This window comes from Benincasa hispida, chromosome 10 (genome assembly GCF_027475165.1).
Source record: "Benincasa hispida cultivar pf3 chromosome 10, pf3_genome.v1.1, whole genome shotgun sequence".
Taxonomy (NCBI): Eukaryota; Viridiplantae; Streptophyta; class Magnoliopsida; order Cucurbitales; family Cucurbitaceae; genus Benincasa; species Benincasa hispida.
Window position 1 is genome coordinate 3564697 of NC_143487.1, and position 144179 is coordinate 3708875.

General features: G+C 32.8%; 6 protein-coding genes, 1 long non-coding RNA gene and 1 pseudogene across 17 annotated transcripts; 3 read left to right on the forward strand and 5 right to left on the reverse strand.

Moving 5' to 3' along the window:
- Nucleotides 1–11707: 11707 nt before the first annotated feature.
- LOC120087841 (Expp1 protein) lies at nucleotides 11708–14558 on the reverse strand. Its single transcript, XM_039044772.2, has 3 exons — nucleotides 13928–14558; nucleotides 12311–12418; nucleotides 11708–12201 (listed from the first exon to the last, which is right to left on the reverse strand). The coding sequence occupies exons 1-3, from the start codon at nucleotides 14333–14335 to the stop codon at nucleotides 11884–11886; spliced, it is 834 nt and encodes a 277-aa protein (XP_038900700.1). The 5' UTR covers nucleotides 14336–14558; the 3' UTR covers nucleotides 11708–11883.
- Nucleotides 14559–24635: 10077 nt separating this feature from the next.
- Nucleotides 24636–28552, reverse strand: LOC120089479 (Protein kinase superfamily protein). Its single transcript, XM_039046965.2, has 7 exons — nucleotides 28228–28552; nucleotides 27221–27470; nucleotides 25905–25957; nucleotides 25751–25818; nucleotides 25530–25619; nucleotides 25353–25422; nucleotides 24636–25266 (listed from the first exon to the last, which is right to left on the reverse strand). The coding sequence occupies exons 1-7, from the start codon at nucleotides 28289–28291 to the stop codon at nucleotides 24962–24964; spliced, it is 900 nt and encodes a 299-aa protein (XP_038902893.1). The 5' UTR covers nucleotides 28292–28552; the 3' UTR covers nucleotides 24636–24961.
- Nucleotides 28553–32530: 3978 nt separating this feature from the next.
- Nucleotides 32531–36011, forward strand: LOC120088240 (ubiquitin carboxyl-terminal hydrolase). The gene is made up of 4 exons (XM_090305998.1): nucleotides 32531–32809; nucleotides 33761–34013; nucleotides 35097–35344; nucleotides 35434–36011. Exons 2-4 carry the CDS (start codon nucleotides 33773–33775, stop codon nucleotides 35791–35793), a joined length of 849 nt encoding a protein of 282 aa, XP_090162124.1. The 5' UTR covers nucleotides 32531–32809; nucleotides 33761–33772; the 3' UTR covers nucleotides 35794–36011.
- A 5799-nt stretch (nucleotides 36012–41810) lies between these two features.
- On the forward strand, nucleotides 41811–70713 carry UBP8 (ubiquitin-specific protease 8). 6 transcript variants are annotated; one of them, XR_016524067.1, is made up of 14 exons: nucleotides 41811–42104; nucleotides 42423–42674; nucleotides 43552–43693; nucleotides 46633–46692; nucleotides 46793–46870; nucleotides 47615–47962; nucleotides 48223–48363; nucleotides 48484–48654; nucleotides 48927–49181; nucleotides 49309–49457; nucleotides 50719–51285; nucleotides 51777–52050; nucleotides 69663–69878; nucleotides 70228–70713. XR_016524067.1 is itself a non-coding variant. In XM_039045159.2 (13 exons), exons 1-13 carry the CDS (start codon nucleotides 42019–42021, stop codon nucleotides 69717–69719), a joined length of 2580 nt encoding a protein of 859 aa, XP_038901087.1. In that variant the 5' UTR covers nucleotides 41811–42018; the 3' UTR covers nucleotides 69720–70057. The 6 variants fall into 6 exon arrangements, 4 of the variants coding, with proteins under 4 accessions (XP_038901087.1, XP_038901088.1, XP_038901086.1 ...); XR_016524068.1 differs by lacking the exons at nucleotides 69663–69878; nucleotides 70228–70713 and adding exons at nucleotides 69182–69274; nucleotides 69369–69498; XM_039045159.2 differs by lacking the exon at nucleotides 70228–70713 and having other exon boundaries at nucleotides 69663–70057.
- Nucleotides 70714–73289: 2576 nt separating this feature from the next.
- Nucleotides 73290–80717, reverse strand: LOC120087888 (uncharacterized). 2 transcript variants are annotated; one of them, XM_090306101.1, is made up of 7 exons: nucleotides 80372–80717; nucleotides 76141–76202; nucleotides 75794–76035; nucleotides 75592–75720; nucleotides 75232–75423; nucleotides 74789–75145; nucleotides 73290–73437 (listed from the first exon to the last, which is right to left on the reverse strand). In XM_090306101.1, exons 4-6 carry the CDS (start codon nucleotides 75661–75663, stop codon nucleotides 74789–74791), a joined length of 621 nt encoding a protein of 206 aa, XP_090162227.1. In that variant the 5' UTR covers nucleotides 75664–75720; nucleotides 75794–76035; nucleotides 76141–76202; nucleotides 80372–80717; the 3' UTR covers nucleotides 73290–73437. The 2 variants fall into 2 exon arrangements, with proteins under 2 accessions (XP_090162227.1, XP_090162228.1); XM_090306102.1 differs by having other exon boundaries at nucleotides 76108–76202.
- On the reverse strand, nucleotides 76301–78985 carry LOC150033046 (uncharacterized; annotated as a pseudogene).
- Nucleotides 80718–92559: 11842 nt separating the features above from the next.
- On the reverse strand, nucleotides 92560–98957 carry YAB2 (Plant-specific transcription factor YABBY family protein). Of its 5 annotated transcripts, none has more exons than XM_090305517.1 (7): nucleotides 98735–98957; nucleotides 98527–98630; nucleotides 97014–97136; nucleotides 96195–96330; nucleotides 94429–94471; nucleotides 93944–94019; nucleotides 92560–93009 (listed from the first exon to the last, which is right to left on the reverse strand). In XM_090305517.1, the coding sequence occupies exons 2-7, from the start codon at nucleotides 98596–98598 to the stop codon at nucleotides 92947–92949; spliced, it is 513 nt and encodes a 170-aa protein (XP_090161643.1). In that variant the 5' UTR covers nucleotides 98599–98630; nucleotides 98735–98957; the 3' UTR covers nucleotides 92560–92946. The 5 variants fall into 5 exon arrangements, with proteins under 5 accessions (XP_090161643.1, XP_038902333.1, XP_038902334.1 ...); XM_039046405.2 differs by having other exon boundaries at nucleotides 94429–94477; nucleotides 98735–98948; XM_039046406.2 differs by lacking the exon at nucleotides 98527–98630 and having other exon boundaries at nucleotides 94429–94477; nucleotides 98735–98953.
- Nucleotides 98958–104580: 5623 nt separating this feature from the next.
- LOC150033047 (uncharacterized) lies at nucleotides 104581–107459 on the forward strand. Its single transcript, XR_016523987.1, has 2 exons — nucleotides 104581–106182; nucleotides 106831–107459. It is a non-coding gene; the product is annotated as an uncharacterized LOC150033047 (long non-coding RNA).
- The last annotated feature ends 36720 nt before the right edge of the window (nucleotides 107460–144179 follow it).

Consider the following 144179-nt stretch of genomic DNA (forward strand, 5'->3'; position numbering starts at 1 on the left):
TGAAACATTTTCTAAATTTAAAAATAAAATGATAGATAAAAAGTAACTTTTTGGTACAAAGTATAAATATTTTTGGAATTTTTTTTGTTTATAAGAATTTTCCTAAAAAAAGTATAATAACTAAATTTATAATTTGATATATTTGAAATTAGTTGGAGACTCTCATTAGGTCTAAATGAATTACATAATAAGAAAAAATGTGCAGTCTTTTGGTCATAAGAATTTGAAATTTCAATATTTGAATTGGCAAATTTGAAAGTATATATGCATGTATGGATAGCTTGAAAAATTCCTCCAAATTTCGAGGTAATCTGTAAATACTAATTAAAACAATATTTTATGAAATTTGAATATTAAATAAAGATCCACTATATAAAGGTTTGTTGAGTAAAATATTAATGGGTCAGGAGTAATATTTGGGAAATGAAATTATGACTTTTTGTAGCATAAAGGAGAGATTCTCGAAAAAGGAAAAAAATAAAAATAAAAAAGGTTTAAATTTAGAATTTCCATTAGGGATATACATTCATTATTGACCGGATAACAAATAAAGTCGGTCCATGGGGTCGTTAATTCATGTTTGGGGGTCATCTATTTTTATCAACATTTAATGCCCAATGTTTTTGGATGTTCAACATTCAAATCTTTGACTTTGTTTTTTTTTTTTTCCACACTAAACTTCTAGATGGTTTTGTTTAGTACAACATTCAAATCTATCTATATATATATATATATATTAATACAACTTTTTTATACGAATTTGTCTTATTCTGCTGGTGATTCTCGAAGTTATCGGATCTTAATTGGTGCTCTTCATTATCTAATATTTAGTAGACCTGAACTTTTAGTTATATTGTCAGCAATTTATCTCAATACATGCATACTCCTCACATTCTCACTTAATTGCTACAAAAAGAGTGCTCAGATATCTTATTGGCACCTTTGATTTTGGGTTCTTTTTCAAGAAGTCAGACAAAGATTTTCATCATCTATGTGCTTACTCAGACTCTGATTGGGTTGGTGATCCTATGTATAGAAGATCTATCTTCGGTTTTGTCATTTTTCTATGGTCAAATCTAATTTCATGGGGAGCTAAGAAACAGTTTATAGTGTCTTGGAGCTCTACTAAAGCTGAATATCGAGCCTTAGCATCTAAAGCCATTAAGTTGGCTTCGTTAAGGTCTTAAGGATCTTTATGTTTTTAGTTCTCAAGCACCTTTATTACTTAGTGACAATGATTCTACCATACAATTGTCTCAAAATTATGTTTTTCATAGTTGTACGAAGCATGTTGAAATAGATTTTCATTTTATTCGAGAGCGTGTTGTTCATCGAGACATTAATTTACAGTATATTTCTATTGAAAATCAATTGGTTGACTTGTTTACAAAGCCTCACACTAGTATCCGACTGCAGTTTTTTCGTTCCAAACTTTTGCCTTATACAACATATGTTTGAGGGAGGATAATAACTAATTAGTTGCAATTAGTTTTAAATCTGTTTAGCTTTCTAGTATGGTGTGTTTTATTATTATTTTCTATATTTCTTTTTCTATAAATACTCTTGTACGCACTTCATTAATTAATGAGGAGAACTTTTTCTTTCTAAATGAGATATTTCATCACTTCTTGCATCTGCAGTAGTCAAAATATTATTTGGCGCACTTTTCCACTCATAAGGGTTTAGAGGAGCTAGAGTCCTCAATTTTTCATACTTTTCATCTTGAGTGGTTTATTCTGTTGGTGTCTCGTGATATAATCTTATAGTTTGTTTTTGTCTTTTTGCCTTAAAAAAACCTACATTTGCTAACTTTTTTTTTTTTTTTTTTTTTAATTTTTGAAAATTGTGTTTGTTTTCTTGCAATATCCTTATTATGGTTTTAAAATATGTGTTTATTTTCTTACCACTTATTCTAAAAAAAATCCATCATAAAACAAATAAAAAGAGTGCATGGTAAATTTAATAAAAACTATCTTACGAAACCGTTTCAAAAGCTATGTTGAGTGGTTATCAAACACATCAATTTTTTTTCTAAATTGACTTATATATTTTAAAAACTAAACGCTTGAAAAATTAAACAAACACATCTTAAATTAACAAATTCCTAAAAACATGAAGAAGTAGCCAATTAGAGTAATCAAAATTAAAATGGAAAAAAGTTGAAGATGAAGAAGGGACGTAAGGTTGTAGGGATGTGAAAAGTAATGGGGTGATTTGGTGAGTGGGGTAACATTTTGATGTCAAGTGCTTTAAGAATAAAGTCTTTTCCATTCTGTTGGGGGCACTGTATACCCTACAAACAACACAACACAACCCCAAGCTTTTATGTAACTCAGAACATTCACCTTTAAGAAAACCCTAGCAAAGAAAAAAAGAGTACAAAGTGCAAAGTACAAAGTATGTTTGTATGTGTGTATGTATATATGAAGAGATTTTGGATGCTTTTTTCCTAGTTGCATTAGAAGAAGTCATTTTCTTCTTGTTAATTATTTTAGTTTTGTATTTTCAACATTCCATATAGATTTAAAGTTATAATACTTCATTTTCTTAAGATGTCAGATTTACCTTTTATCCAACAATCTCTTAAATTATTTATTGACCTAAAAATTGAAAGGTGTGTTTGAAATGCATCTTCAAGTGTTTAGTTTAATAAGTAAGTCATTTCTGAAAAAGTTGGAGTGTTTGGCAACCACTAAAAATAGTTTTTTGAGTGTATTTCAAATTTTTTATTAAAAGTGTTTAAATAAAAATGGGTTTTTTGAAAAACACTTTTTTCATGAGTCAATCCAAAGAGACCTGAGTGAAGGTAAATTTAAATCATCTTAACCAACATGTTAATAAATAATATTTTCTTATAATTATTTTTTTTTTTGGAACCATATTCGAATTGGTATTTACAATTAAGGTTAATAATCACTTTTAGTCCTGAAACTTTCTTGAGAGTAACAATTTAGTCCCAAACTTTGATTTGTAACGATTTGGTCCCTATACTTTCAATTTTGCAACGATTTGGTCCCTAAATTTTAATAACAATTTAATCCTTGTACTTTCAAAGTTGTAACAATTTAGTTCCTCGGTTAAAATTTTTTATAAACATTTGATGTCAATTTTTAATATTTTATGATGTAGACTTTATATTTTACATAAAAATATTGAGTTTTTAATTACTTTAACGGTTTATTTATGTATTAAATCTTATCATTAATTTTTTACAATAAAGACTAAATTGTTATAGATTTTAAACTAATTTTTATTCTTCCATTTATAAAAGTTTAAGAACTAAATGAGACGTATATCTTTTATAAGTTGAATTAAATGCCCTAATACAAAGAACAACAATAATAATAAGTTGAATAAATGCGCTCCATAGGATAGCAATTGTTGTTTTTCATTATTTTATACTAGTAGTTAATTAAGGTCAATTAATACATTTTATGAATTGGCAAGCTCAATATCTTTAAGTAGTTCATAATATATATATATATATATAAGTAGAAGTCAATTCCTCGAAAATTCCTAAAAAAAAAAAGAAAAAGAAAAAAAGTGAAGTCAAATAATGGCACGTAGTTTGAGATAGCCATAGATTGACGAATAGTTATAGTTTGTTTATTGAGATAACTCAATCAAAGCAACCTTCATTTAATAGTTAAAAATGGAATAAAAGTTATACAAACATAATGTTGATTGTTGAAGTCTGAAGAGTGTTTAATAAATTTTTAAATTTTTAATTATCTATCTATTAAGTTCGTCATAAATTTAAAATTTAAAAATTAATTGATATATTAGATTTAAATTTAAAATTTGTTCAGTGAAACTCTAATTTTTTTTTCATTTTATATCTACTACATCCATGTTTTTTTTTAAAATGAAAGTTCATTAACCAAATCTATAAGTTTGAAACATTCGAGAATTAAATAGATGGAACTTTTGTAGTTTAAGGAACTAGATTTATAATTTAATTGGAAGGAATTTATAGTTGATATTATATTATGAAGACAGATTCTTTAAATTAGATATGGACACCAGGAATGATGGTGTTTCAACTAATAATTTAATATCTTTTAAATCAAGTGGGGGAAGTTTTAAAACATACTGAATTCATATTTAGTTTATTCATTTTACTTAGATAGAAATCTCATCTAATTTCAAACACTGATTTTTATGATAAGAACTAAAATGGTTGAAAATTTTAAAATACATATACTATTATGAATATTATAATAATAAATAAATGTCCATTGTTTAGTGTCCCAAAAACCTCCTGTTGTCCATGTGTCTTGTAATTATTCATTATTGGTGTGCATGTAAGTCCACATCTTACTTGCCATTTTGCCTATAAATAGTGGCATTTTGTGGATCTTAAAAATACACATACATGGGTGAGAATTCCACTAATTTTCATATTATCTAATTTTATAATTTTAGTTATTTTGTTTTATATTATATTCTATATATTTAATATTATTATATAAATATATTATTTTATATTATATTTTCTCTATATCCATATTTCTGTTGTACTCCTCAAATTCACAACACGTTATCAGCACGAGTTCCTATCGTTTTTTCCGCTAAAAGTAAGTCTAAAAGGTATGTTGATTTTTCCCTCTTCGTTATAATTAATAAATTTAATGTTATTTTTCATATTCAATATCTATTAAATTTCTAACATGATTACAATATTTTATGATAGTGCTGCCATGACAAATCTAAAAAAATTAGAATTTTTTGCCCTTGATATTAATGACAATAATTATTTGTCATATGTACTTGATGCCAAAATCGACCTGGATGCTATGAATCTTGAGGAGACTATTAAAGAAAGAAATACGACATCCAGTCAAAAGCTATGATTTTCCTTCGTCATCATCTCCACAATGGGTTGAAAATGAAGTATATTACAATAAAAGATTCATGTATCTTGTGAAAAAATTTAAAAGAAAGGTATGGTCATAAAAAAATAGTTATTCTTCCTAAAACTCGTTATGAGTGAATGCACTTGAGGCTACAAGATTTCAAATCAATAAGTGATTATAACTCCGCATTATTTAAAGTCAGCTCGAAATTATTGTTATGGAGAGAGAAAATTATTGATGTCGATATGTTAGATAAGACATTTTCTACATTTCATGTATCGAATATGCTCTTGCAACAGTAGTATCGCGAGAAAGGTTTTAAACAGTATTATGAATTAATTTAATGTATTCTCGTGGTTGAACAAAATAACGAGTTATGATTAAAAAAAAAAAACATGAATCTCGATCAATCGGAACGACATCATTTCCTGAAGTGAATGCTGTGAATCTTAATAATAATCGTGGTCGAGATCGTGGTTGCAGTCAAGGTCGTGACCGTGGCAGAGGAAGAAATCATTATTATTTTCTTAGTAGTCGTTTTAATCGTTTAAATTTCAAAATGACCACACAAAATGATGATCATAAAGGAGAATTTTCACGAGATAAGAGTTCAAAAAGTGTAAAAAATAAATGCTTCCGATGTGGAATGACTGGGCATTAGTCATATACTTGTCGTACGTCAAAACACTTAGTTAACTTCTATCAAGCCTCCATGAAGGAAAAAGAGAAAAATGTGGAAGCAAATTTTGCATACTAGGATAATGACATATTTGACCCATCCCATATGACAAATTTGGATGTGGCGGACTTTTTTGAATCTCCTGAAGAGAAGATTGACACAGTTGGTGGCACATCAAGTGTTTGTTTTGATTTTGAGAACATCTAGACTTAATGTTATTGTTTTCTTTTATCTATCTTCATGTTTTTCAGTATATTTCGTATATTTTAAGTGTTGTTTTTCTTATTGTAATTATTTTCTTTTAATAAAGCAACATGAATCATTTTCATATGTTGGGTGTTTAAAAAATGAGCAAAGAAGATCTATGTATGGCAGACAATGCAACTACACATACAATACTTACAAATAAAAAATACTTTTCCAAATTGACAATGCTTAAAACATAAGTAAATATAATATCAGGTTCTACAAACTTGATCGAAGATTTTGGAAAAGCAAATATTATTTTGCCTAGAGGGACAAAATCTACAATTGACAATGCATTGTTCTCTAGTCAATAAAAAAGAAATCTTCTAAGTTTTTAAGATATACGTTGTAATGGTTATCATATTGAGACTGATAGTAAGAATAATGTGGAATATTTATATATCATATCCACTGTCTCAAATGAAAACGTATATTAGAAGAGTTGCCTGCTTTATCTTCTAAATTGTATCATACTCATATACGAGTAGTTGAAACATATGCAAGAATTAACCTGAAGTTCATGAATCCATACATATTTACAATTTGACGTGATTGATTGGGTCATCTAGGATCTATAATAATAAGGAGAATTATTGAGAATTCAAATGGATACTCATTGAAGAACCATAAGATTATTCAATCTAATGAATTATCATGCGATGCTTGCTCTCAAGAAAAATTGATAATTAGACCATTATTGGCTAAAGTGAGGATTGAATCGCCTGTATTTTTAGAACGAATTCATGGTGATATATGTGAACCCATTAACCCACCAAGTGAACCATTTAGATATTTTATGGTATTAATAGATGCATCCAGTAGATGGTTACACGTGTGTTTATTAACGAGTCGAAATTTTTGGTTTGCAAGATTACTTGCTCAAATAATTAAGTTAAGAGTACAATTTCCTGATAATATAATTAAAATCATTTGTCTTGATAATGTTGGTGAATTTACATCCCAAGCTTTTGATAATTATTGTATGTCAATTGAGATAAGTGTTGAACATCCTGTAGCTCATGTTCATACACAAAATGGTTTAGCATAATCCTTTGTAAAATGTTTGCAATTAATTAAGAGACCATTACTTATGAGAGCTAAGCTTCGCTCATCTGTATGTGGACATGTTATTTTACATGCAGTGTCACTTATACGCATTAGGCCAGTAGCTTATCATAAGTACTCGCCATTACAGTTAGCTTATGGTCATGAGCCAAATATTTCCCATCTAAAATTTTTTTGATGCGCAGTATATGTTCCAATTGCTCCACCACAACACACTATGATGGGTTCTCAAAAGAGGTTAGGAATATATGTTGGATATGATTCCCCATCAATTATTAAATATCTCGAGTCTCTGATGGGTGATATATTTACTGCACGATTTGTTGATTGTCATTTTAATGAGACAAATTTTCCAACTTAGGGGAGAAATTAAGAAGTTGGAAAAAGAAATTACATGGAATGCATTGTTATTGTCTCATTTAGATTCCCGTACAAATTAATGTGAACTTTAAGTTCAAAAAACAATTCATTTGCAAAATATAACAAATCAATTACCATATGCATTTATAGGTTCAGAGAGTAACTAAATCACATATACCAGCTGCAAATGTTCCATAAAAAAATGGTATCCCAATACAACAAATTGTCACTAATGAGTATGGAACATGTCAGAAGCGTGGTAGGCCAGTGGGTTTCAAAGATAAAAATCCTTGGAAACGAAAAATAATTAATAGTGAAAAATAACTTGGTTGTGGAGGTAAATACTCATAAAGAAATCCTCAACATAACTAGTTATGAAGGTGAAATACCTAAAGATAATAATGAGATTTCAATAAACTATGTCATGACAGGAAAAAGATGAAATCGAACTAATGTAATTATTGACAACATTTTGTGCGTATAATGTTGCTATTGATATTATATTTGAAAATGAGGATCATGAACCAAAATCTGTCAAATAATGTCGACATAGAAAAGATTGGCTTCAGTATAATGAAGCAACCGAGGCATAATTAAACTCGCTTTCAAAATATCAGGGTTTTGGACCAGTAGTCCGAACACCAAAAGGTGTTAAACATGTAGGATACAAATGGGTATTTGTGAGGAAAAGAAATGAAAAGAATAAGGTCACAAGGTATAAAGCAAGATTAGTTGCACAAGGTTTTTCACAAAGAACTGATATTGATTTCGAGAAGACGTATTCTCCGGTGGTGGATGCAATTACATTCAGATATTTAATTGGCTTGACTGTGTATAAAAGTCTAGATATGCACCTTATGGTGTAGTCACAACATATTTATATGGATCTCATGATAATGATATTTATATGAGAATCTCAGAAGAATTTAAGGTACCTGTAACATACACATCAAATTTCCAGGAATGGTATTTAGTAAAGTTACAGAGATCACTATATGTATTGAAATAATCAGGATAGATGTGGTACAATCGCTTGATTGGATATTTATTGAAAGAAGGATATCAAAATAATCCAATATGTCTGTGTGTTTTTATAAAAAAAATCACAATCAGGATTTACTATTATAACTGTATATGTTGATGACTTGAATATAATTGGAACTCCTGAAGAGCTTTCAAAGGCAATAGAATATCTTAAGAAATAATTTGAGATGAAAGATCTCGGAAAAACAAAAATTTGTCTTGGTTTGCAAACTGAGCATTTAACAGATGGAATATTTATTCATCATTCAACTTATACCGGAAAAATTTTGAAAATATTTTATATGGACAAAGCACATCCATTAAATATTCCTATGGAAGTCCGTTCATTGGATATGAATAAAGATATATTTCGACCTCGAGAAGATAATGAATAATTTCCTGGTCCTGAAGTACCATATTTTTGTGCAATTGGTGCACTTATGTATCTTGCTAATAATACAAAACCAGATATTGCATTTTCAGTAAATTTATTAGCTAGATATAGTTATTATCCTACAAAAAACATTGGAATGGAGTTAAGCATATACTCTGTTGTCTCCGAGGAACAATCGATATGGGTCTGGATATTTATCTGATCCACACAAAACTAGATCTCAACACAACTTGCATAGCCAAAATCGAATGAGAATATATTAAAGGAGATATAACAAAACATATTTCACCGAAGCTTTTCTACACTCATGATCTTGAAGAGAATGACATCACTGTACAACAAATTTGTTCGAATGATAACCTGGTAGACTTATTTATAAAGGCATTACCAAGCGCAACTTTTGAAAAATTAGTGTATAACAGTGGAATGCGGCGACTCAAATATCTTAAGTGATGTTTTCACGAGAGGGAGTAAATATATTGTATTCTTCTAGGAGTATGTATTATATGAATTATGTACTATTTTCCTTCACTAGGATTTGTTCCCAATGGATTTTCCTAGTATGGTTTTAACAAGACATATTTCATATATATATATGGGCATCTAAGGGGGAGTATTATGAATATTATAATGATAAATGGATGCCCATTGCTTAGTGTCCCAAAAGTCATGTGTTACCCCCTATAAATAGTGAAATTTGATGAATTTTAAAAACACACATACATCCTACTTGTCACTTTGTCTATAAATAGTGACATTTGGTGGAACGCACATACATCCTACTTCCTACTTTGTCTATTAATAGACATTTGGTGGATTCTAAAAACACACCGTGAGAATTTCGCTTCAAAATTCCACTAATTTTCATATTATCCAATTTTATAATTTTAGTTATTTTATGTTTTTATTTATTTTATTATATTATATTTTCTCTATATTCGTATTTCCACTGTGCTCCTTAAATTCACAACATAAACTATATTATTACACATTAATGTTTAATATTGCAAAATTAAAAAAATATAGTGACCAGATCATTATATATCAAGTTGAAAAACTAAATAGTTGAAGAGATTTTTTACTTGAAATTTTTTATTTCACATTTTAAAGCACACGCGCAGATACTTGTCTTTTGGGAAACCCAAAAGGAAAATTGCAAAAAACCCATTTTAAAGGTTCAAAATGACAAATTATCCAGATTTTGAAAAAAAAAAATGTCCTTTGCTGATTAATTTACAATATTGTCTTTCTCTTTGTTAATTTCATAATAGTGTGAATTTACAATATTTTCTTTCCCTATTATTATTATTATTATTATTTTTTATTTTCGTTCTTCTTTCTTCTCCAACTCCCTTCTTTTTTATTTTTCTTCTTTTTCTTTTTATTTTTCTTCCTCTTCCTTTATCCCTCTCTGCACGTCGTCTCTTCTCTGAATCTCTTTCATCTGGGCATTGTCGTCTTCTCCTCCAACACAACGAGTTCACACGAGCAGCTTCGATGCGACCAACTTTATGAACAACAAAAAGAACGAGAGAGAGGAGAGTGATTTTGTGAGTGAGAAAAAGAAAAGCAATTTCAGCGAGAGCGAGATCGACGAAAACGAGGGCAAGACGGGCGAAAGCAGGATTAGAGAGCGAGATGGGCGAGGGGGAGGTGGGGAGGGGAGAAGAAGACGGCCTATTGTTCCATGGATGTTTGCAAATGGATCATTAATGAGAGCGAGCGGAAGCGAATGTTTTTTCACATGCGCACGAATATATTTTAGTAATTTCATCCGAAATTGACGTCAGCAAAGGATCATTCGATATATTTTTTTAAAAAAAACTGGGTCATTGACATTTTCGACCCAATTTTTTAGTCATATGTATAAATTTCCCTTGTACCGAGCCCACATATTTTAACATTTTACCTACTGTTAATTTGTCAAAGCCAGTTATGTAAAGTTAGCCCGGTTGTTTTTGTGCTAAGTGTCAAGGCCAACTTACGTGCACCTTGGTTAATCTTACGAGACGACTTGTCTTACCCTACAATATTTGGATGTCAAGAAAAGATGACTACTATAGATGTCCCCATTTACCATTAGACCAACACATGATGGTTGTGCAAATAATGATATAAAGTTTGTGATTCGTTGAGAAAGCCTTCAAAGACCAATCTCTTAATATACTTCAATATAGTTTTGAATGCAAGGTTGATAAACGACAGAGAAAAAAGATGGTAACCACCTCAGGAAGAGGAAATGTAATGTAAATGTATAGTCCGAGAACGCAAATACCAACTTTTAGTAGTTTTCCAAAATTCCTTTGTTATTTTAGAATATGACTCAAAACATTGCTTTTGAAAAGTCTCAATCAATTTATTTTGTCTCAACTTGCATTTTCATAAATCACTTTTAAATTCATTACCAAATAGATCCCAAATAATTAAATTTACCTCATCCAAAGCTAAGACCCCATTTCTCATTTGAGAATCCTTTGCGCTTTTGTTTTCTCCCAATTTCTTACTCATGTTTTGTTATCTTTTCTTAAATAAACATTTGAATTCAATTTCTTAGTCCGATTCCAAAAAACAAAAAACAAAAATTTAAAACTACTTGTTTTAGTTTCCACAGCTTTGCTTGAATTTAAACAACTCTTGATATGTAGACCAAAAAAAAAAAACCTAATGGCTAGTATTGTTTATAAACTTAATTTTCAAAAACCAAAATCCAAAAATTAGGACCTTATTTGGTAATCATTTGATATTTGGAAATTAAGTTTAGAAACACAACTTATATAAAGATTTCTTTGTTTTGCTATCTAATGTTAACGAGTGTTTTCAAAAACCAAGCAAAGTTATGGAAAAAAAAAAGAGTACTTTTTAAAAAACTTATTTTTTTTTTTTGGGATTTGGTTAAGAATGCAAGTGTTTAGCTAATAAAAATGAAACCCTCCGTAAAGAAGTTGTAAGAAAACAAACACAATTTTAAAAAACTAAATAGTTACCAAATGAGATCTAGATGACAATGAAACGAGATCTAAATGGCCCATTTCAATTATAAAAATAAAAATTAAAAAAGGAAAAACCAGAACAAAACAGCAGGAGTATATGCTAAATGGTAGCAATTAGTTCAAAGAGATTTTCATATGGGATGTCCCATACAAGGGAAGGGGAACCAAAAGAATGTATAGCGAAGCTAAGCAGGCAGACCATCATAAACATCAAAATGTAATAGAAGTTATAAATCAACAGACCTTGAGAGGAGTATGAAGAATAAGTAATTAGAAGAACCTGTTGTACTGGCCAGTAAGAGAATCCATGAGATTTGAATACACACTATAGAGAGAATATTGTCGAAGATTTTTTACTTCATACCAGGAGTTCAGTGCTGCAAGATGCTTATCCGTGCCTGAAAACGTAAGCTGTATTCCCAGACTACAATCCACATTGCCCCCTCGGTTCCTACAACTTGATGTTCTGATGGCACAATCCTGATTATTAAGGCAGACATAACTAGATCTTGACTTGCCTGAGCACGAAGCACATCCATCTCTTTTCCAGTACAAGTTCTGCAGCCTGCCCTTTTGAAACTCAAGTACCTGCTCTCACCAAATTCCATTTCATTCATCAGAATATTTAATTTCATTTCTAACGAAACCTACAACTTCTGTAGCATCTGCTTTGCCGTAAAAGGATTTTAAATCTTACCAGGGTGAAACTTGTCACTATGAACGTGCTATTAGCAACAAATGCAGGCTGAGACCTTGCAGCGTATTTTCTTCCAGCAAAAGCCACCATGTAACCACCAAAAGCATCCTGGAAATTGTAGGCCATCAAGTATATATTATGGCTATTTCTATTACTTATATTGATGTTGCATTAAGAAGCAGGGAATTCTTTTATAACAACTAGGGATGCAATCAAGTAAGGATCGACATTTAACAGCATTATAAGAAACCTCCCTCCCCCTTTATTTTTTCCATATCCTTAAGTGTATGAGCCAGCTAGAACGCTCCTCGACTAATATCATGGGATAATCCACTTAACTCTATGACATTTGGGTGTCAAGAAAGCTCGTAAGATATCAAATTCAAAGCAAGTAGTCAACATGAAAGCCACCATCCCTAATTAATCAAAAACCATTACATGATTTTAGTCACCACACTTCACTAACGTATGATGCTTTGCCATTTGATTGTGTAGGGGACCAATTATTCATTATAGCTTTAAGATAATGCAATTGCAACCTGAGGGGACTTGACATAAAATGAATTCATCAGTTATGAAGAGAACCGTAAAACTTCATCATTCTATAAATGCCATATGAATACTACTCGGCTGAATACAGACATGATGAGTACCAAGACTTATAATCTAGTTTCCCCGGACACATTTCGTAAACGAGATATTATATTCATAGACAAGACTCGGTGGCATAGATTGCAAGGTCATAACGAGTAAAATATGGAAACAAGAATGAAGACCATGAAGGTGCTATCTATCTAATTTTCTCCATGAACACATCTAATCAAACAAGATTTTAAATTCATAACAAGTAATCTGTCATTGAGAGACGAGACGTTGTGCCATAGACTACGAAGTTAAAACCAAGGAAGAGAAGAATGTGAGAACAAAGAACACAAGCAGACTATCGATCTAGTTTCGTCCACTAACACATTTCATCAAACAAGATTTTAAACTCATACCAAGCAATCTGGTACTGAGAGACAAGACACCGTGTAATATATAGTGAAAGACATGACCGAGTAATATATGATTTTACAAGATGGCTGTCCGAATCAAAGAATTAAGTTACATCAAGAATCCATAATGCTAAGGTATAATCATTTATCTATTCACTGTAATTTGTACCATCAGTACTATTACTTTACTTGTTTATCTTAACTTAGCATTTATTAGAATTAGGTTAGTGAATCTCTTCCCTACTAATCCTTGGTTAATTAGTCTGTGTATTTTTTAAATTTAAACAGATAATGTAGGTCTCATGACCAGTCCCAAGAAGTAAAGGCAGCAACGCTGCTCCACAAGGCAATGGAATTAATCTGTGTATTTAAGAGGCTTATCGACCTCTATGTAATTTCAAGTTCTTCAGCAATCAATATACTAAAAGCATTTACTTCTCTAAATCTTCTTAAAAAGAAACTCATAAGTTAAATCCTCGTGAAAACAATAGCATAACCTAATTCCAACCACTATAAATGGAAGGAAAAACGGAAGAAAAAACATCGATTAAATTAGAAACTGCACTGATCTATATGAGTATTCAAAATAATCCGAGACATAAAATCAAGATCGAGTTAGTACCGGAAAGAAATCGGAAGTATTGATGGAGAGAAGTGAGATCTCGTCTACTCTAGGTCTGAAAACTGCAAGCTGTGAGTTGAGCGCGGCCAGAGAAAGACGACGGTCACACGGCGAGAGCTGATGGGACTGGTTAGAGAAGAATGAGTCCCTGGAAGAGAATGCGATTCCGAAGGTGAATCCGTCGGATCTCTGAATCTTGGTGTCTGCACAAGGTTGGTATACATTGTTCGTATTTGCAGCTTCAGAGTGAACTATCAGCGGCATTAGCAAGAGCAGAAGCTTCATCGGCACTGTGACGAAGAATCTCATCGTCGCCACTATTGGAAGCTTTGCGGACGCCTTTTGGATTGGGGGATGTAAAGCAGAGGAATCAGGATTGAAAGAAGTGGAAATTCTTTTATCGTTCATCTTGGGAGGATTTGAAAATTAATTTCTGTGTGGTTTTGTAAGTCGTAAGTAATCTGGATTATTGAAATAATAAAACGGGCGTCAACTGAAAAATCTATGTCGGGGGAAAATACGGATTCCCGTTTTTAAATCTCCCTCTAAACATAATTGCACGCTAATCATATTTTAATTAACGTTAATTACACTTTTTTATTGCCATTTTCTAGGTCCTGCAACCGGTGGAAATCTGAAGCTCCAACTTGTAAATTATTAAAACCTAAAGTAACTTTATAAAATGACATGCTTTCTAAAAAGTGGTTTTTTCAAAAAAACTTTTTTAGGAGTGAAATTCTCTTTTTTGCCATTAGATTACAAAAACATCAAATAAACCATAAAATTTCTCCCTCGCCTCGTCTCTATCTTATTTTATGTCGTCTTCTTCGAAGACTATTTAGGTACAATTTAGTTTCATGCTCTCCTTCTTCTACACATACAAAAATAATAAATTTTTTACATGACAACTTTTAATTAGGTGCAATAATTAATTTACAATAATTGTGCACTCTTCATTTTTCTGTTCAACTTCGAATATCTCTTATTTATACATTTGTTCTTATACTTTTCACCTTTGTCTTCTTTTATATCCCATTTCTCATTCCACCATGATAGAAGCATCTAACCCAAAATGTTGAAGAAAAATATTGTTTAATGATAAAAATCAAGCACATAGGCACAATCACCTACGCACTTTACAAGTTCATTTGATAACTAGTTAAAACATATATTCTCTAATCAATAAAACAAGACACTCAAATCTCTACCTCACAATTTGTTTAATTCATGAACAAAATACGTGTCATAATTTTGATTACCAACGTCAATATCTCTCGTTCAATACTCATCATATCAAGCCTATGAGGTCTATTTGGATCATAGATATTGTTTCACGAATATAAATATTAAATATCTAGGATTTAAATGTGTTAGATAATTAATGTTTATGTTTGGATGTACAAGATAATTAATGTTTGGATATGAAATATTTGTGTTCAAATATCAGTTTTGTATATATAAGTAAAAAATAAATAATTATTTAATTAATTAAATGCAATGACACAATTAATGTCTTCCACAATTAAAACAAAAGTAAATAAATATTCTTATATTAAACATAGTTAAATATTTAAATTAATTACTAAAAACAATTAAATTAATATAAATTAATTACAATATAGATAATTAATTAAAAAATTATATTGAATAGTCATGATGACACAAAATATTAATGGTAGAGATATTAGTTGAAATTTATTATATTTAAATAATATAGTTATATTTAATAATTAATAACGAATAATTGATATTAATTTATTAATCAATTGACTATATCTTCACTCTTCATCTCTCAGACATGAAAGTCCTATAATCGTGCAGGATGTTAAAAATACTAATTCTATTAAACAAACAGTCATATTAAATGTTTGTTTGAAATTTCATGAAAAATCTATGAACCAGACAGACTCTAAGAGTAACAATTTTGATCTTGATTTTTTATTTATCAATTTGTGTTTCTTTACCGTTTATTTGCTATAGTTTTCACCTCCCTCAAAATAACACTTGGCTTGAATTTTGGAAATATTTGTAGAAATGAATGATAAAACAAATAAGTTCATAGCATGTATTAAATATATAATTAAATAAAGAGATTCCTAATGTTAAAGAAGAAATTAGAAATGGAAAAGGCAAAGCTAGGGTGGAGGAAGGAGGTGGCTCACCAAGGTAGTTAAGAATTTGTTTACCACCTCTGAAGCAACTTCAAGTTCTCAAGTGGCAAGCGATGACAGAATAAGTTCATTAGAGGAACGATCATTCAACCCGCAATATGAAGCTTGGCTTGCAGTCGACCAACTCTTGCTGGGATGGCTTTACAACTCGATGGCACCAGATATGGTTGTCCAACTCATGGGATATGAAAATGCCAATGAACTGTGGCAAGCTATTCAGGAACTTTTCAGAGTTCAATCATGAGCTGAAGAGGATTACTTAAGACAGCTATTCCAACATACAAGAAAATGAGGCCAAAAGATGAGTGAGTACCTCAAATTGATGAAGCTGCACTTCGACAATCTTGCACAAGCAGACAGCCCTGTGTCGACAAGAGCCCTCATCTCACAAGTTCTTCTTGGTCTAGATGAAGAATACAACCCGGTTGTAGTAGGCATCCAAGGTAAACTAGGTATATCATGGTTAGATATGAAATATGAGTTGCTATCTTATGAAAAATGACTGGAGCATCAAAACTCTATCAAAATACATAGTTCTTTTGCATAACAACCTTCTGTCAACGTAGCATTCAACAAGAATCTGAATGGTGGTAAGCCATACTTCAATCCTTTATACAATGGAAGTCGATAGTAGGGAAACAACTCCAAAGGCAATAACAACAATCATAATCCATTTAATGGACAAGGAGATGGTCGTGGTCGAGGAAGAGGCCACAATAACAACTCAAACAGACCAACATGTCAAGTGTGTAGGAAGTACGGTCACTCAGCCCTGGTATGTTATCATCATTTTGACAACGAATATTCACAGAGTACTGGACAAGGCAGAGGAATCCAAGGGTCAGTCGGCCCCAACAATAATACTACTGACCTGTTCACGTCAGCTCAGCCCTCCAACCCCTTCATGGCCACACCAGAGATAGTAATAGATTCTAATTGGTACATTGACAGTGGGGCTACCAACCATGTCACTCAAGACTACAACAACATCAATAATCCAACCGAATATGGAGGTAATGAACTGGTAACTGTAGGTAATGGTGAACAATTACACATATCTCACACTGGTCAATCTTGCTTGTCTGATAGAAGGAATGAATTTATCTTGAATGATGTCTTATGTGTGCCTAATATAGCCAAGAATCTGATTAGTATATCAAAGTTAGCCCATGATAATGCTGTGATTGTTGAATTTCACACTGACTGTTGTGTCATTAAGGACAAGGAAACGGGCAGAACATTGCTGAAAGAGGAGCTTGACCAGGGCTATACATACTTTAAGGGGTTGGAGTGATACATGAGACTATAGAGGGCCGAGGATCTGCTCAATACAAAAATAACAAGTCAACTGCCTTAATTCTATCAGGAGTTAGATCAATGTAGTTGAATCAAAAGTTGTTTGGCATAGGAGACTAGGAGATCCATTAGTAAAAACCTTAGATTATGTGATTAGATAATGTAAACTGCCAGTTAAATCAAATGAAGGAAATGAGTTTTGTCATTCATGTCAATTGGGAAATTATCTGCCTTACCATTCCCTAATTCTCAATCTTGTGCTTCTAACACGTTTGAATTAATACATACTGATGTATGGGGGCGTGCTCGTATTAAATCTACTGATGGGTACAAATATTACATATCATTATTAGATGATCACAGCAGATATGTGTGGCTGTACCCTCTGAAACAGAAAAGTGAAATATTGGCAGCATTCCAACACTTCATACAACTAATACAAACTCAATTCAACACTGGAATAAAGAAATTACTGTCAGATGATGGGAAAGAATATGACAAAATACACCATCTCTGTCAGTCCAAAGGCATTTCAGTCTGAAAGTCCTGTCCTTATACCTCAACACAAAATGGCAGGGTCGAGCGCAAACATCGACATATCATAGAAACAGGGCTTACGCTGCTTGCACAGGCATACATGCTCTTAAGCTTTTGGTGGGAGGCGTTCTTCACTACTGCCTATCTCATTAATGGCATGCCTACCTCAGTTTTGCAAGATAAATCACTCGCTACCATTTTGTTTGGTTCTAACCTTGATTTTCTTAATCTCAAGACCTTCCGGTGTGCTTGCTATCCATACCTACGGCCTTATCACAGTAAAAAAATTCTAATTACACTCGGAGAAATGTGTGTATATTGGTCATAGATCGCATCACAAAGGGTACAGATGCCTCAGTCCATCAGGCAGGATCTAACAAGCAGACATGTTAAGTTTGATGAAAGGGAATTTCCGTTTGCAAATCAATCATGCACCACGATCGTGGCAACAATTGCTAAACAGCCATCGTTTAGCACGACCGCCCATACGACAGACCATACAAGAGACACCACGATCGCTGAGACAACATGATTGTAGAGAATGATCGCACAGATGACAGACAATGCAATCTCTCAGCCTCCATCGTTTAGCACGATCGCCCAGACGACAGACAATACGATCGTTCAGTTTCTATCGTGTAGAACGATCGCCTATATGCCAGACGATACGATCGCTCAGCACCCATCGTTCAAAACGATCGTTCAGCCTCTATCGTTTAAAATGATCGCATAGTCGAAAGACAACACGATCGTTCAGAACTCATCGTATAGAACGATCGCACAGACAAAAGACAAAGTGATTGTCCAGTCCTCATCATGTAGATCGATTTTGCAGACCAAAGATAAGACGATCGCAATGAGTCCATCGTCTAGGCGACAACCCCACCCATACCTACTGTTCGGATTGGTGTCCTAATTCTCCCGGAGTCTCGTTGTTGTGTAAAGATACACATTGTTCAATGAATAAAATAAGTGTTATTTAATTCTGACATTTACTCATATCCAATAAACAAAGCTCCTTAGTTATCTTATGTGAACTTAAGCATGTATATGTGATATACAAGTGAATCATGCCTTAAATGATAACCTAAATCAGTCTGTAGTATAAGGATTAAGGTGGGACACCTGATCTTGGTGACACTACGGATACGACCAGCTTTGTAGAGGTTTGCAAGTGTTGTAAACTACTACAAATGGTAGATCTTGACCATTCGTGTGGAGACGTCGAGCGAGGGTGTCCTGCTGAAAGAGGCCTCCGATAACTCAGCTAAAATCGGAAATACCTTTTATCTCATACTACCCTTACCTTTGTCGTTTTGTGCAATCCAAATTGTGTCCCAAATTCTCTACCCTCTTTCTCCCATGATAAATTCCCATAAATCCTGCCCTCCTTCAGTACTTATACAAAGAGTTTGTAAAGACTTGGACCACGAGATAACTAGACTCTGTATATAATGTCATTGATACTAGAGACTTGCATCTCACCTAAACGACCATAGGTGACACGAACTTAATCCTGAGTGTTTTGTGAACTCCTACCTTTGAGGGCAGTCTTTTGATTAGTATGGGTGAGAGTGGCCATACTGCCAACAACATGCCTACCTTTTTGGGGACTTTTCTGATCTGGGAGCTGGGAACTCAATTCACAATATAGAATTCACTCCTTTCCCAAAGTAAGGATAAGTAGAGAGATTGCTCCCCCGAGGACTGATTCCAGGGCTTGAACATAGTGGCCACAACTTCTCTTTGGAAGAGAAGACTCAGTCATAGTAGGACTATGATTTATGTTCATTAGAGGGATCAGTGGTACTTAAGGAGACAGATGTAACTACATGGCATAACAGTTATTGGCCCAACTGTACTTACGAGGGATCTGTGAAGGGTTGTGCACTACTGATTGGTTAAGATGGACACATAATATATCTGTAATGAGAAGAGTTCAGTTGTCGGTCTTCAGTGGACTGTCTAGCAGTTAACAAATGGTGGATCCCGTGACTAAAGAGTTTAGTCAATTATTCACGTACCGTTGGAGCTTCGGATCTACAGGTCCATGAGGTCCCATTGGTAGCTTGGATTCATGTTGAAGGATCAGTTCTTGGTGTTGATTTGAAATGTTTAAATTGACAAGAAGTATTTTGATTATATATGATATAATCGGTATGATGTATAAGATACATCTAGTAGAGGATTGATGTAAATGAGGTTTACATTAAGTACCATGGAATAGAAAAAGAACAATAGTTTATATGTTTCATGAGATGAAATATTAAAACTATAGGTTATAAATATAGTATGATAAGTTGGTTATCATTTATATTTATAATAATATTAATTATTAAATAATTAATAATTTTCTTTTAAATAACCAAATGTAGTGGGTGGTTACTGGATCATGGTAACCATGAGTATAAAGAAAAGTGGTTTCCCATTTTTAAAAGAAGAAGTTTTCTACAAAAAGTTTGAAAAGATTTTGAGTTTTCTCTCCGGCGAAAAGAAACTCACGGAAGTCGTCAAGTAAATTCAGATAAAAGATGGTTGGGCGAGCTAAACGATCGTGCAGGTGCGAACTAAACGATCGTGCAGTGTTTACTAAACGATCGCATAGCTTTGCTAGACGATTGCTGGCCCAAGGTAAACGATTGTGTAGAGTCTGTACACGACAGACCGAGCTAGACGATAGAGCTAAACGATCGCATAGTTTTATCTAAACTATTGGACATCGACCTATACGATAGGTCTTCGACTTCTCCCACTTGCCCAGTCGTGTATGCAATCATTGTTTCCTCCGTTCGCCTGCCTCACACCAAGTTCGAACATAGCCCACATTTGGATTCTTACACCGAGAATACTAAGGTCGCCTTGTTGATTGTGTCAGACTCAACTCGACACCGTCGAGGTTTTCCGGAGGCTGTTCGCTGTTGTGGAGAGTTCGTGACCGAGGAGATCGTTGAGGACGAGCGCGAAGTGTTCATGCGGTGTTGCGGTCGTGTAGATCGAGCATTCGTGGTTGCTGTTGTTCGATCAGAGTGCACATCAGAGCATAGAGACGCTTCTGTCGTTGTTAATATAGTTTTTCCCTTTGTACATTCGTTGTTTCATGCTATAATTTCTCTGTAAACTGTATAACCACTTGTATTGAAGTCGACTGTAAATGATTTGTAGGTTCATGATTGTAAGTTAGAATAGTCTTGTTCTGCTGCTCATGGAAATCCCGATTCCGATTTTCGTACAATTGTGAATCCGATTTCCTTCACCTACTCCGTTCAATGAGTCAATAGTCTCGAGCCTTCAACCAATCCTCAATACCCTACCTCAGTCACCATCTTTCCCTCAAACACAACCAGCCTATGAACCAGACCATACCTTATACTCCACAAACCAGACATCCTCACAACAGTATGCATCACACCAACACCCATCGGAGACCCTGCTTCAAACATTCTCTGAAGACCATATAAGTCTAACCCTGCTTCACATATCACATTCTAACACTACCTCAACCTCTGCAAGCTCATCACAGCCTACCATCACCACCCGCCCCCCATGCTCCAACTCATCCTATGATCACCCAAGCAAAAGCTGACATTTTTAAACCAAAGGCCTGGATAATAAGCAAAGCAACTGACTGGTCTCAAACAGAGCCCACCAAAATCCCTATAGCACTTGCAACCCCTTAATAGAAAAAGGCGATGGATGAAGAATACATGGTACTGATGAGAAATAAGACATAGACACTAGTTCCTCCATCTCCATCTCAGAATGTTGTTGGAAACAAATGGATATTTCGCCTCAAGTGGAGCATGGATGGCACGATACAGAGGTATAAGGCCCGACTAGTAGCAAAGGGCTTTCATCAACATCATGGAGTCGATTTCTTTTAAACATTCAGCCTCATGGTGAAGTCCTCAACGATCTAGGTAGTCATCAATGTTGTTGTATCACACAGTTGGATGCTGAGGCAACTTGATTTCAATAATGCATTCTTAAATGGAAGACTAACTGAAGAAGTGTATATGAACCAACCACCAGGATATGTCAGCACTCAATATCCAAAGCACGTTTGCAAGCTGGACAAAGCAATATATGGTCTGAAACAAGCATCACGAGCTTGGAATACTGCTCTCAGCTCAGTTCTCAAGCAGTGGGGATTCTATCAGTCAATATCCGACACCTCTCTATTCATCTGCTGTAAGGAAGGCTCGGTAATATATCTCCTTATCTATGTGGACGATGTCATAGTCACATGTAACAACACTAAACTCACAGAACAACTCATACAAACACTGGACATATATTTTGCACTTAAAGACCTCGACTAACTTCGATATTTTTTGGGAATTCAAGTAAACTATCTTGACTCTGGCTTTTTGATAAATCAGTCGAAATATGTTGATGATTTACTACACAAGCTTAATATGTCTGATGTGAAACCAGTGCTCTCGCCAACAGTCCAAGGAAGCAAACTGTACAAGGCTGGTGGACAACCTCTCTCTGAATCGTTTATATATCGAAGTACTATAGGAGCCCTTCAGTACTTAACGCACACAAGGCTGGACATCATATATGTTATCAATCAGCTCAGTCAGTTCCTTCAAACCCCAACTGATGTCCATTGGTAAGTAGCAAAAAGGGTACTTCGGTATATCAGTGGCACCAAACACTATGGAATCTTCTTTCAACCGAGCTTGAACTACACATATCTGTCTACTCGAATGCTGACTGGGCCTCCAATCTTGATGATAGAAAATCAGTGGCAACCTACTATACTTTTGTGGGAAAGAACATCTTCTCCTGGTCCTCGAAGAAGCAAGTAATGGTAGCAAGGTCGAGCACCGAATCCGAATATAGAGCACTTGCTCATGCCACCTCTGAAAGTCCTCTGGCTCCAACAACTACTAGGTGAGATGAGATTACAGTCCAACACTAGACCAACTATATGGTGCGACAACCTAGGAGCAAGAGTCTTAACTGCAAATTCGGTGTTTCATTCTCGAACCAAACATATCAAAATTGATCTTCACTTCATCAGAGACCATGTTCTAAAAGGACACATCAATATTCGCTATGTACCATCGACCGACCAACTTGTTGACTGTCTCACAAAGCCACTCAACGACACACATTTCTATACATTATGAGCCAAACTAGGAGTACTTGAAGTACCCTCTAGTTTGAGGGGGGATGTTAGAGAAGAAATTAGAAATGGAAAAGGCAAAGCTAGGGTGGAGGAAGAAGGAGGTGACTCACCAAGTAGTCAATAATTTGTTTACCACTCACCAATCATATAGTGCCACTTGTATTATTCTTATTCTTTTGTATCATTACTATTGTAACAACTATGGCAAAACTTGTATAAAGGAAAAGGGTTGTGGCATTTAATATTGTAATTGGAAATACAATACAAAGGAGAGAAAAATGGAAGTTCAAAGAAGAAGTAGTATTTAAAAAGAAATTTGAGTCCAATATTAAAAAATTTAAAACATAGGTCACGTTTAGTAACCAACTGATTTTTTGTTATTGTTTTTTAAAATTAAGCCTATAAACTTACAGCTCTAAATTTATTCATTTGTTTTCTACTTTTTACCAATGATTTAAAAAACCAAGCAAACTTTTGAAATCTAAAAATAATAGCTTTTAAGAACTTGTTATTGATTTTTGTGTTTCATGAGATTAAATGTAATGATATCAAAATATTTATCTGAAATTCCATGAAATCCCTATGAAACAAACGTAAGAGTAATAATTATGATTTTGATTTTTGATTTATGAATTTGTGTTTCTTTACGGTTTATTTGCGGTAGTTTTCGTCTATCTCGAAATAACATTTTAAAAACTTGATTTAAATTTTGAAAACGTTTTAACAAATAGATGATAATACAAAGTTCATAGCAAGTATTAATTATATAATAAAATAAGGAAATACCTAGGAAGTAGTATTTAAAAAGAAAATTGAGTCAAGTATTAATTAAAAAAACTAAAAGCTTAGGCCCAATTGTGTAGTCATTTATTTTTTATTACATTACTTATACCTCCAAATTTCTTCATTTGTTATCTACTTTTTCAATAATTTAAAAAATCAAGCCAATTATTTTTTTTAAAAAAATAAATTCATTATTGTTTTTTTAAAATTCGACTAAGAATTCAATTATTGTACTTAAAAATTTATACAAATTCCATCGTTACTGTAAGAAATGGAAAGAAAATATACTTAATTTCAAAAAAATAAAAAAATGAATGGTTACCAAACGGGCCTTTAAATTTCAAAAAATTCAACAATTTAAAAAGTTAAGACTCCGTTTAGTAACAATTTGGTTTTTTGTGTCTTGTTTTTGAAAATAAAGCATATCTACTCTACATTTCTTACAATAATTTGCATCTTTATAAGTATAATGGTTGAATTTTTAGCCAAATTTTAAAAACAAAAACAAAATTTTTAAAGCTATAATTTTTAGATTTTAAATTTTGGCTTGTTTTTTTATTTATTTTTTTTTAAAAAATCATTGATAAAAAGTAGATAATAAGAGAAATAATTTGAAGGAAAAAGTCATGTGCACAGACTAATTTTAAAAAACAAAAACAAAAAAAATAAATAGTTATCCAACCGAACTTAAATAACACATTTACCTTGAAACCATGTTAACGCACTTTGTTTTTACTTCTATTTAGAACAGCGTTGCAGGAAGAAAAATGAAAAAAGATATATATTTGTCGTATAGAAACGGCTGTATATGGTATAAATAATCTAGTATGTACTTCCATTGTCCATTACAAGAATATGACGTGTTTACGGGAATAGGACACAAGGTGCAGCTCCAAAGAAAGAAAGAAAAAGAAAAAGTCATCTTATACAAACTTATGAAGAAAGAAGGAACAAAACAATAGAGTTTTTTCCTAATAAAATAATTAATTTACGTGGATATAAAAACAAGTCTGGAAGATGATGGTGGTCACAAAAGGGAAAAGAAAAGAAATTAAAAGAAGAGAGAGAGAGAGGATAAGAAATTTTGGAAATAGAAGGGTGAAGAAAATACTAGTAGCTAGTCACATCTACTTTACTCTGCAGATACCGGAAAATCTGGGGAATGGAGAATCTTGGCTTTTCTCTGGACTTTATACACAACTTTGCTATTGATAGAAGGTTTCTCACATCTTTGTAGTCAAAACTATTTCCAAGATCAGGGTCGATCATCTTGTTCATTGACCTTGCAAAGTTTGCCCCTTGGATCCACTTTATAAGATCAGCTCCTGTTCCATCCGACGATTGTCCGGTTATCAGCTCCAGGATCAGGACTCCAAGCTGGTAAATAATGTTTCCACATTTCTGATCCATAAAATCTGCAGTTATCGAAGCCGAAAGAAAAAGTTAAATCTGCAGTTATCTTTTTAGCCTTATATTGCAATTCCGTGTTGGGAAAACTAACCATCTGACTTTGTTGCATCCGGATAACCAACGTTGTTTATGGGGGAGCAGAGAAAGCCAACATCAGATATCTGAGCAGGTAAAAGGAAGAATTTAACATATTATGCCTCAACTTCAACTTCGCTTTTATGGAAAATTCAGCAAGGAAACTCCAAAAGATTAATTCAGTAGTCAATACCTTTGCAGTGAAATTTTCGTCTAACATAATAGTGCTCGAGCTAATCGACACGTGACACATTGGGGGATCGGTGAAAAGAAGCAAGTATTCCTGCATCAAAGATAATTTAACTATGGATGCTTAAGTCCTTTGTCGTGAGTGTTTTTTGATTGTGTCGATGCATGCAGGAGGTCCTGAGAACTTATGATGTGTTAAGTGACAATATTGTTAAGGTAACTCACCAGCGCAGCAGCCACACCTGCGGCTATTTGTAGCCTCATCCTCCAATTCAAGGGAGTCCTGAGAGGATCTGCCACAGAAGACCACTGTGATTCAATCATCTATGACAAACATACACAAAACAATTCATTCAAACAACTTGGTTCTCGATGATACCATTAAGAAGATCCCTCAAACTTCCATTTCCAATCTCGTCAAACACGAGCAATCTGCATAGAATCAAAGGATAAAATGCAAAAGTACAAATTTCAACGACAGAATTGAGTTATATCAGATGGCAAACAACTTATCAATGGACATAATAGTCAATACAGACAGGTCAAAAGCAAATGCGGCGATGTTTTGATTTGATGAACTTTTATTTGAGCATTTGAAAAGTTTTTAAGCGGAGTTTCCCTCTTTTCCTCATCATCATACCGCATTTGACCTACACTGTACACCCTATCTCATTCCAAACTTATACTCGATGATCAAAATATCTCAACATGTGCCAATATAAGCATAACTCAATAAGGTAAGACATACCTCCTCAACCAAAATGTTAAAGGTCTGAATCTCTACTCTCACACATTGATGGGATTTAAAAAATATCCCAACATGTTATTCAAATAATCCAATCATTTGAATGATAGAAATATGTCATTCAGGCTTATTCTACCCAGTTGCATTTGAATATGGATGTGATATAACAGGCATGGGAAAACAACCATACGTGATGAAGTGTTAATATTCTTAGGAATTTGACACACTTTTTGATGCATCAGGAAAAGCGATACTATAATCAATATTTCTGCTCAACCATCATGGATTGGCCTAATGATAAAAAGGGAGACATAGTCTCAATAAATGCCTAAGAGGTCAAGGGTTCAATCCATGGTGGCTACCTACCTAGGAATTAATTTTCTACGAGTTTTCTCGACACCCAAATGTTGTAGGGTACAGGCGGGTTGTCCCGTGAGATCAATTGAGGTGCACGTAAGCTGGCTCAGACACTCATGGATATAAAATAAAAAATAAAAAATCAATATTTCTCTCAAAACTCTATAGACTTCTCAGGAATGCAAGTTAATAATCCACATTATACACTTGGGCAATGGGATTAGCCCAAGTTAGTGTATGGCTGACCATATGAACAAGGCAATGCTAAATAGAGCAATATCCACTATTGCACATTCCCATTGCCCTTTACAGTATTGTGTTCCTCGTACCGTGCATGTGAGGAGTTAGGACAAGGTCCCTGAAAAATAAAGCTGGAGCCAAGGCTATACTCGTTCAATTGAAGCAGTGAAGCCAACATCACCATATATCATGCACGAGGGGGGCAGGGGGAGGTTTCTCTAAAGGGCCCAATGTGCATACAGGATTCAAAAGACAATTCTTTCTTCCACAACTGGTTTAATACTAGTAACTTCTACAAATTTTTTTTTTTTTTGGTGGGGGGGGATTATGATTTAAAATAAGAGTCATCAAACCTCTTATGGCCCGTGGAGAAGCCTCTCAATGTAAGAAGATGGCGATGGTGCAAGCGTCCAAGGAGCTGCACTTCTGTGTTGAAGACATTGTCATTCAAAGCTCTCATTTCTTTTACCAATGTAACTCTGCCATCTTGAAATTTAGCATTATAAGCAGCACTCCGAGGATTGGTGTAGACAACTCTGTTGAACCCACCAGTTGCCCGTTTTATTTCCGTGTAGGAAAAACGCCTGACGTATAATATTGGCACTAAAATAGAAAGTCAATTGAGTTACATTTAGGTACTTGTTTCCAGACAAATAAGAGTAAAAGAACTCTATTGCAGGACACAGATGATGTGATCTAAAGTAGTAGGATTTTAGAGCGCTGGAAATGAAAAATACAGAAAGAGACAAACATATCAACACAAAAGAATAAATAAAAAACGCCTGACGTATGTATAATGCTACTCAGTGTATGATTAGGTATAACATGAGTCAATTCAACTAGGTTAGTTGCCATTAATAATTAATATAAGCAAGAGCAGCTCGTCAACGCCTTTAGCCAACTCCTCCACCCCAATCGGACAGAAGTTAGAAAACGAGGTGTTGAAATTCGAAAAGTTCATAACATTAGGAGATCAGTAAAGGTAAGGAAAATCCCGTACATAAGATTTTAAACCATTTAAACGTTTAATTCCTCTAGTGAAATCCGTTCTTCATCAATTTATATAATTAATGCAGCAAAATTAGACCAGGCAACAATTCTCTACCAATTTTGCTCCTAAAAATATCACTAGAAAGTGCGGTAAACGTTCAATTCGACATCACGATACACAGTTAAGAGCCAAGCTACAGAGAGGTCGGTCTCATTCATAATTCAAGCACAAGCATGAACAATCGTTTCAAAGCCTCAGAGAAGAACAATTGACGAAATATCGAGTATGGTTCAAATTCAACAAAAACCGGAACAAATAAAAGATACAAGCACAGAAAAGAAAAAAGGAGAAACAAAAGTGAAGTAGTACCAGAACGAGATCGGTAAAACCATGCGAGGAGGCGATGCCTGAACCTGTGAATCCAGGGATCCATGGCAGGCAAAATTGAGAACCCTGGTGGGGAAAAAATTTAATGATGAAACTTCTCCATCAAAATGAAGATTGCTACATTCCATTTTGTCGTGGGTGTTTCTCTTATAGACGGTTGGGCATTTTGCACGCTTTATCGGCTGACCTGGGAATTAACAGAAAAAGGGTGAGACAGAATTAGAGAAATAGAGAGAAATAGAAAGACCCTTCTGTTCTGTTTGCCTGTCTTTTTGTAACTTTTAATTTACAGCTCCTTTACTCCCAAAACTTATCGTTACCCTAACTGTATTTATCCCTCCTCATTACCCCTTTTTTCTTTTTTCTTTATATATATATATATATATATAGTTTTTTATTCCATCTTTATATTTCAAAATACTACACTTTTAATCCTAAAATTTTAAGTTTGTTTTTCAATTTAATCTCTAAATTTTACAATTTTAACTTTATTTTTTAATTTTAATATTAATTTGATCCATAAGTTTTAACATTAACGCTTTTTAGAGTCGATTTTTCATTACATAATTCAATTATGATATTTGGTGTTAATTTCTATTAATTAGTTTAAATGAATTATAATGGATTAAATTTCACTATTTTTCATCACTCTTATAATTAAATTTAAAATTTTACTTCATAATTATTTTGAATTAAATAGACGATAACTGCAAAGGTTGAAAGTGAGTATCTAATGAAAAATTAAGGTTAAAAGTATAAATTTTGAAACATAAAACCTAATATGAAACAACTTTCAAACTTCAAGGGTAAATTTGTAATATTTTTAACGTATACACTAAATTAAAATCAAACTCAAAGCTTATAAACAAATGTAGGTCCCGTTGGATAACATTTGATTTTTTGTTTCTGTTTTTTAAAATTAAGTCTATTTCATCCACATTTCTTATAATGATTTATATATTTTCTAAGTACCATGGTTGAATTCTTAGTTAAATTCCAAAAAAAAAAAAAAATTGAAAGTTTTTTTTTTAGTTCTTAAAATTTGATTTGAATTTTTAAACATTTGGTGAAAAGTAGAAAACAAATGAAGAAATTTGAAGGTGAAAATAGTATCCATAAATTTAATTTTAAAATGCAAAAACCTAAAAACAAGATTATTATCAAACAGAGTCGCAACATTTTAAAACTTAAGTATCGAAGAAAAACTAAACTCAAAATGTAGGAGTAATAGTACTTTATTTATTTATTTATTTAAAGTAAATCGTGATAATTATTTTTTATGTCTTTTCCAAGCAAAAGGAAAAATTATTCCCTTCTATGCCACGTTAATTAATATACCGTTTAAATTTTACTTTTCTCCTCTAACTTTTCTTGTTGTAATGTAATAATTAATATTCTCACCTAAAAGAAAGTCTTTTTTTTTTTTCCCTTTTTTTTTTTAGGATTTTTAATTCGTTAGGCAGATAGGATAGAAGGAACTAAAATTTACAGCATCCTAAAGATAGATGGAAATGTCTTTTTCTGCTTTGTTGTCCCCCCATAAACTGCACATTAACAAAATTATAATGAATTGATAGGTGTAAACAGTTATTTTGGGAGAATTTTAAGTTTTTAACCAATTAAGTTGTTTTAGTTGTTTAAAAAAATTAATAATGTTGTCCTAAGACACGATCTATTTTTTAATCATTTTACGCTAAAAGTCTCTATGTTGGTTCACGTATCATTAAATAACATAACAATGAAAATCAACTATAGTTGATGGTTTATCAATAATTGTGTTCTTATTGAATATGATGTGCTGTTATTATCAAATAATGCACATTTATATATAAGTTGTCAATTATCAGTATAGTTTGTCAATTATTTGTTTACCTTTACCTTTCATTTGTTGTATTTAAATACACTTCCTAAATAAAATAGTAGCTTTGCATCATATTTCATATATTGAACCTTCTATATTTGTTTCATTTTAATATCTAAATCTTTCACTTTTTTTAAAATAATAATAATAATAATAATAATGTTGTAATTTAACCTAACATAAATTTAGTGTATAGTGGTTTAATTATTTTGCTTTGTTGGGGAAGGGACAATAGAAAAGACAACCTTCAAATTCTTATATTCTCGACTCTATACATCCAACGACAATTTCATGATATATTGATTCATTGAGCAACACGATTCCAAGTTAACTTCTCATCCCTCGAGTTAAAGAACATGCACGTCATAGAGTTTTCTAAGATCTCCACCGATGCGATTGGAGCGAATTACACCTCCAATCACACGTACAATTCACCTCTAAAACGAACTACCGTCGTCGTCAACTCGATCATTTGAAGAAACTGGGTTGCTGAAACAATAACCTACTAGTCTTGTCCATCTTGCTTGAAGACAAGTCGGCTCATGACATAGAGTGAATCTTCAACAACTACCTTGGGCTCAAAAAGCCAACCATAATCGTCAATTCTCCATTTTAATTCAAAATTGTCAAATACTTGCTAGGGATGTTTGAGACATTGAGTTGAGTTCCAAAGGTTATAGTTAATATGTTGGAGTTGGGAAGTTTGTGTTTTTGGTGCATAATTATTTAGTTTGGAGTGTAAAAAACATTAGAGAGAGAGGGGAAAACAAAGTTATTGGATAAATGGTATGTGACCCTTTGTTAAGGGTTGCATCCTTTCAATTTCATAATGTGCATTCTTTAATTAAGAGATGCATCTTTTCAAATTTTGTTGAAGTTTGGTATATCCACAAAGTATAGTTCGTTGGATCTTGTGGACAAGGTGTTGCTTCCATAAGAAATGTAATCTGTTCTATCTTGAGAGATAATTACTCAATAAACTAAAGCACTAGAGTAAGTAAAATTGTCCTAAGGAGATAATATTAAGTCGGCTCAGATTCTCTCACGTTTACAAGATTATGTATTCTCTCATATTTCGTGATATTATTCATATAACATGTGCAAACTTCAACGGTGAAGATTGTCGAAGTTGGTGGAGTTGAATTATTTAAGACCGATTTATGAAGTTGGTGGATCAAACACTCTCTTGTATATAATGTACATTTTTCCTCCAATCACCAGTCTAATTAAAGTTGAAGCATGAGATCACGTCTTCTTATGAATCCCTTGAAAACGTTGGAATAAGAAATTCATTGTCAAACCCTTAAGGCAAGAAGCAAGAATAGACGAGAAAAGTTCTTTTTCATATTAACGCTTTCCTCTTTAAATCATACATTGGCACATTAGCTTCTGTTGCCATGAGACCTAATGACAATAACCAAAATACTTTGAGATTATAATCCCAAGGCTTCAGATGTTATTTGAAAATCAAAAGTGTTTTTTCTTAAAAGAAGACATTTCCATTTTTTTTTTTTAAAAAAAACTGAACTTTTGAATCATAATATTATTTTTTAGTTTTTAAGTTTGGAAGAGTAAGCATGTTTGTTACTAAATTTTCAAAATATATATTTTTTAATCTTCGAGTTAAAAAAAATGTGTATTTGGTCATTAGAAAATGAGAGGGTTGTGGGGAGGAGGAAAAAAAGACGATCAAAGTAGATTTTGGCATCTAGTGGTGGTGACAACTACGTGAAGGAGAAGTTTGAAAAAGGAAGGGAGAAAGAAGGAAAAAAATATTTTAAAGGATGTTTGGGGTAAGAATTTGTTATCTTAGTTGTGTTATAACCGTGTGTGTTTGAGATATAAATTATTTTAGTTTGGATTATAATAATATGTGTTTGAGGTGTAAACTATTTTAGTTTGAGAAATAAATATTAAATACTGTAACAATGAATAAAAAATGATGAATGGAAAATAGTAAAAATTGAGTAAATAAGAGTTTTGAAATAGTGTTGACGGTAGCTAATTTATAATGCAAAATAGTATTTCATATAGTAAGAGATAGTTATTATAGTCTTAGGATAATTTTCGCCCCAAACATAACAAAAAAGAATATTTGCCCACTTAATAGTTGAAAATGTTAACAAATATGTGTTTTTTAAAACTAAAAATAGGTATTTTCATTTTTAGTGATAAATTATGATACTTTGAAAATTATCAATTTGTTGAACAGAAAGAGAGCTCCTTAGTTAATATTAAGGTCTTTATTGAGGATATTATCTTGGTTGCTAATTCGGTTAATATCTCTCTTCTTTGTCACATCCCTAAAGGCGAGAACAAATTGTTCATAATATTGCAACTTTGACACCCTCTCCACTAGTTACTTCGTCTAGAAATATAATTGGATTCGAAGATTCAAATATCAAATGCAACATAAATCAAATCATACTGGCCAAAAGAATGATTTTCTCCATTTCAAATACAGAAATTAATAGACATAATTTTGAAATTAAGGACTTGTTAGAAATTCTTTTCAAGCCGAGGGACCTCCAACAAATCAAATGCTACGAGGGTTTTAGCGGGTCAGAATGACGGGCGCGTTTCGGATCTGACATGACCCGGACTGGATCGTCCTCATCTGGCATCTCATTTCGACGAGACATTGCGGACTTCGATTCCAATCTGGGCAGGATTATCTGACCATTACAGAAGAGATCATATTAGGTACAAAGATATCTTGTTCTTGAAATTTTCTGCTTTTGATCGAAATTCTTGTTATATCTGCAATACTACTGTTACATGTCGTTCTACATGAGATGCTATCGGTCTAGAGCGATGATTAGGGCTTGTAGTTGCTCGTATGCTTCTTCTTCGTTAATGAATTCACGTTTTTCTTTAGTTATTTTTTATCTGTCAAGGTATTGAAACTGGTGTTAGTGCAAGTGTTCGTGTGTATAATCTTCAGAGAGTGAACTAGCTATGAAGTATCTGGATATGGCGTCACGGCCACTTCAGTTGGCATCAGGAATGCTTAAAATTTTGTTCTGTTAGTTACTTTGATTTGGTTTAGATTATCCAGTTTGAGAATTATGTTCCTAAAGTATTTAGGTTGCGTGGCAGCTTGGAAAGGAATAATGTTTTATCCGAATATCGGGAAGCTAATGAATTGGAGAGTGCTTGAAGGCACAGAAGGACCTAAATATGTGTTTATGCCAATCCACTTGCTGGAACTGTGTCTACTAAATTTTCACATGTGAACTATAATTATAAACAGCACATGTTCTTGTTATTTTGCTATCAAATTATCGAAAGAGAAAAGGTGGTTTTCTTGATATTTTTCTTCCAAGATCATTTTTCCCAGGAAAGTTTATCTAATCCAACCCTTCTACTTCTACTTGTTACAACTTTTGATCTGGATTCTCAAATCCATTCACGCGAGCTTACTCAAAGCTTTCTGCCTTCTTCATTTTCATTTTTCCCGGTCCACGAGACATTTGGTTGCTATCGTTCATTCAGCTTCAGCATTTTTTTTGTCTGTTTGGGGGGGTGGGGGGGGGAAGATTGAGAATGGTTTGTTTATATGTACGATCTACTTGAAAATGTGACTTAAACTTGAATGTGATTGATTTCCAAATTTTGATTGATATGATCTTCTAATTTTGGTCGTTTTTACAGGTGGCCATAACTATGAGACAGCAGGGGCAATATTCTGATTCAGGACTAGGCTCATATTCAGTCTCTCAAATGCATCACGTTCCCAGTCAAAGGGTGGAACAAAGCCACCCTGATCCTTTTGAAGGACGGCTGGAAGCCTTCACTCCAGAGAGAGAGCATTCATATGTAGCTTCAAAAAATGAGGATCAATGGAGATGGGAAAGAGATGAGTCGAAGATGCCAAATTCTATGGCCTCTCACATGTTCAATGAAGGCAAGCATTAACATATCACTACTCCTGCCACGAATGATTGCTTGCATCTGTTTTCCTCGGAAGTCTTTTTTGTACGTTAGGATATCTTTTTTGTAGACTAAGTAACACAAACCATTTTAGGTACTTGTTTACTGAAATCAACTTCAACCTTCTTTGATTCTTTTGTTTTTTTTCTTAAGTTCGATTCAACATTGAGAAGTGAGGAAGATTTACACCTTTGACCCCTTGGTTAAGGGCATATGCCTTAATTAGGGCCCCCCCCCCCCCCCCCCCCCCCCCCCCCCTCTGTTGGTTCCATACCCATCTTTATTTAGTCTACTGACCATATGATCTGAAATTCTCATCTGTGCTTCCTATGCAACATTGAGTATGTTCCTTGGCAAAATGAAAAAAAGAAGTTAAAAACATGATTATAACTGCCTTATGGCATTTACATTTGGATAAATTTTACTTTCGCATGATATAGTTCTTGGAAACAGGATTAATTATCAGACTGTTAATGAGAAAGGAATAGAACTATTAATTCTTTTAGATTCATCATTCCTATTCAGAAGTTATGAAGACCGTGTTTTTCCTTTACAAACCTGTCCATTGAATGCTTTTAATATTCGTCAGATATACTTGTTGGGCATATGAATTTGTTTTGCTGTTTCATTTCCTCCTCCTCTCCCCCTCTTTTTTCCTTTTCCCCTCTCAATTTTACCTTGAAATGGAAAATCATTATGACTCCAGGTACTGTAGGACTTATTGCAAATAATACATTTGTAGCTAAGGTCAGATTAGCTAGGGATCCACACACGTGGTTATCAAGAATAAAATAATTAATTGATGCCAAAAGAGTATATCCATTTTATAATGGTTGGGTGTGTGATATTCATCATAATATCAAGCTGTTAACTGTTTATTGATAGAGAGGATTTTTAGTCGCTGTTATCGTAAATTCTGTATCACCTTTCCCCTCGTACATATTTCCCCCTTTACTGGGATGTTTATTCACTTCTCTCATGCGAAGGATTTCTGCCTTCTCTTGTTCAACGAAGTTTTTGAAACTTATGTACTGAGAAATATGCTTGTTTAACATAGGTCAAGGGGGTGATGCCACAAGATCATACTTTCAAGGTCAGAGACCTAATCCAAAATTAGTTATTGAGAAAGGAAGCAATAGCGATCCCAGATCTCAATCCCATGGAAAAAACATGGAAACTAGGTTTGGAGATGGTCCGCTGCCACAGAATTTTGATGGTCTTGAGCAGAAATTTATTGATGATATCATTAAATTGGCCAAGGAACAAAATGATGCAGAGGATGAGGAAAATGCGAGACATAGAGAGGTATATTCACATTTTCCTATTTCACTAGTTGCATTCTCGTTTTTCATATCATCTTTACTGAACATACTCATTTTGATCTATATCTTCAGAGAATTGTGGCAATCAATGCTCAGTATGAGGAACAATTGGCAGCACTTCGAGCTCGACATGCTGGACGTCGTGATGAGTTACTACGAAGGGAATCAAGTGCACGACAACATCAGTACCAGAAGGGAATAATGGACCATTACCCAAATGGGGGCATTGGCCCAGGTGATCCTCGTGGCAACAGTGGAGTAACAAACTTAGCTGCTTCTGGACAAGCACATCAAAATTATGAATCTGAACACTTTGATTCCTTCAGAGAACGAGCACGGTTTCTTGGGAACTCCGCACGAGATCCTAATTTGGATCCTAGAGGTTCCTATCCAGGTGGCCGAGTTTATGACACTGGCTCACGGTACTACTAATCAAAGTTGCTTACATTAGATATGCTTGCTGTTTTATCCTCGGTGTGGAATAGGCTCCATAACTAATGATAGTGCTGTACTTTCATTATAAAATAACGTATTTTTACATTTGTTCGATTAGGCTTCCGTAACTAACCTATTAGTTGTATTTTCATCCTAAAGTTATGCATTTTCATGTTGCATGCCCTTTCTATCTATAAAGCCCATGATCTATGATATCTCTGGATCCCAGTTTTTGTCGACTTGATCCAATCAATGTTTAAATTGTAGCATATCCTCCATTTTTTGCAGCTTTGGAGTTGGAAATAGTGGCTTTCCATGATCTGATTATGAGCTTTTATTGGGATTATGTTGCCACTTTATATAAAAGCTTATTCTTTAATGCTTTACATAAAAGTTTGCTTTATGGGAGTGTGCATGGTTTCCTTTCCTCACCGGTATATTCTCTATTGATTTGCGAACTCTACTGTTCAGAATATATTTACATATATGGGCTAAATTATAAAAAATACCATTGAATGATGTACTTTGTAAAATATCGTTCAATTTTCATCATTTTTGTTGTATGGATATCCTCGTGTTTCTTTTTCCATTTGTTCAAAAATGATTTACCTAATAAGATAGTTATGAGTGTAAAAAGACCAATATTTTTTTATTTGCTCGCATGATAACTCTTTTTTCTCTTTTAATTAGTTTATAAATGATATTTTTCCCACCTTTTATGATCTCTATTTTGTTGAGGATATTGCGTTGGCAAGATAAGGAAACCTCAAGGTGAGTTACTCCTCTCTCTTAGTCCATGAAACTTCATGTTTATCTTATATCTTCATTTAAAAATTCTTTGAACCCATTTCAATTCTTCAAACATGATAGGTTAATGAATAAAAATCATGTTATCCACCAACGATTTGGACATTCTAAGTTTTGCTCATTCTACCAACTTATTAAGTTTTGAGTATAGTATAACATGGTGGTTAAAACATTTTTACCGCTTATAATTTTTTTTTTTTTTAGATAGTAAGGGGGGATTTGAACTCATATATCTCTTGGTCACTAATGTAGAGCTATGTTTGCTTTAACACTGATCCAACAATTTTGAATGATCTTTTAAATCTATTTACATATATTAATTAAAAGATAAAAAGTTGCGTATGATAACTCCAAGTATAAAAATTATCTAAAAGAATATGCATATATGTACATCAGTATACCTTTTTAGGAAAGCATTTATTCAGTGTATAATGCTTTGTTTTTCCGTGTAAATATTCTTTGCTGGTTACTTTAGGTTAGGTTCCAATGGCGAATCACGTGGCATGTGGGTATACAATTTCCATTGCCTTCAGATCTTGACCAGCAATACGGTGGTCTCACTTTTCTGTCTCTCTACCTTTTTGTTGGTCTTATTAGATTAAAATACTATTTTTTGAAGTTTATTTAATTTTAATTATTATATTTTTAATAATTTTATTTTATTTTTATCGAAATTGACTAAATAATAATAATAAAATTTAATGGAAAGAAACATAATATGTGAATAATTTTCAAAATTTAGAGTAAAAATACTAGCATATAATTAAAAGTTTCTGAAAAAAAATCAACAATAAACAAGTATTAGAGACTAAATTTGAGATCTTTTGAAAATATAGTTACTAAAATTGAACAAATTCTAAAGTAAATGAACCAAAATGGTATTTTAACCTCCCTTTTATCATTATTATTATAAATGATAGTTGTTGAGGTCTCGTTGTGAAATTGCTTGCTCAACCACATGTAGATTTTTAGGGGAATATTCGTTTGATAAATGATTAAGAGGTCATAGGTTGAGGTGTGTTTGTATTACATTTTCAAGTGTTTAATTTAAAACACAAGTCATTTTGGAAGAAATTAAAATGTTTGACAACCACTTAAAATAGTTTTTCAAGTGTATTTTAATCTATTTTTATCAAAAGTGTTTAAATAAAAATGAATTTTTTGAAAAATATTTTTTTCTTAAGTCAATTTAAACAAGTCCTCAGTCTATGGTGTCTATCTATATATGATTTAATATTCTACTAATTTCTTTAACACTTAAATATTGTAGAATCAGACGTGTTGTTCCAAAAAAAAAATAAAAAGAAAAAAAAGATCATGGTGTTATTCTCTTTTAAGAATTCACTTTTCTACTCATTTCTTAGTTACCCCTTTATTAGTGTGCATGGCTGGAATTTTGATTCAGTGAGAATTGGATGCCATTCCCTTTTTCTTTCACCTAGGTTTCCTATAAGCCAAATAGAATACTAGGTTCATTCCCTAATTTGTATAAAGCTACTGATGGGGCTTTGTTTTGTTTTGTTTTGTTTTTATTTTATTTTATTTTGTAATTTTACCTAAATGGAATGATTGAGGTCAAAATCTCTGCCTTGCTCTCACCTCAATATTTCAAAAAAAATTATATTATTTTTAATATAAAATATATGCTCACTTCAATTTTTATCAACATCATTTACATGGTACAATATATTATTCGTTGTTTTTAAATATAGAAAATTGAACCAAAATATTTATAAAATATAGCAAAATTTTAGAACTATCAATGATAGACACTGATATACTTCTATGTCTATCATTGTCGCTGATAGATACTGATAGAAGTCTATTAGTGTCTATCATTGATAGTTTTAAATTTTTGCTATATCTTATAAATATTTTCAACAGTTTTACCATTTGAAATAATTTTTCATATATTATTATCTATCCCTAAAAAATTGTTAATCATTTTCGTCGTACTTTAACTTTCATTATATTTTAATCTATATACTTCCACATATTTAAAGTTAGTCGTTATTCTGAGCAAAACCTTAAAGATAGTCCATGTTTTGTTAGTTTATGGTTGATTTTCTCAACATTTTAAAATTGTATTTTCATTTATAAATTTTGAAAACATATTCAATATATAATATATAATATATAATATTGTATAAAAATTATGATCATTATTATTTAACTAATTTCAATAAAAATAAACTTTAAATGACTAAATTTAAGATTTCATTGAAAGTACGTGAACTATATTTAAATAATGAAAGTGTAAGGATTAATCTTACTTTTAATATTGTTGGTGTTTTCGGTTAATTCAATTTGTGTTTTGTTTTTTTTTAAATGTAATAAACCAAAAACATGAACAATGTTAAAAGTAAAAATAACATTGAGAAGTGTACAATTGAGGCAGCTTGAACTTATAGATGCAATCTCACTTTCAACCTCATACCCCAATGCCCCATCCTCCAATAAGAAAATTTAAGTTTGGAAAATCCCTCCAAAAGATGATTGACAAGAAAAAAAGAACATGTCGGCTTTGTATTTATTTGTAATTTTATCATTTTTTTTATAATTCGAATAATTGTATAAAAAATTACATTTCTTTAATTGAAAATTAATATTTGTATTATTTGCGGGAGTTTATAGCCAATACCATTCCACTGTATCCCAATGGGGCTCTAGCGCTCTGCTCTGCAGGAGCTTTTCGATGGACCATAAGCATAAAAGTTCGTGGAAAAAAATTAATTAAATAATACTTTTCACAATAAAAAATATACGGATTTTCCTCGTATGAGAGTTAAAGATTGATTTTATAATTTCCATGAACGAACTAAGTAATTTCAGATAAATTCTGCAAAGTAGTTGTAAGAACTCCTAATACTCTCTCTCTCTCTCTATATATATATATATAATGGGCTATAAAGAAAACCTTTCATCTTCTTTTTGTTCCTATATTAATAGTACATGTTTGTGATAAGATGTGATTGTGTATACGTATCTACTTCGTTGATAGGACACGACTATTTGAATGTAAGTGTCTTTTAAATTCATTAGATGCACTTGATGTTGATGAGACGTGCTTGTTCAGGTGAAAGTTACACGTTGAACTAGTGTATCCATTTATGTATAAGTAACTTATAAAAGTTATATGAAAATTTGAAAGTCCATAAAATTTGAAAAATCTACCAAAAGTGTATTAAAAAAAAGAAAAAAGAAAAAAAAGATGGAAACTAAATCACCAGGAGTGTTTGACTAATTGATGCATTTTTGCATGTCGCTTTTGTGAACTTATTTCCTTTTGATGTCTGGCTTCGTATTTGCCTAATTGTTTGTAACTTAGGAATTATATAGCATGTATGCTTTGTTATGGAGTACCGAAGTTATATGGTGATATTATATAATCACTCATTATTGTTACATTCTTTAAAATTGTTTCCATGTTTTCTTAAAGTTCATCGAAATTTTTAAAAAATCGAAAAGTTATTCACAAATACGTTCTTTAATCCCCAAAATTTTATATTCTTCATCAATTTCTTTACATTGATATAGTTATGTAGTCCATGGCAAAAAATTATTTAGTATATATCATTTTCTATTTATTGAATCTCATATTAGTCTTCTTAAATATATTTTGAGACTTATCTATCTATCTATATACATATATATGTATATATAAATATATACAGAGAGAGACTAATATTGGATTAGAAGATTTGTTAGAATGTAATAAATTGTTCTAAATTTTGATGATAGCTTGGAAAGGTAAAAAATAAAAAAGTTAATAAGAGAATGACACAACTAAAACAAGGTTTTAGAGAGACAAATATCTAGTAAGAAAATGAGAAAGTATTTAAAGAGAGAAACAAAATTAGAGAAAGAGAACAATTTTGGAGAGAAAATAAGTTGGAATGACACAAAAATTTTAACAAAAAAAAAATGTTATGAAGAGCAGCCGAAATAATTTGAAATAATAAAAAACCGAGCAAATTTTGTAGAGGAAAGTTAGTGACGTGAGACACAAAATTTTATGATAAACCAAAAATATATATATGGACATATAAGATCGATTTTCGTTTTAAAGTTATTTCTTTAATAATAAAATACGTCAGTATCTACTTTTTATATAGTTAAAAATAATTTATTTTACTATTATTGGAGGTTTATGATCATAAAAATTAAGTTTATACATTATTTATTTATTACGTATATAAAATTTTACATACAAATTAAATATTATTTTTAAACTTTAAATTAAAACTTCAACTTCTACATATTTATTGTGTAAAAAAAGCATTTTATGTGTGTAACACGTATTCATTATTAGTCTCTCTCTCTCTCTCTTTTTTTTTTAAATATATATATATATATATATATATATATATATATATATATATAAAAAAAAAAACTCATAGTACTCTCTCTTTCAATAAAAAAAAAAAAAAATCAAAGTATTCCCAAAAAATCATTTGACATTTATTAAAATTTGTTATTCTAGAAAAGTAATATTTTTGCACCTAAGTCTATGCTCCTCTTTTTCTATCCACATAGAAAAATAATTTTTAATATTTTTTTTAAACCTCAAATATTACATGATAGTTTTTAATTGGATGTGCTGCAGAATAGATCGACTACACTCAAGTTTTTTCCTATAAAAAAAAGCAAAGGCCGATGTCAAAAAAGGAAAAGAAAAATCTGCACAAAAAATTATAGTTAACACAAATATAATCAAAATGTATGCAGAAATTAAATTTGAATCCTTAAAAACAAAACCATACAAAATGAAAATTAAAATATCATTTTCATTTATATAGTATGAGATATGTTTAATTTTACGTACTATATTTTTAAATGTTTAATTCAGTTTATATATATTTAATATATTTTAAGTTTTATTCAAAATATATAAATTAAAATTGAACAAACTTCAAAATTTAACCACCGAAATGATATTTACCAAGAAAATAATAATTATTTACTCGACAATATTACAACTCAAATTTATGCTGGAGAGTTTTACTTTCTCAATATATATATATATATATAACCGAGAATTTTCAGCATTCGATTTTGCAGTGTGTCTAAATTCCTTTTTATTTATTTATTTATTATTATTATTATTTTATTTATTTATTTATTTTTACAATCCAGATTCCGTTTCCCCGCATAAATAATTAAACAAATAAACAATTATATATACATATATCACAATTTCGCACCACAAATTGGAAATTGCATTTGGGCGAGGAGAAATATATAACTCTCCTGGAATCCTCTTCACACAAAAGCTCCACTTGTTTCTCTGCAAATCCGCCATTTTCTCTCCCTCTGTCTCTGTTTCTCTCTCTCTCTCTCTCTCCCCCCCCAATGATCTACTTTTCCACAACTAGTTTCTGAACTCTTCTCTTCACCCGTCTCGCTTTCTCTGCTATGGGCGGTTTATCCGAAGATCTCTCTTCATCCACCTTGCCTCTCGACTCAGATAACGATCAGCGAGTTTACTTCGTTCCATACAGGTAGATTCATTATTCCACACTTCGATTTCTTGCTTTTTTGCTACAACATTTTCGAATCTAAATTACACCTTTATTGGAAGCTCGAATTGGGCAAATGCGATTCTCTAATCTATTCGTTTAGTTGAGAATTTTTACGAGGTAAGATTGGAAAAAGAAAACCGAAATGTGTCTTGCAATGGTGAAAGTAGTTGGATACTGAGCTTAGATGAAGCAGCTTTTTACTCTTTTGAACTGTTGTGAGGCTGCGTCGCAGTGGAGATCCTGACAAAACCGGGAACGCAGTGCGTCTAAAGAGAATTTACGATTTGAATTGTTCAGGTGGTGGAAGGACGCGCACGATTCCTTAACAGGTGATGCTGACGAGAAGAGGGGACTTCCCTTCCTGGCATCGCCAGGTTCGTCGTATGCTGGACCGATGAAGATCATCAACAGCATTTTCAGCTCCGATCTTGTGTTTAATCTGAGAAGAGAAGAGGATTCTTCGCAGAATAGTGAAAATGGTGAAGTGGGCATTTCAGGGAGGGACTACGCGTTGGTCTCCGGAGAAATGTGGGTGCAGGCACTTAAATGGTGAGTGCTATGCCACGACTCTTTTAAATATTTGGATTATTTCTGATGGGGAAGTTAAGTTGATTACATTGCATATCTTGATAAGCGGATATTCGATTGCTTATATTCAATCATCCCAATCAATAGTTCCAATGTTTCTTGAAAAGAAATAATTGTATTATTGTGAATGGAATATATTATTCTCTCCATATCTCCAGCTTCATAACTGAATTCTGCATTGAAGAATAGGTAATTCAGTTTTCCAAAAGGCAAAAGCTTTCTTGAACTCCATGACCTTGAACATTTGCTGCAATTTCATACATCTATGAAATTGTTTCCTATAAGAAAAAAAGCTTCCATGAACACTTCTGGTACAACTTTAGGTACCTTTCTTTACCTAATATGTTTTGAACTATCAACACTTCAGGTTCCTATGAAATTTCTGTCTAGATGGGTATGGGTTTGCCTTTTCTTCTCTTTCTTTTCTTCCCCTAAAATATTTTTTACTTGTGTACATTTACTAGTTAGCTAATTAATTATAGGCGTCTCCTGTTTCCGGTTAGTTAATCATGTTATTAAGAAATGATGTGCTCCAAGTCACAAAGATACTGAGGGTAGCTATAGTCTTACCTTGATTTAGAAATTGGAAGGTCTTTTTGTATTAGATTTTGTTGTTTGAGGGGTTTCCTCAACCCTGGGCCCTTAGGCTGTCTCCCCTTTTATTGTTTTGAATATGTAGTTACCTGTTTCTTATCCCAAAAAAAAAAAAAAGAAAGAAAGAAAAAAGATATGTGCTCTTCCTTGCAACCATAAATTTTTTCACGCCCAGATGTTTTCTTTATGGCTGAATTTCATCATACAAGACCATTTAAGGGTTCCTTACGGTTTTGTGCTGTAGGCATAGTGATTCCAAGTCTTCAACGAGGAATGGTGGTAGCTTTTCCGTTGCAGAAAATAACATTGCAGATGTTTATCCTTTACAACTAAGGCTTTCTATCCAACGGGAGGCAAATTTATTGGGAGTGAGAATAAGCAAAAAGGTCACTTGATTATCATATCAAATTTTATTAATCTTTGATTCCATGACTTTAATGATAGTTTGCGGACCATTTAGCATTAACAACTATTTGTTCGGTTGGAAATTAAAAGGGGAACTCTAATCTTAAATATTTTGAGGACTTCAATTTACATCCTAGTAGCTGTCTGCCTACGACTATAAGTTTACTAGTTCATGAGTTCATTCACTCTGAAATGTTGTCGGGCCAACAGTGTTCCATGAGAATTCATGGTGCATGTAAACTAGTTTGAATTCTTGGTCATGCTTGGCACAATTTTTTTAAATAACTTTCAAGTCAGTTATACTATTTTGCATTGTGTGATGGTATATCTTTTTTACGGGTAAATGAATTGTTTAATAAATTTCAATGGATTTAAATGCGTAGTTTATTACTAGTAGCACCATAGCAGGTGGACTTTTGCGTGTGGGTCTAACTGGTGACCTCTTTATTCTGAAGCAACGAATGTTCAAGCAGGTGGTCAAACATTTGATCTGAAATGAATTTCTTTGAAATCCTCTGCTTCCAGGCTCAAAGTGGAGCAACTTGGGCTTGAAACCATGGTTGGGCATTTTGATAGGAACAAAAAATTGAAATGGAAATTAACAGAAAATAGTATTAATAATCGATATTAAGAAAGAAATTACAAGCTTCCCAACACCTTGATAACATGAATTTCACCACAACCTATTTCTAGAAATTGCCTGCTCTCTTTTTATAATTGTGAACATACAGAAAATTTTACATAATTTCACATATGCGACTAGTAATATTTCCACTATTTTCCTACTGATGTTCTAAGACGTGCTTTGCAGTCTCTCAACAGTGTTAATACCCTTATCATAAGGTCCAAATTAGGAATTTTACCTTAGGACATCAGGTGTTACGGTTGTTGGCACATGATAACTATCTGCATCCCAATGTGATGAAGCAATTAACTCACAAGACTAGGACTTAGTGAATGTATTCAAAGAAGTGTCAAACCTCCAAACTCTCTGTCTTCAGAATGCTAAATTGGTTAAGGCATATATCCTCAAGACCTCAACCAAAAGGTCAGATGTTCGAATCTCACCATTACATATTGTTGAACTTGAAAGGCAAAAACACTCTCTCGTCTTCCCACCTCTGTGGCTGTATTGCAGTTGCCAGTTAGCACCTTGATTTGCTTCCGAACCTCTATCTCTACCTCTAATAAGTTTCTTCGGGCAAGAACCACCCTCCTTGAGCTTGTGCTATCCTCCTAGTCATCTTGGATACTTGCATTTTTAAGCCAGGACACTGTGATGAATCTTGGAAATTTTGGCATAATAGTTGATCCCCCACCAGAATATCATTTTGAAATGTGTTCCGTCATTCCTAGATGATTGTGAAGAATTTAATGATTTGGCAAGTGGCATTTTAACTTTCATTAATTCCACCAGGAGACTCCCACATGGTCAGCTTTCCTTTTCCTTTTTCTTCTTTGCAGCGAACCATCCATTGCCCCATTTCCCCTCGTATGGCTACCACTCGATTCCATAGTTTGTAATTCTGTTTAGGAGACCTTGATGGCCATTTTGCCTAAAGGACATTGTTTCTATATCTTAGGCTGCCGAGTCTTAAACCTCAATTCTCCAAAGGCCTCGGAGGTCGTACTAATATTTTAGCTAACCAAAACAAATGGCTTGGACCTCCCTTGTTCCCTTCCAAAGAAACTTTATCGTTTTCCTTTTTAATGTCACGGATAGCTTCCTCAGTAGTAGACGGACAGACGTGGACATTGGTAGTGGTAGATACAACAGCTTTAAGCAACAATAATCAGCCCCCTTTTGATAAATAATAGTTTTCCTTTTCCTCAGTTCTTTTCAATGTTCTTTTTTTATGGGACTCCAAAATTGTTACCTTTTCGGATTTCCTCCTAGAGGATCTACCACGTGACAGAAGGGATTGATTCAACCTTGCAACCCAATTTCTTGGCTACATACTCTACTACAATACCATGTTATTACCAATCATTGAAGATCCCTTCAAGTGTATATTCAAACTTGCAGTTATTTCAAAAACTTTGCGGACAGAGGAAAAGGAAAGTACTTTTGAGAGTTATCTTGAACAGTTTATCTTTCTTGCTATGTTTTGGTTTCTTTTTATAGCTCTTATAGTCTCTCTACACTTTTAATCAATTGGAGAAATCTTTTGTAACTCCTTTGGTTTGGGCTTTATCCTTCTTTTTAAAATTCTCTCTTTTTTTTTTTCTTTTTTTTTTTAAAAAAAAATTCTGTGAGAAAATAGATTTTCAATTATTAACACACTTTTTTTTGCAATTAGTAGTGTATCATCCTCAAAAGGCAAATGGGAAATATAAATTCTTTCGCTCGATGGAGATTCCTTCCAGTCACTCAACCTTTTTTGTATGTGATGATTAGTCAATTTATATAGTACATCACCCACCATCAAGAAAAGAAAATTGATATAGAACCCCCCTTGTCTATAGTTTGCATTACTCTTTTGCTCGACTTTCTGTGAGGAAAAATACAGAATTTGGTTCATGTGAATACTCTTCTATTCATTTCTGTATCCCCTTGTCTTAAGCCTCTAAAAGGATTGTCCATTTGTCTTTTGCTTTTGCCACTCCAGCGTGTAGTGCCTGTTTGGTAAGGACCATCTCTTTTATCTCGTAGTTCAGGGCAACTTTTGAAGTGAAACTCTGATTTGTAATGTGATTTGAAAGAAAGACAATATGAACTTCGGATGGGAGAAAACTCTGTTACCAACTTAGTATCTCCCTTGATCTTTTTATTTACTTGTGACTTTTTCTCTTCACGAGTGATCAAATTCAAATCTTTTTCACTTTCAGTCTTATTTTCTTAAAAAAAGAAGAAGGAAAAAAAAATACTTTCACCTAATGTATGCTAGTCAAATCTTAATGTTTTCTTCTATACTGGCAGGATAATGTACTCGAGTTATTTAGGAGAGCATGCAAACTCTTCAATGTTGAGTCAGAGTTGGTAATAATCTTTCTTCTCTTTTAGTATCGCTTACTCTACTTTAGCACCAAAAGAAAACATTTATGATCAAGATATATATCTAATAATTTGCTGTATGCAGTTGCGAATATGGGACTTCTCAGGCCATACAATTTCCCTTTTTAGTAACAGTAATAAGCAACGACAGTCAGATCAAGAGGTTAGTCATTAACAATTTCTTCCCCATCTGTTTGGCTAATAGTCATTAACAGTCAGATCACGTTTGCATTGCAATAATATTTTCAATACTTGAATATTTTTCTGAAAATATAATATAATATCTACTTTATTTTCTAAGCTTCCATGAATTATAAGATGTTTGACATTATTATTTTTTATTTCATATACCATGTCTGCATGAGAGTGAACTTCCACTGTTATTTATTAATGAAACTTCGTGAAGTGCGCATAGAGTAACAAGGTGAGTTTTGAAGAAAATAATTAAAACATGGCATTGGAGAAAGGTAAGAGTGGTTTCCTAGGAGGCAAGAGTCACTGATTTTTTGCATTTAACCCACTGGGTTTTTTGATTAGGGTACGGCAAAGAAAATTTAGAAGAAAACATCGAGTTTTTTCATATTCTAACAATGCGATGCAAGCATCTTTTTACTGTCTTTTACTAGGAGACATGTACTCCATTGAGCAAATAATTACTTGTAACTTATCTGACATTGACGGACTTTAGATGTGATCAGGAGTCGCCTTTTTTATTGTTTAAATAAAATCACAGAAGATAATTCTTAGATATAATTTTGTTGACTGTTCTTCTTTCCCCACTCCCAGTCCCTAATAATATGAAGTGAAATTTTCATAAGCTTGCCTTGTGATTTTAGATAGTACTTGACTTGATAATAAAAATGTTTCTTTCTGTAATGCTGTTTTTTGTATTTTATTTTCGGCACAGGTTCTACTTGAATTACAAGTTTATGGGTTGTCAGATTTCATAAGGTGCAAAGAGGGGAAAAAGGATGAATTGGCAAATTCTATCCTTGGAAATTCATCTGCTACTTCACTTATGATGAATGGTGCTTCTGGAACTGGGAGTGCAAGCTGCTTCCGTGTAAATTCTTCAGTTTTTTCTGGAAGCTCTCGTGAAGCTGGTTCTTTAGGATTGACGGGCTTGCAAAATCTTGGGAACACCTGTTTCATGAATAGTGCTCTGCAGTGCTTAGTGCACACTCCAAAACTTGTTGACTACTTTCTCGGTGACTATGGTAGAGAAATAAATCACGACAACCCATTGGGCATGAATGTATGCTTTCTACGATTTCATGGATCCATTTTATCTCAGTGAACCCCTTTCTTTTTCCATTTCATTCAATTATCAATTCTGCATTCTAAACATGCTAATATCAGAATAGATACTGCTAGCAAAAGTTACAAGTATAACCAACTAAATTTGTAGTTTAGGGCAACTCATTCATTACAGAACAGTAATCAAAATCATATCTGCCAACTCTGAGTTTCTAACCATCATACCAGTGAAGTCTGTAACAAGCAGTAACTTTTCAGGGGGAGATTGCTTTGGCATTTGGAGATATGTTGAGAAAATTATGGGCTCCTGGAGCAAGTCCTGTGGCACCCAGAACGTTCAAGTCTAAGCTTGCTAGATTCGCTCCTCAATTCAGTGGATGTAATCAACATGATTCTCAAGTCAGTGAAGTTTCTTGCTATCAGAAGTAGGGTTTTAGATTTCCTTCCTCTGGGTGATGGGGTTCTGGGTACAGGATTTCATTCATTGTCTTGTAGTCTGATTCAATATATTGTTTATAGGAGCTCCTTGCCTTTTTGTTGGACGGGCTCCATGAGGATCTCAATCGTGTGAAAAAGAAGCCTTACGTAGAAGCTAAGGATGGAGATGGACGATCCGATAATGAAGTAGCAGATGAATATTGGCAAAACCATTTGGCTCGTAATGACTCCATCATTGTTGATGTGTGCCAAGTATGCTCTCCTCCCTTCTCTTACCTTGTATAACCTACACTACTTGCCTTTCTCCTATGGTAAAAGCATGTTCTTTTGAAACTTGTATGTTAATGAATATCTCATGTTCTTTGCTAAATCAAATCTACTTCTTCATTGTATTAGTTACGTTCATCGAGATATTAGACTTGTTTATGAGTCCCCCCTATTTGCATGCCTAAGTTTTGTCTGCCAATAGAAATTTTCCATTTAATGTCTCATCAAGGCTTCGTCATTTGATTGCATCCTTGCAGGGTCAATATAAGTCAACATTAGTTTGTCCCATTTGCAAAAAAGTCTCTACGACCTTTGATCCATTCATGTATTTGTCACTGCCTCTACCTTCAACAACGATGCGAACAATGACTTTAACGGTTGTGAGCACTGATGGAAGTACTCCAACTCCTTACACCATTACAGTTCCCAAGTCTGGAAAATGGGAAGACCTAATAAAAGCCCTTAGTATTGCATGCTCTCTAAAAGCTGATGAGACTTTTTTGGTTGCCGAGGTAAATCATTATAATTGTAATACATTTCAATTGGTTGCATTTTGATGACTTTTGGATTAATTTCTTCATAATAGAGCATGAATTACTTTATTCTCAATGTCCTTTGAACTCATGAATTTCTATACAGGTATACAACAACCGCATCATACGGTATCTTGAGGAACCAGCTGATTCTTTATCCTTGATAAGAGATGGTGACAGATTGGTTGCTTATCGCTTAGCAAAAGATGATGAACAAGTGCCCTTGGCTGTGTTCATGCATCAAAGGATCGAGGAGTAAGTGCTTTATATTTTTGAACTGATGGATCTTGTTTTCACGTGACTTCCTTTTTAATATTTAAAATTTATATGCAAGTTCATTGTAAACTAATTTTGGCCTCTAGGGGAAGGTAAGGTTGTTACTTACACCGATTGCAAAGCTTTAGAGAAGTTTGAAATTACATGTATATTGGATCATTTAATATCTAAACAAATGTTTCTATTTTCCATCTAGATGTAGAGGTTCTAATAATGATTTTCTAAGATATTTATTGCTCGGTGGGAATAAGATTTGTTCATAGGGTGAGATCCTCTTGTTTCTGCCTTTTCCTTCCTTGAATCAAGCTGCATATTGCTTTATCTATTTACAACTAATTTTCTACTCATTTATGTCAACTCTTCTTTGAACATTGTTTATTGTTTATTTATTTATTTATTTTTTTTAAAAAAACATCGTCACTTTCATGGCTGGTTGAGATGGTAGTAGCATAGGGGATGTTAGAAAAACCCTTTTTGAATTAGAATTTAGAAAGATGGGAGGAGGTGTAAGTCCCCTAGTAGGCATTGAGGCATTTCACATTAGTGGTCGTTCAACAAAAGTATAATTGATAGACTTATTTACCTTCTTGTCATTATGCACATTAGCAAGCTTAATAACTGGTCATTTACTAATCACATAAGGTAAGCTGATGGACATCATGCTACAAGTCAAAATTGCTTTGATACTTAAAAAATGGACGATAGGTGTAGACGCTAGAATTTTCCTCACATAAAAAATTCCAATCCTCCTTAGCATGAAGAAACAAATTTTGGGGAAATAGCACCGCTTAATTTGAGATAACATTCCAAGTCGAGGATTATCTCTGAGATTTAAAATTTGTCGCAGCAATGTATTTACTAGATATGCCCAAGGCCAATATTAAGAACTACTTTTCCACTGTAACTCAACTCTTGGATATAATTACCACAAGTTTATTCAATTTTCCCTTTCGATATAGATTGGAAAATTAAACATTAATAATAACTAAAATTTTCTGGGATTTACATATGTGATTTGCCTCCTAAAAAATGTAATTTTGCATTGGGATTTACTGGATAACAGGAGGCAATATGAGAAACTGTCTTGGATCGTTCATAATAATTTTCTTAGTAAACAATTAATGTACCGGTGGCAAACTGGCAACTGCCAGACCATAGCAACAAAAGTAGATGAATGCTAGTAATAATATTGCGTTTTTTGCCTCACTTGCCTGGAGTCTAATTTTTCTTGTCTGGTCAGGCAGTACATCAATGGGAGACGTACTACAAGTCTTAAGGCATTTGGATTTCCTCTCGTGGCTAAGCTGCCTAGTACTTTTAATGGATCTGATATCAAAGACATATATGAAAGATTGCTTAGTCCCTTCCAGGTTTCTGCTCAAGATGCTTTGAAAGAAAACCATACCTCTGATGTTGATACAATGGAAAAAACCGAGGAGGTGGGGAAAAGAACTAGTTCCACATCGGCTTGTGTAACTGATCCGTTAAGAAGCAAAGATGGAGTTAATTGTGATTCACCGTCAGATGCTGATTTACAATTTTACACTACAGACGAGAAGGGAATCATTAGGGGCTCTGAAATTCAAGTTGGTGAATTTGTAGTGGGGTCGGAAAAGAGCAAGCGGTTATATGTCCTTGTCTCCTGGCCAGAAAAGCAGATTGAGCGTTATGACACTCACCTTCTTACCTCCTTACCTGAGATTTTTAAATCCAGCTTTTTCACAAAGAGACCTCAAGAATCTGTTTCTCTATATAAGTGTCTTGAAGCTTTCTTGCAGGAGGAGCCTCTTGGTCCGGAAGACATGTGGTCAGTCCATTTATACTTTGGTTTTCTTCTTATTAAAAAAAATAGAATCTGCATAACGAACTTTATAGTTCTGGTCTGGTCATTTAGAATTTAGAAATTGAAACTTCGTGCGTCGTTGAAGAGTTTTCAGTTTGCTCTTTGCTGGTCTTTTGTTGGTTGGTGGCCAGTTTTGGGTTTCTTTGGTAGCTTTATAGTAGCCTTTGTTTTTCAGTAGCTGAAGGAGACTTGTTGGTTGAAGTTGTTTGAAAGTTTATCTCTATTTGGTTGTATTCGTTGTTCCTATCTTTTTTTTCTCTCCTTTTGAGAATTTGCATCTCCTAAAACTCTTATTCCTTTTCATTACATCAATTACAAGTGGTTTCTTGTTTTAAAAAAATTTTCGAAATTGAAACATTTTTATCTGAAAATCCTTTCATGTCATAATATAGTCATTATCCTCGTAGTTACATTGGCCTAGTGCTAATTTTCTGATATCGTGTACCATCATTCAGGTATTGTCCTAGCTGCAAAAAACACTGTCAAGCCAGTAAAAAGTTAGATCTTTGGAGATTACCAGAGATTTTGGTTATTCATTTGAAGAGGTTCTCGTATAGCCGGTTCATGAAGAACAAACTAGAGACATACGTTGACTTTCCTGTTGATGATCTGGATTTATCTATGTATGTTGCCTATAAGAATGGCCAGTCTTGTACTCGATATGTGCTTTATGCAGTCAGCAATCACTATGGGAGCATGGGTGGTGGCCATTACACAGCATTTGTTCATGTAAGTGATGTTACTCTTTCTTTTCTCAAGATGCCTCACCATTTCTTAATTCTGTTTTTCTACCTTTTGTCTATATCAATAAATTGGAAGCTAATTGTTAGGAACCAAGGTAGTATAGGATACCTTTGTCCCACATTGGTTAGAATGGGATGACCAATGTGGTACTGAAGTGGCTTGGCTCTCCCACCCCAATAGCTAGCTTTTGGGGTGTGGTTCTCCAAGGTGCTTAAGTATCCAATAATGGTATCAGAGCCGGTTGTTGACGTTACGGAGTGGAACCGGTGGAGGGTTCTGACCGGGTGTGGCCGAGTGAAGTACCATCAGAGTAGCCACCGAGACGTCGGCTTTTCGAGGATGGGGTATTGTTAGGAACTAAGGTAGTATGGGATGCCTTTGTCCCACATTGGTTAGAATGGGATGACCAATATGGTACTAAAGTGGCTCTCCCACCCCAATAGCTAGCTTTTGGAGTGTGGTTCTCCAAGGTACTTAAGTACCTAACACTAAAATCAACGGGCAAATAATTACTATGTTCTGCTGTATGAGTTCATCTTGTGCATACAAAGCAGATATTATAACTCTTAGTTTGCATACTCTTCTTAGCCTGCATACGAAATAGTATGCTGCTGGTGGTATAAAAGGTTTGGCAGAAGAAATGATAGAACAATAATTTCTGCCTCAAGTCAGTTGAATATGTAACCAATGATCATATTGACAATTGATCCTTGAAGTACTAGTGACAGACCGAGAATCTGATTGTGTCCAGACATTGCTCAGTCACTAAGATTGTTCTAGTAGAACCATTGGTCAATTAGGAAGGTTGAGTACTAGTTTCTCTTTTCTTCTCCAAGTCATCATTTGTTGTGCGGTCAATAGCCCATTCTTTGACGTGCATGCAATCGTAGAGCATACCTGTTGGGACTCATTTATTTTTGCTCTTAGGGCACCCCATACGTGAGATTGCATAAACAAATAATTGATAGATATCTTCATATAGAGGCTGACATTATCATTTGTCTGTGTGGCAAGCCACCATGCCCCATGCACTCTACCATGGGGCGAGTTCCTGATTGTTGTTGGCATTTCCTTATCATGAACACATGTTCATGGTGGCAAAGGTGATTGCATTGCATGTAAAGAACAAAGTGATATCTACCTCGAAGTTGAAGATCTCTGTCTAATTTCCCGCCCCACTCCACCCCATTTCTTTTCCTTCTGATTTCCGGCTTATCTTCATCTATTCAACCTCTCCCTGGTGTTCCCCACTTACAAACCATTCTTTTCTGTTCCTTCCCTCCCGCGTTATCTTTATGTTTATTTATTTTTCTTTTAAATTTAAGTCCACCTCAGTGAGAGTTCTATTGACAACCACTTGTCTGGTTTCAACTTGAATACATAGTCACAGTTTTTCTTTCCTTATTGCAAACTGGAAACACCTTTTATTAACCCTTTGATTGAGTTCCTTTTGTACCTTTGGATACTTCATTCAATCAATGAAATTGTTTCTTATAAAAAAAAAAGTTATTCTATTGGTGTTAATGGTTTCTCTGTTTTCCCCTCTTTTTGTGATCTAGCAAGGTGGTGACCAGTGGTATGACTTCGATGATAGCCATGTTTATCCCATTGGCTTAGATAAGATAAAATCTTCTGCTGCATATGTTCTTTTCTACAGAAGAGTTGTAGCTTGATAAACTTGCAATTGGCTGAGTCAAGATAATTTCTCCAAATTTGATGCTGATTAGCTCTTACCATGAAGATCATCCGTCTGTCTTTCCTGGCTTAACCATAGTTTCGAGTATGGATGAAACTTGAACGGAGTTTCAAGCTTAAAGATGGTGCGAAAGAAGCCAATGCCATCATCATCCTGCTTATGCAAGAGATCACAGACAGGTCGTAGGGATACTAATTACATTTATTGGCGTTACCCTCTTTTAAAGAGGCTTCCAGTATAATCTCTGGTGACTCAGAGACATTAGCGTAGGGTTCAAGCCTAACTCTTTTGAAGCTTTTTGGGGGTTACCGATAGGTAGGATATTGAGTAATTTTTTTTTATAGGAAATTCCTGAATATTTCATTTTGGTTAAGATTGATGTATTGTTGATTCTTTTGTTAGTAACTAATCGATAGATTTTAATCCATTTTTTTTTAAATCATTGTATTAATTTTAAATTGGGCTAGTAATTGACTTCAATGTGATTCTTAAGGTACGAAAATATGAATGAATATCATGATATTGATAACAGGGTGCATAACACTTTTGACTCGGAAACTAATGATATCTTCTCCATTTGTTTTTGCTTCTCTCTCTCTACTGCTTTAGTCAGAAGAACATCACAGCTCTCTTCTGTCTTTTAATTGAGAAATATCATTGTCATCAGCAATGAGCATCAATTGTGGCACATGTTTCTTGTATCCCCAGCCAGAAAAAGGAGAAAATTGAACCACCAAGAGAAAATTGGACAATCAAGAGTACCAACTTAAAATGAAAAGAATCTCCGTGGGAATAACTTTTTAGGAACACTTTTTTTCCCATCATTTGAAAATACTTTTTTAAACACTTTGGAAAGTTATTCCAAATAAATTGGAATCAAAATATGTTTGGAAGCACATTAGAGAGTTCTTGATATTAACGTATCAATATAAGAAATATGAACTAATCCAGAAGTTGTAAGACATGTTAGACCATTCTTATTTCGTTCTAGAATTGCATTACTAAAATATCTATCATGTAAGATTGGATTCTAGATGATATTTTTGTAGGAGAAAATGGTATATAAGAATTGAATACACTCAAACTGATTACAACTCAATTGAGAATAGTACACTCAATGTATAATATTCAAATTCAACGTAAGTAAGATGAAGTAACAAGACTTAGATATGGAAATAATCAAAGACTTGAAAGAACTTCAAAACTTTTGGAGACTCACAACGTAGTTGACACACACTTCTAATAAGCATTGTCTTGAAAACAATTATTTGCTCTGCATGAGCTACAAGCAGACTACAACGATCGTTTTAGCAGGATACAACGATTAACTCTAGTAGAATTGCAACCTTGAACTACTCAGATCTGACAAAACTCTTGGATACTCTCAACTTAACTCAAGAACAAAAGAAAGAAAAAAGAAATGAAAGAAATCTTCAATTTGGAATGGGATGCTACAAATGAAGAAACAAATTGTTATTTCTAGGTTGGTAACTTAGTAACTCTTCAAAATACAAAATAAATCAAATAAATACAAAAATTGAAACATTTGTCAAACTTAATTCAATTGAGTTGTTACTTGACAAAAATCAAACATAACTCATTTAAATTGAAGAAACTACAAATTTAACTTTCATACATGTCCCTACAAGAATTTTCATTATTCCTGAAGAAACGTTCCCCGACGTAGGAAAAACCGTCAGCGCATCTAACTTCCCTTGATGGTGAATGGCGGCGTCAGGAGAAAACCCAATCCCGACAGATCGTTTACTACTATCGTGATAACGAATCTATCCCAATGATCTGAAACCCAATTGTCGGGCGTAATCAGCTATTTGATGGTATCATGATTGTCGGGCGATGTTTTTGTTCTATCGACGGTTGTGTAAGGAAAACCATTGAAGGTTTACGCAGCAAGATGTAGGGATTGATCCCAACTTTTGTTTTTCACAGAACTAACAAAAATTACAAAATTAAAAGAGAAGGATTATGCATTTAACTTAAACCTACAACATGCCTTTCTAAAGAAAAAAAGGAAGAAGAAAATACCTTTGAAGAATCATTTCTTCAAGAATCCCCTCGAGCAAAGTCACGAATGGATCTCCTTCTCCAAAAGGGACACCACCAAACGGAGCCTCCTATATTCTCCTTAGAGATTGAGAATGACAGAAGGTGTGGGCTCTGCCTTAGGGTTTTGGAAGAGGAAAGAAGATAGAGAGGAAGAAAGAATTTTTTTCTCTGTAAACTTTTTCCAGAAAGAACCAACTCATACAGAGAGAATTGTGGAAGAAGATGAATGAGAGCCATTCATTCTTCCATAACCCACGTTGAAGACGGAGAGATTGAGGGGGAGAGAGTTGTAACCCCCTCCCTTTAATTAAAATTAATTTAAATAAATTAAATTAATAATATATATATATATATATATATATATATACACTATATGTTATATCAAATACAACATAATCTATAGTGTTATTTTCTCTCAATAATATATGATATTTAATATAAACTACATTTATATTAAATTCACTTATATGAATCTCATCCATATACTTGATATTTGAATCATATCCAAATATTTAATTCCTCTAAACTTATTTATGGTATTTAATATAAATTATATTTATATTAAATTAATTACATGAATCTTATTCATATAATTAGTATTTGAATCATATTCAAATCCCTCTCATATTACCTTATATTATAATGTATCAAATACATTATATTAATTATATCATATATAATTAATTCCCTTAATTAATATGAACACTTCAAATTAATCCAAAATTAATGCTTAATTAAATCCCTATTGAGCTACAGAGGGGACCTTATGAACTTGTAGATCGAAGCTCCAACGGTACTTGGATAATTAATTAAACTCTTTAATTAAATTACTCAACATCCATTAATTTTCGGTCATTCCACTAAAGATCGATAACTGCACTCTTCGCACTACAGATATATTTATGTGTCTATTGGATATAACCAATCAACAGTGCGATGACCCTTCACAAATTATTTATAAGTAAAGTTAGGCAAAACTTACCTTTTTGCCCTTGTAATTACATTTAACTCCTTAAGTACCACTGATCCCTCTAATGAATAATAAGTCATAGTCTAACTACGACCAAGTCCCTATCGGGCCGGGAGAGGGTGTGACCACTATGTCAATCCTCGAAATCAGCCCTTAAGGGAGCAATTTATCTACTTGCCCCTGCATCGGGGAAGAAGTGAATTCCGTCTCGTGTAGCTGTGTTCCCAACTCTCCAGTCAGACGAATCTCCAAAATGGTAGGCTTATTGAGTTGGCAATCTGGCTACTCTCACCCATACAAATCAAAAGACCGTCTTTATGAGCAGAAGTTCACAACTCACTCAGGATTAAGGTCATATCACCTATGGTCATCCTAGTGAAATGTAAATCTCTATTATTAACGACGTTATATAAAGAAACTCTTTGTATAAGATATCTCCGCTCACATGTCTCTACATGAATGATTAGGATCATTTCATTTGTAGCACTTTACAACACTTGTAACACCTATAAAGCGGGCCATATCCGTAGTGTCACCATGATAAGGTATCCAACCTTATCCATCTACTACAGGTTGTTTAGGTCATTATTTAAATAAGATCCACTTGTATGTCTTTACATACTTGTTTAAATTACATAAAATAACCTGGGAACTTAGTTTATTGGATTGAGTATATGGTTATAAAATAACACTTATTTTATTAACAACAATATGTTTATACAAACTTTGCAAACTACGAGATTACAAGGAGATTTAGGACACCAATCCCAACAGGTTGAAGCAACACCATTGGGAAAAAGTCCCTTGCCCGACGGTTCTAGACCGTCGACATATAACGAAATAGAAAATTGAAATTTTTTTTGGGAAATTATAAATTCTCCCAATGGTGCTCGAGAATGTTTTGGCCAACAATATGGAAGTAATCGTCGGGCTAATATTTGGTTTGCCTGACGGTATTTGAGTGTCCGTCTAGTATTTGTATTTCGGCCGACGATTTTGGAGTGACCATTAGGCGATCGTTATTATAATAAAAAAATTTATGAGAATTTGTGAAGTTATGCCGATGATGGTGTAAAAAGACCGTCGACAGATGGATATTAAATTAAAAATTAGGTGGAAAATTGTGAACTTTTGTCGACGGTTGTGTCAGAACCCCGTCTGCATAACTTGGTGTTAGCCGACGGTTTGCATGGGACTATCAGAATTTTGTAATTAGGTGGGAAGTTGTGAAGTTCTGCCGATGGTTGTGTCAGAACCCCATCGACATAAATTGGTGTTAGTTCGATAGTTTGCAGGTGACCGTCGGGATTTTGTAACTCGTGAAAAATTGTGAAGTTATGCCAATGGTTGTGTCAGAACACCGTCGGCATAACTTGGTGTTAACCCAACGGTTTGCATGTGACCGTTGGGATTTTGTAACTGTTGGGGTTTATGTCCTAAATCTCATAGGGTCATGTAGTTTATAAACACTTGTATGAACAAACATTCCGTGATTTATAATATATGACATTCTATTCACATTGTCTATGAAATATATGATATTTTAATTGCATTAACAACAAACTATTAAACTAAGATGCATGGTTATCGTTGTAACTTAAACATGTATGTGGAAACATACAAGTGGATCGTGTTTAAAGTGATAACCTAAATGGTCTGTAGTATATGGATAAGGTTGGGTACCTTATCCTGGTGACACTACGAGTATGATCCGCTTTGTAGGTGTTACAAATGTTGTAAAGTGCTACAAATGATTTGATCCAGATCATTCATGTATTAGACATGCGAGCGGGGATATTCTATACAAAGGAGTTTGTATAAGACCGGACCATGAAATGTTTAGTCTTGTTATATAACACCGTTCATAATTAAGACTTTCATTTCATTAGGATGATCATAGATAACATGACCTTAATTCTGAGTGAGTTGTGAACTCCTGCCTATGCGGGCGGTCCTTTGATTTTCATGGGTGAAAGTGGCCAGATCGCCGACTCAACAAGCCTACTATTTTAGGGATTCGTCTGATTGGGGAGTTGGGAACTCAACTACACAAAATGGAATTCACTCATTCCCTGAAGTAAGGGTAGGTAGATAGATTGCTCTCTTAAAGGCTGATTCCGGGTCTTGAACAATGTGACGCCACACCTTCTCTTGGCCCGAGAAGGGTTTAGTCATAGTGGGACTATGATCTATTGTTCATTAAAGGGATCAATGGTACTTAAGGAGTTAGATGTAACTATAGGGGAAAAATGGTAATTTGGCCCAATTGTACTTACGAGCGATTTGTGAAGGGTCATCGTACTGTTTATTGGTTATATTCAATGGACATAGAAATATGTCTGTAGTGTGAAGTGTGCAGAGTGCCGACAATTAACGGATGGTGGATAATGTGATTAAAGAGTTTAATCAGTTATTCACGTATTGTTGGAGCTTCAAGCTACAGGTCCATAATGTCCCCTTGGTAGCTCAATGGATTTAAGTTGAGAATCAGTTTTTGGGTTAATTTGAAACGTTCAAATTAATAAGAGGGAATTTGATTATATATGATATAATTAAATTAGTTCAATTATTTATGATATAATTGACATAATGTATATGATACATAATAGTTTGATTAGAGGAACAAATATTTAAATATGATTCAAATATATTTTTTATGAATAAGATTCATAGTTATTAAATTTAATATAAATATGATTTATATTAAATGTCATAAAATAGAGAAAAAGAACTATGGTTTATATATTGTATATGATGCAATATTAAAATTATAGGTTATAAATATAATATGATAAGTTAGTTATCATATTTATTTATATTTATTAATTATTTGATAATTAAATTCTTTTTCTTTATAACCACTCTTAGTGGGTAGTTATTTAGTTTTATGGCAAATTTGGAATAAAATGATAATGATTTTCTAATTATCCCATACATACGAGAGACAAGAATTAACAATTGAGTATCTACACAATTGCTTGAGAGACTATATGATAGCCTTATTATCTACATGATCGAGAGACTTGTCTATGCGATAGACTTATTCGTTTACACAATAGTGTTGTTCGTCTACTTGATCGTCTTCCTCCTCAAACTCTAAACATCCCCTCTAACCAAAATTAGCCATAGTCCACCACTCCTAGATTCTCACACCAAGAATACTAAGGTCACCAAGTAGTAGTGTCCAGTTGGTTCGAGGATCGAGTTACTACTTGCTGCTTGTTCGAGGGAGTTCATGACTTGTTCGACACGTTTGTGGACGAGTTCGATCAAGAGATTTACTTGAATAATGATTCTTCAAAGGTATAGTCTCTTGATCATTTGTTTTTATTTCAAAGCAAGCTGTAATTTAAGATTTATGCATAATCTGTTCTTATATGACTGTAAATTTATGCAATCAATCACAATGGGATTTGGACGATCCGCTTCTGTTGAAAGGTTCTCTGTAAATAGAGTTCCTTCAGTAACTATGTGGGAAGTTGTGAAGTTATGCCGACGGTTATGTCAGAACCCCGGCGGCATAACTTTTATGCCGACGGTTTTGATTTGCCGTCTGGATATGGCATTTATCCCGGCGGTTTATCAGATGAACGTCGGGAGAAGTTCTTTTAAAACCTCTTCTTTTCCTTCTTCCTCCATTTTTCTTTCTATCCTTTCGATCTCAGAAACACAAGCTTCGATTTTTGTCCATCCAGTCGCCGTCCCATCTGCTCGCCATCTAGTCCTGTGCAGTCGCCGTCCCGTCCACTCGTCGTCCAGATGTCGTCAGCTCGCCCGCTTGCACTCTAGGCTTTCGATTTTTTGGTAACATTTTTTTGTTCATATCCTAAATTTTGTTCATGATTTAGTTAGTTTATGTTTTGTAAATTCATTATGTTTAGTTAGTTTGTCAGCATAATATATCCTAATTTTACTATACTTCTATTTTCATCCCTTTTGTATGAATAGGATACACATAGATAATCCATAATTGACATAATTTGTTAGAATATGAGTCTAAGAATCGCCTAAAAGATTGTGGTGTGATTATTTGGTACCTTTAGTATTTTTTTAAATGATGTATCTAATTATTATTTTTTTATTAATTATATATTTGGCATAATTGGCATAATTTTACATCTCCCATGGTGAATTCTCATAATTATAGTTAGTTAATATCTAGCTAAGTTGTTAATATCACCTATTTATATAAGTGATCATAAACATATAAATTAAAAAGGAATCATAATTTGTATATACACAAAAATGACATAAAGGATAAACTAAAACTCTAAACTAATAATTATATCTCTTAAAACTCTAGATTTGATTAATAATTTAGAACTATATCTTCACTTTATTTCATTTACAATCAACTCAAAATCATAAAAATGAAAATATTCTTTTGTAAGAAATTATATTTTCACTTTATTTCATTTACAAGCTTATTATTTAGTAGTTAGTATTTTTGCCTATTGTTGAATCATTGAAACAAAATCCAAATCTATTATACTCATATATAACCTCTCACATACTAAATACAAAGTCCCACAAAAGCTAGAGATTAAAGTGCAAATTTGGTTATAGCCGTTGACATAACTTCACATAAACCATTCAAATTCATTCACATTCAAATTTGGTTATATGAGTGACCCAACCAAGGGATGGTTTATGTGAATCAATTTGAATGTGAATGATTTATGTCAATTATTTTACAGAATTTGAAGTGTAATTGAGGGGTGGAAATGTGTGATAGAGTGTAATCTCTAGCTTGTGTCACCACTAAATTCAATAGTGTTCGATTGGATTACAAGTGATTGTCTTTTCAAGAATGATTTGGGAAATTCAAAAAAAAAAAAAAAAAAAACATTAAAAAATTAATGAAATAAAATTAAAAGTTAGAAATTGGAACTATGTGTTCTAATATAACTAATTGTCTAAATCATACAATTCAACTTATTTCATATATTATTAAGAATGGATAAAGAGTAGATTATGATTAGGAACAAGTTATCAACTGAGTATGCAAAAAGAGTATATCGATTCCTTGAAGTTGTAAAACTTCATGTTAATAACTTGGAAAAAACAAGATGTCTGTGCAGAAAATGTATGAATGCAAGGTGAGAGCCAATAGATGGAGTTGAACGACATTTATTCATTAATGAAATTCCCCCATCGTATCATCAATGGTATATCACGAAGACCCAGTCGACTTGTATAGGGTATACGAGAGTCCTACATCTCAATCGACACATGATAATGGATTAAGTACGACACAGATGAATGTTATAGATGAAGAAAATAAAATTTTGAATATTATAAATGATCTACGGTGTCAGAATGCCGATGTAAGTGGAGGAGAAAATGAGGATGAGATGCACACCAATGCCCAAGAAAGAGATAACAATTCAAGCTTATTTAAAGACTTAATAAATGAAGCACGCAACCAGTTATACCCTGGTTGTACAAATTTCTCTTCATTGTTGTTCTTGGTGAAGTTTATGTTGGTTTATGGAAACATGCAGCAGAAGAAAATAGGATCGTTAAGCATTCAATTCCTTAATTTTGACATCAATATAAGCATGTTCAGGGGATATCAAGAGGGTTTCATTATATACCTTTGAAAATCCTCTTTAAATTTGAAATTCAGTTGCAACCTTCTCCAATTCTTACTGTGGACCACCACTAGAGTTTCCGTACTATTCTTTAGGAGCCTTAGATTGAGTTGTGGGACTCAAAACAAGCTTGAATTTAGTGGATTGAGGGAGAGGTTTTCTGATTTTTCAGCTTGTTGAAGAATAACTTCTTCAACCTTCAAAAACTCAACAATTCAGCAATTGCATCAACTTTTTCACTCAATCAAGAGTGGTTTTATTACATGACTCTCATGCAAATCTGATCACTTTAAGTGATTCCAGCTACTCTTTGAATGGTGGTGGAATTATGTATAAAAAGGTGACTAACTTTCTTGCTTGAAAGTGGGAAAATCCCACACTGGGATTTTCTTAATTTTCAAATTCTATTTTTTGATTTTGAAATTGATTTTTAAAATATTTTTTTTCAATTTTAATTCTTTAATTAAAATCAATATTTTATTAATTTTACAAAAATTAATACAAAAATTATTTTGTCTAATAAAATTAATACTGAATAATTAATTAAATTTTTTTTAATTAATTCTACTAATTTAATATCAAATATCAAATTAATTTGTCACCAATTTCATTACTATGGATCCTTACTCATGAAATTAATATTTAAATCATATTTATATATTAATCGATTCTCCAATTACGTTTAATTCCAAAATTAAACGTGTAATTATATCACATATAATTACTAATTCCCTTAATTCGAATTTGAACTTTTCAAATCAACTTATCACGCCTTTCTAAAGCTAATCTATTTGTGAGTTAGTAGGGGGACCTAAGTAGGGGGACCTAATAGACCTACAGATCATGGGCTCCAATGATCCGAGATTAATTGGCTAAACTCTTTACACCGAATTAACCCCCATTCGCTAACTACCCGGTCACTCCACACAAGCCCAGTAGTTGCACTCCCCTCATTGTAGATATATTGTGTCCACTTGATATAATCGTAATTAGTAAGTTAACCCTTCACAGTTTTTTCGTAATAACGACTGGGTCAAAAGGCTGTTTTACCCCCGAGATTACCTATTGTTTCTTAAGTTCTATTGATCCTCTAATGAACAATTTGTTTGCAATCCGATCATCAAACAAAATTCTTCTCGAGCCAATGAGAGGGTGGGGCCCCTTGTTCAAGACCCGAAATTAACACTTAAGGGAACAACCTCTCTATTATCCCTGAAAGTGGGTAGGAGTAAATTCCATCTTGCACCCTATTTCCCTAGCTATCTACTCGGTCCTACCCTTGAAATGGGAGGCTTATTGAACCGGTGCTATTGAGCCAACCCTCACCTATAAAAATCTAAGGATAATCCCGAATAAATAGGAGTTCATAGTTAGCTTAGGATTAAGGTCAAATTACCTAGGTCATTGTTTTGAGATAGTCAGTCTTAAACAATAAATAATGTTATAAAGTAAGAGTGACATATTTTTTGGTCCGATCTTATGCAAAACAGGATACCCACATTCCTCATGTCACCATATGAACGAATCAAGATCACTTCATTTGTAGAACTTTACAACTCCTTGTAACAACTATAGACTGAGCCGCATCCGATAGTGTTACCAGAATAAGGCACCTAATCTTATTCGTATACTATAGACCATTTTGACTATTTACTCGAATCTGATCCACTCTTATGTCTCCACATAAAGTTCAAGTGCTCATGTAATAGTGATGGATCTTTTAGTTTATTGGATTTATTTCTAAAATGAAATAAGCAATTCATATATTCAATAACAACTTTATCGATTAACAAAATGAGTTTATTGTTTACAAACCACGAGTTTTAGGACATAAAATCCAACAGTTGATGCATATTAAGGTTTTTAGCAATTGGACTAACAAGTCGTTTGATTTGTTACTTGAATTGTTAAAAGAAACATTTCCCATTGGAGCATCTATACCTAGTTCATTTTACGAAGCTAAGAAAATTACATGACCTAAGACTAGGTTATGAGTCTATTCATGCTTGCAAATATGATTGTATCCTATATTGGAAAGAATTTTTTGATTTGCAATGGTATCCAGTATGTGGTGAATCTCGATACAAAGTTGAATCTGGAAAAAGTAAAAAAGATCCCACATAATTTTTTTTCAACATTTTCCTTTGATACCAAGATTGAAGTGATTATTTTCATCTACCCATATTGCACCTGAAATGAGGTGGCATAAAGATAAACGTATTGAAACTAACGGAGTGTTGCGACTGTAGGAGTATATCAGCATGCAACGGAAGCAACAAGGATCAATAAGCATTCTAATTTATTAGTTTTGGCTATAACTAAAGCATGCTCATACAATAATAAGAAGGTTTGAAGAAATACCTTTATAAAACTTTTAGAAGCTCGATTCTCAGCTGCAAACTTCTCCAAATCTCGCTGTAGACCACCTTAAGATCTTCCTCACTTTTCTCTTAGAGCTTTTAATTGAGTTGTGGGACTCAAAATAAGCTTGAATGAAGGGAACTTGGAGAAAAACTCACTACAACAATCTACTTGAAGAACACTTCTTTAACACGAAATTTTCAACAAAAACTCTATCGTTGCATGCCTCAATTCCACTTCAATCTTCTCTATATATTGCAGGACTTTAATGCCAAGAAGATGGCTGCATGAGATGCAGTTTCTGCTTGGAATTATTGAAGTCAAACTTAAGTGGGTTTAGTGTGAGCTAGTTGAAGGTGCTAATGGAAAAATCCATAATTCCATTTTGTGTTTTTCAAACTTTTAAATTTTACCAAATGATTTTAAAAATTGAAAATATTATTAATTTTACAAAATTAGTTTTATAAATTAATTTTCTAATAAAATTAATAAATAATTATTTAAACAATTTAATTAATTCTGATTCATTTAATATGAAATATTAATTGATTTTACACAAGTCCACCTTCATAAATTTAATATTTAAATATATTTAAATATTAATTAATTTTCCTATTCCGTTTAATTCTAATTTGAATATTTCAAATAAACTTATCACGCCACTCTAAAGTTAATCCATTTATGAGTTAGTAAGGGGACCTCACGGACCTACAGATCATGGGCTCCAACGATCCGAGATTAATTGGTTTAACTCTTTGCACTAAATTAATCCCCTTTCGTTAACTAATGGGTCACTTCACTAAAGCCCATAGATGTACTCCCCTCAGTGTAGATATATCATGTCCACATGATTTAACCATAATTAGTAAGTCGACCCTTCATAGGTTGTTTATAATAACGGCTGGGTCAAATATCTATTTTACCCCCGAGATTACGTCTTGTTTCTTAAGTTCCTACTAATTCTCCAATGAACAATTGGTTTGTGATCCAGTCACTAAACCAGGTCCCTCTTAGCCCAGTGAGGGGGTGAACCCCTTGTTCAAGACCTGGATTCAGTACTTAAGAGAACAACCTTTCTCCTATCCTTAAATCGGGTAGGCGTGAATTCCGTCTTGCACCCTATGTGCTCAGCTATCTACCTAGTCTTACCCCTAAAATGGGAGGCTTATTGAGCGGCGCTGTTGAATCAACCCTCACCTATGCAAATCTAAGGATAATCTCGAATAAATAGGATTTCATAGTTTGCTCAGGATTTAGATCGAGTTACTTAGGTAATCTAAGTGAAATAGTCAGTCTTATACAGTAAACAACATTGTAAAGTAAGAGTGACTTATTTCTTGGTCCGATCTTATGCAAACTCATTGCATAGGACATCCCCATTCCTCATGTCAATACATGAACGAATCTGGATCACTTTGTTTGTAGCATTTTTACAATTCTTTGTAACAGCTACAGAGTAGGCCATATTCAATAGTGTTACCAGAATAAGGTACCCAACCTTAATAATGTGCTATAGATCCTTTTAGCGATTTACTCAAACTTGATCCATCTCTATGTCTCTACATAAAGTTCAAGTATACATATAATAGCCGTGGATCTTAGTTTATTGGATCTAGACTCTTACTTATGCAATTTATAGAACTAATAATAAGTTTATTGATTATAGAATATGTTTATCTTTTACAAACTGCGAGTTTTAGGACATAAAACCCAATAGCGACATCCAGCTGATGCTGAAGGGTGGAAGCATTTTGATCGTGAGTTTCCTCAGTTTGCTTCAGACCCACAAAATGTTCGTTAGGACTAGCTTCAGATGACTTCAATCTATTCGGGAATATGAGTACTTCGTATAGTATGTGGCTAGTGATGCTCATTCCTTACAATTTTCCACCTTGGAGATACATGAAAGAGACAAATTTCATTGTCTCCATTCTTATACCCAATCCAAAATCTCCTGAAAAAGAAGTTGATATTTATTTACAGCCATTGATTAAAGAGTTAAAGGAGTTATGGAATGATGTTGTGCACACTTATGATTGTGTTAGTAGTGAATACTTCAACTACCTGCATGCTTATTGTGGACTATTAATGACTTCCCTGCGTATGGTGACCTATCTGGATGGAGTACCAAAGGTTACCAAGTATGCTCTATTTTTAAAGAAGATACATCATCATTGAGGCTAAGAGGAAAACAATGTTTTATGGGGCATCGACGTTATCTTCTAGATAATTACAGTTGGTGCAAGAGCATACAATATGATGAAAAAATGGAACGTAGGCCTCCTCCAGTTTTCATGGATGGGGAAGATATCTTACAAGAGGTGAACTTGTTAAACTTTCCCGTGCTTAGCAAACATCCAAATAAATGTGATAAAAAATATAAACGAAGTTTAAATTGGAATAAAAAAAAGTATATATTTCCAACTTCCATATTGTTTGAAACTTTTATTAAGACATAAGTTGGATGCTATGCATATTGAAAAGAATATTTGTGATAATTTGGTAGACCCATTGTTAAATATTGAGGGAAAGAATAAGGATACAACTAATTCTCGTTTGGATTTGGAAGATCTAAATATACGAAAAGAAATACCCCTACAAAAGGTAGGAAATAAAGTTGTAAAGCCACACACTGCATACACATTGACTATTAATGACAAGATTGCATTCTGTAAGTGGATGAAATCAGTCAAATTTTCTGATAGGTTTGTATCAAATATATCAAGATGTGTGAGTGAGAAAGATGGAAAGCTATGAGAGCTAAAAACTCATGACTCGCATGTTATGCTTCAGAGGCTTCTTCCAATTGGAGTTCGGGCATACTTAAAAAAAAGACGTGTCTATTCCCATCGTTGAGTTATGCAAATTTTTTTGTGATCTATGTACAAAAACAATATCTATAGGAGATTTAGATCGATTACTAAGAGACAATATAATCATATTTTGTAAGTTAGAAAAAATATTTTCACCGTCATTTTTTGATGTAATGGTGCATCTAGCAGTCCACTTGCCATATGAAACAAAAGTTGCAGGTCCAGTTAGTTATAGTTGGAGGTACCTTATCGAAAGAAGCTTATAGACATTGAAACAATATGTAAAAGTTCTGAGGGTTCTATAGTAGAAACATATATAATGAATGAATCGTTGGTATTTTGTTCTTTGTACATAACTGGAATTGAGATGAGGTTCAATAGAGATGAAAGAAATGATGATAGACTTTCAGAGGATGAGATATGTGGTGACTTTTCAATGTTCAGACAAAATGCACAACCATTAGGAGCTCTAAGAGTAAGGACATTATCGAGAGAAGAGAAATGCAGTGCACATTGGTACATCTTGAACAATTGCATGGAAATAAAATCTTATCGAAAGTATGTTTTAAACATTCTATTTTAATTGATGATTTTGATACAAAGTGTGAAATATAAAATTGAGATACGTCTCTTACTTATAAGAAATATTTGAGACTAATTCGACATGAAGCTCAAAGTTAGGATGATTTATACATAAGACACCAATGAGGCTTTCCTGGTTGGTTCAAATCTCATGTAAGTATGAGTTTAAAAGACAAGTAAAAATTCAATTGAATTAATTCCTATCGACACTAGTTTTTAAGATAAAGGTTATTTCATTGCATGAAAATGGAGATATGTCTGATGATATATATTCACTCGCGATGGGGCCAAGTTCAGAAGTGCGCTCATACAGTGGATGCATTATTAATGGAGTACGCTATCATAGTATTGAGCGTGATAATTATCGGAGAACACAAAATATAAGGATCATGGTGCCTTCAGAAAATGAAGGTGGAGGTGATCTCCATAATTTTGATGGTGTTGTCAATGAAGTATTGGACTTCCAGTATGCCAAGAGAAGGTGTGTAATTATGTTTAAGTATACTTGGTTCGATACATACCCTAAAAAGACTAATAGAGTACACATGGACTTGGGGTATATATCAATTAATACAGCTCGTCAATGGTTTGTTAACGAGCCTTTTGTATTTTCCAGTCAAGCCAAACAAGTCTTTTACATCAACGATTCCAAATATGGTAATAATTGAAAAATGGTGCAAGTAGTCCAAAACAAGCGTGTGTGGGACATGCTAGAAGCAGAAGAACGTGAGAATGACCAACCTGAGTTATTAGAAGTTATGAATAATATTACTTGTACAATCGATGAATCAATGAACAATATCAGTTTAGGTAAAGTTGATGATGATCCTATAGTCGTAGAAGAATAGATAATACAGCGAGTTGATGATGACTTCATAAATGATGAGGAAGAGGATGTATAATCTTCTTCTAATAGGAGTTTGAGTTTCAATGAACATCTTAATGATACGGAATAACCATGTAAATATATATCTTCTTTTTCATTTCATAACTTACATATTGTTGTATAACATATATATTGTTGTTTGCATAGAAACAATGGTAGGCTACACTAATGAGGAGGCAATCTTGGAGTATTTAGTGACCGAGCATATTGGCGGATCATCCTTCATGGGAGATAATTTAGGTTATTCTAGATCCACATTTTATTTTAGATCCATAATTGGTAATTTGTATATAAACTAATGTTTAATTAAACTAACGACGTATAATTTCTTCAGAGTCTGGTTGTACGACTAATAGGGCTAGATGCGGATACTCTCGAAATGTTGATTTGGATAGATATGTGAAACCAATTTGCAACAATGTAACAAAGTTTAGCAATGTCATTGGTATCAACGTTCGGAAATATTTTTCTGATTGTTATAGATCATGGAGAGAGGTACCAATAGAAACTAGAGAGCTAGTTAAAAGTCGATTATTGGTAAGATGATTATTTGATATTTTACAAATTATATATATGTGTCTGCATCTGTAGATATGCTAATTAATTTTTCTTTTCTTTCTTAATTCAGAACCATTTTGTGTTAAACTTGTCCATCCAACTAGTCAGTAATTTCATCGATGAATAGATGAAAAGTTCGTTCAAAGAGTATAGGGTGGAACTACACAAACGCTATAAAAAATATTCAAGTCCTGAAGAGGCTCGTGTACACCCACCTAATCGACTTAAAGACGACATAGAAGATTGACATTTTTTATGCAACAAGTTTGAATCCACCAACTGGAAAGTAAGAACTTCTTATGTTTTTTTTTTTATGTTTACTTACATTTCAATTACTTATTTCCTCTTAATCAAAAGAATCGGTTAGCCCAAAAGTACCCTCATACATGTTCTAAGACTTTTATACGCATACTAGAATCCACGGTAATACTAAAAGTATTTTTATATTTGATTTCTAAGGAAGTATTATTAATATTTTCTATGTGAATTGTTTTACAGAAAGGACCCGATGGTCAAACAATGGACTTCGTTTGTTAATCAGGCCATTAATGATGCATATCTAAGTTTTTATTCCACAATGTAACTTTATTTATATACTATTGTCATACAATAATTAGTCCTAATTATTGATGTAGAGTTAAATGGTCGAGCTGAGAGAAGCCTCTACCCAAGAAGGGTCTGGTCTGAACCAATATCAGAAGAAGAAATATATGAGTAGGTGTTGGGCATAGGAACGGGCCTTGGTAGGACACCAAAAGGTAAAAAAATGGAAAAAAAAAAAAGTAAATCATCGTCTAGTGCATCCTCATCAAGAGTTATAGAGGAGAAAAAACAAGAGATAGAAGAATTAAAGGCTAGACTTGCTAGATTGGACGAATTGGAAGGAAAAAAACAATCTGAGATGGATGATATGAAAGCTATGCTCTTACAGCTCATGAAAGATGAATCGAAATAGGTATGAACTCTTCAACTTTCGTAGTAAACTAATTAGAAGTTTGTGTATATTGTTATCCTGCAGTTATGGTAACAACATAAACGTATAGTTATGTAAAGTATAGTTAGTATTATGGAGTTTGATTTTCAGTTTTTGCTAAATAGTGGGGGAGGGATTTTGAAGTTGAGTTTCAATTTCAGTTTGTGCTAAATTAGTTTGTTTGTACATTGGGATTGAGAATATATATATATATATATATATATATATATATATTTTGGGGGGCGGGGGTACATTCAATAAACTTCATTTAAGTAAAACTAAGTGGAGGTATGCGTTCATTCACAAACATACAAGGACAGTTATGCATCTTAAAGTAAATACAAACTTCATTTACAACATGCTTTCTTAACTAAATACAAAGGAAATCAAGATGTACTTTGAAGAACTCTTCTTCAAATATTCCTTCGAGCTACACTGGTCATGCGTCCTAGCAAAGTCTCAACGATCACGAATGCAACGAACATGCAATGTAATCACGAACAGTCTAATCTTCGAACGACAACCCTCAACACTACCACTCGATTACCTTAGTATTCAGAGTGAGAATCCAGGAGGTGTGGGCTTTGTGTGAGTTTGGTAGAGGGAAATAAGAAGTATACGATCGAGCTACACAATCGAGTAAGTGGGAAAAAGGTTTAGTCTATTGTATAGATAGTGGGTACTCGATCGTCTAGTAATGTGGAGAAATCTTCTAGCAAACTCTCGCTCTCATAACAATCATCTAGCAAACTCTTGCTCGCGTCTTGAAACTCTCATTTGGTTGTTTAGTCTTTCGAAAGGGCAATCGTATAGCTTTATTTCGCTTGATTGATTAGTAATATGATAATGCGATCAACCACTAAAAAATGAAAACTCCTTTCATTTTATTCTTCAGTTATTAAAACTAAAAATAACCTCCCACTTGCACGGTTAATGGAGAAAGGAAATAACCAACTAAAACAATTATTTAAAACAATTATCTCATAATTGTTTTTATTATAAATAAATATAATAACTAACTTATCATATTATATTTATAACCTATAGTTTTAATATCACATCATATATAATATTTAAACCATAGTTCTTTTCTTCTTTATTTAATATAAATCATATTTATATCAATTCCTCCAATTAATGTATTTTAACCTATAGTTTTAATATCACATCACATATAATATTTAAACTCCTTTGTATATGATACCTCTGCTCGCATGTCTCCACATGAATGATCAGGATCAGACCATATGTAGAACTTTACAACAATCGTAACATCTACAAAGCGGGTCGTATTTGTAGTGTCACCAAGATAAGGTTTCCATCCTTTATCTATATACTACAGACCATTTAGGTTATCACTTAAGACATGATCCACTTGTATGTCTCCATATACATGCTTAAGTTACAATGATAACCAGGGATCTTAGTTTATTGGTTTGTGGTTAATACAACTAAAATATCTTATATTTCACAGGCAGTAGTGAAGAAAATATCTCATATTATTACATCACAAATGTTTGTTCATACATGTATTTACAAACTATAGGACCCTACGAGATTCAGGGCATCAACCCCAACCGTAAATATAAGTTTAAGTAAATGTAGATATATGTTGGTTTGTTTCAATTGTTATGAGTTGGTTGGGTTTTAAGTACAAGCATGTTTAAGTTTAAGGTTGTTTGTTTAAGTAAATGTAGAAATAAGTTTAAGTAAATGTCGATATGTGTTGGTTTGTATATTGGGATTGAGAATTTTTTTTTTTTTTTTTTGGGGGGGGGGGGAGGGGGTTGTTTCAATTGTTATGAATGGTTGGATTTTGTTAAGTACAAGTATGTTTCATTTTAAGTTGAAATGTTTGGTTTTGTTTAAATATAATTAGATATGTTTTCATTTGTTTTTCAAGTTCTTAATTATGTTGTTTGTATATGGGATCGTGATAATTTTTAGGGTGGGGATTCAATGAAAAACTAAGTTGGGGGAGAGGGGGGGGGTCAGGTAAGTTGGTTTCTTTAAGTAAACATATATATAAGTTTAAGTAAACGTAGATATGTCTTGGTTTGTTTCAATTCTTTTAAGTTGGTTGGGTTTTAAGTTCTATGTTAGGTTTGAGATTGAAATATATAGTTATGGGTTCGTTGGGTTTAAGTTGGGTTTTAAGTTTTATATTAGGTTTGAAGTTAAAGTGGGTTTTATTTGGTTTTAAGTTCTATATTGAGTTTTGAGATTGAAATATGCAAGTTTGAGCCAGTTTGTTTCAATCACTATAGGAAATCTGACTTATCCCGACGTCACATTTCGTCAGAAAAGTGTGGAAAGTTCGTCAGGAGAGGATCTCCCGACGCACTTTTAAACGACGTCGGGAGTTATGGGGGAACTCCTGACGCATCGTAGTGCGTCGGGAGTTCCTGGAACTACCGATGCGTAATATACGGCATCGGCAATTCAAAGAACTCTCGACGCACTACAACGCGTCAGGAGTTCCCCCATAACTTCCGATACCACATAGGTATCGGGAGTTCGCCCTAACTCCTGGCACCACGTAGGCGTCCGGAGTTCAACCATAACTCCCGATGCCGTGTTAAAGTGCGTCAGGGGATCCTATATATGTGGGGAGTATTAAAATTTAATATATCATTTGTAATTTTTTTAAAATTTGATCTGAAAACCTGTAAAACATATTATACCAAATAAAGATTCACATAAACGAAAATGAAGTCCATTTTATAACAAGTAAAAAATTACAATATCCAAACGAAGTCGATAAACATTCATATCACAAATACATAAAAGAAGTAAAATCAAAACAACATCTAGAACACTTCTCGAACACAGCATCTTCAACAATTGTCCCAACTCATCTCCGAACAACATTCTACAATAAAACAAAAACATTGAAATGTTATATTGATAAACATCCACAACATGTTCAAACTCCAATACGGGTGGTAATGAACATCAAAACGAGTAAACAATGATGATTAACACACATAAAACTCAAATTTGTCTCCAAAATGGTTTGATGAATGAATATATGAAACTTGGTGTAACTTAGACTGCAGCTAACTATTGCTCTTTGCATTAATAATTTACGTTTAAAAGGAAAATAGAGAGGATTATTGCAATAAAACACATCTTCCCACCCTCTCTTTTTTCTCTAGTTCCCTTCTCTTCTTTAATTTGTATTTCATCTCTACCAATGATAATACTACTTTCTCCATATTTTGCTTCTAATCACAACAACGGAGACAATAAATGACAAAGTTGTTTCTTCTTTCTTTGACAACAAACAGAGTTTTTTAGATACCAAATAAACCAAATGGAGAGAATAAGAGTAAGAAAGTGAGCAAAAACTAGAACAAAAGTGAGAAAAAAAAACAATTCAAACAATATGTGACGCCAACAAAAATTTAAAAAGCTAATCAAATTGCATTAGCAAAAAAAAAGGTCATCCATACAAAAATTTTATAAATCAACTTTTGATCATCCTTATAAAAATCTCATAAAACAATATATATTTTTAATTTTAGTTGTATATGTGTGTGGTATGTGGCATCATTATTATCATTACTGATCAAACCATTTTGTCAATTTGTTAAAAGTTTTTCAAATATTTGAGAGAGAGAGAAAATGAATGTGGCTGAAATAAGGGGCAGATGAAAATATAAACTTTAAAGAATAGTATATGAGAGAGCGAGAGGCAAGGAGAGAGCAAGATATAGGGAGAGAGCGAGAGGCAAGTAAAGAGCGAGATACAGGGAGAGAGCAAGATTCAGAGAGAGAGCGAGATACAGGGGGAGAGCGAGATGCAGTTGAATAAAAAGTAAAAAAAAAGAAGTTTTGATATATGCAGTATGTCAAGAGTAGGTCAGTCTTCCATTAGGGAATCATGGAGGAAGAGAAGCGAAGACAGACTCAAAACAATAATGATAAGACTCAAAATTCTCTCTTGACTAACCAGCTCTTTCATACAGGGAGAGAGCGAGAGGCAAGGAGAGAGCGAGATACAGGGAGAGCGCGAGATACAGTTGAATAAAAAGTAAAAAATATAGGCAATGAGAGAGCCAACAAAAAATACATCAAAATCCAATTGTTTGACTACCATAACTGCAGGATAGCCAACAATTCTTTAATTATCATAAAGCTACTTAAGACATAACTAAATTTTGCTACCATAACTGTAGGATAGCAACATAATAGACAACTAAATAATGTAGTAATCATACCTAATTTGATGGGTCTCCTCTATGTGATCGTACCATGTCTTCAATCATTTTTTTTTTCATTTCTTCCATTTGTCTTGTATGATCCCCTTGCATTCTTTTCTGAACGTCTTCAAGTTCCTTAATCCTCAACTGAGACTGTTGGAAATTGACTCTCAATTCCTCCATTCTCGCCTCCGTTCCTTGAGTAGATGATGAGCTTGATGAGATGATACTTCTTCTTAACTTAGGCTTAGGGCTCCAACCTAGAACTTTTGAATATCCGGGTCGTCTACCCAAAATCGTCTCACAGATTTCATCCCTTGTTAGTGGTTGAGAACCTTCTAGGGTGGGGCTGGATTGTAATTCCAACATTTGATGCTAGACATAATAATTAAATGGGTAAAAACGAGCGACTAAAGTTAAAAGTGAAAAAAAAATCACGATAATAAAGCAAAAAATGTTACATGTGCATTTTCAGCTGCCTCGTTCACAAACTTGCCACCTTTAGAGTGTGTTTCCCTAAATAGGTCAACACGTCCTATTTCTCGACCCTCCTTTGCCTGCAACTCTGCCTGAATTTGTAGGAATGACTTCGATCCACCTACGTGGTTGAATGGTAATTTCTCTCTATTTTTCCTATTCGTCACAGATATTTCCTACATTTGAAGGGAAAAAAAATGTCAATAGTGTGATGTATTAGTAAATGCAGCAAATGATACACGCCATAAATATTGTATCTGAAACGCTTCACTCTCGAAGCAGTCACACAAAAAGTACCAATCTTCTGGCCTATTTTTAAGCTAACTAAGCAAACTAGCACGTACTTGCTGAGGATCTCCACATTTTCTGTAATGTCTATGCAAATCTGCTCTAAATTCTTTGAAGGAGTTTTGCATTTGATGTTCTATAAAATGGTTAAGTCGTTGACTGGACAAATAAAGTTCGAAATGAGCCTACAAAAGAGGGAGGGAAGAATTAGCATAGATGATGTTCATGACTGTAAAAGAATAACTTATAATTACTTACCAATAATTGACTTTTAGCCAATTCTATGAACTCGTTTGGAACCTCAGTAAAAGTACGTACTGGAAATGCAGATCTCACGACGATACCGATCGTATTACTAAATCGTACCGAATTTTGAGATATCAGTTTCGTCTCCCTTTCATTTATCACAATTGTAATTCTCCCATGTTTTTGGACGTATCTTTCCAACTCGATGTTCTGCGAATGCTCTCGTTTCTTCTGATTGGATGCTGAGCTACTATCTGAAGAATAAAAAATTTAAAACAATTTATGATGTATTTCAGTTAACAGAATATATTTCCAAATATACTAACCTAAAGTATCACCCACAGAAGATACCGTGTTACCTAGATATAACTCCTGGAATTCTTCATTAGCCTCTCGTTGCCTATTAGGGTTGGCATCGTATCTATACAAACATAAAAAAGAGAAAACAATATTAAATTAACAATAAATATGTGTAAGCTAGAGAAAAAGAGAATTGAGTAGATACATCATTACTCATCATCATAATCTAATTCAAATTATTCATCAGTACTTGAACTGTTATTGGGAGATAATTGTTCTTCATCATCATCGTTTATGAAATCAGGATCGCCATGTACAATAATTGGTCTTTCCACAACTGTAGGATCAACGTCAACTCTGCATAAAGTAACCTCCTCAATGGTTTCATCCACTCGGACGCCACCAACAATTTCTAGTAAATTTAGTTGTGCGTTTTCAACATCATCCAGTTCCGGTACATCCCATATTCGTTTATTTTGGACTACTTGAACAACTTTCCAATTGCTACCATGTTTGATGTCATCAATGTAAAAGACTTGTTGTGCTTGGATAGCAAAGATGAAAGGCTCGTCGGCATACTAAAAGTGTGATGTATTGATCGATTTGTATCTTAAATCCACATGTGTTCTATTACTTTTGTTGTTATCTGTGTCAAACCATCTACACTTCAACAAGAAAACGCGTCTTCTGTTCGCATATTGGAAATCTAATACTTCGTCTACAACACCGTAGAAATTGTTATCCACACTTATGTTCTTACTGATCTCCCCGGCCACTAGGACTCCACTATTTTTTGTAGCTCGACGATTATCACGCTCTACAGTGTGAAACCGTACCCCATTAACAATGCATCCATTGTAAGAGCACACCTTAGACGAAGGTTCCATTGCAAGTGAAAAGAAATCATCGGAGATATCTTCTCTCTCGCGCCGTTGTAGAACCTGATAATTACGTATACATTAAAAATGAATATGAAAAATGAATCATCCCTCAATTGTTGCCTACAAAATGACTATGTATACCTAAGATTTGAACCAATCGAAAAATTTGCGTTGATGTTTTATATATAAGTCAGAGGCGCTTTGAGCTTCATAATGAATTAACCTCAAATGTTGCCTACAAAATTGATCATTTAAATGTTATATCAAAGGAGATACCCTAGAATTTAGAAAAGGAAAAAGTTTGAAACGTACTTGCGATAGTCTATTATTTCTTTATAATTGTTGAGAATGTACCAATGTGCAATACGCTTTTCCTCCACCGATAGCGTTCGTAAAGTTGACGCCCCTAATGGTCGTACCCTCTACCTAAATAATTCAAATTCACCAAATATCTTGTGATCGGGAATGTTATCATCATTTCGTTCATCTCTATTGAATCTCGTTTCAATCCCACTTAGATATCGCGAGCAGAAGTTCCATGGTTCATTCATTGCATATGCTTCCGCTATAGACCCATCGGGACGTGCTTTGTTCCGTACAAATTATTTTAATGTTCCTAAACTTCTTTCAATAGGATACATCCAACTGTAACTAACTGGACCCACCACTTTGGTTTCATATGGTAGATGAACTGCAAGGTGTACCATTACATCGAAAAAGGCAGGTGAGAATATTTTCTCCAATTTACAAAGTATGACTATGATGTCTGCTTGTAGTCTGTTCAAATCACTTACACATATTGTCTTTGCACATAAGTTGCGAAAGAATGTACACAACTCAACAATAGCAGTGGATACGTTCTTTGGTAGGTATGCTCGAATACCAATAGGGAGTAGTCTGTGAAGCAACACATAACAGTCGTGTGTTTTCAGCACTGATATTTTCCTATCTTTGTCATTGACACATCGTGATATGTTAGATACGAATTCATCAGGGAATTTCACTAATTTCAAATACTTACAAAACGAAATCCGTTCACCATTTGTTAATGTGTATGCTGTGTGTGGTTTTACAAATTTGTTATCAACCTGTATCAAGTGTAGATCCTTTCTTATCTTCAAATCTTGTAAGTCTAATCGAGCGTTCATTGTATCCTTTGTCTTTCCTTCAATATTTAACAATGTGCCCACCAAATTGTCGCATATGTTTTTTTCAATATGCATTACATCCAATTTATGTCGTAACAATAGTGTGGACTAATATGGAAGTTGGAAAAAAATACTTTTTTTAGTCCAGTTTAGAATTCACTTTCTTTTTTTTATCTTGCTTCGATGGATGTTTATTAAGCACAGAAAAGTTTAGCGTATTTATTTGTTGTAATATCTCTTCTCCATTCATTACGACTGGTGGAGATCTACGTTCAAATTTTCCATTATGTTGTCTACTTCGACGCCAACTATGATTCTTTGGAAGATAACGTCGATGTCCCATAAATGATATTTTCCCTCTTATCCCGAAGGACGAGTTATCTTCTTTGCATATTGGACATGCTTGATAACCTTTTGTATTCCACCCAAATAAGTCATCGTATGCAGGAAGTCATTAATCGTCCATAATAAGGTTGCAAGTAAACATCAATTTCCTTTCCAGCAATAGAATCATAAGTTCGCACACCAATTGTCCACAACTCTTTCAACTCTTCAATCAACGGTTGCAAGTAAACATCAATTTCCTTTCCAGGAGATTTTGGACCAGGTATGAGCAAAGACATGAAGAAGTTTGTTTCCTTCATGCATTTTCAAGGGGAAAAATTATAAGGAATTATCACCACAGGCCACATACTAAAAGAAGTGTTCATATTTCCAAACGGATTGAAGCCATCTGAAGCTAATCCCAAACGAACATTTCGAGGATCTAAAGCAAAATGAGGGAATTCACGATCAAAATGTTTCCACCCCTCTCCATCAGCTGGATGTCGCAATACATCCTCCGTTTCAACTCGCTTATCTTTATGCCATCTCATGTCAGAAGCGCCTTCTTTTGATGCAAACAATCGTTTTAATCTCGGCATCAATGGAAAATGACGCAATACCTTATGTGGTATTTTTTTTACCCTTGCCATCATTAACTTTGTACCGAGACTCACCACAAATAGGGCATTATTGCAAATCTGCAAACTCTTTCTAATACAATACATAATCATATTTGCACGTATGTATAGACTCATAACCTAGGCCTAAATCACGCTATTTTCGCTTGGCTTCATAAAAAGAAGTAGGTATAGAGGTGCCAGCTGGAAATGTTGCTTTTAACAATTCCAGCAACATGTCAAACAATTTGTTACTCTAGTCGTTCAGAACTTTGATATGCATCAACTTCACTAAAAAGTTTAAGAACGAAAATTGCGAACACCCAAGGTATAAATTCATTACATGCTTCGATCATTAAATCCTCGAATTAGTTCGTGGTATCTATTTCTTGATCATTAAAGGACATTTCATTATTCTCAATCCTTCCTTCATTTGCATTTTCATTTTCAATTGGAACTTGTAAATCGTTTATAAGATTCAACATCTCATTTTCTTCGACAGTAGTACTATATATACTATCTACTTGAACATCCTGTATTGAATGACTTGTATGACTTCTAGATAAGTTTACTGGCTCTCCATGATATATCCATTCATAATATGAGGGAGATATTCCATATGTTAAGAGATGTCGTTCCACAATATCTAGCTTTTCCCAAATTGAATTCATACAATTCTTGCATGGACATCTTATTCGTCTAGAATCATTAACATGAAACCTTGCCATATCTAAGAATTGTGATACTCCTTCTCTATACTCCACTAATAACTTATTCCTTAGTTTAATCCATTCTTTATTCATTCTTAAAAATAAATATTTTTTGACCAACTTGTAATTCAAAACAATAACCTGGATTAGAGGACAAAGTACAAAGTATTATTAAGTATTGAGTATCATAATTTTCATTTCTTAAGGTAAAATAAACACATAGATCCCTAGACCGCTTAAATTGTCTTAACAACTTTCAAATGTTTTATTTAGTACGTCAAGTTCAATTTTCTATCAGACACAAAATTTAGTTTTATGTCTAGTAGATTCTTTAAACTTTTTTAAAATATTAAATGCGTTAAGTACCAAATTGGAGGTTTAAAGATTTATTTTATATTTTTTTGATTAATATAGGACTTTCATTTATTCAACATCTTCAAAATGTTAAAAATTTCAAATAAGATTTTAATGGGCATAATATTGATGGGCATGATTTGTACAACAATTTCAGAAAATTAACAAAAGCAAATATAATATCTAACACATTTTAATGGGCATTTCACATATGGTTTAAATAAATATACAAGATAAAATAAAATGAGAAAATTACCGACAAGGAGACCACGACGGCGGTGGGCAGTTGATTGCAGCAGTAGCGGCGGCGACAACAAAAATTGATGGAAGAAAAGGGAGAAATGGAAGAAAAATGGAAAGTGTAAAAGGATGGAAGAAAAGGGAGAAATGGAAGAAAAATTTGATGGAAAAAATGGAAGAAAAGTTGGATGGAAAAAATAGAGAAAATGGGAGTTAAAGTGAAATTATGGGAAAATGGAGAGAGGGAGGAAGAATGGTGAAGAAAAATGAAAAAAATGGGAGAAAGAGGGAAAAATTTGAGAGGGAGAGGAAGAAAATAGGGGCGGCGGCGGTGGGGAGGGGGGGTTAGGGTTTTTTGAGAGGGGGAGAAATAAAAAATAGGGAGAGTAGGGAAGAAGAAGAGGTCTGGTTTAAATCAGACCCCTCTCCCGACGCCGCCCGACGGGTGTTGGGAGAATCGTCAGGAGTTCCCTGGGAACTCCCGACTCCCGACGGTTAACACTCGGTGTCGAGAGTTCCAACCTTTACGGAATTGGGAGTTTCCCGGGGAACTTCTGACGGTCCTTTACGTCGTCAGGAGAGACCGTCTCTCCCGACGATCTAACTCCTGACACTCTATTTAGGCGTCGGGGGAACTCCGTTTTCTTGTAGTGAATTTATTAATGTTGTTAGTTGAGTTTTAAATTCTATTGTCATTTTGAGATTGGTATATGGTATATTGAGCATTAAACTTATTTAAATTTGTATTTTGTGGGTATCTCAAGGTTTATATTGTAGATGCATCTCCCGAACGTATTTAGGTTGTAGATGTTAATGTTATTTTCGATTTAGGAATTGTGGATTAAGGTTGTAGATGCATCTCCCGATAGGACCTGACGCTATCATGATGTTATATTGAATTAAAGAATCGTGGATGTATTGGTTTAATTTGAGACGAATAGTATGTTTAAGACTTGAAATTCAAACATGTTTTCTATATATTATTTAATATTGTAGACATTTACTTGATTTTGGCAATTTTTATATTAGTTTGAATGATATTTGTAAAATTCAAACAGGTAAGACATTTGAAAAAAAAAAAAAAAAAAAACAGATCTAAATAAAGAATTAAAAAAAGCTAATTCCTATGGTTAAATATATAATCCCGATGATACAAAAGGTTGGAAAAAACCATAGTTTAATGCGTTTTTTATCTTCTCTCAACGTTAATGAACAAACTTCCGACGGCTCATGGGGTCGGAAAAAGATACAAAATCCTAATGGTACAAGGTCACCGTCGGGATAATTGAATATTTCCCTACAATGACACTAATTTTTCACTGTCGGTATATAGTTATTTATCCCGACGGTAGCTTCTCACCGTAGGACGATTTTTTTTTATCCCGATGGTCTTAATAAATTATGACCATCACGGTTTATAAATTATCCCGATGATGTTGTTTAGGGTCGGCATAAAAGCCCCATTCTCCATCCGTTGAGATAACTATTTTCCTCTACGATACCGCTGTTATATCGTCGAGGAAGGTTACGCCGACGAGGCTTTGCCCACGATCCGCCCGACGATTGTTTGACTATCGGAAAAAGTTTCGTTGACACTCTTTCGATTAATCTCGATGGTTTTCAGCATGGGGAAAGGTCCAAATTATTGTAGTGTATTAAATTTATACATAAAACTTTATCTTATTTGATGTTTCAATCCAATTTGAAAGTTTCCAACTCTATTTTAACTACTTGTTTTTTAGATGTGGCACAGATTAGTGATGAGCTTACATATAAGGTGGGTTGTATTAGAGTCTAATTTTCATGACTCATCTCAACAACCCATCTTTTACTAAATAATCCGTCTTCTATTTTTTTTTGTTAACCTAGTTCATACACTAATATAATAAACCAATTTAACATTTATATATTTACCATATACCAAACGATAGGTTTTTACCCCTCTTGTCACACAAAGAAAATGGTTAACGTTCACCGTAACAACCATCATCAAATTGAAACCAAATTCAAATTCTCCCTAAGAGCATAAAGTGAGAAAAAAATTTCAAAATATTGTGTATCGATTCTTATTAATGTCAAACTAAATATATAATATGTTGGAATACTTTTAATATGTTATTAGGCGCTTTGAATGACTAGTACAGATGTCTATATGGTGCTTCAAAACCTAGATTATTTACGTGTTTGCCATCTTTGTCGTCATTTACGGTTTTGACCCTAGGATTTAAAGAAGTGTGTTATATAAATTTTCTAATCCTAGAGACGCTTTGTTATGTATTCTGAATAATTCTTTTTAATAAAATTATTTTTCTTACCGCTTATATATTTTCTGTTTATCTTTGACTGTCGATTTTTAATATAATACTTTTTAGTCACAATCATTCCAAATTCCTCATAATAATGCAAGAAAATATACAACCACTTGATATCCACTTGAATTATTAAGAACTACACACGAGAACCCAAAATCCACCACAAAAAAGCATATCAAAATCAAACTCATGAGAATATGGGTATTGGATCAGATGCACAAACCAGAGGGTCAAATATGAGAGTGATAGGCATTGACATTGCTGTCAAGACTGAGAAAGAAAGTAAAAAATAATAATTTCTAATCTCACAAAATCATTTTAATAATTAAAAAAACAAACCCATTACAGCTAGAAATAGTGTTTTTTTTTTTTTTTTTGTAAGAATATATTAAAAAAAAAAAAATCAATTAGTTGGGTGATGAGATTGAGATGTCACATTAAAGAAAGGAAGAAAGAAAGGTGGGGAATGGGATTGGGAGTTACCAAGAGAAGTGATTGCTTAGTAGTTTGGACCACAACTCATATCTTTCCTTTCTTGGAGTGTGAGATGTGACAACTCTTTCTCCATTGTTAGCAGCGCAGGGTAACCTATAACCCCTTTTTCTCTGGACCACTCCTACTTGCCCTTTCCATTTTTTCATTATTTTCCCTCTTCTTTTCCGTGCTTAGAATATAAAGTTGTAAATTTAAGTTTTTGTATAAAATGGAGAAAGAAGAAAAGATGAAATTCTTCGATAAATGACAAATTTCAATAGTGTTTATTATTGAAGTTGTGATATATTTAACATTTACCTAGGAAGTTGATGGACCAAATGCCTTTTTTTTTAAAAAAAAAAATTAAATTAAATTGCAACTTTAGTCCCTATGATTAAAAAAAAGTTAGTATTTAGTTCCTATACTTCGTAATTAGAATGTAATCTAAAATACTCATAATAGTCGTCCCTAGACTATGTATGGGAATGTGATTAAACCATAGAGACTATTTATGAAGGTTTATCAAAATTAAATTCTGACTTTTAAAACTGTAAGGACTAAATTCTAACTTTTTTCGAACTATAGGAACCAAATTTATAATTAGACACTTTTTTTCTTTTCTTTTCCTGCTCCATTCATGCCGTTAAATTATTAGTTTCTTCTCTGTGGTTTGAATTTAGTTTTAACGGTCAATTTATGCTTGAATAAACAACAATTATAATCTTAAAGGCATACTTCGATCTCTTACCTTCGTAATCGTTGAACTAAAAAAAACTTATTTCAATTCTATTCTCATTTGGTTCTAGATGATTTAATTTGATATCTAATCAATGAAAGTTTTCAAATTTTACCGTCAAAACTTGTTGTGATTAATCTTCCAACGTCTACTATCTAATTTTAATAGAAATCAATGTAAAAAATGTTTATAAAATTCACTAATTTCAATAATATCACATTTTAAATTAATTTGGTTTGATTATCCATGCACAAATTTTAACAAAAACTTAGTTTAATGATGTGTTTTTTTACACTTTATTCAATTTTAGTTAATTCACCTATTACTTTCAATTAAAAAAACAAGAGTATAAAAATCTTTGTGAACTCGCTAATTTCATTGATATATTATATTTCATACGAACTTGAAATTAATTAGTGCATGAATTTTAACCCAAAAATAATCTCCAATGTTGATTTTTTAAAAAAGAAAAATGGTATCAATTTTGTACCATACAACGTAGGTTTTATAATAATTAATTGAAAGCATATGAGAATACTTTTTTTTTTGACAAATTTTCAAACAAAAACTCATCAAAGGTAAAAGTTACCACATCTTTTCAAGTTTAATGTTAAAAGATTAAGATTTGTCACACTTTTCTAAATTTAGAGTGCAATTTGATGACTTGAAAGTTCATAGTTGATGATGCCAAAAAAAGATCAACTGTGAATTTTTTTTTTGGGAATGCGACCAAAGTCCCACATTGATAAAATAAGAGGAGGATCATGAGTATTTAAGTGAGGATGACTATTTCCATTAGTATGAGGCCTTTTGTGTTAAGGATCATAATGCCCCTCTTTAATCTTTCTTAGGGTCCTCTGAGAGAGTCTTCTCTCACGCTCCTCTAAACTCACCTCATAGGGTCCAACTGAGCTCTCTCTAAACTCGCTTAGGCTCTCGTATGGTTCTTCTTGAGCTATATCTTCTAGGCTTCTTTGAGCTACATTAGGCTCTCTCCTAGACACCTTTGAACTCCTGGGTCCCACTGAGTTCTCTCGAACTTTACTGACAGGCTAATTCTATAACAATAACAAAAATATATACAACTTGACTATCTAAATAAAACTCAATATTAAGATAACAATTATCATTTTAGAGATCAATAATTTATGGTCCCTCTTATACTGTCATTGTTCAATAAAAAAAAACATTGGCTTATTGTTAGATTAAAAAAACATGCGTCATGTATCAATATTTGGAATATCGACCGATTTTTTAATTTAAGTATATACTTTTGTGAAATTACATACACGTATAAATTTCCAATATTTTCTTCCGTAAACGTTTTTTCTTTGAATCGGAATCTTAAGTGTCAATTCTCATATGCTTTACAGTTTTCATTATTTCTTAAAAACCCAATCCCCTTTTTTTAATAAAAAAATTACTATTAACGGAGCTTATTAATATTTTATATAAGAAAAAATAAATGAAAGAGAGAAGGTTCTTTTCATTATCATTTTTGTTTTTATATATATTCTAGTTTATCAGTAAAATTTATTATTGCTTTTTTAATATGCTTTTTGGTTGTTATTATAATATCAGCCATTTTTTTTTTCAAAAACAAAACAAAAGTATAGGACAAAATTATATTTGTGAAACTATTTTTTCCCCCTATAGATGATTTAATTTTGAGAAGAATTAGGGTTTTTGTCTAAAATCATTAACATGATTATTTCCAATAACTTAATATTTACAAATCACTTAATTACAATATTTACAACCTAGTTTCGAAAACAAAAGACATAAGACTAATTTTCAAATTATTCCCAAATTAGAAAGATAGCATTCGAAAAATTATAATTTGTAATAGAAATTTCGTTACGGTTTAAAAAATACTTTGTATAAAGAAACGAATAACTAACCTAGGTTAAAAAAACTTTACGTGTAAACTGATTTTTTTTCTTGAAAAAAAATATTTTTTTCCCTTAGATTTTGGGTCTAGTTTCTATGTGATCTCTAAATTTCAAAATGTAATTATATTTTTGGTTTTCAAGTTTAGAATTTTATATTAATTCAATCCCTAAGTTTCAAAATATAACAATTTTACTATTGAAGTTGAAGTTTTATTTAATTAATTGGTCTCTAAATTTTAAGATTTATATTTTTAACTTCAACTTTTGCTAAATGCTCACATTTAGTTTTTAGTATTAATGTCTATTAAAAGAATTATAATTAACAAAGTTCCCTATTTTGTGATTATTTTTTCCATTGCTATTAAATTAATTTTAAAATATTTTACTTCATAATTATTTTAAATTAATCAATAGACATTAATGCCAAAAACTCAAGTATGTAATGAAAAAAAATTGAGGTTAAAAGCGGTGAACTTGAAATTTATGGATCAAATTGAAACAAAACTAAAATCTTAAGGGTGAAAGTGTAATATTTTTAAACATAATGACTAAATAGAAATCAAATTTAAAACTTAAAAACTAAAAATGTAATATATTGAAACCTATGGACCAAATAGAAACTAGACCCAAAATTCAGAGACCAAAAAGTTTTTTTTTTCCTAATTGGTAATTGTTTTAAGTGACAAAACATCTGGAAATATTTTCAAAGATACTAATAGATATCTATCAATGTCTATCATTGATAGATAGTGATATTTTGCTATATTTATAAATATATTCACTTATTTTGCTATATATAATTATTAAAAAGTTAAATAAACATCTATTGAGTCAAATTTTTCTCATATATAATCTAAAAATCCCTTGAAGAAAAAACAAACCCTCTAATCTTCACCTAAACCATACTAACAAAATACAAATTGATAACTTAATGGACGAGGAGGAGGAAATTTAATGTTGTAGGCACTCTTAGTTTGTTTAACACAATCAAATTAGCAAGATCAGCAGTCTAATTCCTTTGATTTTCCCCTCTCAAACTGTTGGCTGTAAATGTAGAGAAGTTACCAAAATCTCCTGTGATTTTACAGAGACTGGTCGTTTTTTCTTCTCTTTTGCTTCACCCTGATTAATAATTCTAAACAAAAGCCTAATGAGAATCTTGTAATTGAGGTCAGAAACCAACCACTTTATTAGCAATGGATTCATAGTTTCAATAAAACCTAAATTCACCAAATTAGCTTAAAGTATTTGCATAATTAAGTCAGTAGTAACACAGATCATATACAATTCAATAAATAAAACACTCTGTTAGCAACCATGAAGTCTATATTTCGAATCTCTCTATTCTTATTGTACTAAATATAAATAAATAAATAAAACCATTATTACCTTTCATATATTGAAATATAAAATGAGTAATACTTGGATGTGTAGTCTAGGTTACACTCATCTTTATACATTCTCTTCAATTACGAAGAGAAGAAAAATATAAAAACTAACAAATTTTCATGATTAGATACTTGGGTGGGCATCATAAGGATGGATGCAATATAAGAAAATCTAAATATTATTATAGTCCCATGTGATTAACAAACATATAATCGTATCTTTTCATGTAGCACTTCTTTGTTATATGTTTCTTGATCCCATAAAAACAAACTTATAATCCAGATAAACAAAAGCCCTCCTGGTTTTGGGTTTTAAAAAATCCCTTATGTCAATAAATTAACACAATTTGTACGCATAAATTTAGAATGTACTTGTACAAACAGAAAAAAATGAGGGAAGACGAAGAAAGTGAAGAGGAAATGATGAGCTAGATTCATGTGGTTTTTGGGATGATCATTGAAGAAGAGTATTTGATGTTGAACAAATATTTGATATATAGTTCATAATAAGAAGAATTAGATTGGATTATTGGATTATATATATTATAAGGAAAAATATGTTTTCAAATGTTAGTGTTAGGGATGTTCGTGGGTTGGGTTGGGTTGAAGGACTTTTTTGGACCCAACCCAATTGTTCGGGTTGTTAATTTCTTCAACCCAAATAACTTTTCTTAAAAGAAGAACCCAACCTAACCCAACTCAACCATGAAACATTTGAGTTGGGTTGGTTTGGGTTGATCGGATTATTTTTGTTCTAAAAGAAAGTAAGTTGTTAATATGTAAAAATTTGATTTAATTATTTTCATATATTGAATTAAGATTAATAACTCAATTTCAATTTATATCATGAATATTTTCTTTCCAAAGTACTAAAAAAAATATTTTTAAGAGTTGTTGGGAATAAATTATCTAAAAATATGATAAAACTTAAATAAATATATGTATATATGATTGTATCATAAGTAAAAAATATACATTATGAAGTTAATAATAAATTCGGGTTGGTTTGAGTTGGTTTGGGTCATTTTAGATGAACCCATGAACCAACTCAACCCACAAAAATTTCATTTATTTGAACCCAACCCAACCCAACCCAAATGAGTTGATAATCCAACCCAAACCGCATGAGTTGGGTTGGGTTGATCGATTTTTTCGGGTCATTTTTTGAACATCCCTTGTTAGTGTTACCTTATTAAGGTTTGAGTTTTGTTTCAACTTAGGTCCTAAGTTTCAAAATATTATAATTTTACCCTTTATATTTGTGTTTTGTTTCTATTTGGTCTTTAGGTTTCAGATTTTACGTTTTTAACCTCAGTTTTTCATTAAATACTCAATTTCAATCATTGATGTTAATTTTTATTCATTAATTAAAAATAATTATGAAGTGAAATTTTAAATTTAATTTTAAAAGTGATAAAAAATAGTGAAAGTTAATTGATTATAATTCTTTTGATGATTTTTAATTTATTAACATATATTAATACTAAAGATGAAAAAAGTATTTAGTAAATAATCAAGATTAAAAGTGTAAATCTTGAAACATAAAATCAAATTGAAGTAAAATTCAAATATTTTTTAAACTTAAAGACTAGATTGGAACCAAATTCAAAATTTAAGTACTAAGTATATAACATTTTGAATAATCTAGGAATTAGATAGAAACTAAATCCAAAAACTTAGGGAAAAAATATATTTTTTCTATAATATATATGTGTGTGTCTTATAGAAATTAATAAAATCTAGGAAATAAAAAAAAAAGGAGTTAAAAAAAAATAATAAAGAGGGAACCTGAATGATGTGTTTTGTTCCTTTTAGTTGAGAGGAGGAGTTGAAACACTGTTTAAAAGAGCTTCTTTTGAGAGAGAAAAAGAGAGATGAAGGAACTGACAGGACATATATTGAAACAGACATTTTATGCAATTGTTAGATATTATATAAATAATCTAAATGAAGGAAAAAATTATAAAAAAAGGAAAAAAGGAAAAAATCCATCCCTCTATCTTTCGGACAAGACCCATTCATGAAGCCCTTCCCACATCATATCGCTCCAAAACCCTTCAACGACTACATGATTTGACGTTTCAGATTCTGTGTTCTTCTCTCTTATTATTAATTAATTAATTAATTTTATCAAACTAACCAAAAACTCTTTATCAAGCCACCAATACTTACATACAACTTAAGTTTTATATTCTCCTTTTCTATACATACACGCACAACTTGTCTTTAATATGACGTTTGTGTTAAATATACGTAAATACGATATTACAAATGTTCTTTAAAATCACGTACTACATATCATACATAATAAGAAAATTGACATTTGGATTTACGTGATTCACTAATCGTGTGTTAGGTGTATTCACATGTAGGAAAAAAAATGTTTTATTATTTTGAAGAGAACAATAGAACATAGAATAAAGAGATATATATGAAGGTTAATTAGAGAACTCATATATAACATCTATTCTTAAACCCTAAACAAAATATATAATAAAATTGTGGTTTCAAATGCACCCATACCTCATGATATATAACATGAGATTGTTTATAAATTATCAGTCACATTTAACTTTGATATTCTTATAATTGAGTCAATATATACCAAAAAGAAAGGTGTGTCATATCCACCATGTTTGGTAAAGGTAGTAATTAAATGTGTAGTTTTATTAAGCTTTTTTTGAACAAATATACATGAGATAGATGAAATTAGTAGGCGCATTCAGATATTTCAACTAGTTTGATACACCTTTAGCACTCTCATTATAATCTCAAAAACCAAAATTGTTATGAACTTACATTCTCTAATATAAAGATGTAGTGTCGGTTTATTCATGTACTACTCATTTATTTGGACTTAGTCACAACTCGTTACACATATATATTTGGCATTATAAGTGATGTGTGCATTGCAAACCCTGAAGTGGGTTTTGGGTGTTTATAATAAGTTTGCAGAACACTACAAAAAATGCAATTTATGTGATTGTCCTTGTGGGAATCTGAGATGAATTGAAAAGGCCAACCATTTTCCACCCTTGAGTTGCTTCGTACATTATAGAGGACCCCACAATCACTCTCCCCATATATCTCTCGCCTATAATTTCTCTTCTTTCTCTCTTGCCTCTCTGCAATATGGAATACAACACATTTCTTATATCATATTTATATATCAAACACTTGTAATTTCTTCACTCTCTCATCAAACTATATATATATCTTCAAAAGTGCTTTTTCTTTTCCTTTTTTTTATGGGGATTTTAGTAATTGCACATTTGAATGATGTGATTTATTTAGGGTTTAAGTGCTTTTATATGTATTTTTGGTTGAAATTCCAAAAGGGGATTGGAGAAACCCTAATTTAGATTTATGATTGTGATTTGTCAATTTGAGATGGGAACTTCAATTATTTTTTGTGGTATATTGTTTGTAGAATTAATAAACTTAGAAAAAAGCGAACCCCACCTACCAAATATAACTTTCACTCATAACCCTAATTTAATAATTTTTAAAAAAATTAACATTTTTATTATTTTTCAAAATAAAAACATCTTTAGTTAATATTTTTAAAATTTTGGGGAAAAAATTGTTTATCTTATTCTAAGGGTGAGATTTTGTTTTTAAACAACTAAATTGTTCCGAATAAAGGTAGCTAGTCACTTAACCATTCAATCACAATTCTTAAAAGTAAGGTTTTTATTTTATTAGTATAAGAGGATTTATATGTATGTGTGTATGAAAATTTTCGATACTGATATTTTGAAGTATTGATACCTATCCATATATTCTTAGAATTATTTGATGCACTCCTAATTTAATGGGAAATAATGTTTTATGAGAGTGGAAATATATATATTTTTAGTTGTGGTGATGAGGAATATTGAGATGATGAGTTTTTTTTAAAAAAAGAAAAAGAATATATGCAAATTAAAGAGAGATTTTGGTTGGCGAACCAAATGGCATTGGCTTGGTTTCCAAAAAGCTGTTGTTTGTAACCCCAACGTAATGCCTTTATTTATATCTTTCTGTATGTCTTTTCGGTGCCAACAAAATCCCCCTGTTTTTCCCTTCCAATTCTCTCCCTCCCTTTCATAAATATACCTCTAACTAAACTTTTATAATTTATATCAATTTGTACCCCTTCTTTAAATTTACTATAGGTCGAGTGATCAATGACACGCAAGGATATTAATGTGGGATTCTCAACATCACCCGTATAGACTCCGATACCATGTTAGATGGTATGGGGTTCTATCTCAAAACAAATTGGTAAGGAGAGAAATAACTCATCTATCTTATAAAGAGTGTGAGTCCTCTTGATTTTTCCAACGTGAGATTCTCAACATATTCTAAACGTCTAAATCGATTCATTATTTATGAAAGTCCATTGGTTTAATTGAAACAATACAAGTTTTACACAAGGTTTTTTTTTTTTTTTTTTTTTTTTCAAATGGAGGTTATAAATTAATACACTTACAAAAAGTTAAATGTTTAAATTGGTACAATCCTTAGGAGCCGTTTGGGGCATCAAATAAAAGTTGATGGAGTGGATCATTATAGCTCACTCCATGTTCGGAGTATCAAATATAATAGTGGTGTGTACAACTATTTATAACCTAAAATCATAGTATGGTAAATACTAGATCAAAAATTTATTTTCTACAATATTTACTATTTGTCACTCATCATTTGTTTTCTTCTTTTCTACTGTGTTTACTATTTTTTACTAAACAAAAATAGTTTACATTCCAAACATAAACTATTATGACTGAAACTAAAATAATTTGTATCTCAAATTTTGACAATTATAATACATCAACTATAATAACCATTAACTATAATAATCAACTCAGCGTTTCAAATGTTCTTTTAAAATTTGGAATATAAATTAATATTTTTTTAAAAAAATTAATATATAAAAAAAGATGATTATTGAACTTCGTTACATAAAATGAATAAATCTGCTGTCTGTAACACTGACATCCATAACACACAGTACTCAAGAACTGTTTCCATCATATCATATCCTTCATTGTCTATTTTTTTTAAGAAAAAAATAATAAATATATTTTTTTTAAGAAAAAATCTCTTCTTTCTGGGTGGCTTTGAATTCTGCCAAAATTCTGCAACGATCAATATCCATCATCAGCAGCCTTAGATTTATACATAACCCTCCAAATCCACACTCAAATTAAAGTGCTTCTCTTTTGCATGTCAATAAAAACTCATGAACTCTTCCTTCTATATACACTTAGATTTCTCAATGCTACAGTGGTCCCATCCCATTCGATGATGGCCGTACTCTCGACGAGGTTTAAAAAATGAAATTCAAGCATAATTCAATAGATAAGTATTTGATTCTGACCGACTTTTTTTTACTACGATATCTTTCGCAGATATGATCATAAATGCAACAATAATAAATAGATTTATAAATATGGTAATATCATTCATTAATCTCACTTGTTAACAAGGAGAGAGGGGAATAAAATCACATCACACCTATTAATAAATAAAGGACAATGGGGGGGGGGGTGAGGTTATCAAAGTAATTTCCTTTCCTATAGAGAACGTGAGGGGTCAGGGCAGGAGTACTTGATCATCAACCTCATTTTTTGTTGGAATTTAATAATAGCATCTAAATTAATACACATTAATTTTTAAAAAAGGGGTGTTTTATTAGTATTTTATGATCTATTGACACATCATCATCAACTTTAGAGAATTAACAGGTGGCAGAACCCCATTGGACAGTTTGGATGGACTGTGATGATTTCTGGTCAAATTCAAACTTATTTTGTTTGCTTATTTCCATCCAGCTTCAGCCCAAAGTGGATGTGAGGAAAATGTGCCCACTGCAAAATCAAATGATCATCAGTAATTAGGTGGGTTAATAATTTAATTAATCACTTTAATCAACCAATGTTTCAATTATTGGGATTAAGTTCCCAGGTCAAGCCAAATATGTTCAACTCCATCAAAAAGCCATATCATTTAGAAAAATAAACTCAAAAGACATCATCTTAATCTAAAATTTTCTTCTCCGGCTTATATTTCATTAAAAAGGATTAAAAAAATTACGTGTAAAACTAGTGCTGTAAGTATATATGTCAAGAAAATAGGGTTTAAATCAAACTTTGCCTCGTCAACTTTTCATCTATCTCTGATTAGACTTTAAAATCTAATCTTGATCCTGATTACAACTCTTATTGTATTGTCACATGCACTTAATAAAAGAGCATTCCCCATCTCCAAAATATATATAATTTACTTTTTAAGTGTGTTATATTTTGATTTTGCATCATCACTTTTAGTCTTGGAACGTGATGAGCGTGTTAAAGATGTGTCAACCTAATTGAGATATCTCGGTGTACTTCTTAATCCCTCTTACCTTGTGTATATTGTTAAAAAAAAAAAAGAGAAAATTATATTTTGATTTTGCCACTTTTTATCATAAACTTTCTATCTTGGTCTATATATAAATGATAAAATAATAAACATGACATAGAAAACAAAATAAAAGTTATTAATCAAGTTTTTTTTTTAAACATTTTTCTTTAAAAAAAATGATACTTCATTAATAAAATGAGAAACAGGAGTGATTGCAAGAGGAAAGCCCCCCAATTTGAGTTTTTTTTTTTTTTTTTTAAGAAACAAATTTTCTAAATGATTTACAAATTAGGATTATGTCAAAACATTATCCAAAAACAGCATGGAAACAAAAGAAAACAAGGCAGGAAGATCATTAATTACATAAGCAAGCTAAAAGCAAAAGCTATAAGTACTTACATTTTTAGCTGCCGTGCTAAAGGCTTCTCTGTGGCTTATGTCAGGATTCTTAGCCTTAATCCTTTGGATTTCCTCTCTACAAAATCCCACATTTAATTAATTTTACAATTACAAAATGGAATTTTAAAAACTAAAAAAGAAAAAAAAAACTATTTATAAAAAATAACAAAATTTAATCTTCTTTGATAGAGACAAATAGAAATTAATAAGAGTCTATCAATGTCTATTAATGATAAAAACTGATAGAAGTTTATCATTGATATTATATGATAGACTTGTATTTATTTGTTATTTTTGTAAATAGATTGACATTTTTTTGTATATATGGAAATTTCCTAAAACACATAAATATATTCAAATCACAAACAAAATTAATTATGGTTAATTAATACCCCAATTAAGCAAATTTCTTATCGTTTTCAAAACAAAAAAAGAAAAAAAGAAAGAAAGAAAATACCCCAATTAAGCAAATTAAATCAACTTACTTGATGAACCTATTATACGCCGAAGGAACACGCTGTCTCTTCTCTGGTGCTGCCAACATCCAAATCTTAAATTACTCAATACAATAATAACAAACTCTTCAATTCTCTCTTATCAAACAACTTTATGTTATATTTTTATTATTTATGATACTAATTCTCAACATTAAAACTAATAATTATCCGACTACTTAAACCTTAATGCCTTAATTTGGTCAAATCTAATCATAAATCATAGGTAGAGATCATTAGCTAGCCTGAGTTTACCATAAAAGAAAACTAACAAACATTATCTTATATCCATACAACACCCAAATTCAAAGGGGAGATAAAATCAACTTATCATATTTGTACTATTAAACATCTAATTAATTAACTAGATAAAAAAGCAGTGTAATTATGAAGGAAAAAAATGGAAAATGAAAAAAAAAAGTGCAAAAAAAAAAAGAAAAAGAAAAAAAGAGCAGAGGAATCAATGACATGTGACAAATGAGTGAAAGGCAATTCAGAAAATGGGTGTGTTACAGTTATTTTTCATATTTTTGTGCTAAGTTTGAATAACTAAAATAACCAATACATATCATATATAAATACATACATACGGAATAACATATATATGTATAGAGAATGGCCCATGATGTTGATGGGTCAAGTTCTATTATGCATGTTTGGTCACCATCCAAGATAGGGCCACATCCATATGCATGTAACAATTCATATCCAAAAAAAATTATATATATTTGCATATCATTTCATTTAATTGCATTGGGGAAGTTATTATATAATAACTACACAATATGGTTTAAAATTTAGTCTATAAACTTTTAAAATTTGTTCTAGTTTTAGTTTCCAACTCTTGATTGAACTTTCACAAAAATAACTAATAAGTTAGAAACAAATATAGATATGAATATAACAGATTTAAGAGGTAGAAAAGTAATATGAACAAAAATGAGACTAAAATAGAAAGAATTTGAAAGTATGAAGATAAAAAATAAATATTTCGAGAACGTAGAGATTATATATATCAACATACTTGAAAGTTTAACGACTAAAATGAGATTTAAACCGATACTAATTAAATAAGAACCCTCTATATACTTCTTCTTTCTTTTTATATTCCTGTCTCCACACCAATAAACGAGAACTAGGACGATTTACATTTTCATATAGTTTATTTACTGAATAAAAAATGTTAGTAAAATTCACCTATTCATTAAGGGAGAGCTAATTTTTGTTCATGGTACCATAAATTCCATGTGAATTATTAATGTTTTCCACTTTTTATTTTCATAATGAAGTTCATTTATTACCAATGTGTATTTATATCTCGATCTACCTCTCTGAAAATAGTAGTACGTCTTTGAAATTATAATGTTTGATTGATAATTATTTAGTGTTTGATTTTTGAAAATTAAATTTATAAACACCATCATTTTTCCTATTTTGAAAAGAAAACATCAGTAATGCTGCTTCTACTAAGTGGTTTCTTGATTTTGTTAACTACATTTTAGAAATAAAGTGTTTTTAATATTGTGCTCCCATTAATATACAAAGAAAGAGAGAGAGGATGGGATTAGATAAGTTTAGGGTGGTTGGTTTCGGCAATTAAACTATGATACAAATGGTTGAATTAAATTTAATAGGGCTATTTAACTTTTCATTCACCACTAAACTTACTTATTTTTAATTTGTTCTCATATAATTCAAAATAATCTTCATTATGAAATTAAAAATAATAACAAAATGAGAGGGAAAAAGAAACTCACGGCGAATAGGAGGGATTCTATGTTGGTCACGTTCAGCAGAATCAAGAGAGCCAATTTTAGTGCATTTAGAAGAAGAAGAAGAAGAAGCTCTGTCCTTGCTTGAATCCCCAGCATTCACCTGCTGCTGTTTATGGCCCTAAAACACACACACAAACAAATACATTACTATATATACCTAAACCAATAATATTTACTCTACTATAATCAGAAATAACAAATTATTTTTCATTCATATATAATAAAAGGACACACAAACATGCTAAAAAATTATATGGATTTGTATTAAAATTAAGAGCAAAATATATTTTTCGTCTCCAAGTTTCGAGTGTAAATTTCACTTAGTTTCTAGGGTTCAAAGGGTTGCATTTTTAGTAGTTCATTGAAAGTTTTTAGTTTGATTTTAACTTAGTCCCTAAATTTATTAAAATGTTTCAATTTTACCTAGAGATTTGAGTTTCGTTTTGATTCAGTCCCTTGGTTTTCAAGATTAGCATATTTCTGTGCCTAATTCAATCTTTGGCGTGATGAAGTGAAATTTTAAAACTAAGGACAAAACAATGAGATTTGATTACTTATAATTCTTTTAAATTAATTAATAGATATTAATATTGTATATTTAGTAAAAGATTGAGGTCATACGTAAATTTTAAAATCTAGAAATCAAATTAAAACAAAACCTAAATCTCAAGAGTAAAATTGTAACATTTTGAAACATATAAATCAAATTGAAACAGATATTTTTTTCTAAAATTAATTTGAAATGGGTGTGTAATAAAATAAGAAATGGAGTGTAATTAATTAATTTGATATGTATTATACCTGTTGGGAATCTTGAGGAGGAACAACTTGAAGAGAAGCTCCCATGTTTACAGACAGCAGATTTGAACAATGCCCACATCTCACAGTCACCAGTGTGAACATGCTGTTGCATGGAACACTTACCTATCTCCAACAAAAACATTCACATTAATTCCCATATTATTTATTTCATTTTTTTTTACCTTAAATTAATTTTCCATAATAAATAATAATTAATCTCTTAATTCAAACATGTTTTTTCAATGGTGGCTGTTACTGACTATTAATCTGACACCACCGCAAGCAAGAGGATAAAAGAAAGAAAATTTAGATTAAAGAAACAGAAAAAAGAGAGATAAAAAGAAAAGGAAAAAAAAAAAAAAAAGGAGAAAACGACATGACTGGAACGGAAACCATAGAGTCGAGTGAGTCCATTCCACCACACAAAAAAAAAAAAAAATCCTCGTGATCAACAAACTCTAGACCTAAAAAATTCCGTGCTACTACTTCACTCTCCAAACATCTCTTTCGAATCTTAAATATGAGATTTTGGTTTAGGAAAAAATTAGTAAATGTTGTTTTTGAATTTTTTATATATATATATTTTGTAGGAAGGGCTTAAAAAGAAAAGGCTCTCCTAAAATGGAGAGACAACAAATTTTCAGAATGAGAAGAATCTGGGGTTGAAGCTAGCAAGAATTGGAATATAGTGTTTGTTTTAAAAATCGATCAACATTTTATGATCGGTTAGTCTAAACATAATTGAATTGATTAAAATAATAATAATATCATTTAAAAATGGTTAAATGTCCCATCTTAACAACATTCTATGTTGAAATTGAGGAGAGAGGAGAGAGAGATCAGATCCTCATTCATCACATGTAATTAATTACACATGACCTAATTTCTTTTTTTTTAAAAAGAAAAAAAAAAGAAACAAGAAAAAAAATCAAGAACCCTAGCTTGCACCTTCATTTTCTTGTTTTAAAGAAACTAAAATTTCACCTCAAATTTTCTCTCAAAATTGCCACGATACCAGCTCTTTTTTAATGCAAAATTGTACACATCTGAGGGTTTGGTTAGAAACCCAGATGAAAAATCCCTCATAAAATACATACTTTTTAAAAACAGTTTTTTTCTTTTCTTGGCAGATTTATCGAGAAAAATATCAAAAGATCTCACAATTTGTTAACCAGTGTTCAAGATTCCAACAGTAAAAAGAACAAAATTATGATTTGGTTTGAAATATATACATATATACATATACGCTTTTTTTTTTCCCTCCAACAGTCTGAATTGAATAAAGTGAACAAATTTTGCTGGTCTTTTCAGATGAAAACGAAAGTACTGTATAACCAGTCATTAAAAAAAAAACACACACACACAAACACACATATTTTAATATATTAATACACAACATTCATAAATTTCATAAAGAAAAAAAAAAAGAAATTGAGAGAGAGAGAGAGATTGTCAAATCAAAGAATGGAAAAGAAATTAAATATATAAAGATCGAAAGGTGAAGGTTTTGTACCGCTAAAATGGTGTTGCAGAAGTTGCAGTGAACATAACAAACACGTTCTGATGCCATCATATCCAGTGACATTTCTTTGATTTATAATCTTTCTTCACAAATATCTTTTAAATAATTATATTTATAAAAAAAAAAAAACCCAAAATCAGAAATAAGACACTCTTTTCAAACAAAATTGAAAAAAGGGAAAGAAAATGAAGCAACCTACCTAAATTCAGTTTTGTGTCTATATGATGAAGAAGAAGAAGAAGAAGAAGAAAGGGGAAAAGAGAAAAGAAAATGGGGTTAGAGAAAGAAGAGAAAGATGCTTTTTTTTATTATTATTATTATTATTTAGAGAGAAGGGAAATAGAATGTGTACAAAAATCTAAAAATTAAGATGAGGATGGGACTAGTCTGGTCGAGAAAGAAAGAAAGAAAGAGAGAGAGAGAGAGTAGAGAAGTAGTACTATAATGTAAAATGTAAGTGGGCAATTTTTAGCTACATAATGGTTTATTTTTCTGTTTATTAAAATTTTTTAAATAGAGAGGAAAAAACAAAGGTGGTTTTTTTTTTTTTTTTTTTTTTTAATGGGATTTATGAAGAGAGAGAGAGAGAGAGAGAGAGAGAGAGAGGCAAAGGGAAGTGGGTTGTGGGGTGTGTTATGATTGAAGGATTGAGTGGGTGGGAATGAGGGTTATTTGAGAGAGAGTTTTTAGGGTTTTTTTCTTTTTCAAAAAACTATTTTTCTTTGTGTTTTAACCATCTTGGGTTCGCGGAGGAAGGGGGCGAGATATTGATTGTGGAATGTTTAGGATTGTCTGTGTATAGCTCTGTGTCATCATTCGTCTGTCATCTCTGATGTAATTTCCATAACCTAATTATCTTCTACTTTCAATGTGAATGTTGACGTAAGGTTCATGAATATTGCAATTAGAGTAATACTTATGTTGTATTTCAAAGATGTATTTATTATGTGCATTTCATATTGATCCAACATAATAAAGAAGAATATGTCATGTGACAATATTATCTCCCAATGACATATGGTATGATTAATAATCGATTGAGTTGACGTAAGGTTCATGAGATATATCTAAATATATTTTTTTTCATGATTTACCTTCAATGAATAAGTAGTCCTATCTTTTTTGGATTTTTTTTTAATCGCAATGAAACGAAGTGACTTCACAGCTCGAGGTCAAGGTACAATTAATTAAAACAAAAACATAATCAAATTATTTACTAGAAGAACAAGGACAACCCAAAAACAAGAAAAAGATACCACACAACTTAAATAAAAATGCCTCGGTAAGAGGATCATGTTTGAATCCCCTCAACAGAAGCTCTAAGTTAGTGAGAACAACAAATAAAAACTTCAAACCACACAACTTGAATAACCACTTGGGGGATGACGCATGGTAGTTTCATGGATACAACTATTATATTTTCACCAAATGTGATAGGTAACAACATACCAAGCACCCCTCCAAACCTTCCCTCTAACAATTACATCACTAAAGTGACAAATTCAATTGAATAATGTATCCCAATGAGCAATTATGTGAGAACACACTCCCCACAAGAGCATATCTTCCAGTAACTTGACTTTTTTTTTATTATTTATAAAAATACTTTAAACCATTTTTTTAACAATATACTAAAAGAGAAAATGAATCAGTAGACATACCAGAACATCTCAACTAGATTGACACATTCTCAACAATCTCATTACATCTCGAGCCCACAATAGATGAAGTTTCATTGCAAATAAAAATGTTACGAGAGAGTTCAAACATAAAAGAAAAGCTAGAGAGAAACCTTCCGATTAAGAGCAATAGAAGCAATACAATATCAAAATTATTCCAGTTTGACTGTGTTATTGTTTTGTTGTGTCTGAATGCTTATTAATTATGGTATGGACTTATGATGTTGATTTATTAATAGGATTTAGAATACCAAGTTGAATAAGTAATTACAATTCTTTTTATATTTTGGAGAAGGATAAGAGTTGCATGAAGGGCTGCCTGCCCGTGTAACCCAATAATAATAGAACTGAACTCCGTAAAAATAGGACATTTAGGGAAAACCAAACAAGCAACTAAAGCAATACCCCCATCCCAAATTTGATGACAATCACGTAACTTGTCATTGAAAGTGCGAATTGTTTCTTTCAATTCAAAGATTCACAAAGTCCAATAAGTAATTCGTCCTAAATTTCTATGAAATCATGTGAAATCTAATACTTTTCCGTGATAATTATCATTTAAATCAATTTGAAATTTATAACAAATCATATCGTAAGACACCTTTGAAGCAAGAAATAGAATTAATTATTAAGTTTGGAAGTTGTTAAGTGATGGACCTACGATGTAATAAGTTTTAAATTAGTCCCACAATTTTAATGGGTCAAACAATGAGTAGAGTCAACAAGTCTCTACTCCTTCAAACTTCGACTCTTCGGACCGAACATGCATGTTTAGTTGTCCTATCAACTTGAATCTTTGTTATAAATAAATAGAAGACGGCTTGATGTCCTTTGTAAACGCTCTCTCTTAATATCTTGTTTATCCTCTAATTAATTTTGTGTTATGGATTACCTTAAATGGTGGAATGCGAACATTTGGCTGAAAAGAAACAATTAAGTTTTCTCTCGAATAAAATAATCAAAGAGCAACTATGATATGATAGTGTGGTTGCCATTACTTCTTCGGTCTCCAAACTCAAAGTTCTTTGCAAACCAAGATGTTAATTTTTTTTGCTTTTATGTAAACATTCCAATATAAACATTCTATATTAATTTTAAAAAAATTAAATTAATTATAAATTAATGAACAATTATAAGGACATTATTGAAACCTTATATAAATTAAAAACATCATCAAATAGAAATCCTACAAAACAAAAATAGTTATCCAAATATTTCAAGATATCCTAAAAATTATTCTTACAAAACAAATATGGTTATCTAAGAATGTTAGACATCTATAATTTCGGATAACTATAATTTCAGCATCTAAATATTCCAATTATTTATATTCTCGAAAAAGAAACGACTCTTCAGATTTTGTTAATGATAGACTATATTACTAAGAGAGTTTATCAACATAAAGTCTATCATGTATAGATTTTACTATTTTTAAAAAATATTGATGTACGATTATGAAAATATTACCAGTGGTAATTATTCTATACAAAATTATTTGGGGTTTTCACGTGAATATTAAGTTGGGTTATGTGATGAGCGCAGGAAAGAGATGGGCCGTATGAGATGATAAAAAGTGTGCTTTGATGAAGTTGGTTTGAAGTATCCATCATTGGTTTGGATCTCACCGTCCCACTTGTCCCTTTGAGTGTGAAAAAAATTGTTATATTTTTATTTACCATCAAAAGAAAATTATTTAAACGGACTTTATTTTATTATTATTATGGTAGTTCAATTGACAACTTTTACTTTTTAAATTGTCATTCAATTGACTATTTACTTTTACAGTTTACTTTATCTTTCTTTTGTTTCGAGTGATATTTCAAATGAATAGTATTGTTTTGTAAAGTTAAAGCTGAAAATGTTTATAAAAAGAAGAAATTTACCTCATTTAATAACCATTTTGTTCTTAATTTATGAAAATTTATTGTTTTCTCACTTTTTATTTATATTTTCTTTCCTAACCAAAATTTTAAAATACAAAACTATTTTTTATTAAAAATTTGTTCTTATTTTTTAAATTTTTAGAATTTAACTAAAAAGCTCAAAGGTTTATTTAAGAAAATTGACTCCATAAACTTTAGGAGAATACACATAAAAGTAAAAATGACTAGCTAAGAGAAAATGTCTAGAAACTTCATAGTTTACATTGTTGTAGTTGCGTTGGTTGGTAATTTTTTTCTTTCAAGTATTCTTTTTAGGCTTTTGTCTTTTCTCTTCTCAAAGGTCCTTTACCTTTCAATACAGGAGAGTTGGCGGCGGTGAACAGCTATCGACTTTATGAAAAATCAGTCTTTCGGTTAAAAAACAATATGACTGTTAGGTCTAGATAAGCAATACTTCTTGGTTCAAGGAAACTAAAGATGTTGGCTAAGAAAGCTAAACAGACAAGTATAAGCGAGTAGGGTGGAGTCGTCGACTTTTGAAACTATTAGTCGAACTCATGAGAGTTGCCCCACCACATTGATAACATTTGAAACACAAAGAAAAAAAGGCACCCTCGAGAAGAGATCTCCAACTGTCAAAAGTCTAGTTGGTCTACCTTGTCTTTCGACGTTGAGATTTGGTGCCACAGCCAACCCTCTTTGAGGTTGGACGAGTATTCCTTCTGAAACTCTTGCAAACGTACTTTAATCTCTCGTCGGTGCAAATTTTAAGTCTTCATTTCTATTTTTGGCTATCACAAGGATTTCTTATTTTGTATATTTGATTGTTTGATTTTTTTTCTCGATATATATTAATCTTTATTCGACTTCGAGGGTTTAACCCTTTTGAATATATCAAATATAAAAGAAGTGAAAAAGAAAGAGGGAGATTGTGTGTCATTGGAGTTTCTGTTCAACCTTTCAATGTGATGCTTGGTTGTTTAGTGAATGTTTATTGTTACTGTTGAGTGTTACGAAAATTAGTGAAAAAATGTCATTTTGAAGGTGAAACTAAGCAAATATGTTTGAAGAATGTTACAAACATGAGATGAACATAGTTTCAAGATAGGAGTCTCAAGTTTAGGGGAGCCTAAACGTGAAGTATTTCAAGAGGGGGAGTCTGAAGTTTAGGGAAAATCTAAACTCTTTGTAATTAGGAGTAAACTCGTTGTGAGTCTAGATAGTGTGGATTATTAGATAAGTATTCCTTTGTAACCACTTAACTCTACTAGTGATTTGTTTTTATCAGGCTTTCTATCTCATTGTTGTAGGTGTGGTTACACCAAACTAGGTTACTAATTTATGTATATTTTTTCTTCTATCTTTTACTATTTGGTTATTTGTCTCATGTTGTGTCAATGACACTTTGTTTGACTTGTGGATTATTGCTTTAGATTTGCCTGCTTTTCCTTTTATACAAGGTGTTTAATAACATTATCAACATGATCATAATTTAATAGTGATTGATATATATACTGCACCTTCATCCTTTGAAATTAAAAGTTTAAATTCTCATGTCCTATATTTATAGTACTAAAATTAAAAATGTTCGATAAGATTGCTTAAGTTATTTATTATAATATGCATATCAAATACCATCGTACTATACTCACTTTGATAAGATGAATAATTATAGTGAACGACGATATCAGATATGATATAATTTTGTAGGAAAAAAGGTTGGAGGTTAACTTCGTTCTTCAAACTTTGGTTATATCGTAGTTGTTATTATTTTTTTAGCAAGACATTCAAATTCAATTTTAAATTAATATTATTTTATAAAAAAAACTTAAATTATTATATATTATTTTGGTGAGTAAAATAATATAAGCTACATTAATTATTTAAAAAAATCCAAATTGATAAAAACAAATATGTTACATAAGTTCAAATTATATTAAAATAACTATAAATTAATAAATAGTCATAAAGGTATTCTTAAAACATTATATAAATTTAAGATAACTCTAACTAGAAGTCCTATGAAACAAACACATAATTATCGAAGTATTCTAGATACTTGCAAAAACTTCCTACAAAACAAATATATGATTATTTAAAGATATAGTAGATATCTATGATTTCAAGCATCTAAATATTTCGATCTTTCTAAATTTTCAAAAAAACCAAACGACCCCTAAGAATATCGAGATAGCCCATTCGGAAAGAGAGGGGAAAAAAGTCCACCATGGCTAAATGCTATTGGTTATAACAGTGCTTCCCCACTAAACCCTTTTTTCTAAAAAAACGAATGTAAATTATGAAAGGAAACAAAACGAATGGTTTCAACCTTTGTATCACTAATCACATCTTGTCTCATCAGAGAGGTTGGTTTGACCTAAGGGTCACAATCCATCTACAATAACAAATTTGGGGATTAGACATACAGATATACCTTCCTCTCCCCTCAACTTTTTGTCATATAAAGTCACTGCATTCTAAGCTGTTTCCCAATAACTTTCTCTTTTTTTCCCCCCTCTTATTCTTCTTTTATTTATTTATTTATTATATTATTATCATTATTTTAATTTCAATTTTGGGTGAAAATTATTATTGTCATCCTAGAAGGAAGGAATAGAACCTCGTCAAGCTGTCAATTGTGTGCATGCATGAAATTGAAAAGCAATACATCCAATCTCTCGAGAAGTTTTGCGATTTGCGGCGCTTTTCTTGCTTCACCGACATGTCGCCTGCTAATTATATGATTAATAATGTAACGCTTCATGCCGACGTCAGTATTTCTCACGCTTTAATGTCATTTTGTATATTTAATTTCCGCCGATTTAAGGTATCATTACTATGATGCTTTTTTTTTTTTTTTCAACACGAGTTTAGTTCTAACAGATATAAATAAATGTTGAAGTAAATTATACTTTTAGTCCTTGAAATTTAGATTTAATGTCTATTTGGTCTTTTGAGATTTAAAAACAACATTTTGATTCCGAGATTTGAAAAATAATTATAAATGGTTCTTAGAGTTAATTGTCTGTTAGTTGACCTAGGGACCATTTAAAATGATTTTCTAAACCTTAGGGATTAAAGTGTTGTTTTGAAACCTTAGGTACCAAATAGACAAACAAGTCCAAGCCTCGGGACTAAAAGTGTTAACAATTGAGATATATATAATTTGAATTTCTCCATCTTTATTCTTTCTTTTTTTAGATAACTCTACTTTTATTGTACTTTAAAAAAAAGCATTTTTTTTAATTTTTTTTATTTTCTAGCATAATTCGATTGGTCTAGTCATAATTTCAATTAAGAAGTTTGATCTTTGAATTTTTACCTCTAAAAATATCAAATTTTTATTTACACAATTTATTTGAAAAAAAGTCATTGCTCAATCTAAAAATATTCTTGATTTAAGTTAGTTTGAGATTGACTTTAAAAAATAATTGTTGGTAAGTAATTGTGCTTATAGAAAAATCAATTGTAAAATGAAGTAAATTAATTTAATAAATAGTAGCTTTAAACTTGAAAAACTATATTGTAGTGATTGATAAATAATGCTAGATTATTGTGATTAACATCAATGGCTAAATTGACTGTATATTTTTTTTTTGTTGATAATTTATTTCTTTAAATAATTATTTAAAATGTTAATATTATTATAAATATCATAAAAATATATACCTAATGCTTAGTGTCCTAAAAGTCATGTGTCATTTTTCATGTTGTCCATGTGTCTTATAATAATTCATGTTTGGTATCCATGTAAGTCCACATTCTACTTGCCACTTTGCCTATAAATATTGACATTTGGTGGATCTTAAGATGATGCACATTGGTGAAAATAAAAAGAAATTTTCATATATCTCCTATTTCCATAAAATTATATTTTCTATTTCTATTATTCCTATTTCCATAAAATTATAATTTTAATTATTTTTAATTTAGTTATTTGTAAGTTTAGTTATATTTTATTATTTTATTATTATTATTTTTTTAATATATATATTATATTTTCTCTATATTCCTTGTGCTATATCGTGCTCCTCAATTTCACAACACATTACCAGCATGAGCTCCTATTGCTTCCATCGCTGAAGGTACGTTCTAAAAATAGGTCGGTTGTTTTCTTCGTTATTATAATTAATAAATTAAATTTTATTTTGCATATTTAGTACATATTAAATTTCTAATATAAATAAAATATTTTGTGATAGTGTTGCCATGACAAACCTTACAAAATTAGAATTTGCAACCCATGACATTAATGACAATAATTATTTGTCGTGGGTGCTCAATGCCGAAATTTACCTAAATGCTATAAGCTTGAAAGAAACAATTAAAGAAGAAAATACGACATCCACCAGGACAAAATAAAAGCTATGATTTTCCTTCGTCATTATCTCCAAGAGAGATTAAAAATGGAGTATCTTACAACAAAATATCCCCATATATTGTGAAAGTTTTTTAAAGAAAGATACGATCATCAAAAGACAGATATTCTTCCTAAAGCTCTTTATGAGTGAATGCTTTGAGGCTATAAGATTTTAAATCAGTAAGCGATTACAATTCCACAGTATTTAAAATCAGTTCAAAATTGTTGTTATGTGAAGAGAAAATTATTGATGATGATAAGTTAGAGAAGACATTTTCTACATTTCATATCTCGAATATGCTCATGCAATATCCATATCGATAGAAAGGTTTTAAACAGTATGCTGAAGTAATTTCATGTCTTCTCGTGACAGAACAAAATAACGAGTTATTGATGAGAAGTCATGAATCTCGACCAATCGGAACGACACCATTCCTCGAAATGAATGTTGTGAATTTTAATAATAATCGTGGTCGAGGTCGAGGTCGTGACCATAGCAGAGAAAGAAATAATTATTATTTTCGTGGTGGTCGTTTTAGTCATTTAAATTTCAATAGAACCCCACCAAATGGTGATCACAAAGGAAAAGTTTCACAAGATAAGAGTTCTAAAAGTGTTAAAAATAAATGCTTCCAATGCGGAATGATTGGGCATGGTCACGTACCTGTCGTACCTCAAAAAACTTAGTTGATCTCAATCAAGCCTCCCTGAAGGAAAAAGAGAAAAATGTGGAAGAAAATTTTGCATACCAGGATAATGACATATTTGACCCATTCCACATGACAAATTTAGATGTGATGGACATCTTTGAATCTTCTGAAGAAAAGATTGGTACAGTTGGTGGAACATCAAGAGTTTCTTTTGACTTTTAGAATATCTAGACTTAATGTTGTTTTCTTTTATCTATCTTCATGTGTTTTTAGTAACTTTTGTATATTTTAAGTGTTGTTTTTCTTATTGCAATTATTTTCTTTTAATGAAGAAACATGAAATATTTTCATATGTTGGGTGTTTAAAAAATGAGCAAAGAAGATCTATGTATGGTAGACAGTGCAACTACACACATAATACTTACAAATAAAAAACATTTTTCTAAATTGACAATGCTGAAAGCAAAAGTAAATACAATATCAGGTTCTGCAAATTTGATCGAAGGTTTTACAATTGACAATGCATTTTTCTCTAGTAAAAAAAAGAGGAATCTTCTAAGCTTTAAAGATATAGGTTGCAATGGTTATCATATTGAGATTGATCGTAAGAATAGTGTGGAATATCTATATATTATATTTACTGTCTCAAATAAAAAATGTATATTTGAAAGGTTGTCTGCTTTATCTTCTGGTTTGTATTATACTCATATACTAGTAATTCAAACATAAGCAACAATGAACCTAAAGTTCATGAATCCAGATAAATTTGCTATTTGACATGATAGATTGGGTCATCTAGGGCCTATAATGATTAGAAGAATTATTGATAATTCAAGTGGACACCCATTGAAGAGCCAGAAGATTCTTCAATCTAATGAATTAACATGTGATGCTTGCTTTCACGATAAATTAATAATAAGACCATCACCAGCTAAAGTGGGAACTCAATCCCTTGCATTTTTAGAACGAATTCATGGTGGTATATGTGGACCTATTAACCCACCAAGTAGACCATTTAAATATTTCATGGTATTAATAGATGCATCTAGTAGATGGTCACGTGTGCTTATTATCAAGTCAAAATCTTGCATTTTCAAGATAGAGTACAATTTCCTAATTATACAATTAAGACTATTTGTCTTAATAATGCTGGTGAATTTACATTCCAAGTTTTTTATAATTATTGTTTGTTAATTGGGATAAGTGTTGAACATCATGTAGCACATGTTCATACACAAAATTTTTTAGCAGAATCATTTATAAAACGTTTGCAATTAATTGCAAAACCATTACTTATAAGAGCTAAGCTTCATTCATCTGTATGGGGACATGCTATTTTGCATGTAGTGCCACTTTTACGTATTAGGCAAGTAGCTTATCATAAGTACTTGTCATTACAATTAGCTTATGATCATGAGCCAAATATTTCCCATCTAAGAATTTTTGGATCTGCAGTATATGTTCCAATTGCTCCACCACAATGCAATAAGATGGGGTTTTAAAGGGGGTTAGGAATATATGTTGGATACGATTCCCCATCAATTATCAAATATCTTGAGCCTCTGCCGGATGATGTATTTACTGCACGATTTGCTGATTGTCCTTTTGATAAGACAAATTTTCCAATGTTAGGGAGAGGAATTAAGAAGTTGGAAAAAGAAATTATATGGAATGCATCGTTATTGTCTCATTTAGCTCCCCGTACATATCAATGTGAACTTGAAATTTAGAAAATAATTCATTTACAAAATATAGCAAATCAGTTACCAGATACATTTACAGATGCAAAGAAAGTAACTAAGTCACATATACCGGCTGCAAATGTTTCATAAAAAAATTGATATCCCAACATAACAAATTGTCGCTAATGAGCCTGGAACACGCCAGAAGCGTGGTAGACCAATGAGTTCTAAAGATAAAAGTCCTCGAAAACGAGAAATAATTAATAGTAAAAAAGACTTGGTTGAAGATGTAAATACCCATGAAGAAAACATCGATTGACTAGTAAGGAAAGTGAAATACCTAAAGATAATGATGAGATTTCAATAAATTATGTCATGACAGGAAAAAGATGAAATCGAACTAATGTAGTTATTGACAACATTTTTTGTATATAATATTGCTCTTGATATAATATCTGAAATGTGGATCTTGAACCAAAATATGTTGAAGAATGTTGACATAGAAAAGATTGACATGAGCAAAAAGAAGAATTGAGGCAGAATTAAACTCATTTTTAAAACGGCGGGTTTTTAGACCACTAGTCCGAACACTAGAAGGTGTGAAACTTGTGGGATACAAATGGGTATTTGTGAAAAAAAATAAATGAAAATAATGAGGTCACAAAATAAAATCAAGACTAGTAGCACAAGATTTTTCATAAAGACCTGGTATTGATTATGAAGAGACATATTCTCTAGTGGTTGATGCAATCACACTAAGATATTTAATTGGCCTAACTGTATATGAAAGTCTGGATATGCATCTTACGGATGTAGTCACAACATATTTATATGGATCTTTTGATAATGATATTTATATGAGAATCCCATAAGTATTTAAGGTACCTAAAACATATATATCAAATTTTCGGGAATGGTATTCATTAAAGTTCAAATATTATTATATGGATTGAAACAATCAGGACGGATGTGGTACAATCGCCTGAGTAGATATATATTGAAAGAAGGATATTGAAATAATCCAATATGTTCGTGTGTTTTTATAAATAAATCACAATAAGGATTTTCTATTATAACTGTATATGTTGATGACTTGAAAATAATTGGAACTCTTGAAGAGCTTTCAAAGATAATAGAATATCTTGAGAATGAATTTGAGATGAAAGATCTCAGAAAAACAAAATATTACCTTTGTTTGCAAATTGAGCATTTAGCAAATGGAATATTTATTCATCAGTCAACTTATACAGGAAAAATTTTGAAAAGATTTTATATGAACAAAGCACATCCATTAAATATTCCAGTAGAAGCCCGTTCATGTGATATAAAGAAAGATATATTTCGACCTTGAGACGATAATCAAGAACTACTTGGTTCTGAAGTACCATATCTTAATGCAACTAGTACACTTATGTATCTTGCTAATAATACAAGACCATATATTGTATTTCTAGTAAATTTATTTGCTAGATATAGTTCTTCTCCTACAAAAGACATTAGAACGAAATTAAGCATATACTCAGTTATCTTCGAGGAATAATCGATATGAGTTTGTTATATTCAAATAAATGAAATTTTGATTTAGTTGGTTATGCAGATTCTGAATATTTATCTGATCCACACAAAGCTAGGTCTCAAATAGGTTATCTGTTCACATGTGGAGGAACTACTATATCATAATGATCGGTGAAACAGACCATAACGGTCACTTCCTCAAATCATACTGAAATTATTGCAATTCACGAGGCTAGTCGAGAATGTGTATGGCTGAAGTCAATTACTCAGCACATTCGTGAAACGTGTGGCATCTTCTAATAAAAATCTTCCAACAATATTATACAAAGAAAACACAGCTTGCATAGCCCAAATCAAATGAGGATATATTAAAGGAGATATAACAAAGCATATTTCACCAAAGCTTTTCTACAGATGGTTTTGAAGAAAATGGCGACACCATTGTACAACAAATTTATTTAAAGGATAACCTGACAGACTTACTTACAAAGGCATTACCAACCCCAACTTTTGAAAAATTGGTGCACAATATTGGAATGCGACGACTCAGAGATCTTAAGTGATATTTTCGTGAGGGGGAGTAAATATATTGTATTCTTTTAGGAGTATGTATTATATGAAATATGTACTCTTTTTCCTTCACTAGGGTTTTTTTCTCATTGAGTTTTTCCTAGTAAGGTTTCAACGAGACATATTTCATATATATATATATGGGCATCTAAGGGGGAGTATTATAAATATCATAAAAATAGATGCCCAATATTTAGTATCCTAAAAGCCATGTGTCATTTTTCATGTTGTCCATGTGCCTTGTAATAATTCATGTTTGGTGTCCATGTAAGTCCACATTCTACTTGCCACTTTGCCTATAAATAGTGACATTTAGTGGATCTTAAGATGATGCACATTGGTGAAAATAAAAAGAAATTTTCATATATCTCCTATTTCCATAAAATTATATTTTCTATTTCTATTATTCCTATTTCCATAAAATTATAATTTTAGTTATTTGTAAGTTTAGTTATATTTTATTATTTTATTATTATTATTTTATTTATTTATTATTATATTTATCTATAGATTATATTTTCTCCATATCCGTTGTGCTCCATTATGCTCCTTAATTTCACAATAAATATCATATATGTGCTCTCAACTTTAATTTATATTTTATTTGTTTCATATTATTTCTTGAGTATGAGATCGCTATTTGTTAAAAATGAGAGAAGTAGGTACAATTTTTTTGGGAAAAAAAGATATTATTTGAAGAAAAAAAATCATAGCATCGTACAAGTTAAATAAAATTGAGAATTAAAATTTTGTTAGGAAGCAATGGTTTATTTTAATAAAAATCTACTTTTAAAAGCTGATAGGGAATAGATTTTAGAAATAATGAGAATGTACTATGATTAAACAAACATATAAGCTATTTTGTAATTATAATACCGCTAATATATCTCTATATTGAAAGGTTTTTTTTTGTAATTTCTTGCTCTTGCTCATGTATCGTCTTCCCTTTCGAGCTTCCCTCTAGCTTGCTTTTATAATTTCTCTTATTCAATGAATCTTTTTGGTCCTGTGGTGTGCTAAGGGTACTAGAGGTGAAGGAACTCTTATCAAAGAGTACCTTTAAGCAGAAGCAAGATCGTTCCAAACTCATTGTGACAAAATTACCACATTCACAATCAAACAGGCTAGATATGCATTAACAACTAATTACAGATATACTTTGAACTTTAAACTACAAAGAGAACAAAATACATACTAGTTGAAGAATCCTTCTTCGCCTCAAATCTCGTCCTCGTCCAAGGACTACTCTTGCTCTCGCTGAGATCGTCCAAGCAGTTGTCCACCAAATCATCTACCCACGTACGGGCTCCTCAAGAACACGACAACAGGAAAGACACTACCACTCGGAACCCTCATATTCTTGGTGTGAGAATCGAGGAAGTGTGGGCTCTGTTGGATTTTGTAGAGGGAAGGAGGAAGAGACAATCGTATACCACGACCAAGCAAGTAGGAGATATCGGGTGTCTATTGTATAGACGATGCTTGGTCATTTAGGAAGAGGTAGACGATCGTATAGTAAAAGGGGCGCGATTGTATAGACGATCGTTTAGTAAACGCTCGGGCACACGATCATGTAGGAAAAAGTTATACGATTGTTTAGCAATCCAATGCGATCTTTTAGTAAACCGCACGCGTGTATACGATCGTTTAGAGACGCTAAGCTGTCGTGTATGCTCTCGGTTTGCTATACGATAGGCCCCAATTGTTCATGTACACTCTGATACCAATTGAAGGATCTCATACCGAGAGTTCCATGAGCGGGCTTAGATCACTCCAATTTCACAGTGACCGAAACATAAACGATATACATTCCATATAAATAGTTATGCATATTAAACTCATAATCGACATGCTCAGATTACAGTAAAACACAAGGAAAATGGTTCATACCAAATGAAGACTGTCTTCGTATGTGCGAACCCAAAGCAGCGGAAAACCTCCCACCGATCTACTAGCACCCGACGAGTCTATCGACTACAACATCACGATCAGAGCGTACACGAATAATGTGGTAGGGACAACACCCCCACAAGAGAAACCCGAGTATCCTCGGCGTCAAAACCCCAAAGAGTGGGCTATGGTGAGTTTGGTAGAAGACGGAGGAGAAGATATCATGTAGACGATAAACAAGTAGGAGATGAACTCTACTATCGTATAGCGGAAACGCATATCGTATAATAGAGCTACATGATCGTTTAGGAAATAACTGAATGATCATTTAGGAAAGTTGTATACGATCGCTTAGAGAATGTGTGAGCTAGACAATCGTTTAGACGAACGAGCTTCTATCGTATAGGCTCTCTTGATCACTCTTTCACGGATTCTTTTTGGGTGCGGGCAATACGAATGCACGATTGAATAATCAAATGAAAACAATTTGCATAGCTTTAACTCGCCGGTTACCATAACCTTCGTAGCCCCACTTCCCACGTCCAAATGTGCATTAATCGATTAATTATCAAATAATTTAATTAATAAATATAATCATATTATATTTATATCCTATAGTTTGATATCATATATCTACTATAGTATTTTCTCCTCTACTTGATATAAATCATATTTATATCTAATTTCCTCCAAAATAATGTATCTCATACATTTAGTCAATTATATCATATATAATTAACCAGTCCAATTATATCATATATAATTGAACTTCCTTTAGTCAATTTGAACATTTCAAATTAACCCAAACACTGGTTCTCGACTTTATCCAAGCTACTCAGGTAACCTAATGGACCTGTGGCTTGAAGCTCCAATAGTACATGAATAGTTGACTAAATTCTTTAGCCACGAGATTCACCATTCGTTAACTGTCAATGATTCCACTAAAGACCAACAGCTGAACTCTTCTTACCACAGATATATTTCTGTATCCATCGGATATAACCAATCATGAGTACGATGATTCCTCTAATGAACAATACAACATAGTCCAACTATGTGTGAACACCTCTCGGGTCAAGAGAAGGTGTGTGGCGCCGCATTGTTCAAGCCCTGGAATCAGCCTTTAAGGGAGCTATCTATCTACTTACCCCTGCCTCGGGGAAAGAGTGAATTTCATCTTTTGTAGCTGAGTTCCCAGCTCCCAAATCAGACGAATCCCCAAAATGATAGGTTTGAATCGGCGACTTAGCCACTCGCACCCATACAAATCAAAGGACTGCCCTCAATGGCAGGAGTTTCCAACTCACTCAAGATTGAGGTCATGTTACCTATGGTCATCCTAGTGAAATGAAGTCTCTGTCATGAACGGTGTTATATAACGAGACATTAACACTTCGTGGTTAGGTCTTATACAAACTCTTTATATAGGACACCCCCCCCCCCCCATGTCCCCAACACGAATGATCAGGATCAGACCATCTATGGCAAATCACAACACTTATGACCATTCCATAAACTGGGCCGCGTCCGTAGCATTATCACGAAAAGGTTTCCCTTCTATATCTATATACTACAGACCATTTTGGTTATCACTCAAGACATGATCCACTTGTATGTCACCACATACATGCTTGAGTTACATATAGATAACCAGGGATTTTATGTTTATTGGTTTGTGATAAAGTAAATAGAACAAATAACTGAGCAAAATAACAAGATGTGAAGTAAATATCATATATTAACAATCACTGGTGTTCATATATACCGTTTACAAACTACAAGACATGAGACTTTAGGGCATCAACCCCAACATACACAAAACGTGAGCGAATAACCTTATTTTTGCAAAATGAAAACAAATTTCATTTTATCCTTCAGTTACGAAAACTGAATGCAACCTCCCACTATCTCATATGGTTACGGAGTAAAAATCGTCACAATTATCCTATAATTGTTTTAAAAAATAATAAATATAATCATACTATTTTCATTAACGTATGGTTTAATATCACATCAAAAGAAACATATGAACCATAGTCTTTTCTCCTCCACTAGATATAAATCATATTTATACCATTTTCCTCCAAATAATGTATCTCATACATGATGTAAATCATATCATATATAATTGACCAGTTCAATCATATCATATATAATCAAACTCTCTCTTGTCAATTTGAACACTTCAAACTGACCCAAAAACTTATTCTCAACTTGAATCCATTGAGCTATCAAGGGGATCTTATGGACCTATGACTCAAAGCTCCAACGGTATGTGAATTGCTAACTAAACTTTTTAGCCACGAGATCCACCATCCGTTAATTTTCAGACATTCTACTAAAGTCTGACAGTTGAGTGATTATCGTATAGGAACACTCCACGATCGTTTAGTCTCTTCAAGCTGTCATTTAGTAAATCTAATTTACTTGACAGTCTTTTTCGTGAGAGCTTTCCAAGATTGGAAATCTCAAATTAACAATAACTAAATTTAGGAAAACATTTTTCCTTTTATCTCACGGTTACCATGAAACTACCAATAAACTCCCACTCAATTGGTTATTAGAGAAAAAGAGATAATTATCCAATAATTAATATTATTATAAATATAAATGATAACCAACTTATCATATTATATTTGTAACCTATATTTTTAATATTTCATCTTATGAAAAATACAAACTATAGCTCCTTTTCTATTCCATGGCACTTAATGTAAATCTCATTTACATTAACCTTCCACTTGATGTATCTCATATACCATACCGATCATATCATATATAATCGAATTACCTCTTGTCATTTGAACAATTCAAATCAACACCAAAAATTGATTCTTAAATTGAATCCATTGAACTACTAAAGGGACCTTGTGGACCTGTAGCTCGGAGCTCCAACAATATGTGAATAACTGACTAAACTCTTTAGTTACAAGATCCACCATCCATTAACTGCCAGGCACTCCATTAAAGACCGACAGCTGAAGTCTCCTTACTACAAATATATTATGTGTCCATCTTAACCAATCAACAGTGCAACAACCCTTCACAGATCGCTCGTAAGTATAGCTCGACCAATATCCGTTATGCTCCTGTAGTTACATCTAACTCCTTAAGTACCACTGATTCCTCTAATGAACATAAGTCATAGTCCTACTATGACTGAGTCCTCTCTTCCAAAGAGAAGCTGTGGCCACTATGTTCAAGCCTTGGAATCAGCCCTTAAGGGAGCAATCTATCTACTTACCCCTGCTTCGGGGAAGGAGTGAGTTCCATCTTGTGTAATTGAATTCCCAGCTCCCAGATCAGAAAAGTCCCCAAAAAGATGGGCATGTTGAGTTGGCATTCTGGCCACTCTCACCCATACTAATCAAAGGACCGCCCTCAAAAGTATGAGTTCTCAAAACACTCAGGATTAAGGTCTTGTCATCTATGGTCATTTAGGTGAGATGTAAGTCTCCAGTATCAACGTTGTTATATACAGAGACAAATCATCTCGTGGTCCGATCTTATACAAACTCTTTATATAGGACACCTCCGCTCACATGTCTCCACATGAATGGTCAGGATCTACCATCTGTAGTAGTTTACAACACTTGCAAATCCTACAAAGTGGGTCATATCCATAATGTCACCAGGATCAGGAATCCTTCCTTAATCCTTATACTACAGATCTGTTAAAGTTATCACTTAAGACATGATCCACTTGTATATTACATATACATGCTTAAATTTACACTTATTTTATTAATAAACAATGTGTATAATTACCATTCTCAGTATCTTTGAGATACAAAACTTGTTGCACTTGGATAAGAAGTGTCATCATACCAATGATAAGTTATATTAATGGATCTAAACCCTAAATCCACATATGTTCTATTATTCTTTTTACCATTTGTGTCAAACCATGAGCATTTAAACAAAACAAAAAAATCACGTCTTCTTCTGGCATATTGAACATCCAAAACTTCATTCAATACACCATAGAAACTATGTTTGTCACTTCCACCATCATTTTCTCTAGCTACCATGATTCTACAATTCTGTGTTGTCCGGTGATTATCCCGATTTACAGTATGAAATCGTACTCCATTAATAATATACACAGAAGAACGCACCTCAGAAGAAGATCTCATTGCAAGTGCATACATTGTTGGGATTGGTGTCCTAAATCTCTCTTATATTCTCTAGTTTGTAAACTTTGTATAAACAAATTATTATTATTAAAATAATTGTTATTTTATGAGCATACACTCAATCCAATAAACAAAGATCCTAGGTTATTTTATGTAATCTAAACATATATGTAAAGACATACAAGTGGATCATAGTTAAATGATAACCTAAATGGTTTGTAGTAGATAGATAAGGCTGGGTACCTTATCCTAGTGATACTACGGATACGACTCGCTTTGTAGATGTTACAAGTGTTGTAAAATACTACAAATGATCTGATTCTAATCCTTCATGTGGAGACATATGAGTGAGCTTTGTATAAGACCGGACTACGAAATGAATAGTCTCATTATATAACGTTGTTATTAGTAGAGACTCACACTTCACGAGAATGACCATGGGTGAAATGACCTAAATCCCAAGTAAGTTGTGAACTCTTGCCTATGAAGGCAGTTCTTTGATTTTCATGGGTGAGCGTGACCAGATCACCGACTCAATATACCTACTATTTTGAGGATTCATCTGATTGGAGAGTTGGGAACATAGCTACACAAGACGGAATTCAGTCATTCCCTAATGTCAGGGTAAGTAGATAAATTCCTCCCTTAAGGGCTAATTTCGGGGCTTGAACAATGTGGTCACACCCTCTCTTGGCTCGATAGAGATTTGGCCATAGTTGAACTTATTAGGACAAGATAACATGCAACAGAAGCAAGCAGAATAAATAAGCACTCTAATTACATTTAATTTGAGTTCTAAAAGCATGCTTAAATAGAAATTTAAGAAGAGGGTTTCTTAACAACATACCTTTGATGAATTATCCCAATTCCAAGCTGCTCTTCACGTGATTCCAGCTTCAATTCAACAGTGAACCACCAAGAGATCTTCTCTACTATTCTCAACTTTGAATTTGAGTGGTGGAACTTAAAATTGGAGTAAATTTTGAAAAGATTTTGTGTGGGTTTTGAGGTAATAAGAGCTTTATCAAAAGATCAGATCTTCAACTCTTCAACTAGATGTTTCAGCAAAATTTTAAGAGCTTTTAATCTTCTTCTACATGCAGGTATGTAAATCCAGCTGAAAGCCACCTCAAATTTCACTCAGCTAGGTGTGCATATTAGAATAAAACCACCTCATGCTTTCACAAATTATGGATAAACCCAACATTGAGGTTCTTAATTTTTCAATTCCTTTATCTTTAATTAATTCTAAAATTAATTAAAAACTAAATTTAATTAATTCACAATTAATTAAATCCAAAATTTCAAAATCCATTTTCTCAAATTGAATTGAAATTGGAAATTAATTTGATTTTTAATTAATTAAACATATTTAATTAAATAAATAACAATTTAATATCAAATATTAAATTAATCGCACACCTAATTTTAAACATGAATCCTATTCATGTTATTAATATTTAAATAAATATTTAAATATTATAAACTCTCCAATTTTGTTTAATTTCGATAAATGAAATGTTTAATTCTATCAAATATAATTATACAAACCCTAATTTGAATTTGAACTTATTCGAATACAAACCCTAATTTCAATTTGAATATTTTCAAACTGAAATTCAAGTTGAACAATTCAAAATGATATCATTCCAGATTCACTCAATTCAATAATTCAAGTTGTCCATGTTTTACGAGCTAATAGAAGGACCTTATGGACCTATAAATCATGAACTTCAACGATTTAAGATTAATTGCCTAAAACTCTTTAGACCAAATTAATCAATATTTGTTAACTATTTAGTCACACCACTATAGCTGATAGCGTTGAGATTGGTATCCTAATTCTCCCGGAGTCTCGTTGTTTGTAATTATACACATTGTTTTATAAATAAAATAATTATTATTTCATTGTGGCATTTACTCATATCTAATAAACAAAGTTCCATGGTTATCTTATGTAAACTTAAGCACGTATATGTGATATACAAGTGAATCATGCCTTAAGTGATAACCTAGATAGGTCTGTAGTATAAGGATTAAGGTGGAATACCTGATTCTTGTGACACTACGGATACGACCCGCTTTGTAGAGGTTTGCAAGTGTTGTAAACTACTACAGATGGTAGATCCTGACCATTCATGTGGAGACATGTGAGGGGGGTGTCCTATACAAAGAGTTTGTATAAGATCGGGCCACGAGATGACTAAACTCTGTATATAACACCATTGATATTGGAGACTTACATCTCATTAAACGACCATAGGTGACACGACCTTAATCCTGAGTGTTTTGGGAACTCCTGCCTTTAAGGATGGTCCTTTAATTAGTATGGGTGAGAATGACTAGATTGCCTACTCAACATGCTTATCTTTTTAGGGACTTGTCTGATCTGGGAGTTGGGAACTCACTTATATAAGATGAAATTCACTTCTTCCCCGAAGCAGGGGTAAGTAGATGGATTGTTCCCTTAAGGGCTGATTTCGGGGCTTAAACCTAGTGGCCACAACTTCTCTTTGGAAGAGAGGACTCGGTCATAGTAGGACTATGACTTATGTTCATTAAAAGATTCAGTGGTAGTTTAGAAGTTAGTTGTAACTACAGGACATAACGATTACTGGCCAAGTTGTACTTACGAGCAATCTGTGAAGGGTTGTCGCGCTGTTGATTGGTTAAGATGGACACATAATATATCTGTAGTAAGGAGAGTTAAGTTGTCGCTCTTTAATGGAGTGCCTGGCAGTCAACGGATCGTGGATCCTGTGACTAAAGAGTTTAGTCCGTTATTCATATACCGTTGGAGTTTCGAGCTACAGGTCCATAAAGTCCTCTTGATAGCTCAATGGATTCAAGTTGAGGATTAGTTCTTGGTGTTGATTTGAAATGTTCAAATTGATAAGAGATAATTTGATTATATATGATATGATCGGTATGGTGTATGAGATACATCAAGCGGAGGATTAATGTAAATGAAATTTACATTAAGTACCATGGAATAGAAAAAGAGCTATAGTTTATATGTTTCATGAGATGAAATATTAAAACTATAGGTTATAAATATATTATGGTAAGTTAGTTATCATTAATATTTATAATAATATTAATTATTGGATAATTATCTCCTTTTCTCTAATAACCAATTGATTGAGAGGTTATTGGTGGTTTCATGGTAATCGTGAGATAAAAGAAAAAAATGTTTTCCTAATTTTAGTAAGAAAAAAAAAAGAATTTGTGTTTTTGAGAATCCCATTCCCGAAAAATTCTCACGGAGAAGTTGTCAAGTAAATTAGATTTACTAAGTGACAACTTGGAGTTAGCTAAATGATCGTGGAGTGTTCTTACACGATAGACACTCAGCTAAACGATGAGTTAAATGATCACATAGCTTTTTCTAGACGATCGCATAGCTTTTCCTAAACGATTGGGCATCAACGTATACGATAGGTTGTTCCATCTCCCACTTGCTCAATCATTTACATGATTGTGGTTCCTCCGATTTTCTGCTTCAAACCAAGTCCACACAGAGCTCACCCTCTGGATTCGCACACCGAGAATACCAAGGTAACCTTGTTGGCGACACTGTCAAGGTTCTGTGGTGGAGGTCATTCGTGGTGTTCGGGTGTTCGTGACCTTAGCGATCGTTTAGTTCAAGTGTGCGGTGATTATGTATTGTAGCGATCGTGTTGGACGAATGTTCGTGTGTTGTTGTGTTGCTATGATCGAGCGTTCGTGATCAAAGAACTTGAAGATGAGTCTACAAAGGTTTGTTGATTCTTTCCTTGATCTGTAGTAAAGCATGCTGTAATTTCTATTTTGTGCATAACTGCATGTTTCCATTTGTGATTGTAATTGTAAAATTCATATACGATTGAAATATGGAAAGATCCTTCCGCTGCTCATGAAAATCCTCGTTATCGATTTCCTTCAAGTAGTTCCACTCTCCTCACTGTAGATATATTTGTGTCCACTCGATTTAATCATAATCAGTAAGTTGACCCTTCATAGGTTGTTCGTAATAACGGCTGGGTTAATATGATGTTTTACCCTCGATATTACATCTTGCTTCTTAACTGGATCCCTCTCAAGTCAATGAGAGGGTGTGGCCTTTTGTTCAAGACCTGGATTCAGTTCTTAAGAGAACAACCTTTCTCCTATCCCTAAATTGGATAGGCGTGAATTCCTGATTGCACCCTATGTCCCCAGCTATCTATTCGGTCTTACCCCTGAAATGGGAGGCTTATGGAGCCGGCGCTGTTGAGTCAACCCTCACCTATGAAAATCTAAGGATAATCCCATAAGATCGAGTTACCTACGTCATTTAAGCGAAATAGTCAATCTTAAACAATAAACAATGTTATAAAGTAAGAGTGACTTATTTCTTGGTCCGATCTTATGCAAACTCATTACATAGGATACCCACTCCTCGTGTCAACACATGAACGAATCAGGATCACTTCGTTTATGGCACCTTACAACAAATTGTAACAACTACAGAGTGGGTTGTATCCGATAGTATTACCAGAATAAGGCATCCAACTTTATTCATATAGTATAGGTCATTTTGACTATTTACTCGAACATGATCCACTTTTATGTCTCCAAATAAAGTTCAAGTATTCATATAATAATCATGGATCTTAGTTTATTAGATTTAGACTTTATTAGTGCAATTTATAGATTCAACAACTTTATTGAAGTAATGTTGAATAACATCTTTATTGATAATAGAATATGTTTAAGTTTACAAACTGCGAGTCTCAGAACATACAACTCAACAGAACAATGACTTATTGTTCACTAGAAGGATCGATGGTACCTAAAGAGTTATATGACTACAAGGGCAAAACAGTAATTTTGGTCTAGCTGTACTTACGAGCAATTTTGAAGAGTCATTGCACTGTTGACTGGTTATATCCAATGGAGACAGAAATATATCTGTACTGTGAAAGTGCAATTGTCGGTCTTTAGTGGAGTGATCGGTAGTTATTAGATGTTAAATAATTTAATTTAAATGAGTTTAATTAATCATTCAAGTACCATTGGAGCTTTAATCTGCAGGTCCATAAGGTCTCCTCTATAGCTCAATAGGGATTATTGAGAATTAATTTTGGATTAATATGAATTGTTTAAATTAATTGAGGGAATTAATTATATATGATATAATTAATATAATGTATTCGATAATTCTAATATAAAGTTTATTTTAAGAGAAATTAAATATTTGAATATGATTCAAATACTAATTATATGGATGAGATTCATGAGAGAAATAAAAACTATAGGTTATATTATGTTTGATACAATATAAAAACTATAGGTTATGTGTTATATTTGATATAATATATAGTTATATATACATATAATAAGTTAGTTATCATATGTGTATGTGTGTGTATGTGTATATAAATTTAATTTTAAAATTTCAAAATTAAGGGGAATGAGTTACAATTCCCTCCCTTTAATTCTCTCTCAGAAAAATGTATATGGAAGATGGGGCATTTTTCCTGATGTATTCTTCATCTTCTTCTGGAAAATGTGATAACTTGTGGAAATACAAGTTATTAAAAACTCAAATTACTAAAACAATGGGAGAAAGCGATGGTGAATAGGCAATATTACGATTGAATGTGCCAAAACTAAAAGAAAAATTGTGATCGCTAACTCTCATCGCATAAAAGCAGTTAACCTAAGTTATTCTGTGCAGGAATAAGGCGATAGCGCGTTCTGAGTTGGTGATCCAATGGTACTTCAAAGATGATCACGTGATAATCTTACATAAAGGCCGTGGCATAATGTAATAAAATGTGATGGGACGTAAAGCCGATAGCGGTCAAATAATAAATTCAGTTGACGTTCGTTAAAGACCATACCGTTGCAAATCCATTGAACCTCTGATGACCATCAGACAGCGCAACAGGGTATGGAAATTAATGTTGTCCATCAACGCAATCATTAGTAAGAAGAACTATTTTGTCTAAAAGTATATAAATACCATTCAATGCTACCAAACTAGGGGATGATTTCCGAGAGGGAATTCTTGAAAAGGAATTAATTTTTGGAGAGGTCGAAAGATTGCCAAAACAACACGGAAGAGTGACACCACCCCACACCTAACCCTTGCGAGAGCAAGAGTTTACAACTTGGAAAAGAATTAGAGTGATAAAAGTTATGTAAACACCAGAGGAAGCAAGACATTGCTTACCTAGCTTAACACTTACATCATTTATTTTTTTTTGTACTTAAACATTTTATTTACAAGAATGGAAATTACATTTCAATCTATGTTTGTCTCTTCATACCATACATGAGTAGCTAAATTTATGAATGGGTTGAGAAGTACTTAGCTAACATGATTTAAATTAAGCACTTTATGTGATCATCTTGTCTTATGTATGCTTCATTCATCAATTTGAGTACTTGAAAGAGTAGTCTAAAGACAGAGAATCTAGGCTTGAAAGAGTTAGATTAGATCTCATAAGCAAGAGTAAAGGAAACTTAGAAATAAGTTCTATCTGCTGCATTCTCTACACATCGCATGCATCCTAGACATAGGAAATATGTCAACATGCATAGAGAAATGTAGTGCTTAATATGTGTATAGCATGATCGCATGACTTGTACAATATCTTAAGAAAGATTAGCAAAATCTCTTCCCATCCTCTTTATCGCATATTTCTTACAACACCACTCTTTCATCGCTGTGCATTTAATTCCATCGCATTAGAAAATCAAAGTTGAATCATCATCGCAATAAGATCAAAGAATCTGTCGCATCTATTTGAGTAATCCCTGCGTTCGACCCTGGACTTACCAGGACCCTAAGAAGGCTTATACTAAGGTTTTGTTAGGAAAACCTGCATGATCATTGCATCCACACATCCTTTCATCGCATGATAAATCAATGCATCAGAATGCCAAGAAAAAATCAATTCTCTTTGGGATTTTTCCAAAGAACACATAGAAGAAAATTTTTTCTTCTCTTCTCAAATTCTCCCTCTTATAATAAGATAGTAGAACCCACACCTCCTGCTAATTCTCAATCCTTAAGGAGAATACAGGAGGTTTACTTGTGGTGGTGGCCTTTTGCATTGTTCGTTTTGGTTCGAGGAGATTGGGTTCTTTGAGATCGAAGTGTTTGTGACTGTATCAAGAAGGATTTTGTGAATAACTTTTGGCTTCAAAGGTTAGTGTTATTTCTTCCCTAATTCCTTCTCAACCAGCATGCTGTAAAACTCTATTTATGCATAATTCTTGTACTGTAAATTTTAATTCTGCGAAATCGAAAAAATTGGGATTGATCCCGCTTCTGCTGTGGAACTCACAGTTCTTTCAATTGATATCAGAGCGGCATTCTTGCTCCCAATTTTTATTTTATTTTTTAGAATTTATTTTATAGGATTATGGTGGGTTTGCATTCTGTGTTTTTCTTCATGATGATGATGAATGGATGAATGTTTTTGCAATTTTGGATGTTTCTGGATTGTTTGTTAGATTTTCATGCTTTAATTTTACATATTTGGTTTCTAAGGGCCCTTTGTTGTTGGGCATTAATTGCAATGGAGTCTATATTATTAATGTTCGTGTTGTTTCCGGTGTTTTTCTGGTAAAAAACGAGGGCCAAATAGGAGAAGAATTAAAGGTTTTCACATCTATATAATGGCAACTATACATGTTGTAATGTTGTGCCTTAGCATTGCAACACTGCAAAAGGCGAAATGTAAAAATTTTTTGTATCGTTGTAATGCTCCGAGGCGGAAAATTTTTTCGGTTCGTGCGCGGTTCAATTCGTGGTTCATTTGGTTCGCGTCCGATTCGCTAGGTTCGAGTGGTTCGGGGGCGGTTTGGGTTTATGGCGGTCCAGTTCGTGCAGTTCAAGGTTCGGTTCGCTTGTTTTGAACCGGTTAAGCTATTATTTGATGTAATAGTTAGTTTTTTTATTAATTAAATTAATATAAATGTTATATTAATTTAATTAATAGTTTAGAAGTCCAATCCTGGTCCATAAGTTACTGTTTAAATTATGCATTTGACGTATGGTTTAAATTTAATTTTATATGTCATAATGTATGCCATATAGTAAAGTCCTACCATAGGCTATTCATTATTCATGCATCATTTATATTATAAGAGTTATAATATATAGTTGGATGTATGTATGAATGTTATTTTATTTCATTACTTTAGAATATATAAATGTTATGTATGTTCAGTAATGAAATGAAGATTGCATAAAGCATGTTATTACTGTAGGTAATTTTATAAATATTATAATTTTACAAAGTATGATATCAAATGCAATGAATGGTTTTAATTTGTTTCATTTATTTTATAATCGTTATAATTAAATGAAATTAGAAATTAAAATCAATAATTCAGAATTGCATGCAAACTTAGGTTCAAATAATTTTTTTAGATAGTTTTAATATATGATTCACATAGACATAAGATCACAAAATTTCTAATGAGATTAGAAATTAATTTAATCTTTTTAATCAGTTTAATGGGATTAAATTGGTTTTAATAAAAGATTAAAATTGTAGCAAACATATCTATAAGGGACCTTTGTTTAAGGCGTCTAGGTTGGGGCATTTAAGCTAACGGAAACAGAACATCCCTACCTGAGAACTAACTTAGAAGGTGAATTAGATAGATTTGCTACAAGCATGCAATTGTTGATTAAAGTTTGCTAAAAATTTTAACGAACATTAGTTAAAATTGTTTAACTATCCAAAGTAAGTGTTATTGTTGGGCAAACTTAAAGAATCACTTAGTAAAAAAAATTATCTGTATTTTTCTTATGTTAAATAAACTCTAAGTTTTTTAAAATCCTCAATGGGAGGAAAAAGATGTATACGATATGTCAATTTTTTGCTCACGCTTCTCCCTTAATATTCACTCTGTGAGACTCATGCTTGGCCTTGAGGCGCCCTTGGAGCATCCCCCCTTGGATGGTGTTTGCATGGGTCAATATCAAGGTGAATTGAGAGAGTATTTATAGTAAGTGGGAGAAGGATGTGTGTCAATACTTCATACAGTCTTCTTCATTAGTTTGCAACGTGAGATCTTCTTGCACGGCCTCGAAGTACCCTAGCAACGTCCCCCTTCAAAGTGCATTAGGTTAATATCAAGGCGAACTCCAAGAATGAATAGGATCGCTTTAGTTTTTTCCCCAATTGGTTTTACCCTTTGGTTAGCTCATTAGGCAGAACTCTGGGGTCTAAAATTAAATGTCACACTTACGAGAAATTTTTAAGCTAGTTAATGATTTCTTGACCAAATCAATGATGAATAATTGTTATAGGAATAAGAGTTATTCTAGTGTAATAATTGGTTGAGAGTGTCTCAGTTCAATGAAGGGATAACCGACTACCCTTCGGTGGTTTTTGTCCTAAATCACTGAAGCATCATTACAAAAATGAGATTCTAAATGAGGTTCGTTTAGTTTTTACTAAAATTGATTGGATATTTTAGAATTATGCTAAAATCTAATGTAGATATATTTGTTTCTTTTCAGCAAAAATGTTAAATTGTATTTTTTTTTTTTTAATTTGCCTATACTTGTTTGACTGGTTTTAATTATACAACTTGGAAAAAGTTGTTTTTTTGTGGATAACGACCTCAACATCGTCTTGATTGAGGATTGTCCTCAAGTCCCAAACCCTGATGCAACACGAAATGTTCGTGATATATATGAAATGTGGATGAAGGCTAATGATAAGGCTCGAGTTTACATTTTGGCAAGCATACATGATGCCTTAGCCAAAAGATTTGAGAGCATGGTCACTGCACAACAGATCATGTAATCAATGTAAGAATTGTTAAAGGAAAATTTCTCACAATTTAAACAAAGTGGGGTTAATGACGAAAAAACAAGTTGAAGGAATTGTGAAGTTCTGCAGTGGAAGTGGGAATTGGCCCAATTTTTATTTTCATAGAATAAAAAATTTGCAGAACACAATTTATGCAATTAATACTTAATTTACAGCATGCAAGGAAGAAGGAGAAAATGAATTAGGGTTTAGAAAAGACTTACCCTTGAAAAACTGGAAGTTTCTTCACGAAATTCTCCTTCAAAATGATCACGAATAATTCGTTCAAACATGTATACCCAAAGGTGACACCACCACAAAAATTTCCTCTATATTCTCTTTTTGGGTAGAGAATTCTCAGGAGTATATGTGTTGGAATATACCATCGTGCAGTAAAAGTAACCAGGATCCATAAGCACTCTAATTCATCAATTTTGACAGAAATGAAAGTATGCTTCAGCAGAAAAAAATGGGTTTCATGACATACCTTTTAAGAACTTCTTCTAAGCTTGAATCCAGCTACAAATCTCCTCTGAATCTTGTTGTAGACCACCCCAAAATCTTCTCTACTATCCTCTTAGGGCTCTAGATTGAGTAGTGGGACTCAAAATAAGCCTGAATCAAAGGAATATGGATACTAACTCACTGCTGCAACCCAACGTGAAGAACACCCTTCTTCTACGAATTTTTCAGAGAAATTCTATCGGTTGCATTCCCTTCAAAACACTCCAATCTCTTTAATCTATTGTAGACACTCATGCAAAAAGATTTGTTGTATGAGATGTAGCTCATGCTTGGAGTTAATGAAGGTTGAATAAGTTGATTGTTGGTGATCTACTTCATGAAGACAATGGAAAATGCTTGTTTTCCATTTTGTGTATGTTTCTTCTTTTTCAATTTTGATAAATTGATTTCATAAATCATTCTTTTAATACAACTGAAAATATTATTAATTTTAAAAAATTAATTTCATAAAATTAATTTTCTTAATAAAATTAATAAATAATTATTTAAATAATTTAAATAATTCTAATTAATTTAATATAGAATATTAAATTCATTTAACACAATACCATATTCAAATATTTAAATCATATTTAAATATTATTTCTCCAATTTTATTTAATTCTAATTTAAACAATTCAAATTAACTTATCACACTATTCTAGAGCTAATCCATTTACGGGGGACCTCGCAGACCTACAGATCATGGGCTCCAACGATCCGAGATTAATCGATTGAACTCATTAGACCGATCTAAGCCCCATTCATTAACTAATGGGTGATTCCACTAAAGCTCATAGCTTAACTCCCCTTACTATAGATATATAATGTCCACTCGATATAACCATGATTAGTAAGTTAAACCTTCACAGGTTGCTCGTAATAACGGCTGGGTAGAATCTCTGTTTTACCCCCGAAATTATCTCTTGTACCTTAAGTCCCATTGAACCTCTAATGAACAATTGATTTGTGATCCAATCAACAAATCGAATCCCTCTCAGGCCAATGAGAGAGTGAAGCCTCTTGTTCAAGATCCAGAATCAACACTTGAAGGGAATAACCTCTCTACTAACCATAATCGAGTAGGAGTGAAGTCCATTTTGCACCCTATGTCCCCAGCTATTCATCCAGTCTTATCCCCAAAATGGTAAGCTTATTGAGTAGAAGCAGTTGGTCTACTCTCACCGTTTGTAAATCAAAGGATAATCCCGAACAAATAGAAGTTCATAGTTAGCTCAGGATTAGGGTCAAATTACCTAGGTCATTGCTTTGAAATAGTCAGTCTTAAACAATAAACAACGTTATAAAGTAAGAGTGACTGGTTTCGTGTTTCGATCTTACACAAAACTCATTTGCACAAGACACCCCCACTCCTCATGTCCCAACATGAACGAATTAGGATTACTTCGTTTGTAGCACTTTACATCTTTTTGTAACAACTACAGAGTAGACTGCATCCAATAGTGTTACCAGAATAAGGCATCCAACCTTATTTATATACTATAGATCATTTTGACTATTTACTCGAACCTGATCCACTTGTATGTCTCAACATAAAGTTCAAGTACTCGTGTAATAGTCAAGGGACTTTGGTTTATTGGATTTCTAAAAATAATATATTCAATAACAACTTTATTGAATTTTCAGAATAAGTTCTATTGTTTACAAACCACGAGTTTTAGGACATAAAATTCAACAATATGGGCTCTGAGTTTTGGGAGATGGAGAATAGATTTTTAGAGAGATAGGAAAAAGATAGAAGAATGTATTCTGGGAAAAACTCACTACACACCGAGCCTGTAATTATTTCGTCAAAAAGATGAAGATTCGTACTCCCTTAACTGACCATATTCCCACGTATAATTAAGAGAGAAGGGGGAGGGGGGGTGGAGTTACAAATCCCTCCCATATTAATGTAAAAAATTAATATATAAAAATCAAAATTATTTGATAAAATATTTTAACAAATTATTTTTAATAAATTATTTAAAATATATATTTATATGATAACTACCGTATCATGTAATATATATTATGTTGTGAATGTCCTAGAACTCGCAGTTCATAAATTTTGTATTAAACATTCTATTTACCAATAAAATATCATTGAGTATTTTAATTCAATAAAGTTGTTGATTTGCATTCTGAAAATCCAATAAATATATTCATGGCTATAGTATGAATACTTTAACTTTATGTGGTGACATAAATAGGATCAAGTTAATAGTATATAGCCTAAATGGTCTATAAATATATGGATGAAATTGGGTATCTCATCCTGGAAACACTATTGGATGTAGCTTATTTTTTATAGTTAATACAAATAATTTGATCAACAAATCATTCATGCAAAGACATGTGAGTGGAGGCATCCTATGCAATGAGCTTGCATACAGACTGAACCACGAAATAGTCACTTTTCTTTATAACGACTGTTTACTGTTAAAACTAACTATTTCATACTTAAGTAACCTAGGATAACTCGAGAATCCTGAGCTAGCTATGAATTTTTATTTATTCGGGATTATCCTTTGATATGCATGGATGAAAGTAGTCCAACAGCACTATTCAATAAGTCTTCTATTTTAGGGATAAGACCGGATGGATAGTTGGGGACATAGCTTTGCAAGATGGAATTCGCTCCTACCCATCTTAGGGTTAGCAGATAGGTTGTTCTCTTAAGTGTTGATTTTAAGTCTTGAACAATCGGGGCCTCGCCTTCTCATGATAGAGAAGGACATGATTCATAAGTAATATTATTAATCAAATTGTTCATTTAGATTCATACTCAAGAGTTCACACCCAAACATTTAGCACACTTCAGTGGGAGATTAACAATATATTCGATATATAGTTATTAGCTCTCACGTCCTCAAGAGTTCACACCGTGAGATCTATGCTCGGCTTCGTGTCGCTTTTACCGCAATTACTCCATTCGAAAAGTGTTTGTATGGGGAGGAAGTAGTTCATAGTAAATGGGTGAAGGAAATGTGTCAACATTGTCCTACGGTCTCCTCCATTAGTTTGAATCGTGAGATTTCTATATTGCGCCTGTTGTCATTTTTAGGCGGCACTAGCTAGTCGTTAACCACGGTGATCCCCACGAAGGGTTGTAACATAGGATTCGGAACAACCTAGGCTTCAGTAAATGAATAGGCTCTTATAGTTTCTTCTTGGGTATTGTCTTCCATTTTGGGGGCATATTCATACCGTTCTATAAGATCTGAAAATGGCGGGTCATACTTACAAGAATTACTAATTGTTAGTAAAGATCTTGACTGAAAAACGATAACCAAAAGAACTATAAGAGTAAAGAGTTATTCTAATATAGTATTTGGTAAAAATTTGTCTTGCTTCAGTGAAGGAATTGTTGACTGCCCCTTGGTAGCAACTATTCTAAATCATTAAAGTATCATTGCAAATAAATAAAGATTTATTGGGTACTTTATTTTTGCCAAAATTTGGATTTTAGATGCATAAAGTTTAATATAGTTTGTTTAAATTATTTTAGCAATGTCGAATTCAATCATGCAACTTCCAACTTTTGATAAGTTTAATGGTGAAGGATATTCAAACTGGAAATCCAACATCAATACAATATTAGCTGTGGATGATTTGAGGTTTGTGTTGACGAAAGGAATATCCTCCGGTTCTCAGTACAATAGCAAACTGAAATGTTCGGGACATTTATGATCGGCGAATTAGGGCTATCAGGCCCACATCTTAGCAAGTATATCGGATGTACTTAATAAGAAACATAAGGTAATGCCCACCGCCCATGAGATAATGGCGTCGCTTCAGGAGATGTTCGGGCAATCTTCATCCTTTGTTCGATATGAAGCCATTAAGTATGTTTACAGTACTCGCATGAAAGATGGGTCCAAAGTTAGAGAACATGTTCTTGATATGATGATTCATTTTAATGTTGCTAAGGCTCATGGGGCAATGATAGATGAGATAAATCAAGTATGATATTGGAATCTCTCCCAGAGAGTTATATGTCATTTAGAACCAATTTTGCTATGAACAAAATTACTTATAATTTGACTATGTTGTTGAATGAATTACAGACATATCAGTCTATGATGAAACTTAAGGAAAAAGAAGTACATGTTATTTCTAAACCTAAGAAGTTTTTTAAGGGGTCGTCGTTTGGAATATGACCCACTGATAACAAAAAGTTTGTTCCTTCTTCTTCAAAAGATAAAACTCTACAGATGAAGAAGAAGGATAAAGAGAATAAGAAAACTACTGCTAAGAAAAACAAAAACAAAAATAAGACTCCCAAAGGAAAGTGTTTCCATTGCAGAGAGGATGGGCACTAGAAGCATAACTGCCCAAAGTATTTGGCTGAAAAGAAAGCGGAAAATGTGAAACAAGGTAAATCAGATTTACTAGTAGTTGAAACATGTCTAGTGGAGAATACTCACCTAACCTGGATATTAAATTCAGAAGCCGTTAATCATGTTTGCACTTTTCTACAGGAAACTAGTTCTTAGAGAGAACTTTCTGAACAGGAAATGACTTTCAAGGTGGGAACGGGTGAAGTCATTTCAACTCATACAGTGGGAGATGTCAAACTATTTTTTGGAGAATCTTTTATCTTAATTAGGAAGGTATAATATGTACCTAAGATGCAAAGAATCTTAATCTCCATTTTCTGTCTGCTAGAAAAGATGTACAAAATATCTTTTGAATCTAATAAAGTGTTTGTTTTTTCAAGAGGTGTTCATATTTGTTCTGCAAGACTCAAAAATAACTTGTACATATTAAAACCAGCTAAAGCAAAGGTCATTCTAAATATAAAGATGTTTAAAACAGCTGAAACTCAAAATAAAAAATGGAAAATTTCTCCTAACGCCTATCTTTGGCACGTCAAACATGGTCACATTAATCTCAACAGAATTGAGAGACTAGTAAAAAACAGTCATCTAAGTCAGTTAGAAGATAGTTCTTTACCTCCATGTGAATCATGTCTCGAGAGGAAAATAACAAAAAGATCTTTTTCTACAAAAGGTCTTCGTGCCAAATAGCCTCTCGAACTAATACATTCAAACCTATATGGTCTGTTGAGTGTAAAAGCTTGAAGAGGCTATCAGTATTTCGTCAATTTTGTTGATGATTACTCGAGATATGGCTACATTTACTTAATCGGTCACAAACCTAAAACTCTTAAAAAGTTCAAAGAATTTAAGACCGAGACAGAAAATTTATTAAGTAAAAGATTTAAAACACTTCGATCTGATCGAGGTGGTGAGTATATGAATTTACTATTCCATAACTATCTAGTAGATCATGGAATTCAATCCCAGCTCACAGCACCTGGAACACCACAACAAAATGGTGTTGCAGAATGGAGAAATCGAACCTTGTTAGACATGGTCTGATCAATGATGAGTTATGCTTAATTACCTCAATCCTTTTGGGGGTATGTAGTACAGATTGTAGTATATATTCTAAATGTTGTTCCTTCAAAAAGTATTTTAGAAACACCGTATGAATTATGGAAATGACGCAAAACTAGTTTACGTCATTTTCGTATCTGGGGTTGTCCAACACATGTGTTGGTACAAAATCCTAAGAAACTAGAAACACGTTTGAAATTGTGACTTTTTGTAGGATACCCTAAAGAAACAAAAGAAGGACTATTCTATGATCACCAAGAAAACAAAGTATTTGTATCGACAAACGCTACATTTTTTGAAGAAGATCATATAAAAAATCATCTACCTCGCAGTAAATTAATATTGCAAGAAATGACCAAAGATACTATAGAAACATCAACAAGAGTTGTTGATCAAGCTGGTCCATCAATAACTATTGTTGTCTCATCACGTCCACCTCAAAATTTGAATATGCCTCGTCGTAGTGGGAGAGTTATTCAAAAACCTAAACGCTATATGGGTTTAACAGAAACTCAAAACATCATACATGATGATAGATTAGAGGATCCATTAACCTTTAAAAAGGCAATGGAAGATGTTGATAAGGAACAGTGGATAAAAGCCATGGACGTTGAAATGGAGTCTATGTACTTCAACTCTGTCTAGGAACATGTAGATCAACCACATAGGGTTATACCTATAGGTTGCAAATTGATCTACAAGAGAAAATGAGACCAAACTGGCAAGGTGCAAACATACAAAGCCAGACTTATGGTAAAAGGTTTTACCCAAAGAGAAGGGATTAATTATGAAGAAACCTTTTCTCCTGCTGCCATGATAAAATCAATTAGAATACTTCTATTCATTGCCACATATTATGACAATGAAATATGAAAAATGGATGTCAAGATAGCTTTTCTGAATGGCTATCTTGATGAAAGTATTTTTATGTCCCAACCAGAAGGGTTCATCGAACAAGGACAGGAGCAGAAAGTCTGTAAGCTTAAACAATCCATTTATAGGTTATAACAAGCTTTAAGATCCTGGAATATAAGATTTGATACTGCAATCAAATCTTATGGCTTTGAACAGAATGTTGACGAACCTTGTGTATACAAAAAGATAGTCAACAAAACTATAGCATTCTTAGTTCTTTATGTTGATGATAGCTTGTTCATTGAAAATGAGACAAGCTTCCTTGCTAACATAAAGAGATGGTTAGCAACACAATTCTAAATGAAAGATTTAGGTGATACTCAATACGTTCTAGGAATACAGATTTTTCGAAATCAAAAGAATAGAACCCTAGCACTGTCTCAGACATCTTATATTGATAAAATGTTATCAAGATATAATATGCAAATTCCAAAAGAAGTATGTTACCTTTTAGACATGGAATTCATTTGTCAAATGAACAGTGTCCTAAGACACCTCATGATGTTGAGGAAATGACAAGAATTCCATACGCATCTGCAGTTGGGAGTTTGATGTACGCAGTGTTATGTACACGCCCTGACATATGCTTTGCAGTTGGAATCGTCAGCAGGTTCCAATCCAATCCAAGACACAGTCATTGGACACTGTCAAAAACATCCTCAATTATCTAAGGAGAACGAGAGACTATATGCTTGTGTATGGACCTAAGGATTTGATCCTTATAGGATACACTGATTCTAATTTCCAAACCGATGTAGATTCAAGGAAATCTACTTCAGGATCAGTTTTCACTCTCAATTAAAGAGCTATAGTTTGGATAAGCATTAAGAAAATTTGTATCACTGACTCCACAATGAAAGCAAATTACGTAGCTGCATGTGAAGCCGCTAAAGAAGTAGTATGGCTACGGAAATTATTGGCTGACTTGGAAGTAGTTCCAGATATGCACCTACCTATCACACTTTATTATGACAATAGTGGTGTTGTTGTCAACTCCAAAGAACTAAAGAGTCACAAATGTGGAAAACATATTGAGAGAAAGTACCATCTCATCATAGAGATAGTACACCGAGGAGGCGTGATCGTCACGAAGATAGCCTCTGAAGACAACCTTACTGATCCATTCACGATGGCCCTCTCGGCTAAAGTGTTTAAGGGTTACCTGGTTGGACTAGGACTCTGAGCAACGTAATCTAGGGCAAGTGGGAGAATATCTATGGTATTTGTGATGCCCTAGTTTATTGTATTTTCCTTTTATGTTTCTCAACATTGTATTGAATATATTTGTTCTCACTGAAGTTTTAGTCCAAGTGGGAGATTGTTGGGAATCTCCTAGAACTCGCAATTTGTAAATTTTATTTTAGACATTCTATATATCAATAAAATATTATTGAGATTTTAATTCAATAAAGTTGTTGATTTTGCATTCTGAAAATCCAATAAATATATCCATGGCTATAGTATGAATGCTTTAACTTTATATGGTGACATAAATAAGATCAAGTTAATAGTATATAGCCTAAATGGTCTATAAGTATATGGATGAAATTGGGAATCTCATCCTGGTAACACTATTGGATGTAGCCCATTTTGTATAGGTAATACAAATGATATGATCCACAGATCATTCATGTAGAGACTTATAAGTAGAGGCTTCCTATGCAATGAGTTTGCATACAGACTGGACCACGAAATAGTCACTTTTCTTTATAACGACCGTTTACTGTTAAAACTGACTATTTTACACTTAAGTAACCTAGAATAACTCGATCTTAATCCTAAGCTAGCTATGAACTTCTGTTTATTCGGGATTATTCTTTTATTTGCATGGGTAAGAGTAGTCCAAACACTACTCAATAAGCCTTCCATTTTGGGGATAAGACCAGATGGATAGTTGGGGACATAGCTTTGCAAGATGGAATTCACTCCTACCTATCTTAGGGTTAGCAGATAGGTTGTTCTCTTAAGTGTTGATTCCAAATTTTGAACAATCGGGGCCCCGCCTTCTCATGATAAAGGACATGATTCATAAGTAGTATTATGAATCAAATTGTTCATTAGAGGGTCAGTGGGAACTTAAGGAACAAGATGTATTTACAAGGTAAAATGATAATTTTGACCCAGCTGTAATTATGAACAACCTATGAAAGATCGACTTACTTATTATAGTTTATATGGAACGAAATATATCTACAGTGGGGAGAGTGCAACTATCAAGCTATAGTGGTATGTCTTGATAGTTAACAGATAGTAATTAATGTTGGGATTGGTATCCTAATTCTCTTAGAGTCTTGTTGTTTTGTAAAGATACACATTATTCAATGAATAAAATAAATGTTATTTAATTCTGGCATTTACTCATATCCAATAAACAAAGCTCCTTGGTTATCTTATGTGAACTTAAGCATGTATATGTGATATACAAGTGGATCATGCCTTAAGTGATAACCTAAATCGATCTGTAGTATAAGGATTAAGGTGGGATACCCGATCGTGGTGACATTACGGATACAAATCGCTTTTTAGAGGTTTGTAAGTATTGTAAACTACTACAGATGGTAGATCCTGACCATTCGTGTAGAGACATGGAGCGGGGGTGTCCTATACAAAGAGTTTGTATAAGACCTGGACCACGAGATGACTAGACTCTGTATATAACACCGTTGATACTAGAGGCTTATATCTCACCTAAATGACCATAGGTGACACGACCTTAATCCTGAGTGTTTTGGGAATTTATGCCTTTGAGGGCAGTTCTTTGATTATTATGGGTAGAGTGGTCAGATTTCCAACTCAACATGCCTACTTTTTTGGGGACTTGTCTGATTTGGGAGCTGGAAACTCAATCCACAAGATGAAATTCACTCCTTTCCTGAAACAGGGATAAGTAGAGAGATTGCTCCCTTAAGGGTTGATTCTGGGGCTTGAACATAGGGCCACAACTTTTCTTTGGAAAAGAAGACTCAGTCAAAGTAGGACTATGATTTATGTTTATTAGAGGGATCAGTGGTACTTAAGGAGACAGATGTAACTACAGGAGCATAACGATTATTGGCCCACCTGTACTTATGAGCGATCTGTGAAGAGTTGTCGCCCTGCTGATTGGTTAAGATGGACACATAATATATCTGTATAAGGAGAGTTCAGCTGTCGGTCTTTAGTAGAGTGTCTGGCAGTTAACGGATGGTGGATCCGATGACTAAAGAGTTTAGTCAGTTATTTACGTACCGTTGGAGCTTCGGAGCTACAAGTCCATGAGGTCCCCTTAGTAGCTTGGATTCAGTTGAGGATCAGTTCTTAGTGTTGATTTGAAATGTTCAAATTAACAAGAGGTATTTTGATTAATCGGTATGATGTATAAGATACATCTAGTGGAGGATTGATGTAAATGAGATTTACATTAAGTACTATGGAATAGAAACAGAACTATGGTTTATATGTTTCATGACATGAAATATTAAAATTATAGATTATAAATATAGTATGATAAGTTGGTTTTCATTTATATTTATAATAATATTAATTATTGGATAATTAATTCTTTTTCTTTTAAATAACCAAAGTAGTGGGTGGTTATTGGATCATGGTAACCATGAGTTTAAAAGGAAAGTGGTTTCCTATTTTGAAAAGAAATTTTCACAAACATTTAAAAAGGTTTTTGAGTTTTCTCTCGCGAAAAAGAAACTCACGAAGTCGTTAAGTAAATTCAGATTTACTAAACGATGGTTAGGCGAGCTAAACGATCGTGCAAGTGCGAGCTAAACAATCGTGCAGTCTTTACTAAATGATCGCATAGTTTTGTTAGACGATCGCTGACCCAAAGTAAACGATCGTGTAGAGTTTGTAGAAGATAGACCGAGCTAAACGATAGACTAAACGATCGCATGGCTTTTGCTAGATGATCGCATAGCTTTATCTAAACAATTGGGCATCGACCTATACGATAGGTTTCTGCCATCTCCCACTTGCCCAGTCATGCCAGACATACCAAGTCCGAACAGAGCCCACCCTCTGGATTCTCACACCAAGAATACCAAGGTAGCCTTGATGGTGGTGTCAGACTCAACTCAACACCGTCGAGGTTTTTTGAAGGCCATTCGTGGTGTTACTGACGAGTCCGTTCATGTTGCGGAGGAGTTCGTGACCGAGGAGATCGTTGAGGACGAGTGCGAAATGTTTATGTTGTGTTCGTGCGGTGTTGTGGTCGTGTAGATCGGGCGTTTGGGATCGCTGTTGTTTGAGCGTTCGTGCGCGTCGGAGCGTAGAGACATATCCTTATATGTACGTAGAGTTTGATCTCTGTTCTTTTGTATTATTGATGCTCTAATTTCTGTATGAATCGCATAATCGTTTGTTTTGAAGTCGACTGTAAATATATGTTCATTTATGATTGTAATTTAGAATAGTCTTGTTCCGTTGCTCATGGAAATCTCGGCTTCTGATTTCCTTCAATTAATTCGATTAAAGAGTTTTAACGAATTAATTATAGATCGTTGGAGCTCATGATTTGTAGGTCCATTAGGTCCCTCTACTCATTAAATTGGAATAACAAATTGAGTATTGATGAATGAAATTAGGGTTATGAATTTGAAATGTTCAAACTCAATTTTAGGGTTTTTGATTGATTGTATATGATACAATTATAAACGTTTAATTTAATTAAAAATAAACGAAATTGGAAAATCAATTCATATTTAAATATAAAATTGATTTTTTGGTGATATTGATATCTTATTAATTTAATATTTAGATGTTAAATTAATATTATTTTAATTAAAAATCAATTAAAAACTTAGTTTTATTTGCTTAATTATTTTTTATTAATTTCATAAAACTAATTTTAAAAATAATAATGATTTTTTAAATCATTTTTAGTTAGTGGATTTTTCTATTTTTTGGGAAAAATCTACTAACCATTATTTTGGATAATCACCAAATTCCATTTCTGTTTTGCAATGATCTTCAAGTTGGAGTTGTTCTTCATGCAACCCTACACATTTGCATGAATTCTTCCTATATATAGAAGCTCCATGCATGAAGATCAATAAGGAGGCTGAGATATACTTTCTGAATTGATAACCTAGAAACCCTACTCTTGTTTTTCATCAATTCAATTTGTTTAAGTGTTTCCACCACACGTTCCAGCTTGAGCATAGTAAAGAAGATCTCGATGGTAGTCCTCTCGCTACTTCAAGCTCTATCTTGGTGGATTTCAGTCGAATTTGTGAAGGATATCTTCAAATGTAATATGTGTTTCAAACCCTCTTTTGAATATCATATGAACAACATGCTTAAAACTCAAATCAAATGTAGTTTAAGTGCTTATTGATTATGTATTCTTCCGTTGCATGGTATATCATTCCTTAAATTTGTATCAGAGCATGATTTAAGTGATTAACTATAGTTAATTTATGTATGGTGGGGGTTTATTCATGATCTGTATGAAATAAGATGCTGATATGGTTTTTCTAGTGTTTTGGCATTTTAATTCTTTCAATTATGTTGTTTCTCTTGTAATTGGCTCTTGTTTGACGGGTCTTAATGTATGTTTAAGAGTCTGTATTCATATGGAGTCATTAGAAGTTGAAATTAGGATGTAATTGAAGAAAGAGGTGAAGAAGGTACTTGAATCAAGTTTGAGCAAGATTTCTAGCTCGAGCGAGATTTCAAGTTTAAACGAGATTTTGAATCAAATTTGAGCAAGATTTCAAGCTCGAGCGAGATTCTGTTGGAAGTTCAAGTGAGATTTTGAATCAAGTTTGAGCGAGATTTCAAGTTTGAGCAAGATTTTGAATCAAGTTCAAATGAGATTTCAAGCCAAGAACGAGATTCTGATGATTTAAGCGAGATTTTAATGAATTTGCGTAGCTTAGGCACAACGCTCCCAAGTACATCTTTAATTCACGTATGCAAGAGGGGTCATCTGTTTGGGAACACGTTATCAACATGATGATCCATTTAAACGTGGCAGAGATGAACGAGTCAAGCATCGATGAGGCTAGCCAGGTTAGCATCGTACTGGAATCTTTACCAAAAAGCTTCCTACACTTCCGTGGCAATGTTGTTTTGAACAGGATTGACTACAACCTAACTACTCTGCTCAACGAGCTGCAAACTTTACAATCCGTGTTGAAAAGCAAGGAGAAAAAGAGTGAAGCAAATGTTGCTTCATCTTCCAAAAAGTTCCATAAATGTTCGACCATAGGAACTAAGTTTGTACCTTCTTCCTCTGGCACCAAAAACTGGAAGAAGAGGAAGGGTGGAAAGGGGAACGTTACTGCTAACCCAGGAGTTGCTGCTCCAAAGGTAGACAACCAGTGAGGGCTGATAATGGAAAGTGTTTCCATTGCAACTAGGACGGGCACTGGAAGAGGAACTTCCCCAAATATTTGGCATAAAAGAAGGCCAAACATCGTAAATGTGATTTGCTTGTTTTGGAAACTTGTTTAGTGAAGAATGATGATTCTGCCTAGATTATTGACTTTAGGGCCACTAACCATGTTTGTTCTTCATTTCAGGGAACTAGTTCCTGGTGGCAACTTGATGCTGGTAAGAAGACGATGCGAGTTGGAACCGGGCACGTCGTCTCAACTGTGGCAGTGGGAGGTCTCCAATTATCTTTACAGAACAAATTTCTCATTTTGAATGATGTATTTGTTTTTCCTAATTTAAAAATGAACTTAGTTTCTGTAAAGTGTCTTTTAGAACACACAATTAAACTTTTCTTATAATAAAGTGTTTATTACTAAGAATGGTGTTGATATATGTTTTGCTAAACTGGGAAACAATTTGTATGTGCTAAGGTCGTTAGCAACAAATGCCCTCCATAACATAGAGATGTTTAAAACTACCATAACTCAAAATAAACGACTTAGAATTTCTCCTAAGGAAAATGACCAACTTTGGCACCTAAGACTAGGACACATCAATCTCAATAGGATTGAGAGATTGGTGAAGAATGGACTTCTAAGCGAGTTAGAAGAAAATTCTTTACCTATGTATGAGACATGCCTTGAAGACAAGATAACTAAAAGGCCTTTTACTGGAAAAGGTCATAGTGCCAAAGAACCTCTAGAGCTAGTGCATTCAGACTTTTGTAAGAGCTAGAAGAGGTTATGAATATTTCATCACTTTTACTAATGATTATTCAAGATATGGGTACGTTTATTTAATGCAATATAAGTCTGAGTCTTTTGAAAAGTTCAAAGAATTCATGGTCGAAGTTGAGATTGCATTAAATAGAACGATTAAAACACTTCTATCTGATCGAGGTAGAGAGTTTATGGATTTGACTTTCCAGAACTATTTGATAGAACATGTAATAGTGTCCCAACTTTCAGCACACGGTACACCTCAGCAAAATGGTGTATCAGAGAGGAGAAATTAAACCATGTTAGACATGGTTCGGTCTATGATGAGTTATGCTTCCTTACCTGACTCATTTTGGGGTTATGTAGTGGAGGTTGTAGCTTATATCGTGAACTGCGTTCCCTCAAAAAGTATTGCCAAAACACCTCTGGAGTTATGGAATGGTCGTAAAGGTAGTTTACGTCGTTTCAAAATCTGGGATTGCTCAACGCATGTGCTTAAGGCCAATCCTAAGAAACTGGAACTACGTTTAAGGTTATGCCTATTTGTAGGCTACCCCAAGGGAATGAGAGGTGGTTATTTCTTTGATCCTAAAAAATAAAGTATTTATGTCGACAAATGCACTTTTCCTGAGGAGGACCACATAAGGGAGCACAGACCCAGAAGTAAAATCGTGTTGAATGAGATTTCCAAAGCAACTACTAAATCTTCAACAAGAGTTATTGAAAAGCCTATTACCTTAACAAGAGTTGTTGAAGTAGGTCCATCTAGTAGGTCAAATCCACCTCGAGTGTCGAGGGAACCTCGACGTAGTGGGAGGGTTGCGAACCCACCTATTCGCTATATGGGTTTAACTGAAATCCTAGCTATGATAGCTGATGGCGAGGATGAGGATTCATTGTCTTATAAAAAAGGCAATGGAGGATGTTGACAGAGATAAATAGATCAAAGTCATGGATCTCGAAATGAAGTCTACGTACTTAAATTCAGTATGGGATCTTGTAGATAAACCTGATGGGGTTAAACCTATAGGTTGTAAATGGATCTACAAGAGGAAACGGGGTGCTGATGGGAAGGTGCAAACCTTCAAGGCTAGACTGCTAGCAAAGGGTTATATCCAGGTAGAGGGAGTCGACTATGAGAAGACTTTCTCACCTGTTGCCATGCTGAAGTCTATCCACATCCTCCTATCCATTACTTCACATTATGACTATGAGATATGGAAAATGGATGTCAAGACTGTTTTTCTGAACAGCAATCTTGAGGAGACCATTTATATTGTGTAGCCCAAGGGATTCATAGTCCAAGGTCAAGAGAAAAAGGTTTAACAGCTTAATCAGTCCATTTATGGATTGAAATAGGTATCTCGATCTTGGAATATAAGAATTGATAATGTGATCAAATCTTATGGCTTTGATCAGAACGTTGATGAGTCTTGTGTCTACGAGAAGATCATCAACAGCTCAGTAGTTTTTTTAGTGTTGTATGTAGATGATATCCTACTCATTGGAATTATGTAGGTTTACAGACTACAACTAAGAACTGGCTAGCAATCCAATTCCAAATGAAAGATTTGGGAGAGGCTCAGTTTGTTATGGGTATTCAGATCTTTCAAGATCGAAAGAATAAAATGCTAACACTATCTCAGGCGTCGTTTATTAACAAGATGCTTGTCAAGTATTCGATACAGAACTCCAAGAGGGGCCTATTGCCTTTCAGGCACGGAGTTGCTTTGTCTAAGGAACAGTGTCCTAAGACACCTCAAAAGGTCAAGGATATGAGACGGATCCCCTATGCATCTGTCATGGGCAGTTTGATGTATGTGATTTTATGTACTAGACCTGACATCTACTATGTAGTGGGGATAGTCAGTAGATATCATTCTAATTGAAGATTAAATCACTGGACAGCCGTTAAGAACATCCTTAAGTACCTACTAAGAACAAGAGGCTACATGCTTGTATATGGTTCTAATGATTTGATCCTTACAGGATACACAGACTCTAATTTTCAGACTGATAGGGTTTCTCAGAAATCTACATCAGGATCAATGTTCACTCTTAACGGAGGAGTAGTAGTATAGCGAAGTACCAAGAAGGGGTGCATTACAGACTCCACTATAGAGACTGAGTATGTAGCAGCTTATGAAGCTACTAAGGAGGCCGTTTGGCTCAAGAAATTCTTGACTGATCTGGAAGTTGTAACAAAGATGTCAAAGCTCATCACACTTTATTATGATAAAAGTGATGTTGTAGCTAATTCCCGTGAGCCTAGGAGTCATAAATGCCGTAAGCACATAGAGCAAAAGTATCATCTCATCCGATAGATTGTGCTTCGAGGGGACGTGATTGTCACGAGATAGCTTCGGAGCACAACATTGCTGATCCATTTACGAAGGTCCTCACGGCTATAATGTTTGAGGACCACTTGCAAAATATGGGTCTTTGGGACAGACCACGGCTGGACTAGGGCAAGTGAGAGATCTTGTGTTGGGCGTGTTATGCCCTAGTTTATTGTTATACTTTGTATTTGCTTATATTGTTCACCCCACTAGCTTTAGGACAAGCGAGAAATTAGTGGGGTTGATGCCCTAAATCTCGTAAGGTCCTATAGTTTGCAAACTTTATATAAACAAACTCTTGTGTGATTACTAATATATGATATTTTTATTCACTTTGTCTATAAAATATGTGATATTTTAGTTTCATTAACCACAAACCAATAAACTAACATCCAAGGTTATTGTTGTAACTTAAACGTGTATGTGGAGACATACAGATGGATCATGTTTAAGTGATAACCTAAATGGTCTGTAGTTTATGGATAATGTTGGATACCTTATCCTGGTGACACTATGAGTATGGCCCACTTTGTAGGTGTTACAATTGTTGTAAAGTGCTACAAATGATATGATTCTGATCATTCATGTATTAGACATGTGAGCGAGGATATTCTATACAAAGGAGTTCTTATAAGACCGGACCATGAAATGTTTAGTCTCATTATATAACACCGTTCATAATAGAGACTTTCATTTCACTAAGATGTCCATAGGTAACATGACCTTAATCCTGAGTGAGTTGTGAACTCCTGCTTATGAGGGCGGTCCTTTGATTTATATGGGCGAGAATGGCCAGATCGCCGACTCAACAAGCTTACCATTTTAGGGATTCGTCTGATTGGAGAGCTGGGAACACAGCTACACAAGATGGAATTCACTCCTTCCCGAAGCAGGGGTAACTAGATAAATTGCTCCTTTAAGAGCTAATTTTTGGACTTGAACAATGTGACGCCACACCCACTCCTGGCCCGAGAGGGGTTTAGTCACAGTAGGACTATGATCTATTGTTCATTAGAGGGGTCCATGGTATTTAAGAAGTTAGATGTAACTACAAGGGCAAAACGGTAATTTGGCCCATCTGTACTTATGAGCAATTTGTGAAGGGTCATCGTACTGTTGATTGGTTATATCCAATGGACACAGAAATATATTTGTAGTGCATAGAGTGCTGCTGTCGGTATTTAGTGGAGTGTCCGACGGTTAACGGATGGTGGATAAT

Coding starts and splice junctions, on each gene's coding strand:
- LOC120087841 (XM_039044772.2), bottom strand. CDS start 14,335: ATGAACGATAAAAGAATTTCCACTTCTTTCAATCCTGATTCCTCTGCT. Junction 12,419..13,927: donor ATACTTCCGATTTCTTTCCG/GTACTAACTCGA, acceptor TACAATTTCCAG/GATGCTTTTGGTGGTTACAT. Junction 12,202..12,310: donor TAGTGACAAGTTTCACCCTG/GTAAGATTTAAA, acceptor TGGTGAGAGCAG/GTACTTGAGTTTCAAAAGGG.
- LOC120089479 (XM_039046965.2), bottom strand. CDS start 28,291: ATGGATCCCTGGATTCACAGGTTCAGGCATCGCCTCCTCGCATGGTTT. Junction 25,423..25,529: donor ACGAAAATTTCACTGCAAAG/GTATTGACTACT, acceptor TTACCTGCTCAG/ATATCTGATGTTGGCTTTCT. Junction 25,267..25,352: donor GGATGCAACAAAGTCAGATG/GTTAGTTTTCCC, acceptor CGATAACTGCAG/ATTTTATGGATCAGAAATGT.
- LOC120088240 (XM_090305998.1), top strand. CDS start 33,773: ATGAGACAGCAGGGGCAATATTCTGATTCAGGACTAGGCTCATATTCA. Junction 34,014..35,096: donor CTCTCACATGTTCAATGAAG/GCAAGCATTAAC, acceptor TGTTTAACATAG/GTCAAGGGGGTGATGCCACA. Junction 35,345..35,433: donor AAAATGCGAGACATAGAGAG/GTATATTCACAT, acceptor CTATATCTTCAG/AGAATTGTGGCAATCAATGC.
- UBP8 (XM_039045158.2), top strand. CDS start 42,019: ATGGGCGGTTTATCCGAAGATCTCTCTTCATCCACCTTGCCTCTCGAC. Junction 49,458..50,718: donor ATGCATCAAAGGATCGAGGA/GTAAGTGCTTTA, acceptor TTGTCTGGTCAG/GCAGTACATCAATGGGAGAC. Junction 51,286..51,776: donor CTTGGTCCGGAAGACATGTG/GTCAGTCCATTT, acceptor ACCATCATTCAG/GTATTGTCCTAGCTGCAAAA.
- YAB2 (XM_039046403.2), bottom strand. CDS start 98,108: ATGTATTTTATGAGGGATTTTTCATCTGGGTTTCTAACCAAACCCTCA. Junction 97,137..97,997: donor ATTTTGAGAGAAAATTTGAG/GTGAAATTTTAG, acceptor TGTTGGAGATAG/GTAAGTGTTCCATGCAACAG. Junction 96,331..97,013: donor CTCCTCAAGATTCCCAACAG/GTATAATACATA, acceptor TGTGTGTTTTAG/GGCCATAAACAGCAGCAGGT.
- LOC120087888 (XM_090306101.1), bottom strand. CDS start 75,663: ATGCAAAACTCCTTCAAAGAATTTAGAGCAGATTTGCATAGACATTAC. Junction 75,424..75,591: donor AATGTGGAGATCCTCAGCAA/GTACGTGCTAGT, acceptor CTTCAAATGTAG/GAAATATCTGTGACGAATAG. Junction 75,146..75,231: donor AGGCAGCTGAAAATGCACAT/GTAACATTTTTT, acceptor TATTATGTCTAG/CATCAAATGTTGGAATTACA.